Below are 109,115 nucleotides of genomic sequence, written 5' to 3' on the forward strand. Positions count from 1 at the left end.
TGCCTAGCAAGTGCAAAGCCCTGAGTCCAAGCCCCAGAGTATTACTAGCAGTACCCCTGCTTCGGACACAGCGGCAGCAGAGAACATGCCTTGCAGGTATGAGGTCATAAGATATTTACTATATGTACAGCTTGCTAATGTTTTCATTTTATTTCATCCTATTCTAAAATACCTAGATTCAAAATCCCAAGACTTTCTAAAAGAGTGAGTTAGATGCATGAATTCTGCTTCTCCCATCATTGCACAAATACAATTTGTAGCCACGGTATCTCATTAGGAACAGAAAAAGTGGGGGACAACTCAGGAATCTGGGTGATAGGACTGAAAAGAGAGGCCAAACAGGGTGATGAATGATCTGTGTGTGACCTTCAGCCTTGCACTGGGAATGTCGGGGACAAGGAGGCAGGCCGAAGGGGGCCCAGAGCATGGAGACAGCTGCTTGCCAGCTCCAGACAGCTGAATCGTTAGCTGTATTTGGGGGCTGAAGAAATGGCTTAAAGAGCTTACATCATATGCTTTACATTTGGGGGCTTCAGGATTGGATCCCCAGTATCCCATGCTCCTCCAGAATTGCTGGGTATGACCCCAAAAGAAAACAACAAAAAAAAGTGTGTGTGTGTGTGTGTGTGTGTGTGTGTGTTTGTAATCTCCCAAATTTTAAATGCTGTCAGCTTATTTTAGAATGCTTAGCTGTGTCAGGCCAGAGCAATAATACAACGGATAGGGCATTTTCCTTATACGCAGCTGACCAGGGTTCAATCCCCAGCAGCGCATAAGGTGCCTCTCCAGGAGAGATCCCCGAGCCCAGTAATGTTTGGCCCCAAAACAAAACCAAAGTTGAGTATGTGACTATATGTCAAGTCAATGCATTGACAAAATGTGGCCCTTGGCCTGCCAATTAGCAATTTTGAAATAAAATCTCCCGGGAAGTCAAATTGAACTAATTTCAGGCAAATATATATCACTATTCAGACTGATAGGGGTTGGATGACTTTGCCTTGTGTATAGCCAAACAATTTGATACCCTGCACCCTAAGTCCACCCTGAGTCTACCAGGAGTGATCCCTGGCACAGAGGCAAGGAATAAGCCCTGAGTACCACAAGGGGTACCCCCCAAATAAATAAGAATATTCTGGCCCATAGCTCTCTACTATAGCTTGAAGCTAGAACATGACTATGAAAGATTTGTGCTGGAGTTAGAATATGTGCTGGATCATAAAGACCAGAAATTACAAATCTGTCGCCTCATCTCTCCCAGGGGTTTCTGGTGGCCCTTGTCCCACTGTTTCTGAGGCAAGCAGGGAACAGGGATCACGCCTGGAAAAAGTCAAAGGGCTGAAATAAGGGAACTTGGGTGACTCAACTCGCCCATGGCCTGGTTGCCACTGCCAAGGCTAATTTCCTTCTTCCAAAGATGCAATATTTAGTGTCTCGACAATAGACAGGTTTGTCTATTTGCCTTGTTGAATTCATTCGCACATGAATAAATATTAAATCGTTTGTCTCTGCAGCACCCCATTCTCCCCAACATCACTTTCTGGGGTGCTGTTTTGCTTCTCGGCAGCTGGAGCAAGGACCCCAAGAATGGGAGTTTTTACCCGGAGAACTCCATAAAAAGCAAAATTTCTCACCCTGGCAAGTATGGATGAGAGTCCAGTCATCCCCAAAAGTTAATTGGAGCTAATTATGACCAGCCTGACAGGCGAGGGCCTCCAAACATCTGGCAGAACTTGCTTACCCCAGACACGGGCTGGGCCGCCCTCCACAAGGAGCCTGCTTCTGAAGATCCCCTCTTGAAAACACTGGTGTGTGCCTTTTCAACGTGTGATTATTCAAGATGGGAGGAGACTGGGTGCCAGAGCTGACATTCAGCTCACAATTAAGGCCTCTGCGAGATGAAATCACAGGTTGGCTGAGGGGAAAAACATCCTTCTCATCACATAAGTGGAGACATCAGCAATTAGGAAGGGTGATTACCTGCCCCATCTATCTTACCTTTTCCTATTTTACCGGCCGAGCCTGTCCCAGGGTGGCTGCATCACTTCATTTTGTCTGGCGTTGCTCAGGGCAATTGTGGTTGCCCGCATGGCAGGGGAGACTGGAGTGAACTCGAGGAGTTTGAAACCATAGCCAATGATCCTCTCCTCTCGGACTGCACCACATTCTGGGACAGACGCCTCCTCCCTGTGCACACCCTGAGCATTCATTTCAGCTCAGCCTCAAGCTGCCTCAGAAATTAGGTGCGGGGGACAGAAACCCAGGGAGGGCTTCAAGTATATATTTAAAAAAAAAAAAAAATGACAGCTACCATGCTCAGGATGATCCTCCCTAGGCTATTGTAGGATGAATGCAAAATGCAAGAGGGCCAGAATGGCTACCTTTTTTTCTTTTAAGAATTACTATTTGAGAAGGGCTTTAACATACAATATAACAATGAGTCCCCCCCATTTGGTCTGAGAAATCAAGTTGGGAGACGTGGAGATGTATGAAGTCGCGGGCGCAATAACTGGGACTCACGCCTACTACCTACCTACCTGCCTACCTACCTCTTTGCTGGCTGTCTCGACGAAACGGGACTACAACTACCAGCATGCTTTGCGCAGCCCGCGCGCTAGTGCGCAGGCGCGCTCCTCTCCCTTTCCTTCGTCCAATCAGACGCTGCCTCTCCCGCTCCTCGACCAATGGGAAGGCTGTTGCTAGCCGGCAGGATCTATTTTTAGCTGTTTCGTGTTCCGAACCCGGCTGCGTGGGTCGGCTCGGTGCCTGGGAGGGACGGACGGACAGGAGGGCCAGGCCGAGGGGGCGTGTTAGTGACGCGAGGCCTCTCGATGACGCACGAGCCAAGTAGTCCCAGGAGGAGCCCCAGGAGCCCGGGGTGGGGGGTGGGGACGGGGACTGGGGGGGAAGGGGGGGACTGGGGGGGAAGGGGGTCCCCCAAGCTGAGCTCCTGCCCTCCTCCCGTCGTCTTCCCGCCACCGCCGCCGCCCTGGATTTTGCCTTCGGCCTGAGAATGACTTTCACCACCCAGGAGTCTGGGAACGCGCTCCTCACCCTTGCCAAAAATAACTTTGTAAATAAATAAATGACCTCGCCGCCCCGCCGTGGGCGATCTGAGCCATCAGAGGCTGCCGTGGGCCTGGCTGGAAGCTTCTGGAAGGAGAAGAAAGGTCGAGCGAGGATGGGGAGGGAGGGAACTGGAAAAGGGGCGAGGAGAGGCCGAGGGACAAGTGTGTGTGACAGGTGTGGGTTGGGGAATTGGGGCGCCGCTACTCGGAGAAATACGGCGCCACGAGCGCCCAGCCTGGGTCGCGAGCCCGTGAGTGTGCGCGTGCGCGTCTTGGGAAACGGGGCGGTGGGCGCCGCTACTCGGAGAAATACGGCATCACCAGCGCCCGGGCTGGGGTCGCCGACGCCTGATCGGGGAGGGGGGGGGGAAGAAGGGATCGGGGGCGGCTGTCGCGCCTGCGCCGAGCCTACCAGGCCTACCCTTTGCCCCCAAGAGGCGGGCGCTCCCTGGACGCCCCAAGATCGCCCGCCCGTCCGTCCGTGGCCGCGGCGGCTCTGTGCAGCGGAGCCCGCGGGCGCGAAGGGGTTAAGCGGAAGGGAGGGAAGTAGTCCCGGCCAGGCCACGCCCCCGGACACGCCTTCCGCGGGGCGGAGGGACGCAGCACGCCGCCGGGGAGGCGGATCCGTGCGCGGGGTGGCTAAAGGGCGAAACTTTTCATTGACTTTGCTCACTTCGGGCCGGGGCGCGGGACCCTGCGGCTGGCCGGGCCGGGCTCGCAGCGACGAGGCAGGCGGCTACGAGAGCGGGGACGCGCCGGCCCGGACACGCCAGCCAGCCAGCCAGCCACTCACCCAGCCCGGCTGCCCACCCCGGGCCCGACCTCCAAGGAGGCGCAGGTTCCGAGTCCGGAGGGAAGGACACCCCGAAAGCCCCGAGGGAGGGCGCGCTCCCCGGACACTCTGGAGGGAGCAGCCGACACCGAGTGAGTCGGGGGGCTTTGCTGCGCTTTCTCCGGACGCCCCACATTGCCGTCCCCCCAGCGGTCTCCTCTCCCTCCCCGCCTGGAGCCCCCTTGCTCCTTCCCTCCTCTGTGCTCGCAGCCCGGGGCACCCCCGATGCTCTCTGGTCCAAGTGTGGGGGTGCGTGTCCTCCCTTCCCTTCGGATCCTAGAGACGCGCTAGGTTTCCCTTCTCACCCTCCCCCCGAAAATAGACGCCCCAGAACTTCCCCCGCCTCTAAATAAATCAGGAAGGAGGGATCCAGGCCTTGTTTTGCTGCCGCTGCTTCTCCCGGGTGTGGGAAGGGAAGGGAGGGCGGCTGGGGGGGGGGGTCATCGTGGATCGGGTTGGTTTCTGGGGGTGCGGGTCGTGAGTGAGCGAGCCCGAGGCGGGCGGGTTGGGTCGGGGCGGGTTGGACACCCGCTCTGGGGGACGTGTGTCTGCCTGACAGCGTGCCCCGACTCCCCGGCCCTCCCCGGCGCCTCGCCCTCGGGTCCAGAGCGTGGACTGTGCCCTTGACCGCTCGCTCGGGGAAGGAGGGAAAGAAGCTCTGGACTCGCGGGGTACTGGGGGACTTCGGGGTTCGGGGCCTGGCCGGGAGGTCTGCCAGCCTTCCTCCTTTCCCTGCCCTGCCCTGCCCTGCCCCGGGGAGCCGAGGCTCGGCCCGGCTCCTTCTCCGGAACGGGAGTGAGCGCACCCCTTTGCTTCGGGGGCGCCCCCCGGCCCCCTGCGTCGGGAGGCAGGATCGGAGTGAGCTCTGGCTCGCCCCAGCGCTCGTCGGCTCCGGCCCCGGCTGCCAGATGTTCCGCTCTCCTCCCCCGGCTCCCCCTGGCAGGCTCAGCTCGGGCTCCCCGGGCTGGCATCCAGCGGTGGCGGGGTGGGTGAGGTTGGGGCTCCCCCGGGGTGCGGGGTTCGAGTCCCTCGCCCGGCCCTGCCTTTCCCGACCGACCCCGACGGGCCGATCGAGCGATCGGGGAGGTTCCCGGAGCGCAGCCCGCCGGGCATGACAGCTGCCCGGGATGACAGGTGAAGCGGCCGGCCGGCCCCACGGTGGGGTGCGGGGAGCGGCGATCGGGCGATGCCAAGGGGCAGGAGGGTGGGGAAAGTGGAGCCGCGGGATCCCCACCTGCCGGGAGCACCGTGGGGGTGAGCCCCAGCGGGGAGCTTAGGCCTAACGGGGTGGCGGCCGGCGGCGGCTGTCGGAAACGGATTGGGCGGTGGGCGGGGTGGGGAGCCGCCCCACTGCGCATGCGCGTCGGAAACTTTTTCCTCGCTGCTTTCTTCTGAGCACGCGCGGTTCTCCAGTCGGGGCTTCGCGGTGCATGCAGGGAAATGTAGTGCCCGGGGAAAGTAGGTCACTCGCTCCGGGCTCCGGAGTGAGAGCTTGGAGGACTACAGTTCCCAGCATGCAGGGCGCGCGGGCTCTCGCCAGCTGGCTGGCTGGTTTTCCACCCCACCTCTATGGAGTAAGGTGGGGGTCCTTCTGTAAAGTCTGGCTGTTCCGTCTCGGGTTCTTCTAAGGCTCCTACCTAGAACCCCGATCGCAGGCCTCTGGGACTGGATGGAACTTTGTCAGCAGAGCTGGGCTTGCACAACCCTTTTTTTGGGGGGGAGACGGTGGGAGATTCCACGTGTGGGTTTTGCAGTCAACGAGTTCATAGGAGCTCTTGAAGTCTCCATCACACCCACTCGTCTAGGCTGGTGGATGAGGTAGGACTGTCTGGGGGAATCGCAGGGTCTCACTGTCAGTCATGTCCACCCGGGTGCAGCACTGGTCTTGTCTTGATAAAACTGAGGACACCCCATCCCCAGGAGCTGGAGAGACAGTACAAGGGGGAGGGCGTTTGCCTTGCATACTGCTGACCCAGATGCAGTGTTGTCCAACCTCCCCTCGGGTCCCCTAAGCACTGCTAGGGGTAAGCCCTGGGTATCACGGGTAGCCCAAAAGCAAAACAATCAACTGACTCCACCCTTCCTCCTTTAAGGCCCAAATATGGGTGACTGTTACACCAGATACCCATATCTTGGTAGGTGATGGATTTCTTCTTTTTATTAAAAAAAAAGTCTGTGGTGTTGCAGAGGCCTCCTGGAGCTTCAAACCGCCTTTCCTTTGCCCTTTTTGTCTTTCTCTTAAGCATTTATTCATTAAAATAAGTTAAAATGGAAATCCTTATAAGGGATCCAAATCCAGGATTGACCTTTTCTTTTTACTGGAAGTAAACAAATGAAGTAGGATAAACTCTAAATGAAATTGGATAGAATTCACATTTATATTTGCAACTTCTTGGTCTGATTGGCACTCAGGTCAAGTTTGCTCTTGTGAAAACAGGTAATTTGCCTGTGTCACCCAGCCCAGAGCTGGAAAAGAGAGTAAAGTCCTTTCTGGTTCAGAATCGTGGTCCTCTTATTGCAGGGTAGTTAGTGCTAAGCATTCTAATCTTTGCCATAGAAGCTTTAGGATCTGCCCACTGCCTTAGAAGAATGAGCAAACCCATACGAGTGGTCACGCCTGTCTTTGACAGACTAGCTGGCGCTTTAATCTCCATTTCATAAGCTTCTTGAGGTACAAATTAGAGCCTGAGCTGATAGAGCAGAAAATCTCATTCTGGTTGTCTGGCATTTTTTTGTGAGGTTCCACCCCGCAGCCATCTGGCCTGGCCTGTTCTCCAATTAAGGAGGCAAAGGTGGCATTACCCACTTCCGCCCTTTGCAGGGTCCACATCGATGGTACCCATCGGCGCGCAGCTTCCTTTGCTAATGCTGCCGAAAATGACCAGTGAGGTGGGCCTGATGGCAGCAATTTTGTTGTATCTGAAGGTGGAGGCTTCTGTCCCAAAGCATCTAAAACACGATTGAACAAACTGCTTAGGGAAGAATGTCAACAGCCCTGGAAAGCTGTAGGAACCCTTGGGGCCTGGGGACACCACCAGGAGGCCCCGGGGCTCCTTGGAAGAAGTGACCTGTGTCCCTTCTTAGAAACTGTTCTTAGAAACAGTCTTTACCTTCATCAGATCTAGTTGGCCAATCTGGAAGGATTCCGGAGTGAACCTGCAGTCACCCTAAGTAGACAGTGGCAGGAACTGGGGGATAAGTCTGTGTGAAAGGCTGGGACAGAGTGGGCCCAGAGGGGTCTTCTGAATTTCAGAACAGTCCCAGCTCCCCCCAGCTCAGGCCCTGCTGCCCTTGACAGCTGCAGTCTTGCCTTTCCCCTCAGGGCAGGAGCCATCCTTGGGGAGCGGTGGTGCTCAGGGCCTCACAGATGAGCTTCCTGAGCCATAGGCTGGCCCAGACCTCAGGAATAAACCTTTTTGACCTCTGTGGGATCTGGCTGGGAGAGAGTCCCAAAATAACAGCCTGAGTGTTTATCTTGGGCTGTCTCCTCCAGGGATCTCCAAACACTTGATAAATGAGACCCAGTGCCCAGGGCAGGTGGTCAGGCAGTCCCCGGGGCGGATGACGATGGGGCCCCAGCTGGAGGCTTCAGGTGATGTGATGGAAACATTCTTCTCAACCCCCTAGCCCCGGGAGGGGGGGGGTTCCTGTCCCCCACTTCTGCTTGGGAGAGGCCTTGACTTCTGGGGCTTATGTTCTTATCTCCGTTCTTGGAGCCTCCGGGTGTAAATGTGCAGGGGGACAGTCAGCTCTGCCCAAACAGAGCCAACTGGGGACCCAAGGAGACAAGTGGATGTGACCAGAGTCCAAGGTCCGATAGAAGAGTTGACAGGGCCACTTTCTGTTGAGCCACCTCTGACTCCAATGGAAGGAGGAAAACTCGAGAGTTCAGCTTGTTTAAAGCCTGTGACTTCACCAAAATAATTGCAGAGACAAGTTGGTTACCAAGACACTTTCCCTGTTCAGAAGAATTGGGGGCTCAGTGTTTGTGTGTTACTCAGGCAGTAATGACTGCCTTCTCAGGGTGGGGACTACAGTACCCCCCAATTTCTTTAGTATGAAAATAGAGTTTGCCCTCCTTAAGTGCCTGCTAGGAACCAGCTATGGGGTGAGCAGTTTGTATCTTGGAATGAGCCTGGGTCCCGGGCTCTGGGCCTTTGTCTGCCTGATCCACCTGAGCTTTCCTAATTGTCCTTTGCCATCGATCCCCCAGGGACACCCTCCCCCCCCCCAGCTCTCTGCCAAGCTGCTCATGTTGCCCTCTCTCCTTCTCCACAGCTACCCAGAGTCACCGACTGCCCATTGCAAATCTTGGCCTGTGTCAGTGCCCTGAGCTGAGTGTCCACCCGGGCCGGGACCATGCAGCTGGAGATCAAAGTAGCCCTAAACTTCATCATCTCCTACTTGTACAACAAGCTGCCCCGGCGCCGGGCAGACCTGTTTGGGGAAGAGCTGGAGCGCCTCTTAAAGAAGAAATATGAAGGCCACTGGTACCCCGACCGGCCCCTGAAGGGCTCGGGCTTCCGCTGTGTTCACATCGGGGAGCTGGTGGACCCCGTGGTGGAGCTGGCCGCCAAACGCAGCGGCTTGGCCGTGGAGGATGTGCGGGCCAACGTGCCCGAGGAGCTGAGCGTCTGGATCGACCCTTTCGAGGTATCCTACCAGATCGGGGAGAAGGGGGCCGTGAAGGTGCTCTACCTGGATGCCGGCGAGGGCTGTGTGGCGCCCGAGCTGGACAAGGAGATCAAGAGCAGCTTCAACACCCCGAGGCCCAAGGTGTTCCGTGCCCGTCGCAGCCAGGACCCGCTCGCTGTCCAACTCACCCCGTTCGCCCCGCCTTCGGCCAGTCCCCCAGCCCGACCCTTCATCCCCCGCTCGGCCCCAGCCCAATCACCTTCACCACGGCCTCCTTTGCTGCCACCAAGTGGATCACCAAGATGAAGAAGGGGGGTGGTGCAGCGGCGAGCAGCGCAGGGGTGGGTGGTGCTGGGGTGACGGGCCAGCAGCTCCCCCAGCCTCAGCTCGTCTGGCCCGATCCCCCACCCAACAACTGCTGAAGCACAAGAGCCTCTCCCTGTCGGTGCATTCACTGAACTTTGTCCGGCCGGCCTCCGCTTCCGCAGTCCCAGCTCTCACCCAATGCTAAGGAGTTCTGTTGTACAGCGGCGGCAGCTCACCCAGCCTCTTCTTCGAACGGGGGCCGATTGGCCAGGGGGCACCCCGGCCCCTTTGGGGCAGCGGGGCGGCAGGGGGCCTGCACCCGGCAGCAGCTTTGACGTGGCCCAGGTGCTTGGAGGCAGCTCCAGCAGCCTCTTCCTGGAGAAGTCGCCCTTTGTGGAGGGCCTGAGCTACAACCTGAGCACCATGCAATACCCAGGGCAGCCCTTTCAGCCCGTCGTGCTGGCCAACTGACCGCCAGGCACACGGAGCCAAGGGAAGAGCCACACGGCCATCTCTCATCTGGCACCCACTGAGAGCAGGCTGGGCCGGTTCAGGCCACGAGCCCTGAGTCCGGGCATCCCCCCGACTCCCACCCCTGCCCCACTCCACTCTCCTGCCCGCCTGCCTCTTACTTGGTTGATTCGGGGTTCCAATTTCTTTTTTCTCCGTGTAGTTTTCCACATAACGCCTTTACTGAGCGGCTTCCTGTGCTGAGAAGGGCCCAGGCAAGAGTGAGTGAGGTGCTGCTCTCTGCTCCAGGTTCCCCCACTCTGCCTACCGCTACTGCAGGGGACTCGAGAGCCTCGGCTGGGACCTGGAGGACCGCCTTGTGTCACTGCCTCTGTCGCCCCTTCCGCCATCCAATCTCAGCAGGCCTGCCCCCCCCCCACCCGCATCCACTCCTCTCAGGCCCGGGGGTGTTTGTGGTCTGCTGGGGTTCCCCTCATCTCTACCCGCCCCCATGCAGCAACTGCCTGGGCCTGGGCTTGGGCGCACCTGTGTGCGTGCGTGTGTTTGTGTGTTTGCGTGTGTGTACGTGTGTCTGTGCACCCACTGTTGGTCTGCTGTCCTGTTTTAGAGGACTCCGAGCCAGGTGAAATTGCCCGGGATGTGATTCTGAATTGTTGCAAGTGTTGCTTTGTGTCTGGTTGGGGTGTAGGTTCGATCCTCGGCAACTGAAGGTGGGTGGGATGTCTGTGGCCTGAGGTGCTCCTGAGGAGCACCCTGCGGGGGGAGGGGGGGTTGCACTTTGTTTGTTTTTGACCAAAAAAGGGGTTCACTCACTGGGAGGCACTGAGGGACTGACCCAACCACGGATGCTAAGAAAAATCCCTGCGCTCTGCTCTGTTCATCCCTGTTCATTCTCAGCCCAGAGGTGGATTTGGGGGTTGTGCTCTGTGGGCAGAGGCCGATGGTCCCAGTGGCATATGGACCTGCCTGTACCGCCTGCTGAGAACTCGGTACCGCTCTTTTGCTAGCCCCTTGATCCCTGACCCTCCCATGGGGCTTTGGTCGCAAGAGGCTGGCTGGGCAACCACCATGTGTGCAGGATTGCTGCCCGCAGAGCAGTCCTCTCTCACCTGGCCTCAGTGAGCCAACCAGTTTCCATGCTGAGTGGCTTACGTCAGGTGGGATGTGAGGCATCGGCCCAGTCCCTCACTGGAAGGCGCCAAAACCCTTGGCACCCACCCAGCCTCCCTCATAATCCCTTGTGGACAACTGCTGTGGCATGGGCCAGGCCCAGGCAGGCATTGCCAGCCTTCTGCAGTGGCCCCAACTCTGCCTACCTCCCCTCTACCCTCCACAAGGCATTGTCCTGGCACCTTGGCCCCTGGCCATCTGTCCCCCTTGACTTCTCAGGGGCAAGCCCCTTCTGGGCCATGGGATCCCCAGCCCTCATTCCCACCCTGGCCATAGGCCCAGGCAGCTGCTGTGGGGGAAGGTGGGTCTCTGCCTTATACCCCTCCCAGCCCCTCAGCCCCCCACCCCACCCGCCCTCACACATGTACCACCACACCCAGCCGCCACGTGGGGTCCTCAAATATGAAGAAAAATTGTTCAGGAGTACGGCCAGGCTCTCGGGCCCGGTTCGGTCTGTCTCGTCTCTAATCTAGGCATTTTTGCTTCGATTTTCTTTTATTTTTTAAAGCGAACAGAAAGGAAACTGCACTAATGTACCTGGGTTTCGTAGGAAAACTTTTTTTTTTTGGTTTATTTTTTACATTTTTTGGTGTCCGTTTGTATTGAATAATTTGCTACATTTGTAAAATGTAAGAGGTATATATAATATATGTATATTTCTAACGTAAAACAAAGGTAATTTTTTTCTTTTCAGGATTTTTTCTTAAAAAGCTGAGAGTAAGATATTTTTTCAGGAAAAAAAACTTTAAAATAAAAAATGTTGGAGAATACGACCTTTCCCCAGCCTCTTCTCCGGGTCCAGTGCCCTCTGGGGCTTCTGCAGAGGACTCCAAGTCTGGAGGTCGAGTCTCTTGTGCAGTGACCGAAGGCACGGGGCTGCCCCCCAGACGGGGAAGGGGTGCTGGGGCCACTCGAGAGGAGAGTGCGTGCGGGGAGCGGTCGCCAGCTTGTTTTCTTTAGTGAAGGAGGAATACAGCCGAGCGTTTTGTATTCAGAACGTTGTGCAATATTTTGGAATGGGACATCGGTGTGTGTAGAGATTTAGTTTAAAAACAACAAAAAAGATTGATCAAATCTGTACAGTTTATATTGTTCCAGATTTTTTTAAGTTTGTATTAAAAGCATGATATATAATAGTCTCCTTGCTCTGGCTGGCTTTGTATTTCAGGGGCATCTCACTGGGTTCTGGGGGTGTGTATTGGGCTGCTTTGTACCCCTTTTGCCACAGAACCCTTTGGTGCCCATTCCTGAAGTGCCCCTTGGTCACTGGGAACTCCCCCACTAGTATGTCCCCCTGGAAGAGAAGATCTCCGGCCCCCCACTGTGTTAGGCCAGCAGCACTGACTCATTTGGCTCAGACATCCAGCCTGAGGGGTCCCAGAGGCCCTCAGCCTGGCCTAGCAGGGACAAGACTGAGACTTGGGCACCTCCACTCCTACCCTGTGTCTAACCCCATGTCCAGGCTCCTCCTTTCCCAGGGCTCCTCACACATTTCCATCTGTTCCTAAGAACAACACCAGGACCACAGGCTGGAGTGGTAGAGCATATGCCCTACCTGTGTGTGCCAGGCCTGGACTCCGATGCCTCATGGCCCCAGGAGAACCTTGGGGTGTGGTCCTGGTGGCTTCATCATAGAAAATAAAAACCAGCCTAGCACAGGTACTGCCACCACCGTGGGTGCCCACAGCTGCCCGCAGCCACTCCCCATGTGAGTGCCGGCTGGGCCTGGAGACCCGGGAGGCCAGTCAGGCTGGCACCACCTGCCCAGCCAGTCTCTGGTGAAGGAATGAGACCCCACATCCTCCAAGCCGACTCAGTCAGGCCGCCCTTCAGCCAGCTTCAGCCACCCTGTGGGCAGGAAGAGGAAGAAAAAAAATTCTAGCAAATTCAGTTCCTCCAGAAGAGGCTCCTTCATTCTTCTGACAAGAGTCCAGGGGCCAGCAGTGACGGGATCAGGTATGCAGGGCTCTGAGCCCAAGATAGATGTCCACGGCCACTCAGGACTCCGCCAGAGGGCCATAAGCAGTCTGGTCCCTCTGCTGCCTTTGCCCAGTTGGCCCAGCCAACGGTGGGTGGGGGGAGAAAAAGGGGACCCCTCCTAGGACCCTGGGTGAGCCCCAGCACCGCTGAAGAAAACAAACAAGAAGCCACCTGCTGGTTGACATGAAAGCGCTGAGCACAGCGGTGCGGCTGCTCTTCCCATCCAGGCCATTATTGTCCAACCTCAAAGGCCACCTGCCAGCCCAGCCCCGGCGCCTTCCGCCTTCCGGCGGCAGCAGAAGGGTGAGCCCGGCCCCGCAGCAGCTGTGAGAGAGGCCGGCTGTGCCTCCACTCGCGGGACAGGGAGGGCCAGGCCCCCAGTGTGCACCCTGACCTGGGAAAGAGAAAGCAGGCAGCAGGCCTGTGAGTCATGGTGGGGCACACACCCCTACCCTCACCGATCCGTTCTCCTGAGTCAGCACCCGACACCCTCACCCCCCCTCCCCTAACTGTTCTCTCCGACATGCCCCAGGCCTGCCCGGCTGCCACCTTCTGCCTGGATGTGGGCTAAGCACAGATTGGGAGCGGCCCAAAGATCTCTCAGGCCCCGGGCTACAGGATCCCGCTGAGATGCTGGATTTTGCGGAGGAAATCCACTGCCTGCCAGTGGAATATTCACTTCCTGGGTAACCCCAACACTACCCTCCTGACATTTGCCATTTGTGTAGTGAGGGACGGTGGGGTCGGGCCATTCATTGTTGGCTCCACATCACCTGCTCCAGTTTCCAAGGCTTTGGAGGGGAAGGGGATGGGAACTGGGGACCCCTTGCTGTAGTTCCCTGCCCAGCAGGGAAGAAAAAGTGGGGTCCTGAGGGGCGCAAGCCATAGTACAGTGGGTAGGGCATTTGCCTTGCACAAGGCTGACCCGGGTTCGATCCCTGGCATTCCACACTGTCCCCTGAGGCTGCCAGGAGTAGTTTCTGAGTGCAGAGCCAGGAGTAACTCCTGAGAGCTGCTAGGTGTGGCCCAAATACAAAAAAAAAAAAAAAAAAAAAGGAAATGGGGGCCTAGGAGCCAGCATCAGACGGAACCCAGCAGATGGTCATGTCAAGGGCAAGGGCGACAAGAAGCCATGGCTGTGAGACTAGCAGGTAGGAGGAAGGGTCCTTCACAGCCTGAATAACTTGACCCCTCATCACCTCAGCAGTGGAGAGAGCAGGGAGATGACAGCCCCCCTTCCTTCTAGAGACAAGCAGCTGTAGGAGTGGCCATGGGGCTCAGCCACAGAGCTCAGAGGTGCAGGGTCCCTGTGGACACCATAAGGGACATTTCCTGGCATGTCATTCCCCCCACTCCTGCCTGGCCCAAGGGAAGGCTGGGATTTCACCTCAATGTGATAGCAAAGGCGGGAGAGAGAGAGTATAGCTGGTAGGCCCCTGCCTTTGCACACAGCCAACCCTGGTTTGATCCCCAGGACCACATATGGCCCCTGGGCTCTGCCAGGAGTGATTCCTGAGCACTGATGGGCATGGCCCCAAAACCAAACAAAGGAAAAAGTGTGCCAGTGACTCTGTCAGAGCAAGCGCTGGTCACATAGGGCCTACCTGCCCCTCAGAGCCCCTCCTTGACCCTGAGCTGTGCCTGGATCAGCTGCAGGAGGGGCTGTGTCAAGGTGAAATAGAAGAATCAAAAGAAACCTCTCTAAATCCAAAAGAACAGGGGCTGAAGATATAGCACAGCAGTAGGGCGTTGTTTGCCTTGCAAGCCCTGATCCAGGACTGACAGTGGTTCAACCCTCGCATCCCATATGGTCTCCTGAGCCTGCCAGGAGCGATTTCTGAGTGCAGAGCCAGGAAGCCAGGAGTAACTTCTGAGCACCACCAGGTGTGACACCCCTCCCCCCAAAAAAAAACCCAAAAGGACAGAAAGAAATGTCAGGACTTGCTTGAAAACAAACAAACAAATAAATTTCTAGCTCACTCAGGGCCTAGAAATAAAGATTGGGAGGAAATATTTGCAAACTCAGTGTCTGATAAAGGTTCTTGTCCAGAATCCTTAAAGAACCTTCTAGTTTCGGGGCTGGAGAGATAGCATGGAGGTAGGGTGTTTGCCCTGCATGCAGGATGGTGGTTCGAATCCCAGCATCCCATGTGGTCCCCCGTGCCTGCCAGGAGCGATTTCTGAGCGTAGAGCCAGGACTAACCCCTGAGCGCTGCCGGGTGTGACCCCCAACAACAACAACAACAAAAAAAAAACACCTAGGTTTGAAGGGGGCTGGGAAGGGGCCCAACGGTGAATTTGCCTCCATCCCCAGCACCATTGCGGCACAGTCCCCTGGCTGTCCCCGTTACTGATGAGGGAGAGGAAGGACAGAGGCATCCTCGCTGCCCATCAGCCACCGAGGTGGTCCCGACTCCCCACCTGGGCCCAAGGGTCAACCCAGAATAAACCAGTTAATGTCCAACAAAAACGAATGTGCAGATGCCAAGAGCATCCTTACATGTTAGCCTTGAACCAGAAATAAACCTAGCGTCTGGGTGTGTGTGTGTGAAGGGTGGAAGCAATATTCCAGGATCTCCTCCCCCGCCCCAATGGCAAAGATCTCACAGGGAAGAAAAGGAAACCAGGGCGCATGCTGCACAATGAACAGATCTCTGTTGGGATCTATTTCTAGAACATTCTAGATAACGTAAGCAGGGGAGAAGGGCTTCCCAAAGGGAACAAGGAAGTTTGTGAAAAATACTGAGTATATTCCTGGTCTTGATTAGGGGTTGTGGTGGTAGTACAACAGGGAGGGTGTTTGCCTGGCACGTGGCCCACCCCAGTTCGATTCCTGGCATCCCATATGGTCCCCTGAACCTACCAGGAGTCATCCCCGAGTACAGAGCCAGGAGTCAGCCCTGAGCACAGCTGGGTGTGACTCGGCCCTCCTCACCCCCATAAATCAACTTGTTGGGATGGTGGTATGGTGTATAGAAGATTGATGGGGCCGAAACGTGAGGAGGACAAGTAGAATCATGAATGAGAATCTGTCAGTGATTTCTCAGGACAGGCTGGGGCGAGGGGTGAGTCGAAACAAGAGGTTCAGGGGCCGTAGAGATAGCATGGAGGTAGTGTGTTTGGTGTGTTTGCCTTGCGTGCAGAAGGACGGTGGTTCGAATCCTGGCATCCCATGTGGTCCCCCGAGCCTGCCAGGAGTGATTTCTGAGTGTAGAGCCAGGAGTGAGCCCTGAGTGCTGCCGGGTGGGATCCAAAAACCAAAAAAAAAAAACCAAAAAAAAAAACAGGAGGTTCAGTCCTGAGCATCACATGGTACCCCAGCACCACATCCTGGGCTCTCACACTCACTTACTGGCCCTGGAATTTCCTGCACTCTCTGAAAAAGACAGGGAGCAAACCAGTTATCGGAGACCAGAAAGGCATTAGATGTGCTGCAGAAGGAGGGTGCCACGGTGGGCACTGGCGGATGGCAGGGCAGGTAAAGGGGCATGGCCGGTGAAGGGACAGCCCCAGAGAAAGGGGAAGTTGAAGCAGGTGACAGACAGGGCAGTGCTGGCTCTTGGGGGAAAGGGAGGTACTCATCTTCATTTTCCCTCTTGGAGGGAAAGGGACAGAGGCGAACAAACCATTTGGAACCCAACTGGCTGCTCCCATGACACTGAGGGGCCTCCTTGGGGTTGGGGTGAGCTCCCAGGGTAGAGGGCTGGCACTGGGGCACTCTTCTGAGACCAGGCTATCCCCCAGGATGGCCCAGAAGGGCAGGACAGATCAGCGGGCACCGTGGGAGCCTCCTGTCCTCTCTTGGGACACCATGTCCTGGCTCGATGCTCAGCTCAGCAGATGGGCAGTGAATGGGCTGGCCACAGGCAGGTGAGCCTTACCTCAGCAAATGCTCCCGCTCCAAAAATAAATAATAATAATAATAATAATAATTAGGGGCCAGAGTGATAGTATAGCAGTAGGGCATTTGCCATACACATAACTGATCCATATTCTATTCCCAACATCCCATATGGTCCCCTGAGCCTGCCAGGAGCAATCTCTGAGCACAGAGCCAGGAGTAAGCCCTGAGTACCACAAGGTGTGGCCCAAGCCCCCTCCAAAAGAAACCCAATGTTCCTGACTCCAACCTGCCCTTCCACCCTGGGGACCTGGAGTCCCCTGCACCCCCTCCTTCTCCTGACTCCTGTTTCTACAGACTGCACCACCTCTAAGGAGAATCAAGGGCACGGCCCCCTGGGAACATGCCTCACTGGTTTTACCCTGTTGCTCTGACCTTGACGGGTCACTCCCTTTTGGACACTGGGGGGCACACCCAGCGTTGCTCAGGATGCTGGACAAGGGTTAGCCGTGTGCAAGGTAAAAGTCCTCTCCACTGTGCTATCACTCCGGCCTCAAGAGTTTTGCTTTCTTTGACCTTGGATACTTAGAAAAGCACGTGTGGCGTGCATGCGTGTGTGTGTGTGTGTGTGTGTGTGTGTGTGTGTGTGTGTGTGTGCAGGGAGAGGGTTGGAGGAAAAGCAGCATCAAGGTGATTGACTGGGTTACAGAGTACCACCCCCAGGGCAGGAACTTGACCTCTGCCAGCCTCACTGCAGCACCCACCAATGGGTGAACCTCCTCAGAGGGCAGGACATGGACCAAGGACGAAGCACTGGTCTTGCAGGGCTGAGACCCTGGGTCCCAGTGTTTTCCCCAAGTACTGAGCTGGGATGCGCCTTTGGCCCTGCTCTGCCTCCCAAGAAGGGTTGGAACACGTGAGAGGCAGAGGGAGAGAAGGGCCGAGTGCTCCCCGAGGGAGGCAGAGGAAACGTAGGGACTGCATATGGCCTGGGGGGGACTGGGGCTTCTGAAGGCCACACTTTTTACTCATTCATACATTCACTCATTCATTCACTATGTACTACTGATTCTTGTTCTGAGGCCACACCTGGCAGCACCCGGGTACTCTTGGTTCTGTGCTCAGATATCACTCCTGGCAGTGCTCAGGGATCATATGGGATACCAGGAATTGAACCCATGCTGGCTGTGTGAAAGGCAAGCATCCTCCCTGCTGGACTATTGATTTTTTTCCCCCCTGGGCACTGTTCGTTGTGGCCCACAACAGGGGAGGGAAGGTGGCCCAAGTCGCGGATTTGACAGTCCAGGCTGGTTTAGAGGCTCAGTGGACCAGCAGCTGCCTCTGGCCAACTGGGTTCAGTTCTGCTCCGCCAAAGAGTCCGGCACCACAGCCCAAGAACCCTCCCCAGCACTGCACGACCCCCAACCCCCAGAACAGCTGGTGGTGGTCTCCACTCACTGTCACACGTAACCCCAAGCCCCCCTGAATATTTAAGACTGCAGGAGACCCAAAGGAGGAAAGGGTGTGGTGGCTTCCCAAACTGGGGTTCCTGAGCACCCCAGGCAAAGGAGAGGAAGACGTGGTCCAGGGACAACCCTACAGCTTGTCCCTCCACCTTGTCCCAGCATCAGAGGGGACCCCCGGTAGGACGTCTCCTTTCAGGGGGACACTGAGGAGGGCCAGTTCTGTTTTTCTGACAGCAGAACTGTCCCCACACCCACACTTCAGCATCTGGGGACTTGAGGCCCCTTTGAGCTGGGCTGGGGACTCCTCCAAGGTCTCCTCCTCTCCTATCTCTTCCCCTCTTCCCTCTCCCAGACCCCCCCACCAGGGGCACCTGGCTGGAACGGGCCCCCTTCCCCCCCAGGGTGTCTCTGGGCCTCCCTGGCGCTTCCTTCATCTGCAGGCCTGGGCTCTATTTATATCTCGTCTGTCTCTCCCACATCACCCCAAAAGCGGGTGGGGAGGCTGCCTGCACCCCGCACCTGCACAGCCCACGTGGGGTGCTGGGAGCCCAGAGACCCAGGAAATGGATTGGAAAGGCAGGAGGGAGGCCTGAAGCCCCCAGAACCTCATGAGGATGCTAACTGCTGGTTCTGGGGTTCCCCTAAACCTGGGGTTCTGCTTTGGAAACCCCCACCCCAGACTTCCAAGGCTTCAGGGGGGAAAGGAAAAGCAGTAGGGGAGCCACAGATTGGGGTGTAGGGGAAGAGTAGACTGTCAGAGAGGTGGGGCTTAGAACCCAAATCCAGCTAGAAAAGGCCCCCCCCCACCTACACCCTGTTTTTTCCTTTATCCCTGTGTTGCTCAAGCACAGAGGGACACCAGAATTCCTGCCCTAGAAAGTGGGGGGGGGGTCTGTCCTGGAAGAGCAGAGGCAGCACTCACCCCCACCTCCCATGAAGTAGCTAAGGGCAGGAGCCTGTGGATCTTCAGGGACAAGAACAGTCCCCTTGGGGGGGGGCTGGTAAAGGGGGGTTAATCAGAACAGCTTGTTCAACGGCCTAAAATAGAGCTTCCTGCGGGGGGGGGCACAGTCTGGCATTGAGAGGGGCTGACTCTGTCCTGAGCACTGTGGGGTGAGGGGGCACAGAGCCCCAGGGAGGAGCCAGAGAAGGGAGGCCAGGAGGGGACACCCCAGCAACCCAACAAGAACAGGCAGAGCACATTCTCTTGATATTCCCACCACCCCTCAGCCTCCCCAGAAACAGTGCTAGGTGGGCCCAGACACCTGGACTCACTGGCTGCCTGGGCCTGCCTGGGCCTCAGTTTCCCTCTGTGTTCAGGGCAGCACTGGGGCACCGCCCATCTGGTCCCGGAAAAAAGGCATAGCGCTTGACCCCAGTTCTCTGCCACCCCCAAAACCCCCACCTGAGAGTCTGCCAGGGGTCAGCTCCCGGAGGCGGGGCAGGGCCTCTAGGCTTTCTCAGCTGCAAGTGGAATGTTCCAGTGTGAGGGAGGAGGGACCCCTGGCTGCTCCTCTGCTCCCCTCAATCACAAGGTGCCCAGGTGCAGAAGATCTCTCAGCCACCCCCACCCCACCCCGTCCCTCTGCCACCCCGGCCCCTGCCAAGGACATCCTGTGCTCGGTGATGTCAGCTGGCCCCAGGAGCCCTGGCTGGCCTCAGACAACACTGACAGGATTTATTTTTAAACTCACAGGCCCCGGCGGGCGCTTCCCCCTCTTGCCAGCTCCCCCATCCCAGCTGAGCCCCCAGGTCAAGTGTCTCCCCGGATCTGTGCTTGCCTTGGGCAGCCTGTGGCCCAGCTGGGAGGCCGGGCCCTGGCAAGGGTCATCGGCTCAGCCTGGGCAGGCGGGTGGTGCCTCAACAACTGATTTGAATATTTCAGGACTTAGCCTAGCCGCAGCCTTTGCCTATGACCTCCAGTTCCGGAGGCAGCGATGACACTCCTTACCAGTCACACTTCAGTGACCAGTCGCCGCTGTCTCATATGGGGACTTCGCCCTGTGAAGAGCCTTCCCCCCCCACCGCCCTACTTCACCCTCAGCTTAGGGTGCTTAAGGCTTACTTCTGGCTCTGTGTTCAGGGATCATTCCTGGCAGGGTTTGGGGGACCCTGCAGGATACTGGGGATCAAACCTGGGTCAGCCATATGCAAGGCAAGCATCTTTATGGATCTACTATCTCTTGGGCCCCACCACTACCGTCTCTTGACAAAGGAGGGGCTAGGCAGGAAGAATCGAGAGGCTGGTGACTGCTCCCCCAACTCCAGGGAAGTCAGGAGTGAAAATCATCTGTGGCCCTGGATGGGAGGTTTGGAGCTTCTAAATGCAAATGCCTAAAAATCAGCTCCCTGGGAGATGAGATCCATTCATGAGGCACGCGGGATTGAACCGACTCCCCTGATTTTTTTTTAATTTTTATTTATTTATTTTGGTTTTTGGGTCACATCCGGTGGTGCTCAGGGGTTACTCCTGACTCTACACTCAGAAATCGCTCCTGACAGGCTCTGGGGAGCGTATGAGATGCTGGGATTCGAAACACCGTCCTTCTGCATACAAAGCAAACGCCCTACCTCCATGTAATCTCTCTGTGCCTACCCCCCCTTTTTTTTTGGTGGGATAGAACATTCCGTGATGCTCAAGTCCTGGCTTTCTCCTGGCTCTGTGCTCAGAGATCACTCCCCCCAGCAGGCTCTGAGAACTAGCTTGGGTGTTGGGGATTGAACTCAAGTCAGCTGAGTGCAAGGCAAACATCTTTGGCTCTGGCCCTGCTTGGCCACTCTTTTTTGGTTTTTGGGTCACTCCCGGCAGCGCTCAGAGGTTACTCCTGGCTCTATGTTCAGAAATCGCTCCTGGCAGTCTCGGGGTACCATTTAGATGCCGGGATTCGAACCACCGACCTTCTGCGTGAAAGGCAAACGCCTTATTACCTCCATGCTATCTCTCCAGCCCGTTGGTCACATTTTTTTGATTTCATGAAGACAGATGAGAACCTTCAGGTTTGTCAAAGGTCTGTGGAGGAGCGCAGGAAGTGAGGGGACAACTCGGGCTCCCAAAGGCAGACTCCAATCTGGGGTCTCCCCAAAACCTTTGTCCAATATCCTGGCCACAGACTCTGGCCCAGCTCCTCCCTGTGATCCCCTGACCTTTGTCATTCACTTCTTCCCCAGGAGGAGCCTGGCAGCGCAGGGGTGAAGGGTCGGAACCACCCTCCTTTCCTTCCTGGCTCCTGTGGACACCCGATGGCCACAGTGCCTGTTGCCCAAAGCACCGCCTGGTACAGGAGGCCCTAGAAGCATCCCTGGCTGACAGATCTGTGGCCTGGACTCCAGATGGATGCCCAGCGCTTTGTCTGCAGCGCCATCTGCTGGTGATGCGGCACTCCTGCCAGGCTCAGGGCACTTGGCTCAGTGAGCCAGCCGGGAAGGGAGGGTAGCTGCTGCCACAGCAGAGGCTGCAGGCTGGGCCTTGGAGGGCATGGCCGGTGGGCGCCCTCTCGACCTCTGTTCAGGGCCCGGGCTCTGTCTCTGAGCGTTCACAGGCAGCCGTGAGGGCACATGAAGCTCACGATCCTAGTGGATGCAGCCCGGGCTTCCATCGCCAGCACCCCAAAGGGTAAACTAGGAAGGTCTGCGGTGAACAGACAACGAACAACAGACAACAGACAACGAAGCTTGAGCTCAGTGGCAGGGATTGCTGCTGTCCAGCTTGTTGAGCACTGCTGGGTGTGGCCTCCCCAAGCAAGCAAACAAACAAAAAAAGCCTCCAAATAGGAACGAGAAAGGGGGTCTTTGGGGAGTGGGTGGGTCACACTGAACGGGATCCCAGGGCTCTGCAAGGGAGCAGACTGGTGAAGTGGGAGGGGGGCCAGCAGGGGCAGAAGCTTCTTGGGGGTCAGGAACTTCCATTTGAAGTTGGGGGCAGAGATTCCCAGGGGGTCTGTGTGCTGGTGGAGCAATGTGGGGGGCAGGAGGAAGGCTGAGGGAGAACAGAGGGTCACAGATGGGACTGGAACTCTGATGTGATGAAGCCTTTTTGGTGGAGGCGACGGCTGTCTGTCTGACTATCCGCAGTGCCAGGGGTCAAACCCAGAGTCTCCCCACGGGCAGAGCAGCTGCCCATCCACTGAGGGGCCTCTCCAGCCAGTGCCACCCGAAAGGAAAGGGAAGCGTCTACCCTGTAGGGTGCTGGGTTTGGGCAGATGCGGGCCTGAGCTTCAGGGCAAGATGGTGGTCCTGGGCTCACATTGGGGCCCCCAGGTAAGACTGGGGTGATGTGAGCTCAATCCAGTGGCTTGAGTGTTGGGGGAAGGACAACTTTCCAGGATGGGAGGGTGGGTTCTGTGCCCAATTTTCTGCCTGTGACCTGCTCCTGGATTTCTTCCAGCTGGACCCACAGCATTGGGGGGTGAGAGGGCCAGAGATCCACATGGTCTGGGAGACAAGGTCCCCCATTCAATTCCTACATCTGACCTTTGCATTTCTCCAGGAGCTTCAGACCTCTGAGGAGGAAACTCACAGCAGCCCAGGGCACCGATAAAATGGGAGTTCAGAGATGGGGCCCTTGTGGTCACAGAGAGGGAGATGCAGCTGGAGTGTGGGCCCCCCACCCCCGCATGGGTGACCTGTGCTTCCTGTCTGGGAAGCCTGGATCTTGCCACCCCTAAGAGCCTTGATCAAGTAGGGGCTGGAGTGGTGGGAAGCCTGGATATATATATTATATATATATTATATATATATATATATATATATATATATAATATATATATTATTATTTAAAGGAAGCCTGGATCTTGCCACTCCTAGGAGCCTTGATCAAGTAGGGGCCAGAGTGGTGGTGCAAGCGGTAGGGTGCTTGCCTTGCATGCGTTAATCTAAGACCATGATTCAATCCCCTAGCATCCCATGGTCCCTCAAGTCAGGAACCATTTCTGAGCATATATCCAGGAGTAACCCGAGTGTCACGAGGTGTGTTACCCCCCCCCCCAATAAAACAAGAAAAAGCCTTGATCATACTCTGCTCTGGGCTGCAAGGCACTTGTCTTGCACGCTACAAAACCGGGTCCGACCTCCGCATCCCATATGGTCCCCGGGAAGCGATCCCGAGTGGAAACAAGAGCCAGCCCTGTGGGGAGGAGGCAGGAAGGAGACACGGGCTGGGGACCTGAAGCTAGAGGGGCAGCAGGGTGACTAAGGATGATTTTCACATTTCTAAATGGGGCCACTGCGCAGGTCTTGGCCCCACAAGTGGGACAAATGTCAGCCTCCCGGACACAGGTGGTGCTTTAGTAGTACTTGGGCAGCTGGAGAGGTGAGACCCCGGCCTGAGGACTCTTCGCTGACTGCCACTGACCGCCACTGGTCCTTCTGCAAGGAAACCCAGATGCAGGAGTCCCAGGTGGGGCAACAGAGATGGTCCTGCAGAGTCGAGCACTTGGGATGCGGGGAGGGTGGCAGGGCTGTTAGGGCAACCCACCTTTGCCCTGTTTCCCAGAGTGTTCCTGCTCACCCCTATCTCTGGCTGGCAGCCTTCCCAGAGGAGCTGCTGACGTCAGGAGCTGCCAGCTGGGCTGGCCTGGCATCACAGTGGGGGGTGGGACAATGGGAGCTGGGTCCAGTGGAGTAAGGGCCTGTGTCCTGCCGGGTGGGGAGAGTGGGCGGAATCTCCAGTCCTTCTGCAAGCTGTCACTTTGACTTGTTCAAAATTCTTTTTATCTCCTTTCCCGTGAGTCACATAGGCAATGGCTTGCCTGACAGATAAAGGAAACTGAGGAATGACGTGGCTGGCCCAGGGTACCTGGTTGGTGGTGAAGGGTGCCTGTGTGACCCTCGGGGTCTTGAGCGAACATGTGAAGAAAACACGGGAAGGGGAAACACAAGACAACCCCAGGATTCTCGTCTCAAAATATCGGCTTTTATTCTGAAAAGGATCCACCGCTCCCCTCCCCAGCATCGTTCGGGCCCACCGGCCAGGACTCACTCGCACTCGCACACGCACATAAGGCCAGTGGGCTGCGCTGTGCTGCTCCCTGGGGGGCCGCAGACCCCACACACGCGAGCACATCACATGCACTTAGAAAAATAAAGCCAAGTGGTGGTCTGCGTCCCTCCCTGCACACAGCAATGCCCACCTGGAGTCATCTTTGCCGTTTTCTAGAAAAATTTATTGCACTTAATGAACAGATGTCAAAGGAATCGGGGTGAGGGGGAAATCTGGAAACCTGTCTCGGTTTGGGGCCTAGAGCTGGCAGCAGGAAGCAACCTCCTGGGGCTGCCTCCTCTCCTGTGGCCCCTTTGGACGCCTCAGGCCCCTGGGCCATTCTCTAGTGTGAGTATATACCTTTTTACCTAGACAGACATCTTCCTCTGGACACCTGCAACCATCTGGCTCATTCATGATTTGTCAGATCTGGGTGGCAGTGAGGCTGCCAGGGCACGGAGGGAGGGGCAGCACCCGCGCCGCGCCTGGCGCTGCAAAGCCCTTTGCTCATTCCTTCTCTCTCCTACAAGGCTCCTCTGAAGGTGCTGGAGGGGCGAATGCAGGAGCCTTGTCTTTGGCTGCTGGCCCGAGATGAAGAGGCCCAGAGGACCCGAGGGACCCCTGGGTCCAGGACAGAACCGAGCAGGCCCCAGGAGGGGAATGTGCTCAGCTGAGGGACACCCTCAAGCTCAGAGGCAGCGCCACACTCTGGGAAAGAACCATATGTCACCACCTGGGAGGGGGGCAGGCAGGAGGGGGGACAAAAAGGAGAGACCTTGGGCCACTGTCCCAGGTGCTAGGTCAGGGGGTGTCACAGGGAGTCATTTCTAGGCTTTAAAAAGTGAAACTGAGAAAACACAAACCAGACACTTTCTGGCCAAGGGACAGGAAGCGCTTTGAAGCAGGCAGGAGGTGCTCTCGGGCAGGGAACCGGCCTCCTGGAAGCTGGCCTGGCCGAGGAGGGGACAGGGGTGCCCGGGCAGGACATGGACATGCCGGATGTGGTTACCCGAGAAAGTGTGAGCGTGGTTTGAGCAGAACCACAGTCAAAGTCAGGCCCAAGGGAGGGGTAACCTCCCTTGGCCTTAGGGATCTTTGTCGGTCCCCAGAGAGGGGGGAGAGGTGTGCAGGTCCCCAAGCGCCCCCCCCACCTTAACATCTGTCAACAAAGTCCTTCAGCCCCTCTTCACCACAGGTGACTGCCCTGAGCAAATAAATACAAGAGTCTCGGAGCCCCTGGGCAACGGTCCAGGGGCTCCAGGGCTCACCTTCCAGGCCGACTGGAAGAGGAGCAGCTTCGAGGTCACCACACCCTGGGGCATGCTCTGGGACACAACTAAGGAACTGTCACCGTGTACGTGTCCCAAGGTCTGCTGGGACCTGGAGTCCCCTTGGGAAGAAACCCCGAAACAAGCCCTAGACACCTTCTGATCCAGTGAGAGCCGACTCACTGAGGAAAAGGGGTTCCCGGAGAAACATGGGCGCACCTCACGGTGGGGCTGGATATTAGGCAAAATGCCCACAGGTTCTCAGAGGGGTCCTGTCCAAGTCCAGTCCAAGCAGCAGCAGGAGGTCCTCGGGGCCCCTTCTCCTGGGGAGACGACGAGGAAGGGTCTCTCTTACTCTGGGGCTCCAGGATCAGACCCAGGCTGTCTGGGGGTCTCTCCCACAGCGGGTGTAGTCAGGTAGGAGGCAGGAGGATGGGGCTGAATGTGAACCCGTGGCTGGCAACGCTGCTGCAGGCAGGCCCGACCTGCGCCCACCACCCGGGGGCGGCAGAAAAGTAGCTGTTTCTCTGGGAGCCTTTCAGGGGGCGAGCGAGGCGGAAGACACCCCCAGGCCTGGACACGTGCCCTGCTCCCTGAGATGCATGGGTGGCAGCCTGCGGGACTCGTTCTGTGGAGCGAGGGAGAGTGGGGGAGTCCAGGAGCCCTGGGCTCGGAGGTCCCTTCGGATTCAACTGGGGCCAGGAGGAACCACACAAAACTGCCCGTGCCTGCCAGCCAGGAGACAAGGAAGCTGGAACACGACGGCTCCGGCGCCCCGACTGCCGGGAAGTGTCCGAAGTCTCCACGCATGGATGGGGTGTCATGGAGCTCCCAGCGGTGGAGGAGCGGGCAGAGCGCCCGGGCGGGGCACACGGTTACAAGGGCCCATACTTGGTCTCGTACTTGGACACGATGGTCTTGCATTTGCCCACCTCCTTGCGAAGCTCGGCCACCTCCGTCCGCAGTGCCGTGTTCTCCTTCTCTAGGAAGGCCGCCCGGATGGTGATCTGGTTTTCCTTCAGGCGACGTGCATCTCGTGACCGCTTGGCAGCCACGTTATTCTTCTTACGCCGTGTCCAGTACTTTTCATCCTGCGGGGAGTGTCCTTGTAGGCCTTGTTTTCCCCAGGAGACCCCCTGCCCAGCCCTGGGACTCTGCTCCAATTCACTGGGCTGTCAGAGCTCAAGCTGGGACCCAGGGGAAGGGGCTGCATGCAGCATGAACCCTGAGGGGAGGGCAGAATGGGGGTACAGAGAGAAGGTCCATGTGGAGACTGTTCCCACAAACCCATCTTTCTCTGTAGTGCTAGGGACTAAACCCAGGGCCTCTCGCGTGGATGGGCAGGCCCACTGCACAGCCATGTCATGTCTGGGCTCCCCTTACTGTTTTCTGGGTCACCCCTGGTGGTGCTCAGGGACACCTCAGTCTAGATCAATCCTAACAGGGCTGGGGGGGGGGCAGGTGGTGCTGGGGAAGCAAACCCTGAAGGACTCCTGCAATCAATGCAGGTGCTCCCCCAGCCAGCATTCTCTGTCCCCCGTCCCACCCACCCCCGGCCGACTTCCTGCACTCCTCAATGCCCCCCTTATTTGTGCACCAGGGCTAAAAACAGGAAGTTTCTCCCAGTCCGAGCCTGCTGTGAGCTGACATTCAGAGTTTAACTGCGCTGGGCCCATGAGCAAGGATCACACAAGTGTTTGCTTTCCACGGTGCTGCTGTCGATAACGCCCAACCCCCTGGGGAGAAGCAGGTCTGCTGACTCCCAACTATACCACAGAATGACGAGGAAAAGCAGGGCTGGAATTCGGCTCAGGCGAACCAAGTAGGGATGAGGAGGCCTTGCTGGGACTTTTCCAAGGCGAGGATGGAAGGAAAGACGCTAAAATCCTCCTCCCTTCCCCGTCTGCCTGCCAAGCGGCAGCCTTATCCCTGGAGATGGAAGCATCCCAAACTTTTTGTCCTTCAAAGGAAGGCTTGGCCTGGCCTAAATCCTGTGGCCTGGAGAGCGCATGCGACTGGGCAGTGAGCCTCGCCTTTCAGAGCTCTCGGGAGGGCGGCGCTTACCTTCTGCTCATCGGGCACAAAGACCTTCTTGGCCTTCTTGATCATAGGCTGGGGCTTCAGGTCCTCCTCGGCAAACTTGTGCTTCCGTGGGTTGAAGAGCTCCCCGCCCGGCACGCTGGAAAGGACCAGGTCAGCGGGGTCAGGGTTGAAGTTCACATCCACCTCCACGCAGTTGGGGTCGATGGGGCTGGGGGTCTCCCTCTCTTTCTCTACGGAGGATTCTGAAAGATACCGAGGCAGAGGTTCTGGAGGAGCTCCGGTCACCAGCTCCTGGCCCTGGGAGAAAGAGATGCATAGATACCACCACCTCCTGGCCTCCTTGCCAGATAAGAGGCCCTGGAAAAAGACAGGATTTTCCCACTGTCCAATTGCTGCCCCAATGTTAAGCCAAACAACCAATCACTGCACACCCTTAACTTCCTGTGATTTCAGGTTCTCATGTATTGTTTTATTTTTGGGGGGCCACACCCATTGATGCTCAGGGGTTACTTCTGGCTATGCGCTCAGAAATCGCTCCTGGATTGGGGAGACCATATGGAACGCCCGGGTATTGAACCTCAGTCCATCCTAGGCTAGCACTTGCAAGGCAGATGCCTTACCTCTGGTGCCACCACTCCGGCCCTCAGGTTCTCATGTAAACATGAAAAACAGCTGAATCTTGTTATGACCTTGATGGGTGAGGCCTGAGACGAAATTACACCTGCTTCTACTCCGGCACCCGTGGGATACACTGGCATCAGCATGCCCAGACTCGTGACAGCTTGAGAGGGACCCGAGTATGAGCCCTGCTTCTCAGAAAAGAAAGCAAAGGCTCAGGGGTGACATCCCTTTCCCATGGTCCCACAGACACTGATCAGGTGAACCATGACCCAGGGCTCATTCTTTCCACCTAACTTGACTGCTGCTTCAGAGCCACGATGCCACGGAGTCACGCAAAATCCATGAGCTCAAGAGACCACGGCATTGGCTACATGTAAAAAAAAAAGGGGGGCAGATATCGGTCCTGAGCATAGCTGAGTGACTCTAGGCAATGAGACAGGAATAGTCCCTGAGCAGGCTTGTTGTGGCTTCACAACCAAACACACCCACGCAAAGCCACTATGACCGTGTCCTATTCATTCAGTGCCGACACAAGACTATACAAAGGCTGACTCAGAGGTGTTTATGACACCTACAATACGACAGGTATGTCCAGGCAAAGACAGCTGTGGCCAAGTAACAACCCTCACCTACATGGATGTTTTCTTTGTGGGGAAGCCTGGCATCACACGAGATTATTGTGGACAAAAATCTATGCCAAAAGAAGTTGGGGCTGGAGAGATAGCATGGAGGTAAGGCGTTTTCGCCTTACATGCAGATGGTCGATGGTTGGAATCCCGGCATCTCATATGGTCCCCTGTGCCTGAGCATAGAGCCAGAAGTAACCTCTGAGTGCTGCTGGGTGTGACCCAAAAACTAAAAAAAGACGTCTAGAACAGTGCCTGCTTTCCTGGAGGAGGCTGGTCTGAGTGAGTAGGAGGCAGCAGAGCTGCCACTGGCCTCCCCATTGTCAACATAAATGTCCAACTTGGGTGTGGCCCCCAGTGTGTGAGTGCCACAGCCCACTGTGTGTGTACTCCTCGTGGGCACTACAAGTATGTGCAAGACCAAACCAGGGTAGGCGACCCTGCTACCATCTGTGCAATGGCTGGACTTGGCGGCAGCAACCAGCATGCCAAAGAGGGAGAGGGAGAACCATGCTGACAACATTCCAGAAAATGATCACCAGGTACACTGCGATGTTCAAGGTTACCAGTAAAGAAGATCAGTATTACAGAGCTGCTTGGATGAATGAAAGGGAAAATGAAATGGAAAGTTCCAGAAAACGGGCTGGAGAAATAGCATGGAGGTAGGGCATTTGCCTTCCATGCAGAAGGACAGTGGTTCGAATCCCGGCATCCCATATGGTTCCCTGAGCCTTCCAGGAATGATTTCTGAGAGTAGAGCCAGGAGTAAGTAACCCCTGAGTGCTGCCAGGTGTGACCCAAAAACCAAAAAGAAAGTCCCAGAAAACAAAATGTGGGGGGGGCCCAGAGCAATAGCACAGTGGAGAGGACACTTTTCCTTACATGCAGCCTGTTGTGTATGTACTATTTTTAGGGGATTACTTATGTTACTGACGCCTAACCTGATTGGGTGATTGTGCCCCTACCCTAGGGTGTGACCTGGCATTCCTGCCCCCCATCCTAGGGTCTAGTACCTGATTCTGCTTCCACCATTGGTTGGTATCTGATCCTACCATTGGGTGGTACTGATTCTGGGGGATAAAAACAAGGGTCTGTGGAAGGTGAGAGGCTTTTTGCTGGAACTAAGGCTGAGACCTTGGGACTCTAACCACCGAATAAAGCCAATATTTCCACAAGCCTGACTGTCAGCCGAGCTGTTACCCCGCCGTTTCACCCTCAGAACTGTCGGCTGGACAGGTGGCAGACGCGTGCTTCGAGCTGGAGGGGAAAGACCTCATCCTCCATCCCTCCATCAGTCAACCCTCTTCAGGGGCTGACTTGCAACACAGCCAACTCAGGTTTGATCCCTGTACTGCAAATGAGCCCCCCCCCAATACCATCAGGAGTCATTTCCTGAGTAAAGAGCCGGAATAAGCGCTGAAACACTGCCAGGATATGACCCCGAACAAAAAAAACAACAATAAAAGTAAAGCATAAGGGCCCCACTGACCCCAACAGTGATGCTCAACAGACACAGGATTCTCTGCTCCACGGGGCTTTCAGGACAAACAAAAGAGTGATTTCTTTTTTTTTTTGTTTTTGTTTTTGGGGCCACACCCATTCTGACGCTCAGGGGTTACTCCTGGCTATACGCTTAGAAATTGCCCCTGGCTTGGGGGGGGGACATATGGGAATCTCCGGGGGATCGAACCGCTGTCCGTTCCTATGGTAGCGCTTGCAAGGCAGACAACCTCTATGTCTAGCGCCACCTTCCCGGCCCCAAAAGAGTGATTTCTGTGGGCATCTAGACATAGAGCAGCAGCCACTAGCCAACCCTGAGGCACAGGATGGTTCCTCTCTAAAACCCAATGCAGAGACGGTCCTGCTCTAACATTAGGATGCTGCTGGGGGTGGGGGTGGGAGGAGCATTGGGCTGTGCCCATACTCTGGATGTGGGAGGCCTGGGTAGCTCTTCAGGAGTAAGCACTAACACAGAGCTGGAGAAGTCTCTGAGTGCCGGGATGGGGCCCACAACCCGTCAACACCAACAAAGCTGGAGCTTGATTTTGACTTGCAGTGTCGGGATCTTAGCAGCGTGTCGAGATGTGATTGGAGCTGGGGTCTGACTAAACTCAGGCACAGAAACAGCCCTGAGTCCAGGGGTACTGACTTATAAAGGGGCTGGGACAGGGACCAATGTGGTGCCAGATGGGAACTGGAGCTGCCAAACTCTAACAAGACAAAGAGGCAAGGTTGCCCACCCTGGGGATAAGACAGAGGGAAACTATGCCACATATGGTGGTTGAACCAAATGCCAAGATACAGGACAGGAGAAGGGGAGCCCTGGGAAACAAGGTGGCAACTTATAGAACATGACCAAGAGGTTGGAAGGGAAGGACTTTGGCGACATCCCCACCCACCCACCTCGCCATGCCCAGTGCCTAGAGAGCTCGGCGGGCAATGCTAGCAACTGACTCGGAGGCCTACACGTGACTTTGGAGGAAAAGGGAAAAAGCTAGTAAATCTGCTGGCAACTCTGTCGGAAACATATTTTCTTGAGTTCCCTCATCAGATCCAAACAACACACCGGTGACTGTGGGGAACCCAGCCTGCTGCTTGGACTATGAAGGCCCACACCATAATCAGATTTTGTGTTGAGTGTGTGTGTGTGTGTGGTGTGTGTGTGTGTGAGAGGAGAGAGAGAGCTGAGAGAGAGAGAGAGAGAGAGAGAGAGAGAGACGAGGAGAGAGAGAGAGGAGAGGGAGAGAGAGAGGGATGAGAGAGAGAGAGAGAGAGAGAGAGAGAGAGAGAGAGAGAGAGATGAGACGAGAGGACGAGAGAGAGGAGAGATACCTGGTGACGCTCAGGGGTTATTCCTGGCTCTAGCGCTCAGAAATTGGTCCTGGCAGGCTCGGGGGCCATATGGGATGCGGGGAATTGAACTGAGGTCTGTCCGGGGTTGGCTGTGTGCAAGGCAAACACCCTACCACTGTGCTATCACTCCGGCTTCCTTACTCAGGTTCTTTTCTGGTTTAACTCTGGGCCCACACCTAGTGGTGCTCAAGGGTCACTCCCAGAGATCATAAAGTGTTGGGGATTAAATCTAGAGCTTCAGAACAAAAGTCATGACAATCTCTCAATGTCAATGAACTAAATGCTCCAATTAAGAGATACAGAATGGGGCCCGGAGAGATAGCACAGCGGTGTTTGCCTTGCAAGCAGCCGATCCAGGACCAAAGGTGGTTGGTTCGAATCCCGGTGTCCCATATGGTCCCCCGTGCCTGCCAGGAGCTATTTTTGAGCAGACAGCCAGGAGTAACCCCGAGCAATGCCGGGTGTGACCCAAAAACCAAAAAAAAAAAAAAAAAAGAGATACAGAATGGGGGCTGGAGAGATAGCGTGGAGGTATGGCGTTTGCCTTGCATGCAGAATAAGGCAACTTCTTCTTTTTTTTTTTTTTTTTTTGGTTTTTGGGCCACACCCAGCGGTGGTCAGGGGTTACTCCTGGCACGCATGGGGGACCATATGGGACACCGGGACTTTGAACCAACCACCTTTGGTCCCTGGATCGGCTGCTTGCAAGGCAAACGCCGCTGTGCTATCTCTCCGGGCCCCCCAGGAGCGATTTCTGAGCATAGAGTCAGGAGTAACCCCTGAGCGCTGCCAGGTGTGACCAAAAAAAACAAAAACAAAAACAAAAACAAAGAGACACAGAGTGGCAAAATAGATCCAACATTCTGCTGACTTTAAGAAACATATTTGAATAGTCAGAGCAAACAAAGAGTCAAAATCAAAGGTTGGAAGACAATCCTTCAAGCAAACAATTCTCGCAAAAAGTCTGGGATATTAGGTATACAGAAAACTCTAGTCAGAACCTTTCATGACACTGACGCTAAAGGCATCTTCAAGGATAAAACAGGCTGATCAAGCAAGTGGAAGATAAACAACTGAGACTAAGAAGCTTCTGAACCTCAAAGACCTGGATACAAAGACACCCCCCTCCAGAATGGCAGAACTATTCACCCCAATGCCCATCTGGTATATCTAAAATATATAAGGTACTGGTAGAGCTCACAAGAAAATAATTCTAGCCTCACCCCAAAAATGGGAAGAAGAGATGAACAAGAAACTTCCTCATAAGAGAAATACAGATGGCCAAAGGCACACAAAAAATACTCCACATCATTAATCACCAGGGAGATGCAAGTGAAAACAATGAGGTACCATCTCACACCACAGAGACTGGCACACATCACAAAGAACAAGAACCACCCAGTGCTGGAGGGGATGTGGGGAGAAAGGAACTCTCATTCACTGCTGGTGAAAAATGTCAACTGCGAAGGCCCAGACTTTTTGAAAAACAATATGGGACATTCCTCAAAAAACTAGAACTTTAGCTTACCATATGACCCAACGAAAATGGGAAAGTATGCTGGGGGCTCAAAAACATAATGCAGGGGCTGGAGTGATAGCACAGCAGTAAGGCATTTGCCCTGCATGCAGCTGACCCAAGATGGACCCCTGGCATACCATATGGTCCCCGAGTTTGCCAGGAGAGATTTCTGAGCAGAGCCAGGAGTAACCCCCTGAGCACCGCCAGGTGCCAGATATGGCCCAAAAACCAAAGCAAAACATAACGCAGAAAGCCCTCTGCATCCTGTTCACTGCAGCACTATTCACAATAGCCAGAATCTGGAATCAACCCAAGTGCTTGAAACTATAGTACATCTATACACGGAATACTATGCAGCTGTGAGGAAAAAAAGTAATGAAATTTGGTTATATGTGGATGGATATGCAGAGTATTATGCTGTATGCTGAGTGAAATGATCACTCTGGGACAGAACTATGTGCTGAAAGGAGGTAAAGTAATAGCATGACATCCCCTTCAGTTATCAATATTGCAAACAGATGTTCATGAGAGAGAGATGAGAGAGATAGGAGGCGAGAAAAAGAAAAGAAAAATGTCTGACAGAGAAGCAGGTGGGTGAGGGCAGGAGGGCAAACGGGGACATTGGCGAGAAATGTACACTGGTGAGAGGATCGGGCTGTTGGAACATTGTGACTAAAACTCAATCATGAACAATTTTGAAATGATGCATCTCAGACTGATTCAATTTAAAAGTGTAGTATTGGGGCCGGAGAGATAGCTTGGAGGTAGGGCATTTGCCGTGCGTGCAAAAGGACGGTGGTTTGAATCCCGGCATCCCACAGGGTCCCCCGAGCCTGCCAGGAGCGATTGATTTCTGAGCAAAGAGCCAGGAGGAACCCCTGAGCGCAGCCGGGTATGACCCAAAAACAAAAACAAAAACAAAAATTGTAGTATTGAAAAAAACCTGGAGTTTTATGAAACTGGAGAGATAGTACTGCAGGTAGGGTGCTTGCCTTGCACACAACCAACCCAGCTTCGATCCTCAGCACCGTATACAGGCCCGGAGCACTGTTAGAACTTCTGAGCACAGAGGCAGGAGTAACCCCTGCTGCCAGGTATAGCCCAACACAAGCAAGAAGCAAACAAAAATATGAGTAACTCCTGAGCATTGCCAACAATGCTCTCTCTCTCTCTCTCTCAAACAAAAAGTAAAAAACAAAACAAAAGTAAAATGTGCCTGAGAGTAGCATCCTGTTAAGGTGCTCACGAAGATGAAGGGCGAATGTCTAGACAGAACAGCCACTGGAAACCCCTCTCCCCCATGACCAGCATTATCCTGAGTTTCCCCATAAGCCATGACCAAACACGAGGCAATGAGCATTCGAGGAAGCCACAGGCTGGCATTTGCAGAGCCAAGTAGAGAGCCCCCAGCTCTGCAGCCCACCACTCACATGACCGCTGCGGCTCGGGGAACTGTGCTGAAGGGAGGGATGTCCACAGGGCGCCCAGAGTAGCACCCACCTGTGCTGGACACGGTTTCCGAGGGCTGAAAGACGGCGGTGGAGGAGGAGGGCGGGGGACGCGGCGGGCGGAAGCCTGCCGACTCCTTCCCATCCAGCTCGGCAGCGGGGCAGCAGCAGGTTGTGGGCCAGGTGCGTGGGGCTGGCAGGGATGCCGTTCTCCAGCAGAACTCGTCCAGGTCCATGTACTCCAGGTGGAACGACTCGCCGTCATACGGGATGGTCTTATCCCAGATGGGCGGCATGAGCGAGGCCGACACGGCCATGGTGCTGGCCGCTGCCGCCTCGTCGTCCTCCAGCTTTTCCTTCCCTTTCTCCTTGTCTGCAGAGACAGAATCCAGAATGAGACATTGCCTAGCCCCTCTGCATGCTCGAGCAGCGGTTCTCACGCAATCAGCTGTGTCCTCCTGACTCCCTGCACCCCTCAGCCGAGATGCATTCAATCTTCGGGAAGGGCTGGTTCTCAGACTCCGACCCTGTGTGCCTCAGCACTGCCCCCCACAAGTCCGCTTTTCTCTAGCACCCCAGTCTGGGGTCTGACTCCGGACCATTCCCCCACAGGCAGGGATCGTCTCAGCTGTGTTCCTGCGTGCTGCTGAGCCCTCAAGTGTCCTCTGTTGTGACAGCACTTGGTAGTGGAAGGGACCCTGGCACACAGCACACATCTGTGTCCTTGGTAGGGAAACGTTCATGAGGGGTCTGCAGACCCCCAACTGGCTGTGCTGCTCCTTCAGGGCCTTCTGAGAGCATTCCCTCAAGAGCTCCCTGTCCTGGTACCACCGAAACAGGCAGGTTTCCTTGTGAAATAGGAGGGTGAAGGTGAAGCACAGAGCCAGTTTCCATCAAAGCAAAAACTAGTAAGGGGCTATAGCCCAAAGCACAATGGGGTGAGGGCATTTGCCTTGCAATTGGGCCAACCTGAATTCAATCCCCTGAACCCTATATGGTCCCTGAGCACTACCAGGAGGAGTGATGAGAGAGAGGAGAGAGAGGAGAGAGAGAAGAGAGGAGAGGAGAGAGGAGAGAGAGAGAGGGAGAAAGAGGAGAGAGGGAGAGAGGGAGAGAGAGAAGAGTGAGAGGAGAGAGGAGAGAGAGGGAGAGAGAGAGGAGAGAGGGAGAGAGAGAGGAGAGACAGGGAGAGAGGAGAGAGAGGGAGAGAGAGAAGAGAGGAGAGAGAGAAGAAAAGGAGAGACAGAGAGGAGACACAGAGGAGAGAGAGGAGAGAGAGGGAGAGAGAGACAGAGAGGAGAGAGAGGAGAGGGAGAGAGACAGAGGAGAGGGGAGAGAGGAGAGAGAGAGGAGAGAGAGAAGAGAGAGGGAGAGAGACAGAGAAGAGAGGGAGAGAGAGAGGAGAGAGAGACAGAGGAGAAAGGAGGGAGAGTGAGAGAGAGAGAGAGGAGAGAGAGAAGAAAGAGAGAGAGAAACGATGTCTAACAAGGCTGGAAGGAAATCAAAGTGACAGGGAGGGCTAGTCAAAGAGAAGTGGGAGAAAAGATCATGACAAGTTCATAATGGCTTTTCAAAATTGAGGGAGACAACTCTGAACTCTGGATTCAAAAGCGAAAAATAAAAATCCAATGCGATTATGTTATAAATAAATCATCCACACGTGAGCTCCTAACCCACAGCCAAACAGCAGATTAGTGCCACATAAATGGACACACCCAGTCACTTTTCTGACACCGAGAACTTGGTCATGGCTTCAAATACAAATGAACTCAAATTCTGACAACTGCCTCCTGTATGAGGCATTGGTTTAATAAGTGAAATGCAAGAATGTCAAGTTTTCATGGGGTGCGTGGGCCAGAATCTCCTCCTCCCTTGACATTGTCTCTGCATTCCGTTTGAAAATGATTCTCAGGGCCAGGTGTTTGCCTTGCATGTGGCCGACCCAGGTTGATTCCTGAACAAAAAAGAAATGCTCCGTGTTGGGTGAGGTCACCTGAGATCAAAGGAGGCAGGAGAGAAAAGACAGTCAAGAAGGCTGGCACCAGGGGCCCGGAGAGATAGCACAGCGGCATCTGCCTTGCAAGCAGCCGATCCTGGACCAAAGGTGGTTGGTTCGAATCCCGGTGTCCCATATGGTCCCCCGTGCCTGCCAGGAGCTATTTCTGAGCAGACAGCCAGGAGTAACCCCCTGAGCACCGCTGGGTGTGGCCCAAAAACCAAAAAAAAAAAAAAAAAAAAAAAAAAGAAGACTGGCACCAAACAATGAGTTCTGGGGCTAAAGCTGTAGGATAGTGGGTAGGGTGCTTGCCCTCCAAGTGGCAAATTGAATTTGATCCCTAACAACACATATCATACACTAGCTCCCCAGGATGTGATCCATTAAAGTCCCCCCAAAACAAAACAAGAAACTCAACCAGTAAATTTTTAAATTTGCCTAACACAAGCAATTAAAGATTTCTGATCTTTTTTTTGGAGGGGAGATGTATTCTGGGCCATCCCGAGCAGTGCTCCTATCTGGGAAGCTCAGGGGATCACATATGGTGGCTGGGATCGAATAGGGGTTAGTCACATGCAATATAAGTGCCTTTCCACTTGGCCCCAGATCAGTTTTTAGAAGAATGAGTTCCATGCTGAAGGGACAACTGAATCCAAGGCCCATGGCGAAGGTCAGACTGGCCTCAGTGGCTGCCAGTGACACAGCAAAGAGCAGCAGCAGAGGTATGGCCTCACGGAGTGACCTGGACAGCAGTCTCACTTGAGACCTCCTCTGCTTCCCTCGTCTGAAAGACGGGGAGAGGACCCTAAGGAGTGTCCAGAGACCAGTTCCAAGTACTCTGTGGTTCACTGCAAGGACAGGGGAGTCAAATGAACATTGCTTGTTGAGAAGTGGAGCAGGAGCTGGGCAAATGTGCACACCTGTCCGGTGCCTTCTCTGCAAAGACCCTGAACTGCAGAAGCAAATGTTGGTTCCCTGAGGAGAGGGTTTGGCCTCACCTGATGTGTCGGGGCTATTAATAAACCAACCACACTGACAGCCACCAGGCTCGGGAGCTGCCCGAGAACACACCCCGGAAAGAGAAATGGCACTTTAGGGAGGAAATGACCTCCAAGTCAGGAAAATCACGGCAGGCCTCTTCCCAAACAGCTAAGCCCTGGATGGGTTCGAGAGAGGCAAAGAAAGAGCTCAGAAAAACACATTCCTAGTGCCCCTAACCCCCCACAGTAGGACACCCTCCTGCTGTCCCCTGTGGCCCATGTTTCTGGGAGGGAAAACAAGGCGAGCATGGCCACTGGGTCCCAAGTTTAGATGAGTCCCCAAGAATCAAACCATCTGACTCCCACCCTTCTCACCCCATGCCCCTCCAGGGCAGAGATGCAGAGGGGGCTTCGTGTTCTCTTCCACCCCATCGGTGCTCAGCCCACTTCCCAGGGGGGGGGTGTACCTCGGAGCTGGGGAAACTGGAGGGCAGTTACCCCCCCCAGGGGCAGGGTGGTAAAAAGCCACAAGCTAAGACTAAGGGCGCCTGCTATGGTGCATCAGCGCTCCCCGACTTCCGTGGGACTGGGGTGGGGTGCGTCTCAAAAATGCAGATTCCCTTGGGCCGAAGAGATAGCATAGAGGTAGGGCGTTTGCCTTGCATGCAGAAGGACGGTGGTTTGAATCCCAGAAGGCATCCCATAGGGTCCCCCTTGCCTGCCAGGGGCGATTTCTGAGCATGGAGCCAGGAGGAAGGAACCCTTGAGCGCTGCCGGGTGTGACCCCCCCCCCAAAAATAAACCAACCAACAAACAAAAACAAAACGAAACAAAAAACGCAGGTTTCCCTTCCAGAAGCTGCAGAGGCGGTGGGTTGCGTGGAGGAGGGCAGGGAGGTTTCACAGCAGATCCGAGAGCCCGGTAGGAGGCTCCTCATCAACCGGGGTGTCCTAGGGAGCCCCTGCAAGTCGTGGAAGCGGTGGCTGCAGCCGGGGGACCCTCCTTGCCCGAGACCCTCCTACCACGGGCCCTCCGAGCTCACTCCATCCCCAGCCTCGCCCAAGGCGGCTGGACCACTCGGCCCGGACCTCCGCCAGGCCCCGGCGAGGCCCCGCCCACAAAGCAAGCCACACCCACCACAGGCACCGCCCACCGCCAGCTCGGCCATAAAGACGAGCCCCGCCCACCGGCTGGCCCCGCCCCTCACCAGCTCGGCCATAAAGGCGAGCCCCGCCCACCACCAGCTCGGCTATAAAAGCGAGCCCCGCCCACCGGCTGGCCCCGCCCCTCACCGAGGCGCGCCTCGCGCGGGGGGTTCTCCATGAGCTTCTTCAGCACCAGAGGGAAGGAGCCCGGCAGGCCCCTCTCCCCGGCTGCGCGGCCCGGCCCCGCCTGCGAGGGCTCCACAGGCGGCTTCTTTCCGCCGCCCGACGCGTCGGACATCGTGATGCCCCGCGCGAGCGAGCGAGGCCTCCCTCGCCTCTCCCCCGCCCCCCGAGAGGGGCCGGAGCCTCGCGATGGCCTCAGCAGCCGAGACGAGCTAGCGGCTCCTGCGCAGGCGCGCGGCCGCGGCGCGCCCCCGCCTCCCCGGGCTTATTAATTATTCATGAGGCCCGGCCAGCGTCCCGCCCCTCAGCCCCCAGGTCGCGGCTCCTGATTGGCCGGCGCCGCCGAGGCGGGCCGCTATTGGCCCGGCGGCCGGCCGAGGGGCGGGCCGAAGCGCGACACGTGCGGCGCCAGGTGAGGAGCCTCGCAGCTCGCGTCCCGCCGCAGGCCCCGCCCCTCCCCGCCCTGTCCCGGCCCGCCCGGCTGCCCTCGGAGGGGCGCCGCGTCACCCTGATTGGCGCCTGCAGGCATCCGCGTCCCGGCCGGCCTCTTGAGGGGCGGCAGCCCTTTGCCCACCGCCGTCGGCCCCGGGCGGCTTGGCCTTCGCCGGCTCCCGCTTCATGGCCCCCCCGCCGCCCTCCTCCTCGCAGACCCAGCGGTGGGACCCGCGCGCGCCCGCCTTCCTGCGCATCCCCAGCTCGCCCCGCCGCGCGCGAGCGGCGCCCGGGGCCACCTTCCCGGGAAGCGCGTGACGCACCAGTCCGCCGCGAGGGGCGGGGGCCGCGCGGGCGATGAGCTCGGCCAATCAGAGCGGCCGCCCCGCGGGTCACGTGCCGCCGCCGCCGCGGCCGGTCGCGTACGGGTGGGGGGGGACCGCGGGGGAGGCGCGGCGCAGCCAATCGGCGCCGGGCGGGGGCGGGGCCGGGCGGCAGCACGAGGCGCAGCACGTGCGGGGCTGCGGCGGGGCGGGGCGGGGAGGGGAGGGCCGGGGCGGGGCTTTGGGGGAAAGGCCGAGGCCTGGGCGCTGGGTCGTGGGGTCGCGAGTTCGAGGCCAGCCCGGGGCGCAAGGTGCACCCCGCCTCCCTCCTTCCCTCCCTTCCTCCCCAGGCAGGCACCTCGGGGTCGGCTGAGGCCGTGCTCTAGTGGGTGTGGGGTTCTCCCCCGCTTTCTGGGGCGGGGTGCACAGAGCCAGGGAGGGGTCCCCCTTGCAGGCCAGATGACCTTGGGGAAAGTCCAGTGGGTTTTGCACAGGACCTGCTTGCTTCCCGGACCATCCAAGTAACGGGTCGGGCCCAATTGGGGCGCCCCCCCTTTAGCCCCCCCCCAGGCCCCCAAACGGGGGGACGTGCCTCTCTCGAACCCTCCCTTCCTTCCTTTTCCTAGAAAAACAACCACCAACTCCTTCACACGGCCGCCACCGAGGGAACGTTCCCGGAGCACCACCGCCTCCTTGCTGAAAATATCACCACTGTGGGGGCTGCGGGGGACGCACCTCGTGAGGGAGGCCTCGCCCGGCAAGAGCACCCCAGCACCCTGCCTGTACCCCTCGACCACTGCAGCACAAAAGAGAAAATAACAACTCTTGACTCCGGGGGAGTGTTCCCAGGGGAAGCGGGAAAATCAGGGCGTGCACCGCAGAAATGTTGGGAGGCTGCTCAGCCGTGGCCCAGAACTTTGCGCCCCGGCCCAGAACTTTGCACCCCACCGAACCCCAGGCTCCTCCCTCCCTCCCTCCTCCTCGGCTAGCAGGGACTTTGCTTGGTTTGTATACCTGTCCCTGCAGTGGCTGCCCCCCCCCCCGCCCGCCCCATGCCAGGTGGGGAATGGGAGGTGCAGGCTGGCATTCAGCAATTCAGGGGGTCCTGCTGAGGCCCTCTGGGAGACCTCTTGCCCCCCACCCCATTAGGCTGGAAGGGGCTTCTGGAGGCCCTGGGCAACCCCTGAAGCCGGATTCCAGAACCCCGCTTTCTGTTTCCCCCCTTCCCTAGCCTAGGTAGGGGACTGGGGACCACTGGGATGGATGGTAATGACTGAGCTAAAAGCTCAGAGGAGTAAGATTTGAGCAGGGGGAGCCCCCCTGACCGGCCACCCCATCCTGGTGATTCTGGCCCCATCACATCTAGAGGCTACACCCCTAATTTCCTGCGGAGATACTGAGCTAGCTGAGGTCTTCAAATTCCCCAGGCCTCATTATAGCGTGAGGGGACCCAGGTGGGGGTTCCCTGAACCAGACATAAGGGAGAGCCACCACAAGTGGCAGTTTTCTTGCTTCCCTCATGATTGTCAGACTTATCCAATGTTTTGGTGTCCCCATTACACCAGGGGCTCTAAACACTGCATCCCCAGCTGTTATCAGCAGATTCAGTCAGTGGCTGAAAGACCCTTTCAAAGGGGTATGTGCCGGGAAATGGCCATAGTGAAGCCTTTCAAAAGTGCCCGTCGGGGGACAGTGCAGACACGGCCAGTGTGACATTGCGGTGAGAAAAAATAATTCTCAAGGCAGGACAGGATTGATAAGAGCATGACTAGACATTTTATAAAAAAAATATTTGGTGCACAAAGTTGCAATATATTGAAATATAAATTCAAAAGGGCGCTGGGGCGAAGACTCAAGGGTGGGAGCATCTGCTTTGCACATGCAAATTCCCTTGTTCGGTCCCCTGACACCTCATTTCTGCCCGTCCCCACTCCTGCATCACTGCACAAGTAGTCTTGGTGGCCCTGAGCACTGCTGAGTGTGCCTCTGGTGTCCGTCCAGCGCCACTGAGCTCAAACACTGAACCACCTGATCAGGTCATCTGAGTATTACCAGGAGAGACCCCAACTCGCTGAACGCTGCTTGGGAGGTCCCTTGCCCCTCTCAAAAAAAAAAATAGAGTAAGAGGGAGTAAATATTTTTGTAGCTGTTTGAGACACAGCGGCCCAAAGGGAGACTGCCATTTGGCATCTTTGACTCTGCTGGAGCGGCTAAGTGCGGGCTAAATGGCAGCAATGAGGCAAGTCGGGCAGGGAAGGCGAGATCGCACCTCGTGCTGTGCTGTGCTGGCAACTCCCCACAGCACTGTCCCAGGGGCAGCGCCAGTGTGTGCTGTGCTCATTCTCCAGCAGCCTCCTGGGGTGCCCTGGCCCCCATCCCGCTGCACCTCTTTCTGCCTCTATCTGCAGAGATCCCTGCATGGCTTTGCCTGAGAGCAGGTTTCCTGGTGTCTGCGAGCCCCGTGAAGAACGAAAGCCCAGAACTCAGTGTTTCGAGGGTATGTCCTTCTAGGTGTGAAGTGGTCCCCCATGTGACAGTGCAGCAGGTCTCAGAGGCAAGTGGGGGCCTTTGACAGTTGCCCCCGTGGGCTTGGGAGGCCGGTGTGGGCCCTGGAGCACAGGCCACGGAGCCTTCCATTCCATTCCTTTCGGAAGCAGGCGTGGCTGTGCTTACCTGGGAGCCGTGGCTGGGATCCAAGCTGCCTACCTGGCCTCCACCTTTCCTTTCCCCTTGGGCTGTGTTGGGGCAGGAATAGACGGGGACAACGAGGGAAAACAGGAGGCTGCAGGCCTCAGAGACCAGGACGTGACTAGCTTGTTTCCAGAGCCGACTGGGTTTAAACACTTCTCTGGTGCCCCAGAAACCTGCCAACCAACAACTCTGGATAATACTATGCTGCTCAAGGGCTGTTTCCAGCTCTGTCTTTGGGTCATTCCTGGCTGTGCTCAGAGCTCAGGGAACCATATGGTGCCTAGGATTGAACCAAGGCGAGCTACATGCAAGGCAAGCGCCTTAGTCCTCAAACTGAACTCAGTTGGGCATATGGAAAAAAAATTATCTTTCATTAAGTTATTGTTTTGGGCTAAATTCCCCAAAGCCATCTCTGCAGGTACCCCAGAGTGATTTATTTTGCTTTTTTTTTTTTTTTTTTTGAGCCATACTCGGGGATGCTCAGGAGCTACTCCTGGCTTTCTGCTCAGGAAACTTTGGTGTGCAGGGAATGGAATCAGGGTCATCTGCATGTAAGGCAAACACCTTCCCCACTGTACTATCACTTCACCCCCACCCACATAGTGATCTCTTTGGCCAGAGAATCTGCAGCCAGTTAGCCAGAACCACTTGGTCTCCTGGGAAATGGGATCTTCATGTGGAAGGGCTGAGTGATGGCCCAGCTGCCAAAGCTCTCTCCAAGCCCAGCTCCCTGCGCCCTAACCCAACACCAAACACAGGCATGCGTGCAGCTTTATTGGTGGTCAGAACTCAGTAAACATCTGTAGCCTCTCTTTGTGGGTGGTGTTGGCTGGAGGACTCACAAACCTTCCAGTGCCCAACGTTCTACATCTTTGGGTGACTAACGTGAAACCACAGCTCTTGTGTGGGACGAGGGGGAGCTGTGTACCTGGGTCTGTCTGAGGGGTGAGTGGTGGGTGGAGGCTCTCCACTAATCCTCAGCCGTCTCCCCAATTGTGCTTAGGAATCCCAGTTTCCTATTTGGCTCACATGTTCACCCCTCCCAGGGTTTTCATTACCCAGATTGCCTGCCTGTCACGCTTCCTCTGCTTTCCAGAAGTAGGAGGCCTTTGGGTCTGATTCTTGTGGTACCTGTTGTGACCTTGTGCTGTTTTCTTTTTTTTTTTTTGGGTCCCACCTGGCAGCACTCAGGGGTTCCTCCTGTTCTGTGCTCAGAAATCACCCCTGGCAGGCACGGGAGACCATATGGGATGCCGGGATTCGAACCACCATCCTTCTGAATGTAAGGCAAATGCCCTACCTCGAGGCTATCTCTTCAGCCCCTGTGCTGGTTTCTTAAACCTCTCTCTGTCCAGCATCAGATGGGCTCAGTTCACGTTGGCAACAGGCAAGGCAAGCACGCTACTCACTGTCCTAATCCTGTGGCCCCTGCTGAAGTGAGATCTTACTCTTTTTTTTTTTTTTTTTGGTTTTTGGGCCACACCCGGTAACGCTCAGGGGTTACTCCTGGCTATGTGCTCAGAAGTTGCTCCTGGCTTGGGGGACCATATGGGACACCGGGGGATCGAACCGCGGTCTGTCCAAGGCTAGCGCAGGCAAGTCAGGCAACCTTACCTTTAGCGCCACTGCCCGGCCCCGAGATCTTACTCTTAGTCCACTTGTATTGTTCCGGGAATACATCCTCCTTCCCACTCAATCACCTCTCTCCAGAATGGGGGGGGGGGCAGAGGGCTGGCAGGCAAGGGTGACAGTCTCACTCCCAGGCCCTACAGCCATTCCTCACCTCCCTCACACACTCCGGCAGCCCCGTCACCTTCTTGCTCTTCCAGGGCCTTTGCTCTGCCCTAGTCTGAGGAGTCTCCGTGGGGCTCCCTCTTCCTCACCTCTGGCTCCCCAGCTGTCACCCTAGGAAGGCCTGGTCTGGCCTCAAGTGCCCACTGCAGGTGTGGGCAGGGAATGAACGGTGCTATCTCCCCACTGAGTCTCAGTTTCCCCATCTGTAGCAGGTGGGGGGGGGGTCCGTGTCCTGCAAAGCCATTTCAGAATTGGCGACGGAGGTGCCTCAGTGATCTCAGCACTTGCTCCTTAGGCAACTGAGCAGAATTGAAGCTAATTCCAGCTAATTCCATCCTGTGGATGGTGCCTGGGCATGCCCCTGCTGAGGAGCCTCCGATGTTTCCCTGATTGGAGGAGGGACCCCAGATCGGGATGAGGCACAGAGGTCCCGGGAGAGAGCACTAAAGGGCAGCCTGTCTTTCAGACACTTCCTGCCATGATGAAGATGTTCCTGAGGCCCAAAGACACCTCCTAATCAGACCCGGAAGGCCCGTCCCTCCTCTACCTCAAACTCAACCTTAGCTTCTGTGTTTTGCTCCGAATCTCCCAGGCCACTGTGCAAGTGGCCACCTGGACCTTTATTGAGAACCTTCACATTCAGGACAGTGGGGCTGCCCCAAGTCCGTCTTCTCGGCCTGCCCAGGCCCGGGATGCCCAAGCCCTCCTCCTGTAGCCCTGCCCTCTCTGTTGCAGGCGGCTGGCACGTGGCCCCCACGTCCCAACATGTGTTTCCAAGGAGACGACCCTTCTGTGCTCACCCAAACTTGCAACATCCAGGTCTTTGCAAGAGCTGTTCAGGGAAGGAGAGTGAAGAGAGGGGGAGGAGGGTCGGACCGTAAACATGACATCGCTGGCAGGAGCTTCGTTGGACATGCCAGTGTGCAAACCCTAGCCCTTCCGCTGACCTTTCACCAGGCCACGGCCTCAACAGCAGCCATTGCCCTCCTGTGACTCCAGGTAGGGACCCCGCAGTCTCCCTGCCTGCTCCACACAGAAGCTGTTCAACTTTGGGCATCACCATTCACATGTCCCTGAGGAGGCCCGAATGAGCACAGGGGCCCGAAAGTCGGAGGTGGGGAGAGGCAGGACAGGGTACAAAGAGCTAAGAGGCTGGTGGAAAAGTGGATCTTTCTAGAAGCTGGAAGAGAGAGAGTCAGTGGTCTGGAACAGAATCTAATTTGTTTTCGATTTGGGGCTATACTTGGTGGTGGTCAGGGGACCCCGCAGTTTGGGGCTCCCACATGCAAATCCCTGTGAACTACTTCCTTGGCCCTAGAATCACCTCCTGGAAAACCATCTTTGGGACAAGGGGCAGGACACCGAAGAAAGAGAAGCAGGGCTTGGGGTACAGGCCTGCAGGCCATGACCTGAGTTCCTCTGCTTTCAGGGAAGCTGGTCCAACTGTTGGCCCAGGGTGACAGGTCTCCAGGGGACTGGTGTGTCCTGAAGCTGGGGGTGGGCTGGAGCTTGGCAGCTCTGCCTGGGAAAGTCTGCTCGGCCAGGGCGGGAAAGAGGTGCAGAGCCTGCAGGTAGGTGGCAGCAAGAGGGACAGGGGTTCAAGGTTGGACCTCAGCAAGGTGGATCAGAAAATGGAAGGAGAGGCTGCAGCTGGGATTTCTCCCACTCACCCCAGTTCCTTGCACCGGACTCAGTAGCACACCCTGCCCATGACCCCCATGACCTCGGCACTGAAGCCTGCAAGGTGCTGCCGGGGAGAGGAAAAGGGCCTGTGCTTGGGTCCCAGGCTCCTCAAAGCAGAGGGTGGCCCTTTCCCGGAGGGAGAGCAGGTCATTTCCAGGGCGTTCAGCGCCTCAGCTGGCTTCCTCACGCCCAGTGGGAAGGATGTGTGTGTGTGTGTGTGTGTGTGTGTGTGTGTGTGTGTGTGTGTGTGTGTGCTTTTGTGCATGTGTGTAACAGGAGAGGCTGCGCTAGTTCAGGTGGCCCGTGGGTTGTGTGTCCCTTTAGTGTTCTGTTTGGGGGGGGGATGTTTTGGGGGCACATCTGGCAGAGTTTGCAGTTGCACCCAGGAGTGCTCCAGTGGCCAGCAGTGCCAGGGCTGGAAGCCAGGACTCCTGCCTGCAAACCGCACCCTCGCCCCATCTCCCCGGTCCCGAATACTTGGGTTCTGAGAAAAGCTTTGGAGTGTGGGAAAGCAAGCAGTGATTGCGGGTTGGGGGGCAGCCATGGGGTGTGCACCGTCCCCCCAACCCTGCTCTTCTCATGGCACCTGCCCAGTTAGCATCGCTGCGTGCGGTGGGGGGACTGAGAGAGGGCCGGCCCCAAAGCGATCTCAGGCAGGACTGGGGTGGGGGGGCCTCTTGGCGCGGGCAGTGGGCTCTGCCCGTCCGTCCTCCACGCCCCCTCGCCCCGCCGCCCGCGCCGGCTCCCTTCCCTTCCCTTCCCTCCCCTGTTTGCCTGCGTCTCCTAGGAACGGCCGGGCGCCGCGGGCCCTTACATAACCGCTCCGCTCCCGCGCTCCGTCCGCGCTCAGCCCGCGCCAGCGCCGCACGCACACGCGCGCCGGGACAGCCGCTGCTCCGACTCGAGTGGCCGGCGCGGGGGGCGGCACCGGAGCGGCGGGCGGGGCGCCCCGTTGCCAGTCGCCCCTCGGCCCGCCGCGGCCGTGCGGGAGCCACCGGCCCGGGGGCGGCCCGGCCTCGCCTCCCCGCGGCGCCCGCCTCCCGCTGCCCCCGGCCAGGAAGGGGCCCGGTGCCGCCCGCCCGCGCGCGCACGCACGGCCCCGATCGCCGGCGCGGGCTCCTACCTGTCCTCTGGTCGGACCAGGGCAGCGAGTGCTCCAGCAGGGACTTGAGGACCTCGGGCATGTCCATGGCCGGGGCCACCGCGATCCGGTCGCCACCCGACATGGCCCGGCGGGGAGGCGCGGGCGCGGGCCGTGGGGACGCGGCTCGGAGCTGGAGGCGGGCGGGGCGGGAGCCGAAGCAGCCAATGGGCAGCGCTGGCCTGGGCCGCTGTCCGCCCCCGGCTCGGCTGCAGCCGGCCGGGCCTTCCCTTCCCTTCCTTCCCTTCCTTCCCTTCCCTTCCCTTCCCTTCCCGCTGCCGCCGCCTGGCAGGGCGGGCCCGGCCCCGCGCCAGCCTCGCTCGGCACGTGGAGCGGTGGCGCCAATCTCTGACAGCCGCCAGCCCGGCCTGTTACCTAACTTCGCGAGGGAAGTTCTCCCTCGGGCCAGCCGGGGCCTGCACCGGGCGGGCAGGGCGAGCGGCCAGGGCAGCACCGAGACCCCGAAGTACACGAGCACCTGGGAAGAGAAGGCCGACTCCCCCACCTCCAGGCCTTGGGCTTGGCCAGATTTCCATGCACGCTTGGAGCCCGGCATCTGGCCCTTGGCACGCTGGGCGTGCTTGGGGCATCTGCCCATCTGCTGAGCCTGAAGCCTGGGGAAGAGGTCACGCCTGTGCCCAGAGGGCAGATGAGCAGCTGGGCGGTGGATGAGCATCTCCAGACCCCAAAGGGAGACACCACCTGCAAACCGACTTGGGCTCCCCTGCCTCTTGGTCTGGGGGTCGACCAGGGTGACAGTCGCCTGTCGGTTCCCTCTCCAGCTCTGTCACGGGAACATGTGTGTGTAGGCGAGGCCAAGGCCTATGTGTCCCCTGGCACAGAAGGCAGGGTCAGCAAAGGCTCACAGGTCAAAGGGTGTCTGGGCCTCATTTCTGCCCCTCCCAGGTGGGCTCTGCGACCTGGAACCTAGCTCTCTGTGGCCTGAGAGATATGGTAGTAGAGGGAAGGGGAGGGCACTTACCTTGTACACAACGACCGGTTTGATTCCCAGCACCCCATATGATCCAGGTAGGAAAGATTCCTGAGTACAGAGCCAGGAGTAAGCCCTGAGCATGGCTGGGTGTGGCCCCAAAACAAACAAACAGAGATTGTGCCAGATTGGATGCAATAATATTTGGTTCCCAGCAATAACTGATCTGTTGTTCCTCGTGGCTTTTCCAAATCCCATTTGACAAACAGAAACAGCAGGAGGGGATCAGCCCGTGGCTCTGTGGTAGCATGTACCTTGCAAGTACCCGAGCCCCTGACTTCCACCAGTCACCACGTCCCAAGAACCCCTTCTGTCCCTGCAGCCCCTCACATGTCCTTGAGTTCCCCTTCTCTTCCTCCCTGATAGCTTCCCCTAATCGGAGAGGGGGTTCCTTTCTCATTAGTTAAAAATTAATTTCTAATTTCATTTTATTTCTTTTTTTGTTGTTGTTGTTTTGGGCCACACCCAGTGATGCTTAGGGGTTACTCCTGGCTATGTGTTCAGAAATCGCCCCTGACTTGGGGGACCATACGGATGGACGTCAGGGGATCTAACCACGGTCAGTCCTAGGTTAGCCGCCTGCAAGGCAAATGCCTCACCACTTGTGCCACGGTTCCGGCCCTTCCACTTTCATTTTATCAAAATCTATTTTTGGTTTTTGGGCCACCCCTGGCTCAGCTCATTTTGGGCTCTAAGGAGCAGACAGCGAGGGCGCTGGGTATTGTGAAGAGCACAGGGCCTCTCTCACTCCTGTCTGGCAGTACTTGCCTATCGTTACACATCATTATGAGACTTAATTTACCATTTAGTACCCATATTACCACATATTAACCGTTACTGGTTATCATTATGAATTATCACTGCACGTCATTTTACTTATTTCTGCAAACCTGGTGCAGGGGATTTCTCAGCTTTTTGGACTTTTGTTTCTGTGGCCCCTATTCTGCAACTTCTTTTGTTTTCAAGTGTCTTTTCGCTTTTTGAGCCACATATCTAGTGGTGCTGAGGGATCACTCCTATTGGGGTTCAGAGGACCATTGGGGTATTGGAGATTGAACCCAGGTGCAAAGCAAGCATCCTACTTGCTGTACTATGGTGTGTGTGTGTGTGTGTGTGTGTGTGTGTTGGGGGGCACTCCTGTTGTGGCGTGGAAGATCAAACCCGCATGCAAAGCAAGTTCCAGTCCTGCATCTCCCTGGCCCCTGCTGAAGTTGGAGCTGCCTGGTGAGAGCTTATCTTCACCACTGCACCCCTTCCACCCGACCCATTGCCAGCAACCAGGTGCCATACCAGGAGAGGGAAGACGGCACCTCCCAGACAGCTGGGTACAGGCGCTGCTCGAAAACTCACCCCACACTCCTCCTTCTAAGAATTTGTTTATTTTTCCCAGGCTGGGGATCGAACTCGGGGCCATCCACAGGCCAGGTGCGTGCTCACTCTCATTTTTTTTTTTTTTTTGGTTTTTGGGCCACACCCAGCGGTGCTCTGGGGTTACTCCTGGCTGTCTGCTCAGAAATAGCTCCTGGCAGGCACGGGGGACCATATGGGACACCGGGATTCGAACCAACCACCTTTGGTCCTGGATCGGCTGCTTGCAAGGCAAACGCCGCTGTGCTATCTCTCCGGGCCCCTCACTCTTGTTTTACACCAGGGCCTGGGGTATCCTATCCCCAGGCCTAACACTACCTGTCACCTGGTGGGAAAACTGTAGAGGCTCCAGACCAGCCCTCCGGGAGGGCAGCATGGTTCAGGCTGTGGAAGAAGTGGGGTGTGGGAGCCGCAGTCTGACCCAGGTGCAGGCTGCTGGCCAGCAGAGGGCGGTTACTGGGGTCACTTGAGCAGAGCACAGCTTGTCCCTGGCAGCGGGGTCAGCCGGCTGCCCTGTTTCCACGGTGACAATACCCGCCCCCCCGGCCTCGCTGCCCAGGCCCAGCTCCAGCAGGAGGAACAGGAGCGACACCTGGGGGACCGAGGTCACAGCGCACACGTTCATTTCCTAGAACAAAGGCCAAAGGAAGTAAGTTTCTCTCATTTTATTTTAAGAAGGACAAAAATTGTTATTAAAACATCTACATTATTATCAAGATACTAGACCTTATGAATATTTAATATTAAAGTGTGGTATTCGTAAATTTTTAATACACAGACATTTTAAAAGGACCATTTGAAATTGATTACTGTCCAGCAGAGAAATGCAGCATCCTTCCCTATTCCACACCCTGACACGTGCTCAGGGGACCCTGAATCTCCTTTCTCCCACCATCCTATCTTCTCACAGGGACGGGCGTTGGGGGATCCAGTCCTGGTTCCACCCAGCTGCCTAGTGTCAGCACTCAAAAATGCATCTGACCCCATCCCCTGCCACTCACGACCTCCCCAGTTCTGGGGGTGCCAGCTCTCAACACACCGGGGAGCCCCAGGTTCCAAGGGCGGGGAGAGAAACAAGAATCCTTTTCTTTCCCAGAGCAGCCAGCTCACTCACAGCCAGGCGGGCTAAGGGATCCGTGAGCCCCATTGCTCCAACTGATGGTTCCGCCCTGAATCACTCACTGCAAAGGGCCCATGGCCCCCTAATATCTCCATCATCATTACACCGGGATAGCTGCATCTTCCAGCCAAATTCTTTATCTTTAGCCCTCGTTAGAAGTGATTCTCTGGATACCACACACATATATAATATTATATAGAGCGATATATTTAATACCTGTGTATATATGCATCACGGGGGGGAACATATATACACACTAGAAACAAGGCTGGTGATGAGACGCGACACCGTGGATGGGGAGACAAGCGTGAGCCACGATCACGGCCACGGTCCCCATCTCAGGTGCGGTCTCTCCTCCCCTCCAGCCACGCCACTGGCACCCCTAACTCCGTGGTGCAGGCCTGCTGGGGGGAGGGGGGAGGAAAGCATGCCACCATGATTGGGGAAAGGTCAGGGACGGCAGCCAGAGAGACGGGGGGCTCTCCGTGGCCCTGGTGCCCCTCATCAGACCGTCATATACTAGAGATCCTTGCTGCAGGAAAAGGGAAGGGTCCCCCATCCTCTCCATCTCACCCCTAGACTCCAGCCTTGCTCCTGGTTCCTTCTGGGAGGGGCCCTACTCCCTGTGCCAATGCTTTGAGGCTCCTGGAATGTCGAAAGAACCAAGGAGGCTGGGCCTACCTACAGGGGCGGGAGGGAGAGAAGGGGGTGCTAGCAGACACAGATGGGGGCAAGGGCTGGGGTCAGCTGGGTTCCCAGGCAGCTGGCAGGGCTGGGCTTGGGGAGAGGGCCTGAGACAGAGCGTCTGAATTGTTCTGGGCCTAGTTGGGAACGTGGGGCGAACCCAGAGGGCGCAACCCTGAAATGCTCTCTGGGCTCGGGTTCAGTCTACTCTCTTCAGCCCTCATGCCCCACTTCAAGCAGATCCCGAGCTCCTCCCCAACTTCCAGGTGTGACCACAGTAGAAAGGGGCTGCCCTGACCCCTGAGGCATGGTGCTGGGAGGCCTGTCTGGAATCCCCTACTTCTCTGTCTAGTCCCTCATATCCCTTCCAAGCCGGGAGGCTCCAGCTGAGGCTGGCCCTGAGTCTGTTGCTGCCCGGTGCAGTGGGCTGGACCCCTCCTTCCCTGGGCTCAGTTTTCCTTTCTGCAGAGTGGGGTGGGGCCGGGTGGTCCCGGGAAGTTGAGGAGCAAGTCTACATTCATCCGCACTCGCAGGGAGGGCCCCAGGGGTCTTGCAGAGACAAGGCCATCCAGCCCAGCCCCTCCTGGAGCCTTCCACCGGCGGGAGTGCCCCCTCCCAAGGCCGCACTATTAAAGCTAACTGGGGCCTCCTGCCTGGTCGGGATGTCCCCATCTGCACAGGGAGAGTGGGTGGGCGGGAGGAGGCCCCTCCGGCTGCAGATTCAAGTGAGGACCCCAGACTCCCCAGCCCTGAGCTTGGGTCCCCGCGAGGAGCGGACAGTTTAAAGCTGTGACGGGTGGAAGCTGGAGGGGCCGGGTGGGAGGGGCGGCCGGGCCCTGGCGGCCCCAGGAGGGGTGGCACAGCCCCGGAGGCCGAGCCCTACTCCCTGGGGCCGGGGGCCGGGCTGTCCGCGGGCGCCTCGGGCCTCGGGTGAGGGTCGTCCCGCAGCAGGAAGTTGTATTTGCCGAAGTCGTCGTCGCGCGGGCACAGCAGCATGTCCTTGCGGGCCTTGGCCAGCTTCTGCTTCAGCACCTCGCGCCGGTCCAGCCACTCGTTGAGCTCCTCCTGCCCGTGGGCGCAGCGGCACTTGTCCCCGTCCGGGCAGGCCCGGCCCTTCTGCAGCCTGCCGGGGAGGCCGGGAGGCGCTTGGCTCTGGGCTGCAGCTCGCCCGGGCCAGGGCCAGGTCGGTGGCCTGGGGCCGGGCTGGGCCGAGCCGCGAGCTCTGGGGCGGCCACGCCCACCAGAGCAAACAGGGCGTGGCCTAGGGCGCCCCTCCCACCAACGCCCAAAAGGGCGTGACCTGTCGAGTAGGCCACGCCCACTAGTGCTGAAGGGGCGGGGCTCTGGGTTGGCTCAATGGAGGGGACGTGCTTTACAGGCGCCCCTCCCACCACCGCCAAAGGGCGTGGTCTGGCGAGTAGGCCACTCCCACTATTACTGAAGGGGCGGGGCTCCGGGATGTCTCAGTGGAGAGGGCGTGGCCTAGCGAGTAGGCCACTCCCACTAGTGCTGAAGGGGCGGGGCCCTGGGGTGTCTCACTGGAGAGGGGCGTGGTTTACAGGTGTCCCTCCCACCAGTGCTGAAGGAGCGGGGCGCTGGGATGGCTCCGCTGGTAGGGGCGTGGCCTAGCGAGTAGACCCTCCCACTAGCCGGAGGGGCGGGGCGGGGCTTTCAGGAGGTGTCCCTCCCTCCAGTGCGGAAGGGGCGGGGCGATGGATGACGCCACTGGAGGGCGTGGCTTCCCTCCCGGTGGCCCCGCCCACCCGGGCCAGGGGCGTGTTCCGGGAGGCCCCGCCCCGCACACCTGTCACATAGGCGGAACTCGCCCATGGGGAAGCGGTAGGCCCAGCCGCTGGCATCGCTGTCTGACGTGAACACCTTCTCCTTGTGCTTCTCCGACTGGATGTGCTGCTGCCACTGCTTCTTGCTGTTGCTGTTCTTGCCGCACAGCCAGCAGTGGTAGCCCATCTGGGGTGGGGGACCGGGCGGCACGGCATGGGTGCCCGCGGCGGGGCAGGACCCTCGCCCCAAGTCGCCTGGCCCCACCCTGCCCACCGCCCTGGTGCCTCCCGGGGCTTTACCATGATGTCAGCGTAGTCCGTGGGCATCTGGATCTGCTTCTCCCCTTCCCGAGAGCCAATGGGGGTCCCCTCGCCAGGCTTCCCGGGGTTGTGTTTTTTCAGCCACATGTCGTAGGTCTGCTGCATGTCCAGGACTGGCCGGGGAGGGGGTAAAGGTGCCTGGTGAGAGGGTGTGGCCGGCCTTCTGGCCCCTCTCACTGTCCTTGGGGTTTATGAGGAGGGGCTGGGGGTGTGGGGGGACATCAGAGCAGAGTTGGAGGAAGAAAGCAGCCAGGCGTGCTGGCAACGATAGGTATGGGTAGCCTCTACCCACTCTGCTTTTCGTTGTTGTTTTGTTTTGGGACCACGCCTGGCGGTGCTCAGGGCTGACTCTTGGCTCCGAACTCAGGAATCATTCCTAGCTGGCTCAGTGATGCCGAGGATTGAGCCTGAGTCGGCCGTGTGCAAGGCAAAGGCCTTCTCTGCTGTGCTATGGCTCCAGCCCCTCACTCACTCTTTTTTTTTTTTTTTTTGGGTTTTGGGTCACACCCAGCAGCGCTCAGGGGTTACTCCTGACTCTGCACTCAGAAATTGCTCCTGGCAGCCTCAGGGGATCATATGGGATGCCAGGATTCAAACCACTGCCCCTTTGCATGCAAGGCAAATGCCCTACCTCCATGCTATCTTTCCGGCCCTCCTCACTCACTCTTGTTCTCCTTCATGAAGGTCCACATGTCCCGTTCCTCGGGGCTGTGTGCGAAGGAGCAGTTCCCCACGTACTGGCACTTGCGGCCATTCTGTGCATGGATGCAGAGCTGCGGGCAGGCATGGGGAGGCCAGCTGAGTCCCACAGCCTGGCAGGCAGAGCAGCCCTCCTGGGTCACCATGACTTCCACCCTCTAAGGTCCCCCCAGCCTACTGCCCAATTTGGCACCCCGGTGCTCACGTCGTATTGCTGGGGAAAGTTGCGGATGGATGGCAGTGGCCTCACTGACACCCACTTCCTCTTGGCCTTGGACATCACCAGCAGGACCCGCCGCTCCTTGGTCCAGCTGTTGGCCAGAATGAGGGCGGGTGGTGAGGGCACAACTTTCATGAACAGCCCCAGCCTCCTCCCAATGGGGCTGGCCGGATCCTCTCGGATCCCAACTCACCAGTGTCGGGCCTTGGCGCTGCAGTACTTGAGGTCTTTGTCAGGCTCTACCACTTGCCCATTCCTCCAGCACTGACCACAAACAAACTTCATCTGCAGATCAAAGGTGCTGGGCCCATGGGTCCGTGGGGCACCCTGTGGGGAAGGAGGGAGGGAAGTCACAACAACTGGGGCTGAAGTCACACTTGAGGTGCATTGGTTATCAAGGCTTTGGGTAAAATGACTTCAGCCCCTCCCTATCTGCAGACACATCCCCACTGAGTGACAGGACTGTCTAGTTTACTGCAATGAATGGCTTAAAAATTAAAAAAAACAACAACAGGGGCTGAAGAGATAGCGTGGAGGTAAGGCATTTGCCTTGCATCCAGAAGGATGGTGGTTCAAATCTCAGCGTCCCATATGGTCCCCTGAGCCTGCCAGGAGTGATTTCTGAGCATAGAGCCAGGAATAACTCCTGAGCACTGCCGGGTGTGACCCAAAAACTAAAATAAGGGCCGGGCGGTGGCGCTGGAGGTAAGGTGCCTGCCTTGCCTGCGCTAGCCTAGGACGGACCGCGGTTCGAGCCCCCGGCGTCCCATATGGTCCCCCAAGAAGCCAGGAGCAACTTCTGAGCGCATAGCCAGGAGTAACCCCTGAGCGTCACAGGGTGTGGCCCAAAAACCAAAAAAAAAAAAAAAAAAAAAAACTAAAATAAATAAATAAATAAATAAAAAAAACCACACCTGGAGTGATAGTACTGTGGTACAGTGTTTGCCTTGCAAGCGGCTGACCTGGGACGGACCAGATTTGATCCTTGGCATCCCATATGGTCTCCCAAGCCTGTCATGAGTGATTTCTGAGCGCAGAGCCAGAAGTAACCCCTGAGCGCCTCTGGGAATGGCTCTCCAAAAAACAAAAATAAATAAATAAATAAATAAATAATAATTTAAAAAACACCCAGAGTGGCCAGGAGTGATAGTAGAATGGTAGGGCATTTGCCTTGCATGAGGCTGACCCAGGACAGACCCAGGTTCAGTCCCCAGCATCTCATATGGTTCCCCAAGCCTGCCAGGAGAGATTTCTGAGTGCAGTGCCAGGAGTAACTCCTGAGTGTCCCAGATGTGTCCCAAATAAACAAATGACAGGAGAGTTAGTACAGCTGTAGAGGGTTTGCGTTGCAAGAGGCCAACCCAGGACTGATGGTGGTTAAATCCTGGCATCCCATATGGTCTCCCATGCCTGCCAGGAGTGATTTCTGAGCACAGAGCCAGGAGAAACCGCTGAGCGCCACCACTGGGTATGGTCCAAAAACAAAAAAAACAAACAACAAACAAAAATACAACAAAAAAACACCCTGAGTAGTCTTGGGGAATCAAACCCAGATTTTACCCACTGTAGGTACCATCTCTCCAGCCCTACCTGTTAGTCTTTTTATAGGGGTCACCCTCACAGTGCTCAGAGGCCACTTTGATAGCACCCCAGGGGCCCATGCAACGTGGGATCCAGCTCCACACTCTCTTTCCTGGCAATGTGAAATCATGTCGCACCCCTGGGGCTCACCGAGGCACCGCTGGCCTTCCCTGCGTGCGCCTCCATCTGCTGCCAGTGCTTCTTGGATTCCTGGACGATGTCTTCGTGGGTCATGCCTGGGAGCCGAGGTCAGACATGTGTGTGCGTCACTAGAGGAGCAAGGCCAGACCCCGACCCTGGCGGGGGAATCCTGCTCCCGCCAGGCCTGACCACAGAAAGACACTGTGGGCAGCCCCCCCGCACCCTATTCTCTGGGCTGGAGGCTGTGAATTGTCCCATACAGGAAAAGGTGGAGAAAGATGTGGACTCTGCAGCTGGGCGTGGGGACACGCATCTCTCTGACCTGGGGATTAAGAAAGGTGCCTCTTTCTGGGGGGCTCCCATAACTCTTGTTCATGGCTCCCTGCCTGCCCAGCTCACCCTCTTAGGGGCCTCTTAGTCACCCCGAGTCTGACTGTCAACAATGACCCCCGCCTCCAAGTACAGAGAGAAACTCTCACTAATCCTAACCGACCATGTCCTCTGCCTCTTGCTCCCCAGTAGCTGCCCCTTGGGGGCCTTTCTCCTGCCTGCACTGTGCTGGACACCCATCTCCTGCCCAGCACTTCCACTGAAGTTCGGCCAGTAGCTCTGACTCCTCACTGAGCCCTGATGTGACCTGTCCTCACCAGCCCCTCTTCCTAGGAACCTCTGAGCCTCCTGTTTTCAGGACACTGTAACCCCAGGCATCAGGTGCTGTGCTCACAACACTGCCTTCATCCTTCATGCATGTCCCTTTGTCTTCTCCTCATGATGGGGCCTGCTGCCCCTCCCATTTCTGGCAGCCAGCGTGACTTTCAAGACCACTAAACACCTGATGCAACTCAGCAGGATGCAGGGCCTGTCCTGTGTGTGCAAGACCCAGGGCTGGGTCCCAGCACTTCATGCCTGTCCTCTGCTCCTACACTGGGCTGCCCAACCCCAACAGACTGTCTGTACTGTGCCTGCTTCTGCTCTTCCCAGCTCCAATGCCAACTCCTTTGAGAAGCCTTCCTGACCCTTTCCTCCAGGGTGCCCAGACTTGGGTCCTTTCCTGTCAATCTACACTACTGTCTTCATGGCAAGGGCCCCTTAGAATCATCACCCCATTTTATCCTCTCTTAGAAGGACACTGTTGTTTGGGGGCCAGAGAGACAGCACAGTGGTAGGGCATTTGTCTTGCAGGTGGTTGACATGGGATAGGCGTGGGTTCAGCTCCTGGCATCCCATATGGTCCCCAGAGCCTGCCAGGAGCAAGGTCTGAGCACAGAGCCAGGAGTAACCCCTGTGCACTGCTGGGTGTTGCCCAAAACCAAAACAAAACAAAAAAAGAGACACTGGTGCTTAAATTCCCCTCATCCCCCACCCCAAATCAACAGGCTGATGTTTAAACTATGAGGCTCCAAGGGGTACAATATATGCCCTGGACCTGCCGAAGTGAGGTCGAGCCCCCAGAGTTCCGAGTGTGACTCTGGTCCTTGCTGGTCCTTGGCCCAGAGCGATCGCAGCTGATATGGGCTTGAAGCCCCTACGAGGAGCCAGGGCAGCTGGGCCTAGGGGAGAGGGCCCCAGGGTTCCCCGAGAGTCCCGCACCCGAGTACTGCTGCAGCAGCCAGACTTTGAGTTCGATGAAGCTGTGTGCAAAGTGGCAGCTGTCCTCGCGCAGGCAGCCGTAGCGAACCTCGTGGCGGCACACGTCAAACTGGAAGTGCTCCTGGAACTGGCGGATCTTGGAGTACTTGAGGGAGGTGGACCGGACGATATGCACCAGGCACCTGGGGGTTGGGGGGGGGACACATGCACTCGAAGCCCTCCAGATCCCCCCATTCCTGAGGGCCCTCTCCTGGGACAGTCAGCCCGAGGTGAGGGGCTGTTCCATGGTCCTCCTGACCCTGACTTTTGGGGAGGGGGTGTTCAGGCCATAGCTGGTAGTACCCAGGGACTGTGTCTGGCTTCGCGCTTTGGGGGTGAGCCCTGACAGCATGTGAGGAAACATATGTGGGGCCGGGGGTCCTCCAAATGCAATCTAAGGGCCTAAGTCCTGCATGCTCCAGGCCTCTCCTGCCCAGTGAAAGTTGCTGGAGCACAGATACAGGGGCGGGAATAAAGGGGGGCTCCCCAACTCAGCAGCTGGCAACCTTTTACCCACAGCAGATGGTCAGAGCACTGTCCAGGGACAGCGCTGAGCCCCCATAACGGGCTCAGTGAGCTACAGCCAACACCTGATTTTGATTTTTGTTATTTTGTTTTGTTTTGTTTTTTTTTTTTTTTTTTTTTTTTTTTTTTTTGTGGTTTTTGGGTTACACCCGGCAGTGCTCAGGGGTTACTCCTGGCTCCATGCTCAGAAATTGCTCCTGGCAGGCACGGGGGACCATATGGGACGCTGGGATTCGAACCGATGACCTCTTGCATGAAAGGCAAACGCTTTACCTCCATGCTATCTCTCCAGCCCCTGTTTTGTTTTTTTTTTTAGTTTTTTTGTTTTGTTTTGTTTGTTTGTTCATTTTGGGCAATATCCAGCAGCGCTCAGGTGTTCCTCTTGGCTCTGTGCTCAGAAATTGCCCTGGCAGGCTCGGGGACCACATGAGTTGCCGGGGTTCGAACTGGATCTGTCCCAGGTCAGCTGTGTGCAAGGCAAACGCCCTACTGCTGTGCTATTGCTCCAGCCTCGCAAGACCTGATTTTGGCCTGTGTAGGGGGCAGCCAAGAGTTTCAAATACCTGCCAAGGAGCTGGTTATACTAGGAGATGCTCAAGGGACAATCCTGCCTGGGGCTTCAGCCTGTCCATCCTGCCCCCCCCCACCCCGGAATCTCCCTACCTATTGAATGCACTCACTTGTTGTTATAGAAGCTGTGCTTGGCGGCCAGGTTGGAGCAGACGGACGGAGAATCCTTGGTGCCTTTGCTGATGATCCGGGGTTTACTGTCAAAGCAGATCTGCCAGGGGAGGCAGTAGGCTGGGACCCTGTGTGGCCCCAGAGGACTCACACCAGTCCAGGTCCCCCACCTCCTTGCCCCTGCCCCTTTCTAGTGCCTGTTCTCCTTCTCCCACTCCTGCAAGCCTGCGTCTCCGTCTCCTCAACTAGAAACTGGGAGGAATCACATTTGTGTGTCCTTGGGGCTCATGAAGGTCATGAAAGACCTAACAACACCCCAATTCCCAGCTGTTGTCCCCAGGAGGGGTGCCCGAGTCAGACAAATGGTCCACAGCTCCCAGCGCTGTGGTCCCCGGAAAAAGATGTGGGCAGTGGGGAGGATGAGGGGGGCAGTGGAGCCATCTCAGGGACTGCAGAGGTCTGCAGAGGACCTGAGCCACCACCCAGAGGGGTTGAGATGAGGGAGCACGGGGAAGGAGCCTGCAGGGGTGGGCAGAGGTGCAGGCAGCAGCAGGCCCGGCCCTAGGAGGAGGTGGGAGTCCAAGCAGCCGTGCAGAAGAGTAGGGGGGTGAGGTGCTGTTCTCCTGTGGGGTTGTCCCCCAGGAGTGCAATGTGGGGTGTGGGACATGGCTTCCCTCTTGGGTCGGCCTGCCTTTTGGAGCACTCCTGTCCCAGCTGGCACTAAGGTGGGGCATAGCATAGGCCGGGTGGGGCCCAGGCAGGGGTACCTCGCAGAGGAAGGTGAAAATGCCCTGGTGCTCCTTAAGGAGCTTGGCGATGGTGAGGCTGCCACGCTGGACGCCTCCCAGTGGGTCGAAGAGCAGGTCGCGGTTGAGGGTGCCCTTGCGCTCCTCGGTCCACACGTCGATCTCCTCCTGATGGTAGGCGAAGGTGCAGTTATCCCCGTACTTACAGTCCTGCTTGTTTATCATGTCTGCAAAGAGGCAACAGCGACGTTCCGCCAGGCGGGAGGGCAGCCCGTGGGCCTCCCCGCCACCCCTGCGGCCACAGCGCCACACAGCTCTATCCCGGTCCGTGGGACCCCACGGCAAGTACAGGTGCAGGAGGCGAAGCTGGAGAACCAGTTTTCCAGATCCCAGATACAGATAGCGAGAATGGGGGAGAGGTGGTATGTGGGGGGGACCCCACATCTCTGTCTAGGGTTTTCTGATGCATATGGCAAGAGGGTTTGAGAACTCGGGCATCAGCTGACACCCAGCTCAGGGCTTGAGCCTTGATGGTTGTTGGCAGGGCTGGGATGGTCCCCAGGATGGTCCAGGCCAGTACTGGGTGATTATGGGGATTAAGGGAGATGATAAACCCTCACTCTGGGCGCAGGAGGCGGGCTGCTTTCCTCTGCAGTTGCCTGTTCCACCTCCTCCAGCCAGATGTGCACCCCCGGAGGAAAAGGCTGTAGACCCAACACTGAGGGAAATACTTCCCGAGGTGTGGGGTGCAGGAATAGTTAGGCTTCGGAACACCAGGAGAAAGTCTGGGACTGACCGAGCACTATGTCTCAAGCAATCTGGTGTACAGGGAGCTAGTCTGTAAAGTCTGGGTACAAAGGCAGAGTCTGGAGCACCCTCCCAGAACCTCACTTTTCTTACCAGATTTTTTGCGAGGGCTTCGAACACTGGGTCTGAACAATTGAACACTGGGTTCAATGGCCCAAGCCGGAGAGAGGCTCAGGAGACTGAGCACAGAGACTGGAATCATAGTACAGTGGGGAGGGGGCACTTGGCTTGTACATGGTTTTCATCCCCAGCATCCCATCTGGTCCCCTATACCAGAAGTGATCCCTGAGTGCAGGCCAGGTGTGGCCCAAACACACATACATACATCTATACAGACAGACAGACAGACAGACACACACACACACACACACACACACACACATGCTTTGTACACTGGAGGCCCAAGTTTGATTCAGGACACCATGTGGTCCCCCAGAACCACTGGGAATGATTTCACTTCCAAGCACAGAACTGGGAATCCAAGCACAGATCACTGCTAGGCTTAGCACCACCAAAAACACCCAGAAGGGTTTGCCAAAGCAATAGCACAGCAGGAAGAATATTTGTCTTGCACTCGGCTGACTGGGGTGCAATCCCTGGCATCTCATGCCCTGCACTCCACCAGGAATGAGTCCTAAGCAACTGCTGGGTATGACCCAAAACCAAGCCAAAACAAACCAACAGAAACAAAACATCCCTAAAACAAGAGTGACGGTCCAAGAGATGGTTTAATAGCTGAACACATGCTTCGTATGTGGGAAGCGAGGCCCAAATTTAACCCATTAAATTTAAATTTAAGGGCCCGGAGAGATAGCACAGCGGCGTTTGCCTTGCAAGCAGCCAATCCAGGACCAAAGGTGGTTGGTTCGAATCCCGGTGTCCCATATGGTCCCCCGTGCCTGCCAGGAGCTATTTCTGAGCAGACAGCCAGGAGTCAACCCTGAGCACCGCCGGGTGTGGCCCAAAAACCAAAAAACCAAAACAAAACAAATTTAAATTTAAGGGGCCAGAGCGATAGCACAGTGGATAGGGCATTTGCCTTGCATGTGGCTGATCTGGATTCTATCCCCGGCATCTCACGTAGTCCCCTGAACACCACCAAGAGTAATTCCTGAGTGCAGAGCCAGGAGTATTTCCTGAGTGCCACCGGGTTAGCCCCCTCCAAATATAAAAGGCTAATTCAATTGTTAGTATTACATGAATCCCCCAGCACCAGTGGAGGGACCCCCTCCCTCAGTGGAGAAAAGAATAGCTTCTGAGTATCAACAGGTGTGGCCCCAAACACCACCCCCCCAATAAAGAAAAGCAAGAAAGTAAGTTGCAGCTGAAAAATCCTCACCGAACTCTGAATGTGGGCAGATCAGACATTGTGGCCTTGTGAAGTTAGTACTTACCAGGGGGTGTTGCTTCCAGGTTTTCTCCACCCACCCCACAAACTCAGGGACTCTGTTGAGCCAACAGAACCACCCCCCAACACAGGGACTGTCATATCTGACTGTGGAACTGGCCAGGGTGGGGCCTCCACGATGGTGCCAGGAAACACCCGTGTCCTCTGGGCCTCACCTTTGCTCGGGGTCCCTGTCATACCCACCTTTGCACAGGTAGTAGGAGCCCACAAAGCTGGTTTTGGTGGGCCGAGGCCGGATACGCTTCCAGGCCTGGTCTTCGGAACTGCGGAGCCGGCCTAGCAGCATGTCCCGTTTACACTTGTGCTCTAGGCCCTCACGATATGTGTAGTCACCTGCCCTGGGGCCTGTGGGGAGAAGGCAGCAGGTGACCCGAAAACAGAACTGAAATGTGTGGCCAACAGTCCAGCCAGAAAATTTCTTTCCATCTAGTGGCCATTCCCTGGACACTTGGTTTCCACTTCTCCCAGACCCTTTTTTGGGGGCCACACTTGGCGGTGCTCAGGGGTTACTCCTGGCTCTGTGCTCAGAAATTGCTCCTGTTCAATCCAGGGATTGAACCCAGGTCAGCTACATGCGAGGCAAACGCCCTACCCACTGTGCTGTCACTCTGCCCCCCACACTGACCCTTTCTGGCATCCCCAGAGGAGAGCTGGGCCCCAAAGGCCTCCTTCCTGCTCTGATGGGCACCGCCACCCTCATCTTCTTCCTCTTTCCTTGTCCTCTCAGATCTGTGGATCAAGGTCTCCCTCCTTGGATAACAAGATGGGCACCGCTCCTCAAAGGGCAGCCTGAGGGCCAGCATCCCCACACAGCCCCCTGGGCTCCCACAGTCCTAGGAAACTCTGGAGGAGCCTCTCAATGTGGGATGCTGCCTAGGGGCTGCAGAAAACAGCACTGAGATGACTTCCCAGGTCTGTTCTCGGGGGAAAGGCATCACTTCTGGTAGTGCTGGGGCTCCGATCGGCAAAAAAAGTGCTGAAAGTGGTTGTTGAGTCTGAGATCCAGGATGTCCCTAAGTCCTGTCAGAAAACCCTACAACTGTGGCTTCTGGCAGTGGAAAGGCCCAGAATCTAAGAATGAGTCCAGGTGTGCTGAAACAGCTTAGAGACATGGGCCACCTTCACCCGACTGCTTCTACATCCTCCTGGGAGTTGGGCAGCCTAAGAACTACAATTCCCAGAATTCTTTCCCTCAGGTTCTGGGCCAGTTCCAGGTTTCCCAACCGGGCAACCCCTGCAATTCCAGCAACTGTGCAGGGCCTTGGCCTAGCTCCCATCCATTCCTCCTGCCTCACCAGCAGCCCCAAAGGCCTGAGTCCCACCTCCCAGACCTCCCAGACCTTCCTGTTGGCAATATGAGAAGGGACTTGTGGTCCAGCTCATCTCCCCTGGCACGGAGGACCCTTTCCGTCTTGGAGCCTGTACAGAGAGGGCACCCTTACCTGTTTTGGGGTAACAGAGCTGGCAGGCCTGCTTGAACTCATGGGTAGCAGCCAAGGGGTTCTTGATGAGCAAAGCAGTGTTGGGCATGGAGGGCTCAGGCTGAGGCAAGAAGAGGTGGGCATTGGGGTTTGTTTGTTTTTTGTTTTCGTTTTTTGGGCCATATTGGTGGTGCTCAGTGGTCACTCCTTTACGTCTAGTGGCCATTCCCTGGACACTTGATTTCCACAGACCCTTATTTTGGGGGCCACACTTGGCGGTGCTCAGGGGTTACTCCTGTTCCTGTACTCAGGGATCACTCCTGGCATATAGGATGCTGGAGGTTGAACCCGGGTCAGCCATGTGCAAGGCAAGTACCCTGCCCACTGTGAATCGCTCAGACCCAAGCTGGGCATTCAGAAGTGGGTGATAGTGGGGCCGGAGAGATAGCACAGTGGTAGGACATTTGTCTTGCACGCAGCTGACCCAGAACGATGGTGGTTCAAATCCCGGCATCCCATATGGTCTCCCATGTTTGTCAGGAGTGATTTCTGAGTGCAGAGCCAGGAGTAAACCCCTGAGTGCCACCGGGTGACCAAAAAAAAAAAAAAATGAAGTGGGTGATGGGGCACTGCTGGGGCACTGAAGGGGGACTCTAGGACCTCCTCTGTCCTAACCCAAAGCACGCTGTGGCCCAGAACCCTCCCTTGATCTGGGGATTCAAAAATGTGGAGAGGGGATGAGCAAAAGGAGGTGCATGGGTGACAGTGATCTGGCCAAGACCTTCCCTGGAATGGAAGCCCAGCACAAAGGCAGCAAACACACACACACACACAGACACACACACACTCACACACACACACACACACACACACACACACACACACACACACACACACACCCTCTAGTCTGTAGCCCATGTCATCCCTAAAGTGTTCAAGCACCCCTCTGACCCCCCATCACACACACACACAGACACACACACACACACACACACACTCTAGTCTGTAGCCCATGTCATCCCTAAAATGTTCAAACACCCCTCCGACCCCCCATCCCAGCTCACAGCTTCTGGCCGCCACTCACCGAGGGGGTAGGTTTCTGAGCACTGCTCGGTGGACGACGGTCCTGGGAGTTGGATTCCTCTGGGCGAGAAGACAGAGGGTCACCTACCCTTCTCTGAGGGCCCCTCAAGGACCCCTGAGGATGCTTGCTAAGGTGGAGAGGCATCCTAGGCCACTCTACCCACTTACATGCGTAATCCTGACCCGGCATGTCCCCTCCTCTGTCCTGGGCAGAGGCACACATCAACTAAGCCTGTCGGTCCCCAGGATGCATGGACCTGCTGCTTGGCGCAGATCCTGAGAGAAATCACCCCCCTCATCTTCCCCCCACTTCTCTGCCCCTTTGCCAGGCCCTGCGCCTTCTCCTTTAAGAATATCAGATGGTGGGCCGGAGAGATAGCATGGAGGTAAGGCGTTTGCCTCTCATGCAGGAGGTCATCGGTTCGAATCCCGGCGTCCCATATATGGTCCTCCCGTGCCTGCCAGGAGCAATTTCTGAGCCTGGAGCCAGGAATAACCCCTGAGCACTGCCGGGTGTGACCCAAAAACCACAAAAAAAAAAAAAAAAAAAAGAATATCAGATGGTGGGGTCGGGCGGTGGCGCTAGAGGTAAGGTGCCTGCCTTGCCTGCGCTAGCCTAGGACGGACCGCGGTTCGATCCCCCGGCGTCCTATATGGTCCCCCAAGCCAGGAGTGACTTCTGAGTGCATAGCCAGGAGTAACCCCTGAGCGTCACTGGGTGTGGCCCAAAAAAAAAACCAAAAAAAAAAAAAAAAAAAAAAAGAATATCAGATGGCCAAGGGGCACAGGCCTGGGCCTACGAAGCATTGGCCCATCTGTGCCTGTTGGTTGTTGTACCACCAGGAGTGGGCTTTGGGACCCTGAATGCTTCTTTGGAGGTTCCCCCTCTTCCCCTCCAAAAAAGGTCCGCCCAGCTCCACCTCCTCCAGGGAACCTCCATGGGCCTCTGTACCCTGGGCTGGCTTCACAGTCAGAGAGACCTAAGCTGCTGGAAGGGCCCAACAATCTGCTTCCTCTTCGGATCCCCGGTGCCAGCCAGGTTAGCTGGAGCAGAGCTGAAGGAACCCTTGGTTGGGCCAGTGAGTCCCCCCAAGCCCTCTGGAAACCCAGCTCGGCCCCTCTGAGATCGCCCAGCCCAGATCCTCTGGGAGCCCAGGACCCCAGAGGCTGGGCAGAGAGCACCAAGTGGGGTTCTGTGAGTACTGGCTGTCTGGTTTGCCCCTCCAAGGTCCTAGGGGACACAGTGACTCAAATCAGGAGGTCTGTGGCCACCAGGAGAGACAAGCGGGTCCTTGGGGAAGGCGGCCCAGCCCTCGGGCCTCACCGGGGAAGGAGTCGGGCTTGTCCAAGGAGCCACGCGGGGAGCCAAAGCTGCTGAGGGCATCCAGCCGGGTCTCCGCGAAGGGCAGCAGGTCCAGGGGGTCCAGGGCAGAGCCGGGGGGGTCCAGGGCATCCAGCACGGAGGCAGCCAGCTTCTTGGAGGGGTCCATGACCAGGCCGAAGGAGGCAGGGGGCAGAGGGCTGGAGACAGGGATGGAGCCACCCACCACGGGGGGCAGCAGCGGGGTCCCCCCTGGGAACACGGGAATCAGCTGGGGCAGCTCGCTGGGCGCCCCGCTGCCAGGCAGGCCGCCCTGCACCAGAGACTGTAGGGTGGGACAGAGGGTCGCATGGTCGGAGGAGAACTGGGCCCTGTGGAGCCCAGGCAGGCCCCCCCCACCTGTGCCCACCCTGGGGTGGGGGGTCTTGCTGCCTCCAGCTTCTGACCCAAGAGCATTCCTTTGCCCCCCCCCCAAGTCTGATTAAGGGACTGGGACTCAGAGATGGCACCATCTCTCCATTCCTCAGAACCAGAGGAAGAGGATGGAGGGTGCTCCAAGAAGCTGGGGTGTGATAGGGCGTGGCCAGGAGGCGGAGTCTATGAGGAGGGGTGGGGTCCAGAGAGGAGGCGTGGACCCCAAGGATTGGGGAGAAGGCAAGACAGAGGAGGGGCTGAGGCATCCCTAGGCCCTGCCTAGGCCCTAGAGGAAGGGCGTGGTCTGAGTGCTGGAAGTGGGCGGGCCCTCAGTGGAAGGGCGGAGCCTAAGAGGAGGGCGGGGCCCTGGGAGGTAGAAGTAGGCGGGGCCACAGAGGAAGGAACTATAGGAGGAGGGGCCTAGGAGAGGGCGTGGTCTGAGTGTTGGTAGTGGGTGAACCCTCACTGGGAGGGCGGGGCCTAGACGGAGGGTGGGACCCTAGGTGGTCAAAGTAGGAGGGGCCACAGGGGAGGGACCTAGAGGGGAGGGCGTGGTCCAGGTGTTGGTAGTGGGCGGGCCCTCAGTGAAGGGGTGGGGCCTATGAGGAGAGCAGGGCCCTGGGTGGTGGAAGTGGGCGGGGCCCCAGGGAAGGCCCCAGGGAGGAGGGCGTGGTCTGATTGCTGGAAGAGGGCGGGTCCTCAGGGTAGGGGCGTGGCCTAGACAGGAGGGCGTGGCCACTAGAGGCGGGGCGTGGGCGTGGCCTAAGGGCTGGGCAAGGTGTCACCGGTGTCCCAGGAGGCCAGGAGGGCTTGGAGTCGGAGCGGGCAGTCCATGGGCAAGGAAGGGGCAGCAGGGCTCACCAGTGAGTCCAGGAGGGAGTCCAGCTCAGGCCCGAACACATCCCCGTCAGAGAAATCGTCCGGGCCCTCGGAGCCAGGGAGGGTCCGGCCACCGCCATCCAGGGGGGCCAGCAGGTCCAGCACGTGAGGGAACAAGGGGAGCGTGGGGGTGGCGGGGAGCGGGGCTGGGGAGCCTCGGAGGTCCACGTAGCAGTCTGCGGAGGACGGCGGGGCTCAGGAGCCTTAGAAGGACCACTGCAGGCATGGGGTATCCTCCCTGGCTCTTGGGTCCTGGCCTGCAGCTGGCTGCCCTTGACTGGTCTCCTGCCAGTAGCTCTGTCCCCCTTTACTGGTTCTGCCCTCCTGCAAACGCCCTCGGGTGACAGCCTGCCTCTAGGAGGGCGCAAGGGACTTCTCAGCAGGGGTAGTTATAGGAGGGCCACAGCACACTCAGCTCTGCTCCTGGCCCTCCACCCCCCATTTTCTTTCTTCATTTTAGGTTGCCCAGAACTGATGATGGTTTGCCCTGCCCCTCCTTGGGTGAGAGCTGAGCCCCTGGGGGTCTAGGGACCTTACCTGTTTCGATGTCATCAATGGGCCCCAGTCCGTTGGCAGTTCCCTGTGAAGGCAGGATGGTGGGTCAGGCTGTTGCCAGCCACTCGTGCCAGCCACACCCCACCCCTGGGCCCTCTGGGGCGGATGGCGCCCATTACACTCAGGACTCTCCATAGAAAAGGAAAGGGCCCCCCTATTTCTGAGGTCCTGGAGAACTGAGAACTGGGATCCCTTCTGCTCGATGATGCGTCTCCCAGCACCACAGAACACAGGGGTTTGTTTTTCCCACACCTGTGCCACTGATGGTGCATTCCGACTCTCCTCTGTACTCTGGCCAGTGCTTCAGACCTCTACTCCAGTGTCTCTCTGTGGCTCACCCTTTCTCAGGTTTAAAACTATAGCAGCCCCCACACCATGATCTTGGAGCTCAAGGTACATCGTGCATGTCCGTCCTTCCTCCACATCATACAAACCAAAACCAGCGTTCAAAGCGAAATACACCAGTAGTGAGTGAGCACTGAAAACCACCAGTAGGACCCCAGGACCCCAAAACCAATAGACAAGAAAAAGACCACAACTCCTTTCCATGCTCTCAGCCTGTTCCTGCCTGCTGTCCCTCCATCACAGGGTCATTTTTCCCTTTTGTTTGTTTTGTTTCCTTGTACCACACTTAGTGATATTCAGGGGCTACTCCTGGCTCTGTGCTTGGGGCTCCTTTATGTGAGCCTAAATCCCCCTCGATGAGTGAACCCAGACAGGTGGGTGTTGGGGAAGGGAAGGGAGATCCCTGAGTCCAACCCTCTCCCTACCTGATCGGCCACACCAGCCGTAGTACCGTTGCTGAGCAGAGAAAAAGTTTCCCATTCCTGCCAGAGACCAGAGAGGGGAGAGAGGTGAAGGTACTGAAAGGTTCTCCGGTGGGTCCCCAAAATCAGGCAGTACCAGCACTGGCACAGCGGTAGGGCTGGGGTTCCCTCTCTGGATCCCGCCCTGTGTCTCTGGATCAGATCTCCCATTTCATGAGTGCTGGGTTTCAGAGACTCTCGCCTCACCCCACAGAGACTTGCTTTGAAGGGGGGGTCGAGGGGTTATGGGGGACACAGAAGGCACCTCATTGCTGCCCGTCCATCAGGAGAAGCTGGGCTTTGGAGCCATAGGGTCCAAGTAAAGTCACCGTGTGGGTGACACCTTCCAGAACAGTTGCAGAAGTGCAGTCCAGGGCTCCCAGTCCTGGACTTGATGCGATCCCCCCACACCCCCCACTCCCAGTGCAGGCCTAGCCATACTCCAGCCCTGCCCCAACACCTACCTGGGGTCTCTTATATGCTTTCCGGACGCGCAGCCCAAGCTTCTGAGCCAGTTCCTGTCCGAGTTGGGTCACACTCTCGTCCTGGGAAGGACAGCACAAGCAGATGGCCCACGAGGCTCCCTGGGCAGCCTGAACAGCTCCATCTACCCTACCCCACCCGGGGTTACTTCCAGCTGGGAGTTCAGGGACTGCTCCAGGCTCTGGTACTGGAGCTCAAACGGGTCTCCATCTTACAGAATATGTGCTCCGGCCCTCTGAGTCATCTCCCGTCCCTATATGATTATGATTTTATTTTATTTTACTTTATTTTTGTTTATTTTTTTGGCCACACCCAGTGACGCCCAAGCTATGCGCTCAGAAATTGCTCCTGGCTTGGGACCATATGGGACGCCAGGGGTTAAACCATGGTCCTAGGCTAGCACGCAAAGGCAGACGCCTTACTGCTTGCGCTACCATTCCAGCCCCATAATTTTATTTTGTTTAGTTTTGTACTGTTATTTTGGGTCATAGCGGTGGTGCTCAGGCCTGACTCCTGGCTCTGCACTCAGGGATCACTCAAGGTGGTCTTGAAGGACCAGATGGGGTGCCTGGGATTGAATTCCAGTTGGTTACATGCAAGGCAAATGCCCTCCCTGCTGTATTATAGCTTCAACTCTTGGTGATGACTTTAATCAAACGACTTGCTTAGTTTGCTTTTAAAACCATTCCCAGCAGTGCCCTGGGCATACTCCTGGCTCTGTGTGCAGGATCATATGAGATACTGGGGATTAAACGTGGGATGGCCGAGTGCAAATTCCTTTACCACTGTACTATCTCTCTTCCCTTTTTTCTATGTAAATGGCTCCTGCTACAGCGGTTGTTTATTTATTTATTTATTTATTTTTGGGCCATATCCATTGATGTTCAGGGGTCACTCCTGGCTATGCACTCAGAAATCACCCATGGCTTGGGGGTCCATATGGGACGATGGGGGATCGAACTGTGGTCCGTCCTAGGCTAGTGCTTGCAAGGCACCACTGCTCCGGACCTACAGCAATTGTTTTATATTTTGCTTCCTTCATAAAACATCCTGGCACCCTCTGCCAGCATGAATCTACCCGTGAGCCTCCAGAGGGCTGCTGTAAGGCACAAAGGAGTGAGGTCTGTGCGGCCTGGAATGGTGGTTTTCAATCTCTGTATACCTAAGTGGTCTGTGGACCAGAAGTTGAAAATTCCTAAGCTGACAGTCACCTGGTTCAGTAAGGCCTCATTCTCACCCTCCCTTCAATCCTGTGGTTGTCCCATGTGTTCCGAGCCAGGCACAAGCAAGGGGCAAGGGATGCCACAGGCCTCGGGAAGGGTCCAGTCCAGTATGACACAGGGCTGGCTGGGAAACGGGGGGTTCTCCCACACACAACCCAGAGCTCTCAATGGCTCTGTTGAGCCTCTTTGCCACTGGGACCGCCAGAGCCCGTGGGACCCACTAAACTAGCCCTAATGAGGGAAGTAATAGTAATCAGGCTTTGAGCGTCCTGACCGCTTCTGGATGCCACCGTGCCATTGGCCCAAGTGACCGGTTCCTCAGCCTGGAAACTGGCGGCCTCTTGGCGCTCTTGAGTCCCCTCAGCTCCACCCTCCAGGGTCCCCCAAGATCCTCACACCTTCTGAGCTGTCTTTTGGTGATAGATCCCCACACCTGCAATACTCATAAGGATTATTCATTTTATTTTTTGGTTGTTGTTGTTTTTGATTTTTGGGCCTCACCCAGCAGCACTCAGAAATCGCTCCTGGGAGGCCCAGGGAACCATATGGGATGCTAGGGATCTAACTCGGGTCCAACCATATGGGATGCTAGGGATCTAACTCAGGTCCGCTGCGTGCAAGGTGAATGCCCTCCCCGCTGTGCTATGGCTCGAGTCCCTGCTCTCTGCCATTCTTTTTGTTTTTGGGTCACATCCGGCAGTGCTCAGGGGTTACTCCTGGCTCTACGCTCAGAAATTGCTCTTGGCTGGGCCCAGAGAGATAGCACAGCGGTGCTTGCCTTGCAAGCAGCCGATCCAGAACCCAAGGTGGTTGGTTCGAATCCCGGTGTCCCATATGGTCCCCCGTGCCTGCCAGGAGTTATTTCTGAGCAGACAGCCAGGAGTAACCCCTGAGCACTGCCGGGTGTGACCCCCCCCCCAAAAAAAAAAGAAATTGCTCTTGGCAGGCTCAGGGGACCTATGGGATGCCAGGATTCAATCCACTGTCCTTCTGCATGCAAGGCAAAAGCCCTAACTCCATACTATTTCTCCAGCCCTTCTCTGCCATTCCTGAGGGCAGCACTTGGCTTCTCTGAGACCTTTCACCCCCATGACTTCTGGGATGGAGGAGGAAGTGCACCATGTGGCATGGAGTGGGGGTACAGAGAGGGGGACGGCACGGCAGGCCAAGGTCACAGTTAGGGTCATGCGGTCATCGGTGGAACAGGTCTGGATTCTGATGTCATTTGTGTCCCTGTGGACAATGGCTTCCTGCAGGGCACCAATCTGGACATCGTAGGGCACTTACTTGGTGGACGCTTGTGAAGTGTATGGATAGACTGTAGGATGGGGACACCAGTCACAGGGGGAGCAGAGAGTGACTTGTCAGTTTCTAGCACACTGAGACACTCCTGTGAGTCCCCCACAGGCCTGTCTCCTCTCAAAGGGTCAAGGGCAAGCACGTGAACCTGGGTCCCCACCGTGGCCTGCTTTCTGGCTCTGTGACTGGGGGAAAATCTAAGGGCAGAGCTCCCGCCCAGCTCGATGCGATTGCAGAGGGGAAACCTAGGCTGGGACCCACGACGAGCATGGGTGGTGGCACTCACGTGGGGCAGTGCCAGTGAGCAGCGACTGCTGCACTCATAGGCCTCCTTGTGGCGGCCCAGCTGCGTGAGGGCCCGCGCCTTTCGGAACAGCGCGCGGATGTTTTCGCCGTCCAGGCCCAGCGCCTTCTCGCTGTCCTCCAGCGCCTTCTCGTACAGGCCCTGCAGAGGGAAAGCAGCAGGTGGCCCAGGTCAGCACCCCCAAACCTCAGCCTCAGCCTGGCCTCCCCTTTCTGCAGAGATAAAGCCAGACTGGGGTCAGGGTATGCCCGAAGGTCTAGGAAACAGCTATTCTCTTCAGATTCTGATCCAGGGCACCTGCGCTTCCGGACAGAGGGGTGCCCCAGTCCCCTGGGGTAGCAGGACACCAAAACTAGGGTTCTCAGATGCTCCAGCGGACGCGCCTAGGTACTTCCTCAACTGCCTCTTTCTGCCTCTTTTTTTTTTTTTTTTGGTTCTGGGATCACACCCGGCAGCACTCAGGGGTTACTCCTGGCTCTACGCTCAGAAATTGTTCCTGGCAGGCTCAGGGGACCATCCGAGATGCCAGGATTTGAACCACCATCCTTCTGAATGCAAGGCAAACGCCTTACCTCCATGCTATCTCTCCGGCCCCCCGCCCCCACAGCTGTCTTTGGTCCAGAACTCGAGGAACTGAGGTGGCTCCAAGAGAAAGTGAAAGCATCAAGTGAGGCCAGAGCCATAGGACAGCTGGAAGGCTCTTGCCTGCAGATAGCCCAGGTTCGATGCCCAGCACCCCCGCAGGTTCCAGGAGTCCTACCAGGAATGCTCACTGAGCAGACTCAGGGCTAAGCCCTGAGCACTGCTGGGTGTGGCCCCAAAACAAAACTAAGAACAAAATTAAGTTCTGAGGCTTAGCAGCTATTAGGAGCTAGGAGCCAGAACAACAGGAAGGTATATGCCTTGCATGCAGATGCCCAGGGTTCAATCTCTAGCATCCCATATGGTCTCCTGACCACTTTCAGGTATGACTCAAAGCCCCAAATAATCAAATTCAATGCAAAGATGCTCCTAGTAGCTGTGTGATGAGAATAGGAAAAGAGAGAATGGTTGTGTGAGAGGGGAGTGGGGCACGAGAGGATTGGGGTGGTGGGCATGGACCAGGGGTATGGTGCCTATGAGGATATAGAGGGCTTGGGATGGGACCAGGGACACGGGGTCAGGGGTTATGAAGTCATAGGGTCACAAGCACTCTCCATGCTGAAGTAGTTGGGGTGTGGGGTCATGGGTCATGGGGTCATGAGTCACAGGGTCAGAGGTCAGGGCACTCACCATGCTGAAGTAGCAGGCCGCCCTGTTGACATGCAGCTTGCATAGCAGCTCCCGGGGCAGGGCCACCTGGTCGGAGGCAGCATAGTCGGCCACGTTCAGCCCCTCCATGTACTGCACCAGCGCCTGCTTGTGGTCCTTCTCTCGGAACAAGTCATTGCCCTCAGCAAACAGGTTCTGCACCAGCTTGAGCAGAAAGGCCTGGTAGGGACAGGCACGGGGCCTTCTCAGGGGCCTTCTCCCGCCAGCCATTCCCTCCCACTGCCCTTCTCCAGGACACCCGGCCTTGGCTCTGCCAGCAGGGCAACACTTACCTCATATTCTTCTTGTTTCAGGGGAAGTGTAGACCTAGCAGAAAGGACAGGGAAGTGAGCAGCTTTGAGCCCCAGGGGGCTGGACCCAGAGGTGCCCCAGGTATGAGTGCTCACTCTCCATAGCCCTCAGGTGTTGAGGTGAGGACACACCCTCAGAGCTCACAAATCCACAGCATTGTGCCAGCCTTTTGCTTCCCAGGCAGGCCTGGCACTGGGCCTGGCACAAGGCTGGCTTTGGGCCAAGGCTGGCAGCCCTTCTGGCCCTGGTATAGATGCTGCAGCCAGCTGCTATGCAGCTGTGGGGCATGACCACACCCTGTTATATCAAACCTACAAAGGGGGCCGCTGGCACCAGGATCACCTCCACTGCAGCCCTTCCTCCTCTGAGGAGCCCTCCAGGACCCAGTTACCCCAGGGCTTCTGTACCCTTTTTTGTGCATCTCCCCTTCTCTGGGCCTTTCACGCACAACGTGGCTTGGTGTGGAGAACTGACAACCCCTCAGGTCAGACTAGAAGCACATTTTTGGGAGGAGGTGCCAGCCTAAGGGAGCAGAAACTCAGCTGCAACTAAAAGAAAGTGGGGGGCTGGTGCCCCACACCCTCAGAAAGGGGCTGTGAGTGGCCCAGAAGCACAGTGCCTGACAGAAAAGAAGCTAGACTACAAGGTTCAGGGGTCAACACCCCATAAATCAGAACAGGCATTCAAGACACAATCCTGAAGAAAGCAATGGAGTTTCCACTGACCTCGACTGGCCCAGGGTCAGTGTCCTTGGGCCCAAAGCGTGGGGAATGGCCAGGCTCAGGAGGTTACTTACTGTATGAACTGCAGCCCCTTCTCGATGTCCGCCTTCCGTCTCTGCCTCTCCATCAGTGTCTGTGGGGAGAACAGGCCCAGGCGGTCGGTGTCACGTCCTCTGGTGGCTTCTGTCACCCATGATGACAAGGACTTGTGTCAAGGTCTTTGTGGGCCACCTGTACCAGCTAAGTCAGCTCTGCATATCCCCACCCATGTCCTTTGAACTCTGTGTGTATGTAGTACCCTTGATGGGCTGCGACTGCAGGCTGGTCACTTCCTTTCCCAGCTCCCTATGGGCTACGATGATACTACCTGGGGCCATCCGTAGACATGGAAATGCCCCACCCACCCACAACTTCAATTTACCTCCTCAGGGAAGAAAAGTGTTATATAGATGGCTTGTTAGGAAATAAAATTTGAAGAAGGGGAACTGAGAGAGAGTACGGCAGGTAACGCACTTGCTTTGCACATTGCCAAATCTAGGTTCGATTTCCAGCACTGTGTAAGGCCCCCCCCCCCCCAAGCTCTTCCAGGAGTGGTCCCTGAGCTCAGAGCTAGGAGGAGGCCTCAAGTATTAATTGGTGTGACCCAAAAAAAGCCAAAAAAAAAGTTGGTGACATGAGTTGGTGATATGAGAACATGGGATATGGTCCTGGCAGGCTGGGTGGGCCCTGTGTATTTTTGAACTGAAGCAGATATGGTTCTAACAGCCTCAACTGTAGAAGAAGTGGCTTTGGGACTGGAGACTGAACAGACACTGAGGTTTGAGGGGCAGGTTTGGACATCCTGGTTTTTTGGGACTGTGGATAGAAATGTGGAAGTTTAGAGCCATTTTGGTCATTTTAGAGACAGGAAGAGGAATGTGATCCTTGTCAAGTGGCAAAAAACAAGCTGATGATTTGGGTTGTGTAGAAGGCAGTTTGCACATGGTGCTGCTAGATATTCAATGGAGTCCTAACATTGGGGGCATCATGTGTCCCCCATTCCCACCTTGCATTTAGTAAAATGGGAGAAGAGAGCAGAAGTGGAAAAGAAATTTGTTTAAACTAAAGGACCTGGAACCTAGGCTAGGAATTTGATTTAGTGGCAGAGCACTTGCCTTGCATGTGTGAGTGAGGTCCTGGGTTTGATTCTCAGCATCAAAAAAGGAGGGAAGAGGGGCCGGAGAGATAGCATGGAGTAAAGCATTTGCCTTGCATGCAGAAGGACGGTGGTTCGAATCCCGGCATCCCATAGGGTCCCCTGAGCCTGCCAGGAGCGATTTCTGAGTGTAGAGTCAGGAGTAACCCCTGAGCGGGGCTGGGTGTGACCCCAAAACCGAAAACCAAAAAAATAAATAAATAAAAAGGAGGAAAGAATAGGAAATGTGACGTGATGTCTGCAAGAGTGACGTTGCCAGTTTGAACAAAAGGAGATAGAGAACACCAGACAGGAGGAAGGGAAGCAGCAGCTGCGTCATCTGAGGGTCCTAAACGAGTGGATCACAGAGAGCAGTTTGGCTATAAACCTGTCATATCTTCCAAAAAAGGGGGAACCTCACCCCGAAAGTGCATGATCCCAAAGGTGATTGGGAGATCATCAGGGCTCCGAGACTGAGAAGGGTGGAGAAGTGGGGTCTCTCCTAACTGCAAATCCACTGAGAGCAAACTGCTCACATCACATCACAGCTCTGCAGAGCAATTGCACCAGCTTCTTTTCCTCTAGGACTCAGCCTCCAGGGGGGCCCTCTCCCACTTCCTCAGGTGAACCTGCACTAGGCTGAGCCAATCAAAAGGACCCTATTCCCCTGCCAGTGATTGGCTAAAGTCGATGCACACAAGACCTTATTCTACCCAATGAGACAGGGGGAAAGTCAGCTAAGGGGCTTCTGGGAAAGGTCTTGACACTGCAACTGCGACAGGACAATCTCTTCTGCTATTCCAATAAGACAAGCACATCTGGAACAGCAGAGCTGCCAGAGAAAGACCAAAGACACGGAGTAATTTGGATGAGCCAATAAATTCATTTACCTGGGAACTGCCCTGCCTCACTTGGATGAGATTAGAAAAACACACACACACACACCCGAATTCCCTTACATGCAAAGTAACGGAATCCAAAGTCTTTCCAAAGATAATGTTTTCTTGCCCTTTGACCCTGAAATTTCACTTCCAATAATCTAGCCTACTCAAATCCCTGTACAAGTGCTCAATTGTAATGACACCAGAGGCGCTTTTATTGTGTTAAGTAGAAGGAAAAAAAGAAAAAAGAAACCAGGGCCGGAGAGACAGCACAGAGGTAGGGTGTTTGCCTTGCACGCAGCAGACCCAGGATGGTTCGAATCCCGGCATCCCATATGGTCCCCCCATACCTACCAGAAGCAATTTCTGAGTGCAGAGCCAGGAATAACCTCTGAGCACCACTGGGTGTGACCCAAAAACAAAAACAAAAAGAAAAAAAGAAACCTGAACACCCACCAATGAGGAACTGATTTAATTAAATTAGAGTACTTTTATAACCATATAAAATGACTACTGAATCTATACGCATTGTCCTGGAGATGCCTGCCACCAACAAGGAGAAGAAAAGCAGATTTCAGAACATTGTGTGGCATCTGATCACATTTCTATGCCACACGTTTATAGACAGTGACTCCTAGTATCCCATATGGTCCCCTGTGCCTGCTAGGAGCAACTTCTGAGCCAGGAGTAACCCCTGAGTGCTGCCAGGTGTGAGTCCCCCCAATAATAAAAAAAATAAAGACAGTGAAAGAATAAATCTCTGGGGGAGTGGTATCCACTAAGGGGTACCAGGGCACAGAACCCTTTCCTTCGAGTTACTGTTTTGTTTGGGGGCCACACCCGTCAGTTTATTCCTGACTCTGATCTCAGGAATCAACTCCTGGCAGTGCTCAGGGGACACCCTATGAGAAACTGGGGATCAAACCCGGGTCAGCTGGATGCGAGGTACATGGTCTCCCCGCTGTACTGCAACCATTCCTTTTGGTTATATACCAGCATGATTTGGATTTTTGGCCCAACTTGGTATCAACCTTGTAATCTCACTTAACAGAAGGAAACAACTTGCTAAAGATTCACCTGGCAGTGAGCAGGCCAAATACCTTGATTTTGAACCTGGACTTTGGGTCTACCAAAAACGCTGATAAAATCACATTTACTTTTCCACTTTGAAGGGGTTAAAAGATGATGGATGTGTGTGTGTGAGTGTGTGCATACGTGTCTGCATGTGTGTGGTGCTGGAGACTGACTCTGGTTCCCACACACGCAGAGGTCAGCATGGTACCTCCCTAGTCCTGAAGATGACGACTTTGTTTATCGGGGCCACGCCCAGGGCTTCTCCCCTCCTGGGGTGTGGGGTCATCCCAGCCTCCTAGAGGCACCCTGTGGTGCTAAGATAAGACCTGGGCATCTATGTATGGAGCTATTCGGGGTTGGTTGCCTGTGTGGGGAAGTCCCCCCAGGAGGGCAGGTAAGGGTTCTGGGAGCCCAAAGTCTCTGCCTTTTGGGGCTCAGTTAGTTAACAAAGGCCCCCACATCAACAAGTGAAGTGGAATAAACAGCAAATAAAGAGCAGGTGGTGCTGTCCTCACTAATGGACGCTGGGTAGGCAGAGGTGGGTCTGGAAGCAGCGAAGGCCACTGGCCTTTGCCTGGCTGAAGGGGGGACACGGCCACCTGCAGACACCAGAATGACCTCGAGGAGTTGGACAGTACAGTGGCGCATAGCACAGCGGGGAGGGTGCTTGCCTTGCACATAGACAGCCACAGGTTCAAGCCCCAGTTCCCGGTAGAGTCCCCAGAGCCACATCAGAGTGATCCCGGAGCACAGAGCCAGGAGTAAGCACCGCCCACCAGGTGTGGCCCTAAAACAAAGATTTTAATGGGGGCTGAGGAGATCGCTCAAAGGTGGAGCCCAAGCTTCAAATGTGGGTTTTGTTGGTTTTGTTTTGGAGCCACTCTTGGAGGTGCTTCAGTTATTTCCAGCTTGTTTTGGGGGGTGTTCCCATTGGTGTTCAGGGGAACACATGGTGCTAAGATGAAACCTGGGTCTCCTATAGATAAAATATGTGCTCCAGTCCTTTGAGTTATCAACCCAGACCCCCCAAAAATGTTAATATGGCAGAATTATGGTTTGAGTCCTGAAACACACACACAAACATGCAAACACACATACACACACACACACTGAAATCCCTCCAGTTTCTCTGATTTGAGTCTCCTGCCTAGTAGTGCTGGGCACTGGGCCTCTCCACAGGAACCATCCAACATTAACTATAGGCCGAAGAGGTAGCACAATGGGTAGAGCACCTGCCTTGCACACAGCTGAGCCCATTCCTATTCCGGCACCAAGCACAGTACCCTGAGCCCTGCCATGAGTGACTCCTGAGCACTCCTAGGAGGTGGTGATCTCATGGGCCACCTGACCAGCCTGAGTCACTCTGCCCATCCTCCAAGACCAGATTCGAACCAACCACCTTTGGTCCTGGATCGGCTGCTTGCAAGGCAAACACCGCTGTGCTATCTCTCCGGGCCCTTGTTTTTGTTTTGTTTTGTTTTTTGGGCCACACCCAGCGGTGCTCAGGGGTTACTCCTGGCTGTCTGCTCAGAAATAGCTCCTGGCAAGCACGGGGGACCATATGGGACACCGGAATTCGAACCAATCACCTTTGGTCCTGGATCGGCTTACAAGGCAAACGCCGCTGTGCTATCTCTCTGGGCCCACCAGGAGAGATTTCTGAGCACAGGTCCTGGAGCAATCCCTGAGCATCACCAGGTTTGACCCCCACCCTCCAAAAAAATACGAAGCAAAGGCTGGAGAAATAGTATAGTGGGTAAGATGCTTGTCTTGACTTGACGTGTCTGAACCTAGTTTGACCCACGGACCTGCACACAGTCCCTGAGCACTACAACAGTGATCCCCGAGCACACACCCAGGAGGAAGCTCCAAGCATTCATTGCTAGGTGTGGCCCATTCAACAAACCCCAAACAAATAAAACTTAAAAAAAAAAAAAAGTGGAGAGTAGCCAGAGCGATAGCACAGTGGTAAGGTGTTTGCCTTGCACGTGGCCAAGGACAGATCTGGGTTTGAATCCTGGTATCTCATATGGTTCCCTGAGCCTGCCAGGAGTGACTTCTGAGTGCAGAGCCAGGAGTAATCCCTGAGCACAGCCGTGTGTGACCCAAAAACAACAACAAAAAAGGAGTAGGTACTTTTCTGTTTTGTTTTGTTTTGGGGCCACACCTGGTGGTGCTTAGTGGACCCTATGGGATGCTGGGGATCAAGCCTGGTTGGCTGTGTGAAAGACAACTGCCCTCCCCGCTGGCTGGACTATCTCTCCAGCCCCCGGAGAAGAAACTTTGACTCTGTCCTGTGGCTCTCTGGGGAGATCCCAGTTCTCCAGGCCTCAGCCCTGCCTCTGGGAAACCTGTCTGTCTTGGTTGCCAGGGAAGCCAGGAGTAGCAGCGCCTGAGAGCCCTTTTGTTATAGCAAAAACGGGCTATTTAAGGAATTATTATTTTCAGAGTCTCCAAGATGCTGCTGCCTCACTTTCCTGCCCAAAGACGCAAGAGCTCATCCCCAAAGCTTCTAGGTTCCCCAGTATCCAGTCGAAGCAGACCCCAAGGAAAACCTGGAATTCACGTCTTCCCAGGGAGCCCAGAGACCGGGGTAGGGGGGCCTGGGTCTCTCCTCCAGACTTTGGGGTATGCATGCCAGGCTTCAAACTTGCACCGTCTTGGGCCCAGCTATGGGAAGGGGAGCCTGGGAATGAAACCATGGTGGAGAGAGTGGCCAGGGGGAGGGGCTGGGAGTCTTGGGGAGCAGAACCAGAACCGTAAGCTTCCATTAGAATTTTGAGCCCAGCACTTGGCAAAACGTCCTATAATTATCTCATTTGTGTGAAAACCCACAGCTCTGCATTCTGCTATTTTCCTAAGACTGGCCGAATTGCAGGTGCTGAGGGCAAAAATGGGAAGAAGTTGGGGTCCAGAGTGTTCAAGGGGTTGGGGAGTAAACCCAGCAAGTCGATTCCCCACCGGACCATCAAACCTTGTGCCCCAAGGCCCCATCCCAAGCCTGGGGGTCCCAGTGGCCCCTGCCCTGATGGCCAACCTTTCCCCCCACTGAAGGCAGAGCTGGCCCTGGAGACTGCTAGGTCCATCAGTCTTTCAGTGCATTTATCCCCTGTGGAGAGGGGAGCGGCTTTGTCTTAGGGAAAGACCCCAAGACCCAGCAGCTGGCCAACACCCTGCAGCTTTTTGGAGGAAAGAGAACCAAGGATGGGGCCAAAGGGCTAGCACACACAGGGGTCCCCGAGTCGGGGGAGAACCAGATCTTGGGGTCTGCAGCTCTGAGGACTGATTTGCTTTCTTGGGGGGGGGTGTCCCCCAAACCAAGGAGAGCGCGCTCCAGGCCGGGTCACCGGACGGACCCTGTCCTTCGCAGACCTGGGAGCGCTGGGACTCCGTGCAAGACCGAAAACACCCCCGTGCCCAGACCGCGCCCCCCTTTCCAACCGCCCGCACCCCCACCTGGGCGGCCCACAGGCCCCGGATCCCCGGGCTCGCGTGACCGCCGCAGCCGACCGGGGTGGCCCGTTGGACGGCCCCAACTCTCCGGCCCTCGCCGCCGCCCCTCCACCTTGCAGGCAGGCGGGCAAGCGCGCACACAAAAGAAACGGGGTGCCCCCTGGCCGGACCCGGGGGGACCTTTACGCCTGGACTTGCAAAGCATCGGCGCGCCCCTCTCCACATTGCCGGCGCCCCGCGGGGAGACCCCAGCCCCACGGAAAAGGGGGAGCCCCAGGGGGCCGGGCAGGTGCCCCTCGGTCGAGCCATAACTTTGGAACTTCGGGGACCCCCCGGACCCCAGCCCGGCGCAAAGGAGGCACGGGCCAAGGGGGATCGGGAGGACGGGGGTCCCCGGTGGCTCACGCACTTTGGAGAGGGCGCCCCCAAATCCTCCGTGCGCCCCCCAATGCGCACCCCGGACCCCCCGCACTCACCTTGGCCGGGCTGCGCTCCCGAGGCCCGATAAGTGGTATGCGATGACTAAAGGTATGATTACGTTATTATTATGATTAATAATAATAAGAATAAGTGTTATTTGATTACGGGCGGCCGCCTCGCGCCCCCCGCGCCCCCCGAGCGCTGGACGTCCATGGCCCGGCCCGGCCCGAACCGAACCGAACCGAGCCCGGCAGCTCGATCCGCCGCCACCGCCGCCGCCGCCGCCGCCGCCGCCCAGCTCGGTCCTAGAGCTGCTCCCCGCTCCCCGATCTCCGCGCCCCGCTCCCGGCCCGGGTGGGCGGCGCACCTAGGGGCGGGGATCCCCCCCTGCCCCAGCCGCCTGGAGCAAGGGGCACCCCGGCTGCACCTTCCCGCAGCCCCCCAAGGCCGCTGTCAACCGGCCGGCCTGGGGGATTTGGGGATGCTGCTGCGAGGATTCTGGGGGGGGGGGGTCGGGAGCCGCCCCCTCCCTGACTCCCCACCTTCTGGGGCATTTATTGAGGATTAACCTACACACACACCCAAAAACTCCCCCAAGACCCCAAACCAGAAATGCTAGTAGCTAGCACCCTGTGCTAAATGGGACCCCTTTCCCTCCTGCTGTGGGTGATTTATTTTGTTGGTTGGTTTGTTTTGGGGGCGTCCCGTGTGCCTCTAGGATCACTGGGGCTCAAGCCTGGGAAGACCAAGAAGGCCCTTTGGTGCCAGGCTGAGCCTAGGACTCTGGACATGCCAGGCCAGGTCGGAACCAGTACCAGAGATTGTTATTGGGCAGGCCTGGGCTTTATGGAATGGGCCCAGAAAGGGTTTTTGAGGTGCCTTAGGAGATCAAGCCAACTGCCCCTCTGGAAATATCTCTGGCCCTGCCTCAGTTGGGGGGGTGTCCCTGGCTGGTTCTGAACCCCAACGCTTGCACGTACAATGTCATCTCATCCAAGCATGAAGGGCAGGCACTCTTTTTTTCCCTCAGTGGGTCCCCACATGCCTGGGAGCCTTGCTCTTCCTGTGGTGTGTATGGACGTGTATCGATGTGCACTTGTTTATGGAGACACCTTGGCGGGACAGACAGAGTGGGCACGTTTGTGGTGGAGGCCCCACTTGGTAGTGATTAGGGGTTGCTCTTGAAATTGCTCCTGGTGGTACTCAGGGGACCATGTGATGATAGGAAATGAACCCAGGTGACATGAGCTCCAGCCAGGTCTCTCTCTCTGTCTCTGTCTCTCTCTTTCTCTGTCTCTCTGTCTTTCTCCTCTCTTCTCTCTTTACTCTCTCTCACTCCTCTCTCTCTTTACTCTCTCTCTCACTCCTCTCTCTCTCTCTCTCTCTCTCTCTCTCTCTCTCTCTCTCTCTCTCTCTCTCTCTCCCTGACTTGGTGCTTTGGGGGAACCATTTGGGATCCACTGGGTTTGGGGGGGGGTCAGAGTAATAGTACAGCGGTGAGGACACTGCCTTGCATGGGGCCAACCTGAGTTCGATCCCTGGCACCCCATATGATCCCCCAAGCCTGAATAAACTCTGAGCACCACTGGGTGTGGGCCTAAACAAAAACAGTAAACCTGAAAAAACAAACAGAATCTACTCAGGTTTTTTTTTTTTTAATTATTGAATAATATTCGACCAAAATTCAAAGTTCTATCTCAAAAACCATTAGGGGCTTTGAGAAGGGCTTTATGCACACGGTGTGACTCCAGCAGCGTCAGGGATGGAACCCGGGGTGGGGAGGGGGGGCTCTGGTGTGCAGAGCCCTCTGGCCCTCTGGCCCATTTCCCTGGGCCCCCCTTCCTCTACCTTGCTCATTGCTGAAATCTTGGAAGCTGGAACAGTGTCTGTGACATGTCAGATGTCACATAACTTGTGGGGAACTAATGAATTATTTATTTTAATTATGGTTGTCCATCATGTTTCCAAACCAAAGGATGGCCTGATGGGAACCCAAAGCTGAAAGGAGGGAGGCATGAGGTTTGAATGGTCTGAAACAGGGAGATGTGGTCCCCCCTGACCCCGAGGGTACAGTGAGGAGAGGCTGGGCCCACCTTGCCCTGCATTGTAGGGCTGGGGATTTCCCTCTGCATTCCTCACGTGTTTCACATACTCCAGGCATTTGTTTTGGATTTGAGAAATGGTAAGTGTACAGCCTTGGGTACCTCTTCTGGAGACGAGCATAAACATGGTTATTTATTCCGTTTGCAATCGGCAATTAAGTTTGCTTTCAGGCACCACAATGGAATTTCAAACATGCAGTTAAAAGGAACCCAAGGAATCAGAGGCAAAGTTAGCTGCTTTTCTTGTCAAAGGTTTTTTTTTTTTTTTTTTTTTTTTTTTTAAAGAAGAAATTGGGGCTGAAGAAATAGTACTGGGGTTATATTACATGTGGCCAAACCATGTGGTTCTAACCTGGCACTAGATATGGTTTCCCTGATCATTGCCTGGAGTGACCCCTGGCACAGGAGTAAGCCCTGAGAACCACCACAAAACAAATAAATAAGGGACCAGAGTGACAGCACAGTGAGTAGGATGTTGGCCTTGTATGCAACCAACCTAAATTCGATACTCCGCCTCCCACATGGTCCTCCACGCCCACCAGGAGTGATTCCTGAGCGAAGAGCCAGGAGCAACCCCTGAGCACTGCTGGGTGTGACCCAAAAACAAACAAACAAACAAAATTAACAAAATAAAATAAAAGTATGGAGCCGGAGCGGTGGCCCTAGAGGTAAGGTGTCTGCTAGTCTAGGACAGACCACAGTTTGATCCCCTTGTGTCCCATAGGGTCTCCCCAAGCCAGGAGCGATTTCTGAGCGCATAGCCAGGAGTAACTTCTGAGCATCAACGGATGTGGCCCAAAAACAAAATAAAATAAAGGTATAATTCAAGCAGTCTGGCTCTTAGGAGATAATTCACTGGAATGAAGGGAAAGATCGGAGGGAGGGGGTCTGGAAAAAGTGAGAAAAGGTGACAAATGTTATTTGGAGAACGGAGAAATAGTTCAACAAACTGTAGTGCAAAAGAAGCCTGGGTTTTGGGTTCAATTCTTGGGAATGTAGGAGGTCCAGGAGTGACCCCTCAGCATAGACTCAGGAGTAGCTCCTAAATCAGAGCAATAGTACAGTGCTTGCCTTGCATGCAGCCGACAGGGGTTCAAACCCCAGCATCTCATCTCATCCCCCATTCCCACCAGCAATAATTCTTGGGCACAGAGCCAGGTGTAATTCCTAAACAATGGTGGGTGTAGCCCCCAAAATAAAGAGTTGCTCCTGAATAGTTTTGGGTATGTTTCCCCATAAAAATGCTTCATTGGGGGCCGGAGAGATAGCACGGCAGTAAGGCTAACCCTAACCCTAACCTTAGACGCAGAAGGACCGTGTTTCGAATCCCGGCATCCCATATGGTCCCCTGTGCCTGTCAGGGGTGATTTCTGAGCATAGAGCCAGGAGTAATCCCTGATCATTGCCAGGTATGACCAAGGGGAAAAAATGCTTCCTTGGAAATATCAATGAATTTACACTCTTTGAATCATCTTGTGTAGCTTTGGATAAATTTACTTCATCCCCCAATTTTGGGGGCCCTATACCTGAAGTCTGAAAAACTCCTGCATGCACCAAAACTCTCCAACCCTTTGAGTTGTCCCCAGGCAACTGGGAGGATTTTTTAAATTCAATCATCTTTTTTTGTTTGTTTGTTTTGGGGCCATACCTGGTGACATTCAGGGGTTACTCCTGGCTATGCACTCAGAAATCACTCCTGGCTTGGGGAGCCATCTGGAACGCCGGGGGATTGAACCTGGTCCATCCTAGGTGAGCACATGCAAGGCAGATGCCCTATCGCTTGCGCCACCACTCTGGTTCTCAAGAGGTACCTAGGAAGCCCCAGGCCCTCCCGGTGATTGTTTACCAACAGAGCCAGTGGTTCAATACAAGGACTCAAGGTCTTGCTGGTTGGGGACACCTTGCTCACCCCAGCAGTGCTTGGAAGCCCACAGGGCTGCATCTGACAGTGCATGCTCCATAACTCTGAGATCTAACCTGGCCATCGTGTATACTGACACTATAAAACCTCTGTATTCTGATCATTTAGGATATTTTGTTTGTTTGTTTTTGGGTCATATATTCAGAAGTTACTTCTCCTGGCTCTGTACTCAAGAATTATGCCTGACAGGCTCAGAGGACCAGATGGGTGCCAGGGATTGAACCTGGGTCAGTCTCGTGCGAGCTAAATACACTAAATGCTCCAGGTCCTCTTATGATTTATTGTGTATTTTGTTTTTGTTTTGAACCATCCCCGGCTCCCTCTTATGACATTTTTCTTTGTATGCTCAAGGGTTACTTTCTGACTCTGTGCTCAGGAATCACTCCTGGTGGACTCAGGAGATCATATGGGATGCCAGGATTGAACCTGGGTCGGCCATATGCAAGGCAAATGCCTTTCCTGCTGTGCTATTGCTCTGGCTCCTTTTTAGGATTTTTTTTTTTTTTGGTTTTTTGGCCACACCCATTTGACGCTCAGGGGTTACTCCTGGCTATGCGCTCAGAAGTTGCTCCTGGCTTCTTGGGGGACCATATGGGACGCCGGGGGATCGAACCGCGGTCCGTCCTAGGCTAGCGCAGGCAAGGCAGGCACCTTACCTCCGGCGCCACCGCCCGGCCCTCCTTTTTAGGATTTTATAGGGATCCTGGATAGAATTCAGGGCCTTGAACATGCATGCGCTCTATCACTGAATCATATCCTGAGCCCCTCATGACCTCATTTTATTTATTTATTTATTTATTTATTTATTTATTTATTTATTTATTTATTTATTTTGGTCACACCCAGCAGCGCTCAGTGGTTACTCCTGGATCTGTGCTCAGAAATCGCTGCTGGCAGGCTCAGGCTCATATGGAATACTGGGATTCGAACCACCATCTCTGTCCTGTATCGGCTGTGTGCAAGGCAAGCGCCTTACCCCTGTGCTATCTCTCAGGCTTGACCTTATTTTATTTTGATTTGTCCATTTGCATATTAACTTTGGTTTAGGGCCACATCTTAAGGTGCTCTGAGTTACCCCTTGCTCTGTGCTTGGGGCTTGTTCCTGGAAGTGCTCAGTGGAACATGTGGTGCTGGGGATTAAACCTGGGCCTTCTGCATGAGAAGCATTTACTTAATTCCTTGAACTCGTTCTGTTTTTCTCTGACCCCAATCATCTATTTTGGGATTTTTTTTTCTGGAGGGTGGGGGAGGCACAATCAGTTGTGTTTAGGGATTACTCCTGGCTCTGTGTCCAGGGATCATTTCTGGTGGGGATTGGGGAACCATATGTGGGGCCAAGATTGAACCTGGTCAATGCAAGGCAAATGCCTCACTTGTTGTAATATCTCTCCAGCCTCCAACATCCTATTTGAAAGGAGTTTGAGACACAATCTAGACTCAAAAGAAATGAACACTTTTTTTTTTTTTTTTTAGCTTTTGGGTCACACCTGGTGGCACTCAGGGGTTACTCCTGGCTCTGTGCTCAGAAATCGCCCCTGGCAGGCTCAGGGGACCAAATGTGATGCTGGAATTCGAACCACCATCTGTCCTGGATCGGCTGCATGGAAGTCAAATGCCTTACCACTGTGCTATCTCTTCAGCCCAGAAGCGAACAATCTGGATTGTTTTGAATGTGCTGTAAGGATGGGCCTGTGATTTTTTTGCTTTGTATGTGAATAACATTGGGCAAAACAAAACAAAAACAAAACAAACAAAAAACACCTCCTTGAGGGGCCTTGTGGAGGGCATTTGCTTTGCATATGGCTGACCCACGTTGATCTCATCACATATGGTCCCCGAGCCTGCAAGAAGCAATAGCTGAAGGCTGTTGGGTGTGGCCCAAAAGCAAGCAAACAAACAAATAAACAAAACACTTACTTTTATTCTCTATAAGCCCTTCGGGTCCCCTTAAGTCTTACTACTTTATTTCCCCTTGGAAGCTGTTGAAGCAGCTAAGGCTGTCCTCCTGGGGCCCGGAGAGATAGCACAGCAGTGTTTGCCTTGCAAGCAGCCGATCCAGGACCAAAGGTGGTTGGTTCGAATCCCGGTGTCCCATATGGTCCCCCGTGCCTGCCAGGAGCTATTTCTGAGCAGACAGCCAGGAGTAGCCCCTGAGCACCGCTGGGTGTGGCCCAAAAACCAAAAACCAAAAAAAAAAAAATGTCCTCCTGGTAGCCCAAGAGGTAGTGCAGGGGTAAGGCACTTTCCTTATATTGTCCAGAGTCCAGGGGTCCTCAAACTTTTTAAACAGGGGGCCAGTTCACTATCCCTCAGACCATTGGAGGGTCTGACTATAGTAAAAACAAAACTTATGAATGAATTCTTATGCACACTGCATATATCTTATTTTGCAATGAAGAAACAAAACAGATACAAATACAATATGTGGGGGCCGTCGAGGTGGCGCTTGAGGTAAGGTATCTGCCTTGCAAGCTCTAGCCAAGGAAAGATCACGACTGCGGTTCGATCCCCCGGCGTCCCATATGGTCGCCCCCCTCCCCCCCATGCCAGGGGCAATTTCTGAGCGCTTAGCCAGGAGTAATCCCTGAGCATCAAACGGGTGTGGCCCGAAAAAAAAAAAAACAAATACAATATGTGGCCCGAGGGCCATAGTTTGAGGACCACTGGTCCAGACCCAAAGTCAAAGTCCAGGCATGACATCTGGGCTTCCTGAGCACTGCCAGGAGTCGTTAGTAAGCAGAGAGCCAGGAATAACCTCTGTGCACCATGGGATTTGGCCTGAGAAGAAAAAAGAATAAAAAAGTGGGCCTGGAGTGATAGCACTATGTTAGGGTGTTTGCCTTGCATGCTGCTGATCTAGGGTAGACCTGGGTTCCATCCCGGCATCCCATATGGAGTTTGCCAGGAGCGATTTCTGAGTGCAGAACCAGGAGTAACCCCTCAGTGCCACCAGGTGTGGCCCAAAACCCAAAAAGAATAAAAAAAAAAAGTCCTTTTGGTTCTGAAAACCCTATGAACCATTGGGAGAGGGCTCTTGCCTTGCATGTGGCCTACTGGATTTGATCCCTGGCATCCTATATGGTTCTCTGAGCCCATCAGGAGTGATGCCTGAGTGCAGAACCAGGAATAACCCCTGAGCACTACTGGGTATATCCCCTGCCACCCCCCCCCCCCCCCAACAACAACAAAAAAAGCCAAGAGCCCTAGGAAAGTAAAACTGGAAACTTGGCTAATGAAACTGGAAGAGGAGGTTGGGAGAATGTCTGGAAGGCTCAGTCCGTCTGATTTTTCCTGTCTAATGGGTGTCAGAATAACGCTGAGCTCTCCCCTGCTCAATGATCCATTTTTAGCCAACATCTGGAGACCCTCTCCCAGATAAATCAGGAAATCATGGAGCCCCCACAATGGACCAGCCAGACCCTGAGGGGTGCTGCCAGAAACACAATTCCTGCACACCAAGCCCGGAAAGAAGCTGCTAAGAATCCTGCACCCTGGAAGCATCCTCAGAGCTGCGAACCAACAGCCCCAGGCCCCACGGCTCGCTGGGGGTGGGCACGGCATGTGCAGAGGAGGGTGACTCATTCTGGCTGGAGCACAGGAACACTGCTTGGAGGAGGTGGCATCTGACAGGGGAGATGGAGGAGGAGGAAGAAGAGGAGGAGGCTGGAAAGAGGATCTCACGGTTGTCTGAGCAAGGCTCTAAAGTGCATTTGCTTTGTGGCGGCGGAATGAGGTCAACTGTGGTTGGAATGTGACTTACGGGCTGAGCCCTTTATGTGGGAGGCCTTGGGTTTGGCGCCCAGTAGCACACATGCACATATAAGGCCCACCTGCAGAAGTGATGAAAGAATTTGAAGAACTCTCATCTACTCTTCATCCAGATTCTCTGTTTAATATTTTTTCATTGTACATCACGTACACATCTTGGGACCCATCTGAGTGAGTTACAGACATTCGGCTCCTAAGACTTCAGCATGAACGCAACTCATCTTTCTCTTTCTCTCTCTCTTTTATTTTTGGTGGTTGTCTCAGGGGCAGTGGTCCTCAAACTTTTTAAACAGGGGGCTAGTTCACTGTCCCTCAGACCATTGGAGGGTCTGACTATAGTAAAAACAAAACTTATGAACGAATTCTTACGCACACTGCATATATCTTATTTTGCAATGAAGAAACAACACAGATACAAATACAATATGTGGCTTTCGGGCCATAGTTTGAGGACCACTGTCTTAGGGGTTACTCCTGGCTCTGCAATCAGGAATATCCCTGGCAGTGTGCAAGGAGCCATATGGAATACTGGGAATTGAATCTGGGTCAACTGCTTACAATGCAGTGCCCTACCAGTTGTACTATCTCTTCAGTTGTGAAGGGAGTTCTCTTACATAACACAGTACTCCATCAAAATAGTAAGTTAAATATTGAGACATTGTGGGTGCTGAATGATAGTACAGTGGGTAAGACACTTGCCTTGTATTGATAAAACTGACCCCTGAGTATAGAGGCAGGAATAATCCTAACCACAGTAGGCCGTCAGACCCCCAAACAAAACAAAATCATTGACACAATACTATAATTTAACATAATCAAATATTTCTTTATTATTTTTTTTATTTTTATTTTTTGGTTTTTGGGTCACCCCCGGCAGTGCTCAGGGGCTTCTCCTGGCTCTAAGCTCAGAAATTGCCCCCGGAGGCTCGGGGGACCATATGGGATGCCAGGATTTGAACCACAGTTCAAGGCAAATGCTTTACCTCCATGCTATCTCTCCGGCTCAAATCAAATATTTCTTTTTTTGTTTTGTTTTGTTTTTGTTTTTGTTTTTGGGTCACACCCAGCGGTGCTCAGGGGTTACTTCTGGCTGTCTGCTCAGAAATAGCTCCCGGCAGGCACGGGGGACCACATGGGACACCGGGATTCGAACCAACCACCTTTGGTCCTGGATCAGCTGCTTGCAAGGCAAACTGCCGCTGTGCTATCTCTCCGGGCCCAAATCAAATATTTCTAATTGTCTCAATACTGTCCTGGATAGTAATTCCCTGCCACTACCCTCCTCAGGATCCATTCTAGGGCCATACAAGATCATGCCTCTTGTTTATCTGTTCCATTTATTCCATTCTATCTGCTACAGTTCCTTAACTTGTTTTTTCTTTTTCTTCGTTTTTGGGCCACCCCAGGCAGTGTTCAGGGGTTAATCCTGGCTGTGCACTCAGGAATCACTCCTGGGAGAGGTACTCAGGAAACCATATGAGAGTCTGGAGATCAAACCCAGGTCTGTTGCATGCAAGGCAAGCAGGGGCCCTCCTAGCTTGGGACCTCTTATTCTATACCTGTCACGAAAAAGACATTTTAGGCAGAAGTCAGAGAATTCATTCTGTTTTAGATTTGTGTTTTCTTTGGGTTAGATTGTGTCCAGGCCAACACCCTACTGGCTGCACTATCTCCGTCTATAGACCATGTTTTCTTGATGGCATCTTGAGGCTGTTTTTTTTTTTAAGTTATTTATTTATTTTCTTTTTTAAATTAATATCTTTATTTAAACACCGTGATACAAATACGATTGTAGTTGGGTTTCAGTCCTGTAAAGAACACCCCTCTTCACCAGTGCAACATTCCATCACCAATGTCCCAAATCTCTCCCCTCCCAAGGCTGTTTCTTTTTTTTTGTTGTTTTTTTTTTTTTGTTTTTGGGCCACACCCGGCGGTGCTCAGGGCTTATTCCTGGCTGTCTGCTCAGAAATAGCTCCTGGCAGGCACGGGGGACCATATGGGACACCGGGATTCGAACCAACCACCTTAGGTCCTGGATCGGCTGCTTGCAAGGCAAAAACCGCTGTGCTATCTCTCCGGGCCCCAAGGCTGTTTCTTGATGCCTGTCACTGTCCCTGTTACTGACATTCACTCCCGTGGCTGTCGTGCTAGAAATGCCTACCGTAGGATTTCTGGGCCAGAGAGGAGGAGGAGGAGAAGGAGGAGGAGGAGAAGGAGGAGAAGAGAAGAAGAAGAAGAAGAAGAAGAAGAAGAAGAAGAAGAAGAAGAAGAAGAAGAAGAAGAAGAAGAAGAAGAAGAAGAAGAAGAGGAGGAGGAGGAGGAGGAGGAGGAGGAGGAGGAGGAGGAGGAGGAGGAGGAGGAGGAGGAGGAGGAGGAGGAGGGGAGGAGGAGGAGGAGGAGAAGGAGAAGAAGAAGAAGAAGGAGAAGAAGAAGAAGAAGAAGAAGAAGAAGAAGAAGAAGAAGAAGAAGAAGAAGAAGAAGAAGAAGAAGAAGAAGAAGAAGAAGAAGAAGAAGAAGAAGAGACGGAGGAGGAGGAGGAGGAGGGGAGGAGGAGGAGGAGGAGGAGAAGAAGAAGAAGAAGAAGATGATGAAGGAGCAGTAAAGCCTTCAGCAGAAAAAAAAACCACCTTTCCTTTTTGTCAATAAAGTTATTCCAAAAAGAACTTTCCGGAAAGACGGAGCGGGTCATTCTGGGAGTTGTAGTCTTTCTCCTCCTCCAGGTAGAATGCCTAAAGAGCAAGAGCTTGGAAGCCGCCTGCAGGGGGCGCGGCGCGGCGCCGGGTCGCGGTGCCTTGTGGGATTTGTAGTTCTCAAGCGCGCTCCAGACGCTTAGTTCACGGGAGTACGGGACTACATTACCCGAAAGGCCTCGCGCTCGGGCGGGGTCGGAGGACGCCGGCCCGGGACAGGAACAAATCAGATCGAAGGCAAGAAACTGCCGGCTTTCAAAATCCTCCTCCTCCGCCATCATCGCCGCCCCGAGGAGACCAGGTGGTGGCGGCAACAGTGCTCGGAGAGCGGAGCGAAAGGCGGGCAGGACTTTGGGGTTCCGAGGCGCCCACCCCGGCCTCCTCCGACCCGCCGCACCCTAAGGCCACCCCCGCCCCGCCGCCCCGGGCCGGGTCGCCCCACGCGGTAGGTAAGATCTGGGGATCCCCGTGGGGCCCCTTCACTTGCCGGGATTGGGGCGCCGCTCGGGGCCATGTGTGCGCCCCAGAGGCCTCTCCCCGAGCCTGCCTCAACCCGCCAGGCTGTGGGGGAGAGGCTGGGCCTGTTCCCCAAGTGGGGAAACTGAGGCCTGTCATTTGCTGGAGCCCCGGAGGAGGGAGGGGAGGGGTTGGGGCCCTGCCACCCCCTTTTCTGGATTCCCGCTGGGTTTTGTAGTAGCCCAGTGGCTAGAAGGAGTCAGGAGGAAGGTTGCCTGGCTACCAAGCCCCTGTCCTGTGCGGGGCCCTCAGGCCCCAGCTTCTACTCGACTGGCCCCTTTGCAGAATTGTAAAAAGGTTTCCGGCTCCTTCCTCTTGCCTCACCCTTCTGTTTGTTGTCCTGGCGTCTCCTGGTGCCCGGGGAGATCCATCACTGAGCCCTGACGGTGCTGGGGGAACCGGCTAGGGGTGCTCAGCATCAAACCCAGGAATCTCTGCTTGCACCACAAACCCACCCTCCAGCCCCCAGATCTGGCTCCTTGCTGCTTCTCTTCTAAATCCCAGCTCCAGCACAGCCGAGAGTAGGGTCTTCTCACAGCATTTGGCGTCTAGGAACCACCCAGAGGTCTGCTGCCACCTGCAGGGAGGCTCCTCCCCAAACCCAACAGCTTTTTGCGCATTTCCCTGGTGATGGATGTGGGGCAGTGAATCCTGGGCCTCAAATGTGGACAGGGCATCCATTGCCCTCATCCTGGTTTGGATCACCGCCTCCCTCCACACCATTCTTCCTCTGCAGGTCTGCTTCAGCCCAGGCTTCTCTCACATCGTCTTGTGTGTCACCTCCCTCGCCCTCCCTGCCCATCCCTGACATGTCACTGTCCCTTTCTCTCTCCTAACCTTCTGCAACCCGCCTGCATTACATTGCAAAAAACCATCCCCTTTAGGCTCCCCTCACCCCGTGCCCATTCTCTTGTGGTTGTCTGAGGTGCTAAACCTGGTGTTTGGGACACCGGCTTCCGGAAGGCAGGATTGTTTTGTTTTATTTTGGAGTCACACTCGGCGGTGTTCAGGGGTTTTCCTGGCTCTGCACTTGGAAATCACTCCTGGCAGGCTCGGGGGACCGTGTGGGATGCTGGGGATTGAACCTTGGTTGGCTGTGTGCAAGGCAAATGCCCTACCTGCTGTACTCTATCACTTTGGCCACACCAAAGAAGGCTGCTCCCTGGAGCACTATTGCATTCAAGGTGTCCTGTGTTGGTGGAGTCAGTGAGCAGATGTCTCCTTGCTCGGGGGATTGATTGGGGGTCATTGACATAGAAAGGCCAACAGGTCCTATGAGGATTCAGGTAAGAGAAGGGGGTAGGTGCCCACTCTTGGCGCCCGTAGGAAGTTGAGCTGTGGGATTGGGAGCATTGGATCTGGAGGCAGAGTTGGCTGGAGGAAGAGGGGGAGGAGGAGGAGGCTTCCGGGCTGAAGGCATCCTTGAAGCACCCTTCATCTCCCTTGGTTCTCAATGACTTGCTGCTTAGTCTTGGGTCCCCTCTGCCCCTGTCCAGCCCCTTTTTCTAGGAGCTGCCTCTGGTCATTGTGATGGTGACTCGGGTCACCTGCTCCCTGGGCTGCCCAGTCTCCGGCCAAAGCTCAGACACCGGGCAGCCACAGCCACCTGGCCCCACCCCCAGGATCATGCCAGCCCGGGCGGTGGGGCAGTGCTTGGGATGGGAGACCTGAGTCCCAGTGCCACCGGCCCGTTGGGGGCATGGGACCCTCAGACAGAGGGCAGCCAAGGTCAGCTGGCTGTGGGCTGGGGATTCTGGGGACAGTGACTCCAAGATTTGAAAGCGCCAGATTTCTGCTCCTGCCACTTTCTTCAGCTGTCCCTCCTCCATGGCTAATTTTTATTTGGGGGGGGAGGTCACACCCACAGTGCTCAGGGGTTACTCCTAGCTCTGCACTCAGAAATCGCTCCTGGCAGGCAAGGGGACCATATGGGATGCCGGGATTCAAACCACTGTCTGTCCTGGGTTGACTGTGTGCAAGGCAAACGCCCTATTCCTGTGCTATCTCTTTGGCCCCCATCCCATGGTTGTTTTAGTTTTTCCAGAAATCTAGCTGGGGAAGGGGCAGGGATGTGGCTGAAGCCCTGCCTGACCTCCCCCACCCCACCCAGAAAGACTGGAGAACATTCCTTGGGGCTCCCTTCCCTCCCTCCCTCCGTAACCTGGCCTCATGGTCTCTCTCAGCCGCCCTCTTGGTTTCCATAGTGTCAGTGTCGGGGCTCACACCAGCATGTGCTTGTGGGTCCTGTATGCAGCCGTGGTGCCTGCGGAGGAGCTCACACTTTGGCTCAGGCTCTCATTCAGGCTCACTGAGGGCCCTGTTCCTGTGTTGGTGCTTGTGTCTGTCTCTTTGGCTGCAGTTTTCATCACAGTGCTCTATGCAGAGGGAGGTTTCAGTTTTTGGGGCGTGCTCCCTAAAATTGCCTTCTGCCCTCACTCTTGGGTTGTTTTGGGGATCGTTGTTTTTTTCTTTGAGCCATCCCCAGGGGTGTTCAGAGCTTACTTACTCAGGTGATGCCAGAGATCACATCTGGTTTGGCTGTGTGCTAGGCCTTACTTATCTCTGTTCACTCTCTCTCTCTCTCTCTCTCTCTCTCTCTCTCTCTCTCTCTCTCTCTCTCTCTCTCTCTCTCTCTCTCTCTCTCTCTCTCTCTCTCTCTCTCTCCATTCCTCTCCTCACACTCCCTTTTAAAGATCTGTTGATATTCCTTGTTTTGTTTTCTTGAGCCCCACACTCACTGGCACTCTGGTTTCTCCTGGCTCTGTGCTCAGGAATCACCCCTGGCAGGCTTGAGGACCATATGGGATGCCGGGGATCGAACCCGGGTCAGCCTTGTGCAAGGCAAACGCCCTCTCTACTGTGCTGTCACTCCAGCATCTTGGTGTTTTTTGGTTTTTATTTGTTTTGGGGCTACCCCTGGCGGTCAGCACTTACTCCTGGCTCTGCTCTCTTTGATCACTCTTGGCTGTGTTTGGGAGACCATCTGGGGTGTCGGAGGTCAAACCGGGGCATTCTTTGCTGAGTGGAGTGGAATTTTGGCTTTCGCAGTCTGCACACCTGTGGGGGAGCTCGCCAGCGCGACCGACATGGCCTCTGAAGACATCGCCAAGTTGGCCGAGGCACTGGCCCAAACTCAGGTGGCTGGAGGACAGCTCAGCTTCAAGGGAAAGAGCCTCAAACTCAACACTGCAGAAGATGGTGAGTGTGTGTCCTGCCTGGAGGCAGAGGGCCCGGGTGGGCTTCGCTGTGGCCAGAGAGAAGCCCGCCACCACCAACTGCTCTTGTGTTTCTGTCTTCTGTGGGCTTCCCTGCTACTGGCTACTCCAGCTGGCATGCAGAGTTGGCAATGAGGGTGCCAGAGGCGGACCCAGGGCCGCATTCCTGGATACAGCGAGAGTTGCTTTGAAATTTTGGGTCATGTTGTCAGTGTTGTGTGTGGGGGCTGCTCCCAGCTCCATGCTTAGAGGTTGTTCCTGGTATTGCTGGTAATGTGGTCCTGGTCATCACCTGGTTTCTCTCCAGCCACCTTTTGTTATGTCTTGGGGCCACACCCAAATTGCTGGGGTTCCTTGGATCCCTGGGGATCGATCTTGGTCCTCCACCTGCAAAGCATCCATCGGCCCTTTAAGTTCTCACTGGGCCCAAACCTAACTTGAGCTCTAGCCCTGCCTCACGTCCCTGGTCCTGGCTGCTCTGGGACTACTGGCCGCACACGGCTAGATGTGGACCCTTTTAGGAGCATCTGGTGGAAGAGAGAGGCTCTGCCATGTGGCAACCTAGAACCGGGACACAGACCAAAACTTTCCTGTCCTGGCCAGGACATGGTGGCACTGACCAGTCCTGAGCCCCGGCATCTGGAAATCGGCATACCTGCTGGTCGGGACTCCGAGGGCCCTGAGCCAGGCTGGGCTGTAGGCTGTGGGCTGCCCTGCTGTGGGCGTGAGGTCCTCCCTGTCTCATCACTGCCCTTTCATCATCCCTGGGGGAGCGAAGGGAGACTTGTGGGGGGGTCATGTTTGTTGCGCTCCTTGTCCGATGGGTGCGACGTGGGTCCCAGCCCCAGTATGCCTGTGTCAACACGTGTGGATGGCTGAGTCATCCATGATTCAGTTCTCGGCCAGGCCTGTTGGCACTGGGTTTGGGTTCTGTCGCCGTCAAACAGGAGTGCCCACACGTAAGGCACTGCCCTCGTGTGTCCTGGAACCGCCACACGCCACAGTCCTATCTTGTGGGTTTGACAGTGCCTCAGCCTCCCTTTCACGCTCAGGGACCCCCGATACTATGGGGCTCTTGGAGACGCCAGAGGCCTCGAGCGAGTGAGGGAGGGAGGGCTCAACTGTCCTTTGGTCCTGACAGCCCAAGAGGTGATCAAGGAAATCGAAGCCTTCGAGGGCTTAGAGGCGCTGCGTTTGGAGGGCAACACTGTGGGCGTGGAGGCCGCCAAGGTCATCGCCAAGGCCTTGGAGAAGAAGTCGGAGTTGAAGGTGAGACATCCTCTGCCCTCCCTGGCACCACCACGAACCTCTCTCTTGGCATATGTATCCACCTCCTGCAGTACGAGTTATGGATAGGGCTTGGGCTTGGGTGGAAGAGGGGAGGCTATAGTGCTGAACCCCAAAACCTCAGTCTGTGCATATCCTTTTTGCGAATGAGCTGCAGTGGGGGCAGGGACCGGCCAGCGGTGAGGTGGGGTCCTTCACGGAGTGAAGGGGGTGTTGTGTTCGGAACATTGGAGGGTGCTGACGTCCCTCACAGTGTCCAGGCATCAGGCCAGAAGTGCCTCTTCTATGCACTTCTGTCCCTGCGGCCTCTCTGGGATGATGCTGGTCCCCCTCATCCCTCCCTCCCTTTTTTTTGGTTTGTGGGTGACACTCAGTGATGCTCAGGAGTTACTCCTGGCTCTGCACTCAGAAATCGCTCCTGGCTCGGGACCATATGAGACGCCAGGGATCGAACCAAGGTCCGTCCTGGGTCAGCCACATGCAAGGCAAATGCCCTACTGCTGCGGTATCGCTCCGGCCCCTCCACCCCCTTTTTGTCTGTCAAAAGAACAAAGGTTTGGGTGAGGAAAGCACCTAGGATGTAGGCTTAACCCTATCTAGGCTGGACTTCCCAGATTTGCCCAGGGCTCATGCAAGCCACAGGACAGTGAGGCAACAGGGGGCTGGGCAGCGGAGGGTAGGCCCATCCACCAGCCAGGAGCTGTCCTTCCCCATGCTGCATGATATGTTTCCTTGTGGACATGCAACCTCTCTGTTTCCTCCTGTCTGGTGCCCTGGCACTGAGTCCCATGGCCGGGCTCTGGCCTCCTAAAGCCTGGGTTCAGGGCCCAGCACCCGGTTTGCTCTGCTGCATGGCCTGGGGCAGATGTGGCCCTGAGCTGGCTCTCATGGAGAGGACTTTGTCCTCCGTGGCCTGAGTGTGTCCCTGGCAGGACTGTATGTTCCTCCCGCCCAGCATGTCTGTCCAGTGTGTCTGCACTGCCAAGCAGGAGGGAGCCTGTGTGGGTAGGGCGGGACTTCTGCCCTCACAGGCCTGGGATTTTTTTGCACCTCCTGAGTTCATGTTCTCCCTGTGGGTTGGAGCGATGGCACAGTGGGGAGGGCGTTTGCCTTTACCCGTAGCTGACCTGGGTTCGATTCCCAGTGTGCAAGTCAGCCCCTGAAGAGGTTGACTGATGGAGGGATGGAGGATGAGGCCTTTCTCTTCCAGCTCGGAGCACGCGTCTGCCACCCTGTCTAGCCTATGGTTCTGAGGTGAAACGGTGGGTAAACAGCTCGCAGACAGTCAGGCTTGTGGAAATATTAGCTTTATTCGGTGGACAAGACTGAAGTCCAGAGACTCAGCCTCAGTTCCAGCAAAAAAGCCCCGAGCCTTCCACGGACCCTTGTTTTTATCCCCCAGAATCATGTACCACCCAATGGTGGGATCAGATACCAACCAATGGTGGAAGCAGAATCAGGTACTACCCTAGGGTGGGGACAGAATGCCAGGTCACACCCTAGGGTAGGGCACAATCACCAATCAGGTTAGGGTCAGCAACATACTAATCCCCTAAAATATTTACATACACAACACCCAGCATCTCTTTTTTTTTTTTTGGTTTTTGGGCCACACCTGGCGGTGCTCAGGGGTTACTCCTGGCTGTCTGCTCAGAAATAGCTCCTGGCAGGCACGGGGGACCATATGGGACACCGGGATTCGAACCAACCACCTTTGGTCCTGGATAGGCTGCTTGCAAGGCAAACGCCGCTGTGCTATCTCTCCGGGCCCACCCAGCATCTCTTAAGGTCGGCAGTCAGTAGTGATTGCTGAGCACAGAGCCAGGAGTAACTCCTGGGTACCGCTGAATGTGGCCCAAAAGCAAACAAACAACCACAAAAGTTCCCCCCGAGGAGCCCCTAGCACATCTGGAAAGTGGGGGTCAGTGTGCGTCTAGCCCAAGGCCTGGACAGTTCGTGGGGCTCAGGAGAGTTCAGAGGTCAGGCCTTGATGCAGGATCCCACGGTCCCCACTTGGATCTCGTCTCGGCCCCACTGAGCTTGTCCTGGAGGTCTCCCCGAACTCTGAGTCTCCCCTTTCTCCTTCCGTAGCGATGCCACTGGAGCGACATGTTCACGGGGAGGCTGCGGTCCGAGATCCCGCCGGCCCTGGTGAGTAGGTGGTCCGGCCCCTGGGCTAGGGGTGGGGAGAAGGGGGCGCGGGGTGTCCAGGATGCTGAGCCAGAAGCTAGGATACAAGGATCAAAGGTGAGGCTACCGCAGGCAACAATTTTCCAGCCGAGCTGAGGGCTCCCCTCTTCTCCCTCACACACTGCACGGTCTCCACGAGCATTTCTTCCTCTCAAGACTGAGCTCGTCCTTACACTTCATTTGCACCCTGAGAGGGTCTGAGCGATAGCACTGTGTGGAGAGCCAGGAATAAGCCCCAGCATCGCTGGTTGTGGCCTAGATAGGCCACTGAAAAAGTAAACCTTGGTGCCCTGAGGCCCTGCAGGGGAGCCCCATCCCCATCTGTCTGTCCATCAGTCCCTCCACCCCCAGCTGGTGCCCCTCTTGTTGCTCAGGGTTTCACTACGGCTCTGCCCCACCTCTCTTGTGCCCCAGTATTGGGGCCTCGTAACAGAGCCTTGATTAGGCTCCGATGTTTGGGCTGTGCATGGAGGGTCAGGTGGGGGGAGTCAGCCATGCAGGGTCTCCCAGGAGGTTTTCTGTCAACCAGTGCTCCGTGTGGAGTCCCTGAGATGGGATCTCACCTCATGTGGGACGGATTCTTGCCTAGACTCAGTGCAAATGACCCCTCCTACGTGAAGCTGTCTCTGACTGGCCCCTACACCTAAGATTAAGAGCCATTCACCGGGGTGTTTAGAAGCGGGTTTCTGTTTGCCGGGTGACCTCGTGTCTTGGGGATTGACTGATGTTGCCTCCTCTGTGCCCAGATCTCCCTCGGGGAGGGCCTCATCACGGCAGGCGCGCAGCTGGTGGAGCTGGACCTCAGTGACAATGCATTCGGGCCCGACGGCGTCCGCGGCTTCGAGGCCCTGCTCAAGAGCCCGGCCTGCTTCACCCTGCGCGAGCTCAGGCTCAACAACTGCGGCATGGGCATCGGCGGTGGCAAGGTGGGCCCCGGCCTCTCCCTGGCTCCTAGTTTTTCTCCAGCCCAGGAAGCACCGTGGCCGCTGCAGTGAGGGGGTGTTGCCAGGCAACGGTTCCCGGTTCTGGGTTGCCTTGACGACCCGGCACTGTTGCATCCCTGCTCCCACCCGCTGTTCCCGCAGCATGTGAGGCCCGGGGCTCCTTTGGCCCCACTGCACCCGCAGAACAGCCGGCACAGCCACTGGCCCTGGCGCTGCATGTGGGGGAGCCCAGGGCCAGCCCCTCCCGTACTCACAAGAAGAACTGCATAGGCCTCTTCCTGGGCTGGCATCTCTCGCCCAGGGTCCCTGCACCTCTATCTTCAGCCCTCATGTTCTGAGCAGTGTGGGCCCCCCTCCAACGCAAAAAGGAACAGGGAGGAGTTGGGGGAGTGAGCAAGAGACGTCTTGCTCTTATTTGAACTGTTTTGTTGCTGTGCTGGTCTCACAGTGTGGGGGCCTTCTCTTTCTCACTCTCTGTCTTCTCTTTTTAAAATTCTATTTGGGGGCTGGACCAATATCACAGCGGGGAGGGTGTTTGCCTTGCACATGGTTGACCCGGGTTCAATCCCCAGCATCCCATATGGTCCCCCTAAGCCTGCCAGGAATGATTTCTAAGCTCAGGAGTAACCCCTGAGCACCGCCTCCTGTGGTCCACAACCAAAAAAAAAAAATACAAACAAAAAAATTATTTATTTTTAGTTTTTGGGCCATACCCAGCAGTGCTCAGTGCTGACTCATCTCTGTCCAGGGATCAGTCCTGCTGGGACTCAGGAGATCATGGGTATTAGACCCAGGTTCCTGACTCGGGAGCTGACTAGACGCCCCTTCCCTGCAGACCCCCTTCTCTCAGGGAATCCTTTCCTCTGGCCTCGTGTTCTAAGGGTTCATGTCAGTGGGAGGCCTGAGAGCAAATTGGCCTTTGTAGTTTGTGACCCTGGCCCTCCGCCGCCGGCTGCTATGGGCTCCCGGTGACCAGGCCTTCCACCTTCCTCCAGATCCTGGCTGCCGCCCTGACCGAGTGTTACCGGAAATCCAACGCCCAAGGCCAGCCTTTGGCCCTGAAAGTCTTCGTGGCTGGCAGGAACCGCCTGGAGAATGATGGCGCCACTGCCCTGGCAGAGGCTTTTGGGGTGAGTGCCCCCATGCACTACTGACTGGGCTGTCTGTCAGCCAGCTCCAGGCAGACCCCGGGTTTGTCTTGGGGCTGAATGGCCACCTCTCCCTGCCCTTCCCCACGAGGAACAGGAGCCCAGCCAGAGAAGGTCTGGTCCAAGGCAGACCAGCGAATGCTGGCTCCATTTGGGGGGTGCCTCCAACCTGGTGCACATGGGCCTTTGCTCCAAGGGTGCTACACAGGCCCCATTAGGATATGTGGGGAGACGCGTCCTGGAACTGAGGAAGCCTCTAGCACTCAGATCCCCCAGATCTGTGAGCACCTCTGTAGTCAGGCCCCAACCTCACTCACACACACTCTAGCATCTTCAACACAGTGTCCGAGCGTCTCCTTCAGTGCTGCCATCTCAAGGCACAGATGGGGTTCTGCCATGACCCTCACTGCTCCCCGCCTCAGCGTGAGGTTGAAGAGAAAGAACGGGGTTGGAGCTGGAGTGATAGCACAGCGGAGAGGTTGTTTGCCTTGCACTTAGCTGTCCCGGGTTTTATCCCTGGCATCCCATAGGGTCCCCCCAAGCCTGCCAGGAGCGATTTCTGAGAGCAGAGCCAGGAGTTGTCCCCAAAACAAACAAACAAACAAAAAAAGTGAGAAAGAATGGGGTTGAGAACGACTGAAGTATCAATTAAATTAATAAGAGTCCTGGATGGCGGTGGATGATGGTGGATGGATAGTGAGGCCTTTCGCCTGCATCCCCTTCCAGCTGGCGGGTCTGATAGCTTGGAAGTAGGGCGTTTGCCTTGCATGCAGAAGGGTGGTGGTTCGAATCCCGACATCCCATATGGTCCACTGAGCCTGCCAGGAGCGATTTCTGAGCATAGAGCGTAGGAGTAACCCCTGGACGCTGCTGGTGTGACCCAAAAAAACAAACAAAAAGTGCAAAAAAAAAGGGCGCGAAGCAGTGGCTCGAGCGGTAGGGTATTGCCTTGCATGCGGTAACCTAGTATGGACCTCAATTTGATCTCTGACGTACCGTACGTATGGTCCCCCAAGCTAGGGCCATTTCTGAGCGCATAGCCAAGAGTAACCCCTGAGCCTCACCAAGTGTGGTCCTCCCCCCAAAATACCACCACTTTAAACCATTATTTTGTGAGGAGGGAGCCCTGGGGCTTTAGTGGTGTCTGAGCAGAGAGATGCTTAGGGACGTTGGTCGTGGGACCCACAGCCCTGCAGAGATCTCAGGTGGTGGGGGGCTTCATGCTGTGGGGACGCCGAGGTGCTGGCCCCACACTTGGTCAAGGCGCCCGCTGCACAAAGTTCTTTCTCCTTGAGACCCTCCTGCCCTTTCTAAACAGGCAGCTTCCTTTGTGGGCCTCTCTGGGCCTGCCTGGTCCTGTCGTCCACTGAGCAAGCTCCCTTTATCCTGAGGCCACAGAGTGCCTTGATGGTTTCAGGCCTGGCCCGCTCTGAGGCCTGCCCCTCCCCACCCCAGCCCACCATGCCCACACTGCCCTCTGCCCCCCCAACCCCGCAGATCATCGGGACCTTGGAGGAGGTTCACATGCCACAGAACGGGATCAATCACCCCGGCGTGACTGCGCTGGCCCAGGCCTTCGCCATGAGCCCGCTGCTTCGGGTCATCAACCTCAATGACAACACCTTCACTGAGAAGGGTGCGGTGGCCATGGCCAAGGTGAGGCCACCGAGCAGGCATGTGTAGGCACCTCGCTGCTCAGAAGGGGGACCCAGGGGGAGGCGCAGGAGGCCCAGCCCCTCAGCTGTTCCTCCTCATGGCTCTGCCCTGGGGTTCGAGCCTGCCTTGGTGCCCAGCCCTCAGTCTAGTTACGCCTGGCCAGTGGGGTCAGGAGCTCAGCATGGAGGTGGGCCTCTCATGGCTGTACAGAGGTGCTAGGGCTCACACGGTGGTGCATATATTGGGGGGGCTGGCTCTCTGGAAAGGGTCCTGAGTGGAAGCCAAGGGGTGGGGGGGGGCTGAGGGGGAAGTCTGCACTCTTGGAAATGGATTCGCGAGGTTAGCTGTGCATGTTGGCTGCAGGAAGGGCACTGCGGGCCAGGCTCTCGCAGGTGCTGAGACGGGGGAAGCTTTCCTGGGGGCTGGCTTGGGCCTATCCTCTTTTCCTCGCTTCTACCAGACCCTGAAGGTTCTGCGGCAGGTGGAGCTGATCAACTTTGGGGATTGCCTGGTGCGCTCCAGAGGTGCCATGGCCATTGCTGAGGCCGTCCGAGGGGGCCTGCCCAAACTGAAGGTGCGTGTGGGAGGCCCTTCGAGCAAGGGTCAAGGTGGGCTCTGGGTGGGCCTGGTGTGTCCTCTGGTCCTCTGGGCTCTGTCGGCCCTGGGTTCTGGCGGGCCGTGCCTTCTCTTGGGAGGGCAGGGCCCCTGCTGCAGCTGTTTTCATGCCCTCTGCCTCTCACTGCCCTCATCCCGCTGTAGGAACTGAATTTGTCCTTCTGTGAGATCAAGAAAGATGCAGCGCTGGTGGTGGCTGAGGCTGTGGCAGACAAGGCGTCTCTGGAGAAACTGGACCTCAATGGTAAGAGCTGGGCGGCCCCAAGTTGCTCAGGGTGGCTGTGCCTGGCCCAGGGAAGCTCTGCCTGGCCCTACTGATGCCCGTCCCCCCCGCAGGCAACATGCTGGGAGATGAGGGCTGTGAGCAGCTGCAGGAGGTTCTGCAGAGTTTCGACATGGCTGGGGTGCTGGCGTCCCTCAGGTAGGCTCTTGGGGTCAGGAAGGCTCTTGGGGTCAGGATGGGGCATCCACGATGTGGTGGTGGTCTCTCCAGTGCTGGAAGCAGAGAATAGACAGTGTGGGCAGAGTGGGAGCTCAGCTGGCCTGTCAGCAGGGCCACAGATGAGTGAGGACATGGGGGCCAGAATGGCCACAGGCTCAAGGTGGTTCTCACATAAGCAGCTGCCCAGAAAGGGGTACCACCATGGACACTAGGCCTTTCTGCTCTGGTGCAGTTCCTGGGCCAACCCTGACCCCCACTGCCCTTTGGTGGCCCTCGGTGATCCCCACCCCGGACCCCAACTGTTACAGTCAACCCCTTCCTGTGTCCCCGAGCAGCACCTTGGAGCCTTCTGGCCTCCTCACGGGCTTCCCTGTGTGGTCCTGTGTAATGGCAAGGACCAACCAGACCTTGGTGTCCCAACACCCGTTCTCTGTAGATGGGGGTTCATGGGGTGGGGTTAGGCCCCTTGGGTTGGGAGTATTTGCTTCCTTCCTTCATGCAACTCCACTCTGCAGTGATGACGAGGGGGATGAAGAGGAGGAGGAGGATGACGACGAAGAGGAAGAGGAGGAGGAGGAGGAAGATGAGGAAGACGAGGAGGAAGAAGATGAGGAAGAGGAAGGGGTGCAGCAGCAAGGACAAGGGGAGGAAATAACCACACCCCCACGGAAGATTCTGGACCCCAACAGTGAGGTGAGTGCCTGGCTCCCTGGGGTCCCTTTTCTCTGGGTTGGGGGTGATGACCCCATGGGAAGGAGATTCTGCATCAACCCTAGAGTGTGCAGAGGATGTGCCTCTCCTGGGCTCTTTCCAAAGCACCTGCCCACACACCTGAGCTGGGGTTCCAGCCGGGATCCGCTGCACCGAGTCCCGCCCGTTAGGGCTTTTACTAGGGACCCCAAGTGCTCCGATTCTCACACCTGTCAGGGGCCATACCTGCCAGGTCACCCTGGGCTGCTGTGATGGCTGGGGGGTTGGCATGTTTTGGATACAGCTTGAGCTTGGCCCCTGCAATCCCTGCACTCTGTTCCTAGGAACCAGTTCCCACACTGGCTTCCCTGCCGCCCACCGATGTCTCCACCTTCCTGGCCTTCCCGTCTCCGGAGAAGCTGCTGCGCCTTGGGCCCAAGAGCTCTACGCTTATCGCTCAGCAGGTCAGCCGCACCCACCCCTGAGCAGGGGCCATGGGGCCAGACATGGGGGTTTCTCGGGTGGCAAACGAACGAGCCTGCTGTACCTCAGCCAGGGCCAGAGGGGGGCTGTGGGCGCAGGGGGAACCCAGAGCCGGCTGGGCATTCCGATGCTCTCCTGCCTTCCACCACTTACTCCCACCTCTCTTCCTGTGTCTCCTCCTGCTGTGTGCCCCCACCACTTGTCCCCAACAGACTTAGGCCACCAGGGCGTGAAGATTGTCTCCCAGCTCAGTTCTTTGGTGGGACAGGAAGGGGTCAGCGGGTGGCATTTGCATGTTTCTTTTTTGGTTTTGTTTTTTGTTTTGGTGCCACACCTTGTGGTGCTCAGGGCTCACCCCTGACTCTGCTCAGGGATCATCTGCTTCTGGAGACTATATGGGGTGCTGGGGATTGAACTCGGGTTGGTGCAGGATGAGTGTCCTCCCTGCTGTACTGTACCTCCATCTTTTGGGGGGGGGGGGGCGCTCAGGACATACTCAGTAGAATGTGGTGTATTCAGGGTCACCCTCAGCAGTGCTATAGGGAGATGTGATGCCTGAGGTCAGACCCAGGGATCCCATGTGCTCTGACCATTCACCTGTATCTGTCTGTCTCCTCCCCAAGGCTTAATTGGAATCACTGTACCAGCCCTCTGACCCTCTTGTATGTGTGTGTGTTTGTTTTGGGAACACAACCTAAAGCTGTATTCAGGGAAGATGTTCCCAGCTTTGTCTCGGGGTTTTTTCCTTGTGCTGCTCATGAGGTGCCCGGGATCAAGTCTGGTGTTATCTCTTCTCCCTGCCTGGCGGCGTCTCTCCAGCCTGCGCAGTGACTTCCTGCCCCTTCTGCTTCGCTCTGTCTTGCGGTGGGCCGGGGCCTGCAGTGCCTCTGTGACTGGCTGCTGTTCCTTGTCCTCAGACTGACACATCTGACCCGGAGAATGTGGTGTTCGCCTTCCTGAAGGTGTCCTCGGTGTTCAAGGACGAAGCCACTGTGAGGACGGCCGTGCATGATGCCGTGGGTATGGCAGGGCCCGAGACTGGGGGTGTGTGTCTCAGCTCATGCGACCTCTGGTAGACACAGGCCTAGGGGTTGAGACCTGTGCTCTTGTCCTCCCTCTGCCAGTCCCGGTCCCCCTCCCGGGGTTTCTCCTCGGTGCCCCCATGAGCACCTTTCTGTGCTGAGACGGGCCTGTGCCCTCCTGTCTCCAGGCCTCCCAGCACTTCCCAACGGTCCCTATAGACCACTCCCTGCACCCCCCCCCCCAGCAGCAACCTCCCACCCCTCAGGGGTGATACGCCTCACTTAATTTCTACCCCAGCTGGGCCAGGCCCCCATACCCGCTTTTCGTGAGAGGCCAGGACTGGGACGGGCCGAGGTGTCGCTGCTGGTAGGTCCAGTCCTTCCCTAGACTGGCACCTGTGTCCTCGTCCTACCTCCTGTGTCCACTGCGGATGGCGGCGGGGTGGCTGGACCCGGCCTGGGCGTCGACACGGACGCTGCTGAGCCGCCCTGTCTCTGCCTGGCAGATGCCCTGATGCGGAAGGCCTTTGGCTCATCCTCCTTCAACCCCAATGTCTTCCTCACCCGGCTTCTCATCCACATGGGTCTGCTCAAGGTACAGTGCTCCAGGGCCCCGGGGGCACTTGCAGCTCGTCTGGGTGGTGGGTCGAGGCCCTCCCAGCCATTCCAGCTTATTCCCCCCATTTCTGCCTTGCACCCCTCTGCAGAGCGAGGACAAGGTCAGCGCCGTTGCCAGCCTATCCGGCCCCCTGATGGCGCTAAACCATGCTGTGCAGCAGGACTATTTCCCCAAGGCGCTGGTCCCGCTGCTGCAGGCCTTCGTCACCAAGTGAGTGCGGACATCCCCCAGGCCCACGTTATGCTCAGGGACAGGGTACCTGGAACTTGTCTCCAGCAGTCCTGCTGGGCACCAGCCAATCACCAGCAAGGAGCCTCCGATCCGATTGGGACCCAGGGCCAGAGCCATAACACAGCGGGGGCGGGCGTTTGCCTTGCGTATAGTCAGCCCGGGTTTGTTTCCAGCATCCATTATGCTCCCCTGAGCCCACCGTCCACTGAGCACAGAGTCAGGAGTAAGCCCTTAGCATCGCTGGGTGTGGCCCAAAGCAAAAACAGGCCTGGCTTTTTAGGGTGAGGGACCTGTTCTCTCCTTGCTACCACATGGGTCGGGAGTGGCATGTGGTGGGGGTCCAAGCTCTGGGGGCTTCAGCTTGTGAGTCCCCCCACCACTTGCCTTCCAGCCCAGCTCACTGGCCCTGTGGAGCAGACCAGGGGTGTGGCCAGGGCCAGTTGCAACCATCTGCAGGGCCTTGGGAGTGCCAGGGGTGGCCTGAGGCCTGGCAAAGGGCAAGGACTCCCACCGTCTCCTGCCAGCCCCTAGTCCCCAGCTAGGAGGAGAACCCACAAGAGCTCGATTCTGCTGTCATTACTGGCCTTGTGGTTCCTTCTCTTGCTTGCTGTGTCTGGAAGGGGGCCTTGGAAAAAGCTGCTTCTCCCCTGCCACCTCCCTGAATGGCCACTTGGGCCTGTATGTGGCCTTTGTGACACCCATCAGGCCGCTGCCCAGCTAGCAGTGTCTGGACTTGGGCCTGTGTCTCCTGCTTCTGAGGGTTCTCTGCCCTATGCCTGCTCTCGAGAGCAGGCGCCTGATTCCCAGCCCAGCCTCATCCCTGAATCCCTGGGGTACAGAGGGCACAGCTAACACCAGGGGCCCACCCCCCATTCTTTCTGGCTCCTCTCCCTGTAGGCCCAATGTCGCCCTGGAAGCCGCCTCCTTCGCCCGCCACAGCCTCCTGCAGACGCTCTACCAGGTCTAAACCCAGCGGAGCAGCACGGGGAGGACTGAGGGAGACTGCCCTGGTCCTGGAGGATGTGGCCAAGTGCCAGGCGCAGTCCCAAGTGTGAGTGTAGGGTGCAAGGTGTGCCCGGTGTGCTGCTTCTGCTTCACTCTGAGCAGCCTGTCACCCAGGAGGATTGCTGGCCCGGCCGACCCAGTTGCTTCACCGTTAAACTCACCGTGGGCTGTGTGTGCTGCCTTGTGACGAGTGCAGGCCCGGTGGCGCCCACAGTGTGGCCTTGATCCTGTGGACCCTGTCCCTGGGCACAGCTGCTGTGATAGTTCTGTCGGAGTGAGGGGCTCTTGGTAGGCTCAAGATCTGCCTGGCTGGCCCTGATTGGAGCGTCACTGACGCATGGGCTGGGCTGGGCGGGGGCCCCATCCCTGAACCCCCTCCAAACTTCTGCTTCCCTTGTGCTCCGTGCCGGGCTGTGCCCGGGCTTCCCCAATAAAGCCGTGTGTGGCAGTCTCAACCTGCCGTAGCCTTGCTGTTTGGGCCCCTGCACTCATCTTGGCCCTGCCTTACATCTTCCCAGCTCTAGCGGGGCAGAGGGCTTGGGGTCGGCCTTTCTCCTGCCGACCTCCTCCGGCCCTCTTGGTGGACATGTGGATCTTGGAGCCTGATTTGGACCCAGCCAGGAGCCCAGGATCTGGCACCAGGACATTCACTGAGGGAGGGGACCTGTCCTAGGAGCCCCCGGAAGCCTACCTTCCTGAAAGGGTTCTCCCCAGAGGATGCCAGGATCAACCCCACTGTACTATCTCCGCTCTAAGAACGATGTGTCGCTCTGTCCTGGTCCTCGATGATAAGGAATGAGCTGAGGACGTGTCAGGAAATGTGTGTGATGGGCACTACTGGAGCAAGAGAACAGCAGGGAAGGCGCTGACCTTGATGCAGCAGACCCGGGATCAATCCCTGCCACCACATAGGGTCCCTGAATCCACTTGGAGTGATCCCTGAGCACAGAGCCTGGAGCAAGCCAGGGGTGGCCCCAAATTCCAATACAAAAGTAGTGTGGAATTACATACTATAGAGTCCTGGATGGTTGTGGATGGTGATGGATGGAGGGTGAGGGCCTTTCTCCTCCAGCTTGGGCGCCTGCAACCCCTTCCCGCCAGCTGGATCTGCAGGTTCAGGGTAAAGGGCGAGGAAATGATACACAGGCAGTGAGATTTCGGGAGACATCAGCTTTATTAAGGCCCCATCCACCATGTGTGGCTTCTAAGCTTAAACCTTTTAAACAGGCTCCATAAGCCGTCCTGAACTTAAACCTGTTTCTTTTCTTTTTTTTTTTTTTGGTTTTGGGGCCACGCCCATCGATGCTCAGGGGGTTACTCCTGGCTGTCTGCTCAGAAATAGCTCCTGGCAGGCACGGGGGACCATATGGGACACCGGGATTCGAACCAACCACCTTTGGTTCCTGGATCGCTGCTTGCAAGGCAAACACCGCTGTGCTGTCTCTCCGGGCCCTAAACCTGTTTTCTTATCCCTCCATGTTGCCAACTCCTCCAGCCACTTCTTGCTTCCTTCTGCAGACTCTCTTACACCTCTCAGGCCACCCTTTTGTTACCTTCCATAGGTCTCTCCCAAAGGTGGGCTGGTCTAACCAACAGGTAAAATTAGCATTTTGCCCTGGGAGAGGGTGACAAGGTAGCATCAAAGAGGTCAGAGAGTACAGCGGTAGGGCACCCAGCCTTTGCCTTGCACGCAGCTGATCCAGGACTGACAGTGGTTCGATTCTTGGCATCTCATATGGTTCCCCGTGCCTCTCAGGAGGGATTTCTGAGCACAGAGCCAGGAGTAACCCTGGGCGCTGCCGGGTGTGATCCAAAACACCAAAACATAAAAAGAAAAGCACTAAGGGGCTGATAGTGGGTTTTGCTGGGAGGAAACTCCTTGCTATCAGGAGGGGCAGGCATTGGGTCATGGCCCATCTCTAGCTCAGGTTATTTATGATTGCACTCGGGGGATTGCTTCTGGAGGTTACTGGGGGAACAAGATGTCAGGGATCAAATGGGAATTGGGCCCTGTGCTAGAATGTGCCTCTCCCCACTCCATGCACCACCTCTCCAGCCCTTGTTGTTTGGTAAAAACGATCTCATTAGACAAACCAGTGAGGCCAATCATTTCATGTTCCATGACGCTACTCCTAAACTTTATAAACGCTTTATAAACGCCACTGACCTACTCTATTTATGGGTGTTTGTTCCCGAGGCTTTTACAGGCTGCACTCACAAAAGTGTAATTAGTGCAGAATTATATTTTTAAGAAGTTTCACACAAT

The 109,115-nt window shown here is 56.1% G+C and overlaps 4 protein-coding genes across 5 annotated transcripts; 2 read left to right on the forward strand and 2 right to left on the reverse strand.

Moving 5' to 3' along the window:
• The first annotated feature begins 8,213 nt into the window (after positions 1 to 8,213).
• TOB2 (transducer of ERBB2, 2) lies at positions 8,214 to 9,796 on the forward strand. The gene is given in 7 exon segments (XM_049771673.1): positions 8,214 to 8,679; positions 8,681 to 8,722; positions 8,724 to 8,903; positions 8,906 to 9,001; positions 9,003 to 9,050; positions 9,053 to 9,091; positions 9,094 to 9,796. Coding segments are annotated over 7 exon segments (1,044 nt in total). The 5' UTR covers positions 8,214 to 8,256; the 3' UTR covers positions 9,310 to 9,796.
• A 13,859-nt stretch (positions 9,797 to 23,655) lies between these two features.
• TEF (TEF transcription factor, PAR bZIP family member) lies at positions 23,656 to 46,653 on the reverse strand. Its single transcript, XM_049771689.1, is given in 6 exon segments — positions 23,656 to 26,102; positions 27,076 to 27,296; positions 34,174 to 34,282; positions 34,284 to 34,339; positions 34,342 to 34,494; positions 46,472 to 46,653. Coding segments are annotated over 6 exon segments (858 nt in total). The 5' UTR covers positions 46,575 to 46,653; the 3' UTR covers positions 23,656 to 25,886.
• A 4,869-nt stretch (positions 46,654 to 51,522) lies between these two features.
• Positions 51,523 to 80,571, reverse strand: ZC3H7B (zinc finger CCCH-type containing 7B). The gene is made up of 23 exons (XM_049771546.1): positions 80,362 to 80,571; positions 73,378 to 73,436; positions 72,563 to 72,596; positions 72,252 to 72,449; positions 70,962 to 71,120; positions 68,135 to 68,215; positions 67,635 to 67,691; positions 66,847 to 66,889; positions 66,292 to 66,485; positions 65,020 to 65,341; positions 63,697 to 63,755; positions 62,634 to 62,733; positions 61,375 to 61,536; positions 58,998 to 59,203; positions 58,230 to 58,330; positions 56,986 to 57,167; positions 55,405 to 55,490; positions 53,867 to 54,000; positions 53,659 to 53,764; positions 53,419 to 53,527; positions 52,734 to 52,867; positions 52,457 to 52,620; positions 51,523 to 51,775 (listed from the first exon to the last, which is right to left on the reverse strand). Exons 2-23 carry the CDS (start codon positions 73,428 to 73,430, stop codon positions 51,532 to 51,534), a joined length of 2,928 nt encoding a protein of 975 aa, XP_049627503.1. The 5' UTR covers positions 73,431 to 73,436; positions 80,362 to 80,571; the 3' UTR covers positions 51,523 to 51,531.
• A 10,377-nt stretch (positions 80,572 to 90,948) lies between these two features.
• Positions 90,949 to 107,304, forward strand: RANGAP1 (Ran GTPase activating protein 1). Of its 2 annotated transcripts, none has more exons than XM_049771579.1 (16): positions 90,949 to 91,235; positions 94,351 to 94,500; positions 95,659 to 95,786; positions 97,896 to 97,955; positions 98,741 to 98,920; positions 99,934 to 100,068; positions 101,584 to 101,742; positions 102,203 to 102,316; positions 102,502 to 102,601; positions 102,694 to 102,778; positions 103,315 to 103,492; positions 103,834 to 103,953; positions 104,890 to 104,992; positions 105,501 to 105,589; positions 105,702 to 105,823; positions 106,742 to 107,304. In XM_049771579.1, the coding sequence occupies exons 2-16, from the start codon at positions 94,389 to 94,391 to the stop codon at positions 106,809 to 106,811; spliced, it is 1,755 nt and encodes a 584-aa protein (XP_049627536.1). In that variant the 5' UTR covers positions 90,949 to 91,235; positions 94,351 to 94,388; the 3' UTR covers positions 106,812 to 107,304. The 2 variants fall into 2 exon arrangements, with proteins under 2 accessions (XP_049627536.1, XP_049627537.1); XM_049771580.1 differs by having other exon boundaries at positions 90,949 to 91,231.
• Positions 107,305 to 109,115: the final 1,811 nt, after the last annotated feature.

The sequence above is a fragment of the Suncus etruscus genome, chromosome 4 (assembly GCF_024139225.1).
Source record: "Suncus etruscus isolate mSunEtr1 chromosome 4, mSunEtr1.pri.cur, whole genome shotgun sequence".
Lineage (NCBI taxonomy): Eukaryota > Metazoa > Chordata > Mammalia > Eulipotyphla > Soricidae > Suncus > Suncus etruscus.

Excerpts from the sequence above, each read along its gene's own strand:
- RANGAP1 (XM_049771579.1), top strand. The coding sequence starts at position 94,389 with ATGGCCTCTGAAGACATCGCCAAGTTGGCCGAGGCACTGGCCCAAACT. Across the intron at positions 94,501-95,658 it reads ACTCAACACTGCAGAAGATG|CCCAAGAGGTGATCAAGGAA; the intron begins GTGAGTGTGTGT and ends TGGTCCTGACAG. Across the intron at positions 101,743-102,202 it reads GTGCGGTGGCCATGGCCAAG|ACCCTGAAGGTTCTGCGGCA; the intron begins GTGAGGCCACCG and ends CGCTTCTACCAG.
- ZC3H7B (XM_049771546.1), bottom strand. The coding sequence starts at position 73,430 with ATGGAGAGGCAGAGACGGAAGGCGGACATCGAGAAGGGGCTGCAGTTC. Across the intron at positions 72,597-73,377 it reads AAGGGGCTGCAGTTCATACA|GTCTACACTTCCCCTGAAAC; the intron begins GTAAGTAACCTC and ends CCTTTCTGCTAG. Across the intron at positions 51,776-52,456 it reads GAGTTCCGCCTATGTGACAG|GCTGCAGAAGGGCCGGGCCT; the intron begins GTGTGCGGGGCG and ends CCTCCCCGGCAG.